This window comes from Lycium barbarum, chromosome 9 (assembly GCF_019175385.1).
Source record: "Lycium barbarum isolate Lr01 chromosome 9, ASM1917538v2, whole genome shotgun sequence".
NCBI lineage: Eukaryota > Viridiplantae > Streptophyta > Magnoliopsida > Solanales > Solanaceae > Lycium > Lycium barbarum.
The window spans coordinates 119,152,025-119,296,203 of record NC_083345.1 but is presented as its reverse complement, the minus strand read 5'-3'; the positions used below and the strand labels follow the sequence as shown (position 1 = coordinate 119,296,203).

At 36.3% G+C, this 144,179-nt stretch overlaps 7 protein-coding genes and 1 pseudogene across 12 annotated transcripts; 4 read left to right on the top strand and 4 right to left on the bottom strand.

Annotated features, from left to right (window-relative positions):
* Positions 1–24,465: 24,465 nt before the first annotated feature.
* LOC132612255 (putative late blight resistance protein homolog R1A-10) lies at positions 24,466–26,131 on the top strand. The gene is made up of 2 exons (XM_060326560.1): positions 24,466–25,990; positions 26,103–26,131. Exons 1-2 carry the CDS (start codon positions 24,466–24,468, stop codon positions 26,129–26,131), a joined length of 1,554 nt encoding a protein of 517 aa, XP_060182543.1.
* A 74-nt stretch (positions 26,132–26,205) lies between these two features.
* Positions 26,206–28,573, top strand: LOC132612362 (putative late blight resistance protein homolog R1A-3). Its single transcript, XM_060326640.1, has 2 exons — positions 26,206–27,083; positions 28,125–28,573. The coding sequence occupies exon 1, from the start codon at positions 26,308–26,310 to the stop codon at positions 27,079–27,081; it is 774 nt and encodes a 257-aa protein (XP_060182623.1). The 5' UTR covers positions 26,206–26,307; the 3' UTR covers positions 27,082–27,083; positions 28,125–28,573.
* Positions 28,574–57,101: 28,528 nt separating this feature from the next.
* LOC132609647 (NEDD8-specific protease 1-like) lies at positions 57,102–60,291 on the bottom strand. Of its 2 annotated transcripts, none has more exons than XM_060323721.1 (2): positions 58,747–60,291; positions 57,102–57,366 (listed from the first exon to the last, which is right to left on the bottom strand). In XM_060323721.1, exon 1 carries the CDS (start codon positions 59,525–59,527, stop codon positions 58,844–58,846), a length of 684 nt encoding a protein of 227 aa, XP_060179704.1. In that variant the 5' UTR covers positions 59,528–60,291; the 3' UTR covers positions 57,102–57,366; positions 58,747–58,843. The 2 variants fall into 2 exon arrangements, with proteins under 2 accessions (XP_060179704.1, XP_060179705.1); XM_060323722.1 differs by having other exon boundaries at positions 58,790–60,291.
* A 2,686-nt stretch (positions 60,292–62,977) lies between these two features.
* LOC132609645 (putative late blight resistance protein homolog R1A-3) lies at positions 62,978–67,166 on the top strand. Of its 2 annotated transcripts, none has more exons than XM_060323717.1 (2): positions 62,978–65,836; positions 66,568–67,166. In XM_060323717.1, the coding sequence occupies exon 1, from the start codon at positions 64,950–64,952 to the stop codon at positions 65,832–65,834; it is 885 nt and encodes a 294-aa protein (XP_060179700.1). In that variant the 5' UTR covers positions 62,978–64,949; the 3' UTR covers positions 65,835–65,836; positions 66,568–67,166. The 2 variants fall into 2 exon arrangements, with proteins under 2 accessions (XP_060179700.1, XP_060179701.1); XM_060323718.1 differs by having other exon boundaries at positions 62,988–65,836.
* A 7,306-nt stretch (positions 67,167–74,472) lies between these two features.
* Positions 74,473–84,362, bottom strand: LOC132609648 (NEDD8-specific protease 1-like; annotated as a pseudogene).
* On the bottom strand, positions 75,695–84,141 carry LOC132609646 (uncharacterized). Of its 2 annotated transcripts, XM_060323720.1 has the most exons (4): positions 79,252–84,138; positions 78,431–79,132; positions 78,225–78,343; positions 75,695–78,141 (listed from the first exon to the last, which is right to left on the bottom strand). In XM_060323720.1, the coding sequence occupies exons 1-4, from the start codon at positions 80,258–80,260 to the stop codon at positions 77,650–77,652; spliced, it is 2,322 nt and encodes a 773-aa protein (XP_060179703.1). In that variant the 5' UTR covers positions 80,261–84,138; the 3' UTR covers positions 75,695–77,649. The 2 variants fall into 2 exon arrangements, with proteins under 2 accessions (XP_060179703.1, XP_060179702.1); XM_060323719.1 differs by having other exon boundaries at positions 78,225–79,132; positions 79,252–84,141.
* A 13,867-nt stretch (positions 84,363–98,229) lies between the features above and the next one.
* Positions 98,230–113,912, top strand: LOC132609644 (putative late blight resistance protein homolog R1A-10). 3 transcript variants are annotated; one of them, XR_009570909.1, is made up of 3 exons: positions 98,230–100,970; positions 110,267–110,340; positions 113,603–113,912. XR_009570909.1 is itself a non-coding variant. In XM_060323716.1 (2 exons), the coding sequence occupies exon 1, from the start codon at positions 98,365–98,367 to the stop codon at positions 100,966–100,968; it is 2,604 nt and encodes an 867-aa protein (XP_060179699.1). In that variant the 5' UTR covers positions 98,230–98,364; the 3' UTR covers positions 100,969–100,970; positions 113,603–113,911. The 3 variants fall into 3 exon arrangements, 2 of the variants coding, with proteins under 2 accessions (XP_060179699.1, XP_060179698.1); XM_060323716.1 differs by lacking the exon at positions 110,267–110,340 and having other exon boundaries at positions 113,603–113,911; XM_060323715.1 differs by lacking the exons at positions 110,267–110,340; positions 113,603–113,912 and adding an exon at positions 104,915–105,392.
* Positions 113,913–123,353: 9,441 nt separating this feature from the next.
* Positions 123,354–127,341, bottom strand: LOC132609643 (NEDD8-specific protease 1-like). The gene is made up of 2 exons (XM_060323714.1): positions 126,973–127,341; positions 123,354–126,028 (listed from the first exon to the last, which is right to left on the bottom strand). The coding sequence occupies exon 2, from the start codon at positions 125,774–125,776 to the stop codon at positions 125,093–125,095; it is 684 nt and encodes a 227-aa protein (XP_060179697.1). The 5' UTR covers positions 125,777–126,028; positions 126,973–127,341; the 3' UTR covers positions 123,354–125,092.
* Positions 127,342–144,179: the final 16,838 nt, after the last annotated feature.

The window sequence follows — 144,179 nt, the reverse complement described above, 5'->3', positions numbered from 1 at the left end:
ATTAATTGAAATGGTTAAACTTCTCAAATTCTCGTTTCTAATTTTTTTTAATTCCCTCTCAAGAACTTTCCTTTATAAAAAAAATATTTTTCAAGAAAAACATGTTAGCATCGAATTATTGAGTTAATAATATGAAAATTAGATAACCTCATATATTCTTGGCTTCATAGAATCTCCATACATGTCATAAAAATCGGTTGCCCTTCCCATCTGCAAAAGATACATTTTTAGTCCTTTTCTCAACTTTCTTTCCACTTAAAATAAAAATAAAATAAGAATAGTTACTTTCTGACTACACTATTCATGAATAGTGGTGGAGCCAAGATTTTCAATAATGGAGTTCACAATTTAAAGAATCAAACAAACGAAGAAGTCAAGGGGATTCAACATATACGATACATATTAAAAAAATAATTTTAACCTTTTATGTACAGGTAATCTTCTGCCAAACAGGGTTTGGATGAATCCCGTTGCCCCTTCTTAGCCAGGCCCAAGAGGATTACATGTATCAATGAATATCTCTTCATTGCAATTGCTTGTGATAGTTCATAAGCTGTTACAGATACGGGGTTGATTCCTCTAATTGTAGTAATCATGTCATCATTCATAAAATGGTAACTGAAAAAGATGTCCAGTCATTTCTTCCAAACAAATAAAGAGGAGAAGGATATTTAACAAAAGATGTAATTAAACGAAAATGAGAAAAAAAAAAAAAAGATAAAGAAATGATCCTCTAGCAGATATGACCTTTCCGAATCTATACCTTAATTTAAACCATTAGTGATCTTTACATCCCAACTGCCATCATTATATGTTTTTGTACTCACAAATGACACCACTCATTACTTGCTACATGATATGTAAGTGTAAGTGGTTTTTTTTTTTTTTTTTTTTTAGAAAATAACGTGCATATATTTCACAGATGGATTCAGAATTGGTGTTGGACTGCGGGAGAAATGAGTCGAAACAGGATTTGCTTTTATCACAGAACCAGAAACACATTCCGTATCAGGGTTCCCACATAATTTTCTTTTATATATTTAATGAAATCCCTGCTATGACTTTTCATTATCTTGATTTACTTCAAATCTTTAACAATTCTAATTAATTGAATTCTTTAACAATTCTTAACTGCCTTCAAAACTCTTCATTTTCCTTCTTTATGGAGTACAACAATAACCATTAATAGAAGGGGAAGACAGGGAACTGTAATTACTAAGAAATTTAAGTTGAACAGTTTCAAAATAATAAATGCACCTGACATTTATTTCTGGGAAGCCTAAATGCAATTCTTTGGCTGTGACTCTCCGAGAACAAAAGCATTAGTAGTTTAATAGCTAAATAATTGCATTACAATGAAGAAATAAACCAATAAAATGCCAAAAAAAAGGAGAAAAAGGATAAATAAGAATGATGGTCATAGAGAGGTGCCACATCACCTTGTTTATGCCTAGCTTTATATTATATATAGATATGATATAGGCATGAACTCTTTCATCTTCCAGCAACAGCACAATTAAACTCAATACTTCCGTTTATTCTTACATTTTCCAATAGGAATGCTATTTATCTATATAAGCCTTTTTACGTGCCTCTTTTGTAGCAAATTACAGAAGTGTATAATAGTAGATAGCATCGCTTATTCCTTTCTCTTTCTTTCTAACAAAGTATTATCAATTCTTTTCCCATATAAGAACATTGTTAGTTTCATTTAATATTTTTCATTTGATATGTTTCATTCCATCTGCAGCACATAATCAATTTGCAAGTGTAAATTAGGTGAGTTTATTTCTTTTTCTGTTACTCTTTATGATTGTTGTGGTAATAAGCTGCTCCTTGCCATATATAATTTTTCATTAAGATATACATCCAATTGATAAATTACTTACCATCTTCAAATTTGGAAGTTATGTCCTTATATATGATTTTGGACGAATGTCAAACTATTTTTTTGTTATTCTGGTTGATATTGATCTTGAGTACACATGTGCATACAATTTCTATTTAGTGGTTGTTTCTTAGTTGGTGGTATTAGCACCCCGGGATGCTCATCCTACTGAGAACTGGTCATTAGTTAGAAAATGTACTGCTTTGGTGCGTATAGAGGGCCAAATATAGAGCATGTGAGATATAGAAACAGAAGTTCTTTATGGAGCAATTATTTCAAATTTCATTCTATTAGTAATTTTTTAACAATTTGTAATATCAAATTAAGACAAGTTATAAGTCTTAATTTGATCATTAGTTTAAATTTTGTATTTTCATTAGCCTTTTGGCTAGAGTTGTACAAACTTCTGGATTTTTTGATAAAATTTATCAAATTAGCCCTAGGCCAAAAGCCTAGTGGACTTTTATTAAAAAAAAAAAAAAATCGGCTTCAATTCATCATAATACATTGAATTTTTAATTTATTTATCCAAAGTCCAAACTATGCATCCCGTGGAACTCTTAAAGTCGAAATACACTGACAACATCGTCTATAAAAAAGTAATAAGTTAGATATGATCATATCACGTGTTTGTATCATATAACATTAGAATTAATTTCACTACATATTGTACCTAAGAAACTAAATTTAGTTGTTCAACTTCACATGTTCAAAAGATATCTAATCATTTTACGTATAATAATAAAGTCGGTAGAAAAGGCTCACTATTCATAAGTTTAAGCTTGCATTTTCCCCTTTTAGATTTAGTGTAATTCAGCAGACACATATTCTAATATTATTTATATTGTTTTGAAAAGTTAACTCATTAGCATAATATACACGTGCAAAGCATGTTTCGAGAGACCAGTATTATTAAAAGTGGGAAGACCTTAAGTGTAAAGTTAGATTACCAAATTGCCCATTAAAAGTAAAGGACCATTTTATCCTTAATCTCTAAAAAAATTATATATTAGAAAGTTTATCTTGAAATATTAAACTTCATTGTATAGCCTTTAAATGTAAGAAATTTTTTGTAGTAAAACGTTTTCAGATGAATATCTTTAAATTCTCATGCACTCTTTTCATCTTCTTAAGCTAACATTTATACTTCATTACTCCTTATCATATTATCTTCCACATTTGGCCTTCCATATTCCAAGGATCCAAGCTAACGCTTAAATACGTACGTAACGGAACTTCCCACTTATAAATAGAGTTTTCTCTAAAGCCATCTCATATAATTTATTCTTGCCAAATTCCTTCAGCTTCATGGACTCGCGCGGTGAATTTGCTGGGACACTGTAAGAGAAAGATATTACTTAGAATTCATTGTAGAATTTCATAATTTGGCTTTTTTTTTTATTGTAAAAATTAAAAATCAAGTAATTTTATCACTGCTTGTAAGTGCCAAATTTAGCTCTTTTTAACTTTTAGCTAATTTTATGTCATATGGAAGATGAACTTGAGATTGTTCTTCGTATTTGCTTATAAAGTGATTTTATTACGAGAAAACTAACCAAAACACGGTATAAACTTAAATTATAATCATCTCTCTTTTTCTTTTAACCTTTTTTTTTTATAAAGAAGTTTATAATGACTGGCAAAAGTCACAAATAAATACTCTCTTATGCACAGATGTAAAGATTCGTAATTTTAAATCAGACAAAGTATACATGATGTACGCGTAACTATGATTTTTATACATCAATTATATAAATATTTTGATGTCAGTAACTATTAAATATTTTTATCACAATAACTACTATGTGCTTCTTTGCATATGTCTATTATAAAATGCACAATGATTTATGGCCATCATAAGAAAGACATATGTTGATGGAATACAACCTCTTGGTATGTATGATTTGGATCTACTTCTAACTAAATTATTGTTCAACTTTGCAGGTGTAGCCGCTATCTCACAATGTTACATTCAAGAATCAAGTCATTCGAATAAGTTTATTATTTGAGCTTGTACTTTTCCGTTCAGATTTTTCATTGCTCATTAAACATATATTTCAATATTGTATATAGTACTTAAAAAGTTTGTGTTGATTCATACGGGACACACGTGTAAAGGAACTAGTATATTAAAATGTTATAGAGTGTGAAATGTTAAACAAAACATGGTTGAGGGAAAAAGAGGGCACATGTGCACGTTGTAATTTTAACCCCTGCACGTTGTAAGTTTAAGACCAGCTGAAACGAGGTGGGAGGAGAAAAATGACATTTTCTTGTCGATCCATTCAAGCAAATATATGTTTTGGGGAAGAGAGGAAAGCACCCTTAGAATGCAGGAACTAAAGTACAATATGAAAAACATAGTATGTGTTATATTTATTTTTGTTTAATACAAATATTGAGTGTGAATCATTTATTTTTTCGTTTTGAATTGTGGTAGGTGGGCTTTGAGAATTATAAAATGCCACAATAGGTTGTCAACTAGTAGCATGTTACATGTGTTCGTGATGCACCAACTCTCAAAATTCATATGCAAAACTAAAACACTCTAATTCTTATTTAGAGTTTTGCTCTATAAGAAACATGTCATATATCCCCCTAATGGGGCCTATGCGGTGCAAATCTGGATATAGTCGGGCTTCAATGCGGATACCGAACACTGGATGGCAAATCAAAAAAAAAAAAAAAAGAGCATGTCATATGCGCTATATCAATCACTATTGCCAGTAAAATATAAAATCATATTCTTCCCTCATCCCGTAAAGAATAAAGATATGTTATTATTATTATTTTCAATTAGAGACTCCAAATTTCACCTGATCTAGTCATTGCAGTTCAAATCTCTTCTTTAAATTATTATCTACTTTAATGTAGGTATATACTGGAGAACAAAAATATAAAATCAGTTCATGCATATCTTATTTGGTTTACAATATGGAATATTAAAGGCTGGAGTAAGAAACTGAATTTAAGAACTAATACTTACTATTACTTGCATGGAAGTAATAATTGAATAAATATTTTTAAAATCATTTACCCTTTTAGTATTGTAACTTCTGCATATGAATTTTGGTGGGGTCGGGTTGGATCGGTTCTTTTTAATCGAATTTGTTTTTAGTAGACTAAATTGTTTTTTCTTTTGAAAAAAAAGAGTAAAAAATATTACTGGTCGGATATGAGTTTTGGATTGAGTCGGGTCAATGTTTTTTAATTGAATTTGTATTTACCATATTAAAAATAAATAAGATAGTAAAAAAGTTAAAAATAAATACAATAGTAAAAAATTATCACCCATCGGAAGTTGAATTTCTGGCATACGCGACTTTTGTGTTAGGAAGGCCGAAGTTACGTGACTTTTGTATTAGAAAACATAGTTAAGTGACTTTGGTGAAAAAAGTCATAGTTGTTTGATCATATGTGAAATTTACCCATTAGGTTTGCGTTGTTACTCAAATTGTTTTCCTCGACATCAAAGATAACTTTTTGAATATATATTCTAACACTAGTAAACCTACATTAAAGTTTATGTAATGTCTTAAAAAGTTATTACAGGATATTCATTTCAATTTTCTAGTCTACCCAATGTTTTTAATTAACTATCTATATATAATATAGAGTTAGGCATAGACAAGGTGATGTGACACCTCTCTATGACCACCATTGTTATTAATCTTTTTTGTTAATTTTTTGAGCTTTTACCTCATTTTGTTTTATTAAAAAAATCGAATATATTCATTGGAGAAAACCCCTAATCCACATAAAGAGAGTAGGTATGGCAATTAAATGCTCATTTATCCGTAAAGAAAGCTCAACATTCATCTGTAAAGAAAACGTTAACTATAATATGAAAGAAGTTGTGAGGCCCTTTTCTCCATTTTTGAGTAATAAGTTTCATTAAATTTTGTAACAACCATATTAATTCATTATGTATAAGTTATTGTACTAATTATTAAATAATGTATATATTAGTGGGGAATTGAAAAGCCACCATCAATTTTCAAGTATTTCAATCGTGCCTTCTCCTTTCTTAATTCCTTGTAATTTCACTTCTTAAATTTCCCACTTTATTGTTTGTGAATTTAATATATATTGATGTGGTATTCATAAGTTGGAAAGTGAAATTATTGTCTTTAGTCTTTGTAATGCTACAGCTAATCAAAGATTATAGTCTCTATTAAATTCCCTAAACATTATGTTTAATTAATTTTTAATTAGTGTGTAGTAATGTGCAAAGGGTAGGAGATAAAAAAACGTTATGGTTCTTATTGCTTCCTTTATTTTTTTTTTATTAATGTGTATTAATATGCTAAAGATATATAGGAGATAAAAGAACAAGAACCAACCTTTCTCTCATACAACCGAGCTATTCATATGTGAATTGTGATTTGCGATCATCCATTTTAGCTTCAACGTGCATTAGGAAATTCTCCAGCATGATGAGGTCCATTGTACCATTATTCTGTTTTACTTTCCACAGTAACAATTTGTTGTATGAGATTCATGTGTTAGTGAATATATCTTTGACCTTATTTCTATGTTATTTTCGCAGAAAATTCAAATGGAACCATTAATTTATAGGCAAAGGTTTGTCAATGTTTTTGTTGAAAATTTTACACTCTTACGCCCCATAATTTCTTACTCAATATTTGAAATTTTGGAGATTCGTGTTATGCCATTTTCATCGAGGAGCTTGGTACGCTTGGTAGCATCTACCTCAATGTTGAATGCATTTCGTCTAAGGTAATTTTGAACACTCTCTAAATTCATAATTTTATTCTACTGTATGAATTTATTTTAATTTCATTTACAATGCATAATTTATTGATTAGATTTGTTATGAGAAACCAGTAAAATCCTTTTTGCATTAGCTTTACTTGATTGCTCTACTAATTTAGGTTCTTTAATATTTTATTTAGCAAGCGAAAACTATATGGAGTTATTCCTTGATTCTATGTTCTAATTTACATCTTTTTTTTTTTTTTTTTGGTTGTTGATAAAGATGAAAATCTTTGTTTATTTTTATGTAAATATAGGGGAGAGACGAAGGGAAAATAAGTGAGGGAATTATAAGAGAATCAACTCCTCACCAATAAGGTCAAAGTCCTGGTAACCAACAATTAGACTATTAAGATCATCCACAGTGATCAGAATCTCACACTATACTACCCCTCTATTTAACTTTTTCATCTTCTTATACTAAGCTTTCCCTATGCACGGGATCGGGAAAGGGCCGGACCACAAAAGGGTTTATAGTTCACAACGGAAACTTAAAAAGATGGATTATGTGGTAATTTCTTATAATAAATCTTTCTTACTTTTAGTAGATGGACTTTTATTACAGTGTAGCTGAATGTATATTCTGCTTGATATCAACTTATAGTTTGAGAACCGTGAAAGTTAACCATCGTTATAAGCCATGCATATTGAAAACAGAATAAAGTACAAAAATGAGCAAAACAACAGAACTGATTGGTAATTTTGAGGCAAATCATAAAGGGATCAACGATTGACACCGCGAAATCATATGAGTAATCATGGGGTTATGGTCTTTGCACTTTTCATTCGTGAATGAACATGTAATTTATTGGCCATTGTTTTTCACATCCAAAATACACATTGATTTAACACTTTTTAAGGTTTATCTTTTGAAAGACAAACTAATGATAACTTCCTTTAAGTTACGAAAACTATACTTTGTAATTATTTTGATATTTAGATAACTGAAATTTAATAGTAATATAAAATTAATTATTTTGATATTTAGATAACTGAAATTTAATAGTAATATAGAATTAAGGAGGTTTTACAACTTGACGATGCGCGGCTAAATTCACTAGTTGGATTGTGTGCCTAAAGTTCAGTGATCTTAAAGGCGGGCTTTTAACATCTTAAGAAAAAAAAAACGTTCACTTTAGGGATTAGAGTATTAGGAATAGAAAGCAACTTTTAATTTTCTAGAGATCAACTACAAATTTAATTCCTAAAAGAAATTTTCATAAAAAAATACCATAGAGTCAATTAGTATTTCACGGCTTCAAGCCGTGGAAACAATTCTTATAGAAATGTAGGGTAAGGCTGCGTACAATAGACCCTTGTCGTCCGGTCCTTTTCCGGACCCCGCACATAGCGGAAGCTTAGTGCACTGAACTGCCTTTTTTAGTATTCCCGGTAAAATAGTTTAGTCCCAAAAGTTTTCCCGCTCAATATTAGCTGGGGGATTTGGCTGCAGATTATCCCACGCTATGGGCAATCCCTAGCTATAATGTGATCAAAATTTCATGTGAAAAAATTTGCCAGGAAATTAACACGAATTTTCTAGCTGAATTTCTAGCAAACTTTGAATATTAGCACGGGATTCAAAGCTAAATTCGTAGCTAGTTGCCTGTTTCTTGTAGTGAATTATCAAATTGTTGGTGGACTTGTGTCTGAAAAATTAGAATATAGAAAGACGGACGTTTAAATAATTCTGAATATGATGAATCAAGCTATATGGCATTAATGGTGTAAATGGCCAGAAAAGAGCATCAATTTGCAAATATTCAAAGAACATCACGTGGATGAGCAGACAATACGCACACTAGCCATGGGAGTTTATTTAATTCAATTGTCTTGGATGCTTGAATCAGGAAATAAACAAAACAAGACATAGATCTCAAAGCAAAACCAAACTAAATCTATGGATTATTGTTGAGCACGACACACCTCCCAAAATTTTTGTGTTATTCGCCTTCAGAAAAATTAAATACTTATTCGTGAGACTGAGTGGTTGGCCAGACAAAGAACATCAATATAGAAATATTTAACGTTTGAGGCGAAGATATCAAAATAAAGGCAACTTAAGTTTATATTATTGATACAACATACTCCCTCCATTTCATAAGTGGTTGTATAGGCTTTTCAATTTTTTTTCAAAATAAGTGGTGCTTTAGGATTTTAAGAATACTTTGGACAGATTCTTCTAAAATTGATCTTATTTAAATAATCAAGATTCATTAATTACCTTTTTTTTTTCAAGAGTATTTGGGGGTAAGTTAGTAAAAACACTCCTAATTTTTTAGGACTGAGCAATTCCTTAAGGGGTGTGCATGAACTAAAAGAACCACTTATTATGGAACAGAGGGAGTGTGAATCAGATTTGAATTAATGCTATAGAGATCCTGGCTATAATAAGTACTCCATTGTTTTTCCTAAAATAAATGATTGAGATTAAACAACATAAAATTGAAGATATATAATATCACTATTAACTCAGGTTTGTGAATGACTAAGCACTACTAAAAAATCACTATTTTTTCATTGAAATTTCTCACTGAAAAATGTAAAGTGGCAACTCCCACAAATCTTTTAATTGACCGCGCGCGACAAAAAAAAAAAAAAAACTAGTAGTGTTTTCACACGAAAAAGATTAGGAAGTTTCCCAGCATTTCAATAACATGTTTCCCACCATGCGTTTTTATAGTGGTTCGATGGTAATGAGGTGAATAAATTATGTTTTATAACACAAATTGTTAGAAAAATAGGTAAATATAATCAAAGAAGATAATGGCTTTGAGGCGTGGATAAATCGACTTTCTTTAAAGAGATATTGTCTGTATACATATTGGGGAAATACAAGCAATTCCCTTCAGGATATATACAACAAAGTCCAGATTATACCTGCAGATTTTTCATTGCCACTTCATGAAGGAAGACCTTATTTATAGAGTTAGAATGCTGACTATTGTGAATAGTCATGACTTTTCATGAACAGACATGTCCATTTAAATTCATATTTTAAATAAAATATGAAAATACCAAAGGGATCATATTGTCTCAAAGGAAGTATGCTCTAGAGTTAATAGCAGAATCTGGTTTAGAAGGAGCTAAAACTGCTGGTACACCTCTTGAGCTGAATTAAAAGTTAACTTCAGTCCAATATGATCAATGCATCTCAAGTAGAAGCACAGAAAATGATCAAACAATAGATAACCAAGAGTCTTAGGATGATCAGTGCATCCCAAAAGCACTAAGAAGGATCAAGCCATAAATGATCAGATGCTTCAGGACCCTAGCAAGTATTAGTGATTAGTAGGGAGGCTAATATATCTCACTATGACCAGACCAGACTTGGCATTCTCAGTTCTGGTGCTAAGTCAGTAAATGCATTGTCCAAAAACTTCACATATGGAAGCAACACCCAAAGTAGTTAGATATGTACAAAGATGCACCGAAACTAGGTTTGTTCATGCCTGCTGAAGACACTACTCAGTTGTCAGCCTATTGCGATTCAGACTGGGGTGTATGTTTGGAGACTAGAAGATCAGTTACGGGTATCTAGTCAAATTTGGAGAAGCATTAGTGTCTTGGAAGTCCAAGAAATAAGAAATTGTGTCAAGAAGCTCAGCTGAAGCTGAGTTTAAAAGCATGGCTACATGTGCAGCTGAGGTAACTTGGTTGATTGGATTATTCAGAGAACTTGGAGTACGAGTTGAAGTACAAGTAAGAATGGTGTGTGATAGCAAAGCGGCTATTCAGATTGCAGCCAATCCTATATTTCATGAGAGGACTAAGCACATAGACATTGACTGCCATTTAGTGAGAGAAAGAATCTGTCAAGGGCTGCTAGAAACAGAATATGTTCATAGAAGAATGTGTCAAGGGCTACTGAAAACTAAATATGTTCATACTAAAGATTAACTAGCAGATTTACTGACAAAAGGACTAGGAAAAGCACAGTATCAGTACTTGCTCAATCAACTTGGAGTGATGTTCCAACCATGAGCTTGTGGAAGAGTGTTAGCATGAGTAGATATTATGCAAGCTACAATGGTTAGGTTGTTAGAACTAAGTATCCTAGATCGTTAGATAGTTAGAGTTAACTAACTCAAGATAATACAAGTCAAGTGTAGAGCGTACATATACATGTGAGTTGAGTATAATTAAGGAAGTGGCATCATTCAATATCAACACAAGATGTAAACATTCTCTCTCCGTAACAAAATTCTTTCCTTTCTCATTTCGTGCACTTACTTTCTCTACAAGCTTCCTTCTTCTTCACGTTTTCTTCTTATCTCAATTTAGTAATTCAAGCTCCTTCAATGGCGTTATCAATCTGCATGGATTTTTTCCCTTGATTTTGGTTGCATGCATATGATTTTTTTAAAGGGAGGGTCAAATTTTCCCTGAACATATATGCGAAAAAATATATATTTCCTCCATAAATATTAGTGTCAATCATGTCATTGTCATTATAAATGTGAGATGTATTTCCCCTAATGGATTCTTATTAGCATGATATGTTGCCATGCACATGTCCAAAATTTAATAACGACAAAAAGGTCAAATTTGTCCGTAACAATATGAAATAGTCTAGATATGTCAAATTTTTGACAAAAATGGTGTCCTTTGAGGGAAAAATCCAATACATGGGTTCGTTAGAATTTTGTTAGCCAAAATGGTGAAAACGCATCCCTAGTGGAGCACCTTCAATGTGCATTTTTCACGTCTAAAAAAACACGGTCCGTTAAAATATTTACACTGAAGGTGCTCTGTAAACCATGAGCCTTCAGTGGATATTTCAAACTTTGGAGAAACGCTCGTCTCTTGTAAAGCACCTTCAGTGTAAATTTGAAAAATCAGAGAATTTGAAAAGTTAAATTTTTTTGCAGTGATATGACATAGCATGAGCCTTTCCAAACCTAAAGGCTCATAGTGTACAAGCCACCTTCAGTGAACTTACGAAAACGCCTTTAGCCTAGAGAGCCCTTAACATTATTTTCCTGTTCTTCTATATATGGAGCCGAATACATTGTCATGTATATTCAGTTCACAAAATTTGTGTGCTTGAGTACACACTTCAATCTGAATTTTCAGAAAAAAGGTTAGTGATTTTTTTCATAGGGTATTGCTCTTCCCATTTGAGTAAATATCTTACTAATAACAAACGTATTTTTACAGGTCTAAAAATGTCAAATGAATGTCGTGTTAGAGTTGCATTGTATTGGGGTGACGATATAATCTATGAATTTGACACATTTAGATATAGTTGTAGTGCTCGTGCTGTTGTTAAACTTCCATTAAATGTTGAATACGATTGGTTAGTTAGAAACTTGCATATTAGAATGAAAACTAATCTGAATAAGTTCAAGGCTTGTTATTTCGGGTAGATGGCCATTTTTCACTGTTTAGGGTAATGCTCGTTATTCTGAAATTCCATACTTGACAATGAGTCTTTGCAAGATTTTATGGTGGAACCTGATATGGTGCGTTATAGGATGAATCTTGATCTGCTAGAGATGTATATTAAAATAGAAGTGTTGGATGTTGTTGAGCCCGGTAATCTAAATGTTCCTTTTTTGAATTTTGTTGCGCTCTCTTTGAATCTTAATGAGCCCCCTGCTGATCTTTATGAACCATCTACAGATATAATAAGTAGTTTTCCAGAATTTCAAAGTTTTGCGAGCTTCTTGTCACAGAGTACAACACCACAAGTTGATATTCCATCCAATAGATATGGCCATAGATGTACTGACTTTGGTACAAATTTTTGATATCGGTAATTATATTGTTATTGTTGTGGAGATGGTGCAGAAACTAGCAGGTCCCTTCAAGTTCGGGACATTCCAACAATTATCGAAATACAGGCTAGGGTAGAAGCTGATGCTCATGTCGGTTCTGACAGCGATGCCCCGAATGATGCATGTGAGTCGGATTGATGAGATGAGTGACTCCGGTGATAGTAATGATAATAAGCAACAACCAGCTGATAATGTACCATAAAACACCCCAGTTCATGGGGAGAACATCCCAGCTTTGTACGATTTTCAAGATCGTCCAAAGGCGTATGCTTCTACCCGTGAATCAAAGGGTGTTGGCTGTAAAGTTTGGTTGGATGATAAAGAATCTGATCTTGGGAGAAATAAGGACAATTATTGTCAAGCAAACCTAACGAAGAAAAACCAATGACCCAAAGTAAAGTAGCAAATACTAGACCAAATTGGAAGGGTTGCTTTTAGTTCTTGTTTCATTATTCTTCTAATTAATTTCTATCTTCTTTGAGTGGTTACTTTTAAATTAGTGCAACATATAAGAGACAAACACTTAAAATGACAAGTGAATATTTGTTGAGGCAATTAACCACCACCGGCACATGTGGTTAATAATATTAAAATTCTATAAGACAAAATCAGCAATATAATACAAATGACCACAACAATGAATAAATATATGTGGTAAAAATTAATACACAAATTAGAAAAGCAATAAAGTACAAAAAAGTAAAACAAAAGCAAAAGGTTACCTCTTGAAGATGCGCTTTTTGATTTGAATGGTTGATTAATGCACAAGTTATTTGGTTGGAATTGATCTCCACCTTCTGAATACTGTTTTGAAAGTTTTTTTTTTTGTTTATGGAGACCTTTCTTGACAAAAATGGGGAAAGAGGGGAGGAGGGGGGGGGGGGGAGGGGGGGACCTCAAAAAAGTGGTGGGGAAGAGAGAGATATACCATCATTTATTCAAAAGGCTCTCTAGGCTAAGGTTGTTTTCGTAAGTTCACTGAAGGTGCCTTGTACACTATGAGCCTTTATCACTGCAAAAAAATTTAACTTTTCAGATTCTCCGATTTTTCAAATTTACACTGAAGGTGCTTTACAATAGATGAGTCTTTCTCCAAAGTTTAAAATATCCACTGGAGGCTCATGGTTTGCAGAGCACCTTTAGTGTAAATATATTTAACGGACCGTCTGTTTTTAGACGTGAAAACCGCACCCTGAAAGTGCTCCACCAGGGATGTGTTTTCACCATGTTGGGTAACAAAACTCTGACAAACTCATCTATTGGATTTGTCGCTCACAAGACACCATTTTGGTCAAAAATTCAGATATGCCGTTAGGTGCGATGATTCATTGGTCTTAACTAAGAGAAGCCGCAACCCACTTAACCATGAGGAATGAGCATTCTATTGCCCATCTTGGTCCAACCATTAACTAGTTTCAGGGGCGGCTCAAAAAAGTTTTGTGGTCTAAAGCCAAACTTTGAGAGGCCTCAAATTCTTTTTAGAAACTTCATGTATATGTATATATATTTTTATTTTGTAGTCCAATTTTCTAACCTTTTGATCTGGATGGTAAATTATAACATTGTAGACTAATATATATATATATATATATATATATATATATATATATATATATATATATATATATATACACATACACAGAGACTCAAGTAGTACAAATTATACAAATCATATTAAAGGTGTAGTTTAGTGAGTAACATAAAATCTGAAGTGGGAAGGTATAAGCTGAAATTGATGAATGATAGACCTATTTGAATGACATATTGCTGAACAGTCATTGATCCATTAGCAAAATTTCTAAAAACTATCACATAAAAGTTGAATCTTGAACAAACTGAAAAAGAAATATCTTGCTGAACTTGAAATGAAACCTCTTGTCAGTTCAAAATGGGAGAAACTCAAAAGCTAAAGAACCAAAAAAATTGGGATTTATAAGAGAGTGATTCAAAGGAGCTTTAATAATTTAAAAGGTATCTAAGAATTGCAGAAATTTCTGGATAAAAATGAGAAAAGAACTGAACAGTAATTAATAAAAGGAGATAAGTTGAAAACTGAAAAGGCAACAATTTATAAGTAAAGTAAGATGACAATATGAAAAAGCCACACGATATACTTACTGGTTTGAGAAAAAAATGAGCAAACAAAATGAGAGTAACATAACTAAAGGTTAATATTAAGTATCATAAGATGAAAAACTCTTCCAAGTAAATAGTAGGCTAACATTAAGTAGTTCAAATTAATCATTTAAGTAGTAGTGAAGGCTTCATAATGAGAAAAAGAAGAACATTTATTTCATCAAAACTCATAAAAGTCATCGAAAGGCGGGAACATATCACTAGAAAAAGCAGAAATTTCGACAACAGCATCTAGTATGGTGGGCTTTAGTTAACTAAACAAAAATTAAGCATAAATAATTTAGATTTAAAACTCAAGAGTACAATCTTGGTTCATTTGTACAAGGATTCCTCCTCGAATTGATACAACAAGGACAAAAATATTTGCTAGTAAATGTGTGATATATTGTTGCCCATCGGTATTCTCTATATTACTGGCTTTTTTCCCTCCTTATGTATCTTCTAGAGCAATTCCATAACTTTCAAATAACTTGTAAAATAAAGTTCTTGAAGTTTCAGGAAAGAAAAAGGAGAAAGGACTCTAAGCTGCCATCAGTTATATATTTTCTTTATATAGAGTTTAAAGTGACTTTCTATATGTCTCACCATTAATAATAAAATTAGTACTTATGTATCTTTCAATTGTAAAGAATTAATGCTTCCCCATATAATTGTATCATGAGTTGTATTTTCAGCCGTATGTTTTCTCATTATATAGAGTTCAAAATGACTTTTTATATGATTATTATCCATTAATAATCACAATATTTAGTAGTTATGTAACCCTCAATTACAAGAATTACTGAGTATCCACGTAATTACATACATAGATATGCCTCTTAATTTGTTTTGACTTTTCAATCACATACTTAAAATTTACCCCAAAAAAAAAAAAAAATAAGGAAACTCTTGCAAAGAATCAACAACTGAAACTTAAATGACAATGGATAGATATAAATTCTACCTTTGCAATACGCCAGTAATTAATTACTCAGAAATGGAAGTGTTGAGAATAATGAGCTGGAAACAGATGACACTATCTTGTAACTAACTTAGTGATGAGTTGTAGTTGGTTAGATTAGTTACTAGATATTTTGTGATTAGGAGTGATTAGGTCGGTAAGTGTGTTATATATATTAGGACCATTGTACAAATTCTTTTTTGTGTCAATGAAATATCTGAAATTCCCCAACTTCCAATTCTCACCTTATCTCACCTTTTCTAATTGTTTTCATCTGAATTTCCATTCCAGCTATAAGCATGGTATCAGAGCCATCAATGGTGATCGATTATCAGCTCCACTGATATGGTGTTTTCATCAGTTTCATTGTTACTTCTCCAATTTCATCGTTCTTCTCTGTTTTCTTTGAGTTTTTTTCTCAAATCTAGGGTTTATTCTAGTTCGATTTGTGTTGTTATTTCTTCTCTGCAAATCGAATCTCAAAATCTGTCAAGAACACAATGACAATATTGACTGAAGAAACAACACCAGATAATGTGAAAGCTCAAAGTGGATTGAGACATGGAAACAATGGACAGAATTCGACTAATTCAATTTTCAATTCGTTTGATCCGCTGTATTTACAATCTTCAGATGTTCCTGGAGTAAACCTAGCTCAATGCCTCTTAACTGGAATGGATAATTATACTCTCTGGAGTAAATCGATGAGAATTGCACTGTTAGGTAAAAACAAAATTGGATTTGTTGAGAGAACATGTGTGAAGGAAAGCTATGAAGGTCAAATGGTAGATCAATGAGAGCGTGTTAACGCTGTTGTACTATCCTAGATAATGAGCTCACTGTCTAAAGATCTGGTGAATGGAATTGTGTATTCATCAAATTCACATAGAGTTTGGATGGATCTCAAGGAACGTTTTGACAAAATAAATGCTACAAAGGTTTATCATGTACATAGAGGAATTGCAACTCTAGTTCAAGGTACATCTAATATTTCTGTTTACTTCTCAAAGTTAAGTGAACTATGGAAAGAATATGAGTCACTTGTACAAAATATGAGTCACTTGTACCACCTCCTACTTGTAACTGTGATAAATTAAAGGGATTCATAGAACACCTAGAGCAACAGAAGCTAATGCAGTTTCTAGGAGGTTTGAATGAGAACTATAATCAATCTAGAAGTCAAATCCTCATGATGACACCAACACCTTCTGTGAATCAAGCATATTCTCTGATAATACATGAAGAAAGTCAGCGAGCACATTTAAATATGGTCACACATAGCCCTTTCCCAAAAGGACTATTTGAGGAAGGAGAATCATCAGCTATGGCAGCAGCTGTTTTTTCAAGGAATAATAATAACATGAGAATGAGAAGGAATTCCAATACTCAATGTGAATTTTGTCATCTCAAGGGGCATACTAAAGATCAGTGCTACAAATTGATTGGTTATCCACCTGGTTTTAAGTTCACTAGGAATAGAGAAAGGGAAAACAATGTCCCTAGAGGAGGACACTACAATAACACTGGGAATAGAGACACGAATGGGCAGAGATCTGGTAATTACAGTGCTAATAATGCAGCAATGAACTTAATGGATGAAAGTGTGCAAAGTGCAACATCTACTGTACCTATTGGAACACCTAGGCCAAAGATCACTGGTGACCAGTTCCAAAGACAGGCATTCACAGCAGAACAGTTCCAAAAACTACTCAGCCTGATTGACAAAGAGGAATCTCCTGAAGGTGTAGCCAACATGGCAGGTAAAATTAATTGCTTTCTTGCTGGTTTTAAGACTAACTTTTGGGTGGTTGATACAGGAGCTTCAAATCATATGGTTTCATCCTTGAATCTAATGTCATCTAGTTTTCCTGTTGCTAACTCAAAACAAAATCAAGTAAATTTGCCAAATGGTGATCTAGCTACAATAACTCATAAAGGAACTTGTCATTTGGACAAGGATCAAGTGCTTAAAGATGTTTTCTATATCTCTCACTTTAAGTTCAATATGTTATCTATCTCAAAATTAACCAAAGACTTACAATGTTTTGTGTCATTTTATCCTGATTTTTTTCTTCTTCAGGATCTCTACAATGGCAGGGTGAAGGGGATTGGTAAGGAGAAAGATAGACTCTACATATCTACCAAATCACCATCACCTGGTCCACCTACCACTTGTTTTTCAGCTTCATTTCCCTCTGCAAAGTGCACTGTGTGGCATCAAAGACTTGGGCATGCACCAGCTCATGTTCTCAGTCAAACTCCAGCTATAAAGGATTCTATAGATAAATCTGATATTTGTACTTGTCATGTTTGTCCTGTTGCTAAACAAACTAGAATCCCCTTCCCAGTTCATAAGACTACTTCTATGAAACCTTTTCAATTAATGCATATGGATGTATGGGGTCCCTATAAACATAGTACTTGTAATGGAAATAAATACTTCCTTACTCTTGTGGATGATTTCAGTAGAATGACTTGGCTGTTTCTTCTAAAATTCAAAAGTGATTGTACTCTGCACTTGAAAATTTTTATTCTTCTAGTTCAAACTCAATTTAGTACTACCATACAAACAGTTAGGTTTGATAATGGTCTTGAATTTGTGAATTCTGAATGCAATTCCTTGTTTCAGTCTTTTGGTATTGTTCATCAAAGAACATGCATTTACACCCCACAACAAAATGGTGTGGCTGAGCGAAAACATGGACACCTCCTAGAGATATCAAGATCACTAAGGATCCAAGGTCATATACCTATAAAATTTTAGGGTGATTGTGTACTTACTGCAGCCTATATCATAAATAGACTTCCATCTTCTATCCTCCAAGGTATTTCCCCTTATGAGAAATTTCATGGTACACCACCTTCTCTGGAACACATGAGAACTTTAGGTTGTTTATGCTATGCCACAGATCCTAATCCTCCTAATAAATTTGCACCTAGAGCCATACCTGCTGTGTTTATGGGTTACTCAGCTGTCCAAAAGGGTTATAGATTATACAACTTGAATTCTCATAATTTTTTTGTAAGTAGAGATGTTCATTTCAGAGAACATATTTTTCCTTTCAAGAACCCTATTGCCACTGCATCACCATCTCCATCACCTCTATATCCTTCTTATTTTCCTGATGACCATGATACTAATCTTCCCATTCTTCCTCTAGATTTTGTTTCCTCCTTACATTCTGCTATTTCACCTGATCCATCTCCTCATATTCCTACTTCTTCTCCTGATGCACCTTTTCCTTCTTTCTTCTCCCCACTGCACTCTGATTCTTCACCCTGTTCTCCTTCTACTACTTCTGTACCTGTTCCTCCATCTAATGCTCTTCCTACTAAGAAGATTACAAGAGCTACTAAGTCTCCTATTTGGTTATCTGACTATGTCCATTCTCAGCCTGTCTCCAGATCTTCCTATCCTATCAATCTAGTTGTGGATTACTCTCATCTTAGTCCACCCTATCAAGCCTATCTCTCCAAGTTTGCACTTACCACTGAACCTAAAAATTACTCTGAAGCAATTTATGATGACAGATGGGTTCTTGATATGAATCAATAAATTGAGGCTCTTGAATCCAATCAAACCTGGGAGGTAGTTGACTTACCATCCGGGAAGCATCCTATTGGATGAAAATGGGTATTCAAAATTAAGTACAATGCTGATGGGACTGTAGAAAGGTTCAAAGCTAGGCTAGTTGCAAAAGGATATACTCAGCAAGAGGGGATAGACTACCATGATACTTTTTCCCCTGTGGCCAAGATGGTCACTGTCAGGTGTGCCCTTTCTTTAGCTGTTATGCATGACTGGCCTGTTTTCCAAATGGATGTCTTTAATGCTTTTCTCCAAGGTGATCTTCATGAAGAAGTGTTTATGCTACTGCCTCAAGGTTTTGGCAGTAAGTGGGAGACAACATACTCTACAGATACATCTAAACCACCTAAAGTGTGTCCATCTAAACCACCTAAAGTGTGTAGGTTAAAAAAATCCTTATATGGTCTCAAGCAAGCATCTAGGCAGTGGAATATCAAACTTACCAATGCATTGTTAAGATCAGGTTTCCAGCAGAGTAAACATGATTATTCTTTGTTCACTAAAAGGGATGGACAAAGTCTCGTGATGATCCTTATATATGTAGATGATTTGTTAATTACTGGAAATGATTTGAATCTTATCAAAGCTTCTCAGTCAACATTACATCAAAATTTCAAAATTAAAGACCTAGGTGAACTGAGGTACTTCTTGGGGATAGAGTTCCTCAGATCAAGCAAGGGCATTCTCATGACACAGAGAAAGTACACACTAGAGCTGGTCTCAGAGTGGGGACTAGCAGGGGCAAAGCCTGCTATAACACCTTTAGATCAACATATGAAATTTACTACTACTGAGTATGACAAACATCTTAAAGAGCAGGATAACAATGATCCAATACTGGCAGATAAGATTAAGAAGAGTAGTGATGATCTATTACTGCTAGACAGAGGTGCCTATCAAAAATTAGTGGGAAAGTTGCTTTATTTGGCTATGACAAGGCCAGATATCTCATCTGCAGTACAGACTTTAAGTCAGTTTATGCATGCTCCAAAACAGTCTCATCTGGATGCTGCACTTCATGTAGTAAGATATCTGAAGGGAAAACCAGGTCTGGGAGTTTTGTTGAGCAGTAATAAGGACAATACACCCACAGCATTTTGTGACTTAGACTGGGCAGCATGTGCAGTAACAAGAAAGTCAGTCACAGGCTATTGTATAAAGTTAAGGAAGTCATTGATATCATGGAAATCAAAGAAGCAAGAAACAATTTCAAGAAGTACTGCTGAAGTTGAATACAAGAGCATGGCATCAGCAATAGCAGAAATAATATGGCTTGTGGGGCTGTTGAAAGAAATGGACTTTAGTGTGAAATTGCCAGTTGATCTATTATGTGACAATAAAGCTGCATTGCAAATAGCTGCAAACCCAATCTTGCATGAGAGAACTAAGCACATAGAGATAGACTGTCATTTTGTGAGAGAAAAAATTCAAAAGGGGATCATCAAGGCAATGCACATATGTGGAAATGAACAGGAAGCTGACATACTCACTAAAGCTTTGGGAGGAAAACAACATAGCTACCTTCTGCGCAAGTTGAGGCTGTTAAATGTTTTTAAACCCTCAACTTGAGAGGGAGTGTTGAGAATAATGAGCTGGAAATGCCAGCTAGAAACAGATGACACTATCTTGTAACTAACTTAGTGATGAGTTGCAGTTGGTTAGATTAGTTACTAGATATTTTGTGATTAGGAGTGATTAGGTCGGTAAGTGTGTTATATATATTAGGACCACTGTACAGATTCTTTTTTGTGTCAATGAAATATCTGAAATTCCCCAACTTCCAGTTCTCACCTTAGCTCATCTTTTCTAATTGTTTTCATCTGAATTTCCATTCCAGCTATGAACAGGAAGTAATTACAATAAAGTGAAACTGCACTAATAATGAATTTGCAGTAAGTATTGGGCAGATACATGACCTTTGGTGCTTTGCAATACGCCAATAATTACTCAGAAATGGAAGTAATTACAATAAAGTGAAACTGCACTAATTAATGAATTTGCAGCAAATATTTGGGAGATACATGAATTTCATGCCAATGGCTTTCCATTTAATTAATTCATTTATCATTTATTTGAAGCGAATTTACTATTTAGTACTATAATTTTTTTTTAAAAAAGTAGTACTTAAATGAGGGGTAAAAATATCTTTCAATCTTTGAGGGACATTTTGGTAATCCAATTTTACACTTAGGGTCTTCTCACTTTTATATATATATATTGCTTCAATATAGTTAATTATTACAATGCTTGAAACCTGAGAAAAAAAATCAAAATAAATGCGCAGTATTTTTGTTCAACAGGTTCAACTATTGTTTTCTAGTAAATACTACTCCTATCCGCAGAATCAGAATTTATATTAAGGGGTGTCAAAAAATACAGATATGTCGCAACCCATGTTTGAACACGCGACCTTAGGGACTTTTTGCAAGTCCTTAACCACCAACCTTCAGCTTGTGTCAAGGGTGTCAACACTGTTATACATACCTATAAAACCAAAAATTCACCTATCTATACAATGTAATTTTCCGGCGAAGGATAGCTCCGCCCCTGACACCTATATAGGTTAAGCTTAACCGAGACTTGAACTTGGATAAATTAAGAAAGACAGGGAGTATAAAAATCAATTGCAGTACATATATTTGATGAGAAAAGTAAAAAGGATACTTAAAACTCTTAGACGAACTAAGAAAGAAAGTTTAAGTAGGCGTGTGACCATAGAAACCAAAAAAAAAATCACCTTTTTTGGAATTTTGGAGTTGGAGTTGTGTTTGGCCATAGTTTTTTAAATTGTATTTTTTGTTGAAATGTAGTTATTTTGGTTGTGAAAAAAGTGAATTGTTTTTCAAATTTCAGATTACAACTTCAAGTTGTATTTGGAATTTTCATGACCAAACGTTGATTCCGGAAAAAAGTAAAAAAAAAAAAACCGAAAAAAGTGAATAATTCTTATGGCCAAACGGGCCCTAAGAGTTACTTTCCATTTTAAAGCATTTAATATTTCGTAAAACAAAATCTAACGTACTCTTTTTTTAACCTATAAGTCTGCTATTACCAAAAATAGGGAGCCCCAAGAATTTGGGGCCCAAAGCAGTTGTTGTTTGCCTATGGATCGGCCTTGCCTAGATTCATTAATCATTTCTTGATTTCTAGCTACTTCAATTTAGGGCTCGTTTGACATAGTTTAAAAAAAACAGGTTATAAACTAAAAACAACTTATAAAAAAAAATAAAAAAATTGGGCTACTCTAACTTATTTTTTGGGCTTATTTTAAACACAAAATGACTTATAAGCTAGTCAGCCAAACACTCAAAAAAGCTAAAAATCAGCAACTTATAAGCTAAGCCAAATGGGCTCTTAATAATAAGTATTTTAATTGTTGCTTACTACATATAGAATGTAAGAGTGAGAAGGAAGATTAGATTTGAGATTATTCAGCAATACATTAAAATGTCAGAAGAGAGTGTGAAGTGTTAAAGAAAATAAGTGCTCAACTGAGTAATTAACAAAACATATTGCATGTGACAGGCTACAATTGACGGGTATCAAGGCATCAATCAACATGTGCATTTGACTGGGAGAAGAAAATTTTTGTTTTGGGGCGTGGTAAACTCGTACATCCCTTAATTAATTAAACTGTCAGAGAGTGAAATGTTAAAGAAAAGAAGTATGCCAACTGATTAACAAAACATATTGCATGTGAGCTCGGCCCGAGTATAAGTTTTAAGTAGTAACATTTATCAGGAAAATAGCAGCGCTATACATGGTTGAGGGAAGAGAGCATGTGCGCACATGAACATATGTATAACTGACACACTGAATACTAAGTCAGTAGGGGAAGGCAATAGTAAATTTCAATTTGAAATTTAATTAGTTAAGCTCTAGGGAACTTCATCAAGATTAACATTAAATGTTTAAAAGATAATGATATATTTGGGTGGGTATATTTAGGTGGAAATAATTTAATTTGCGGGTGAGGCGGGTGGGGCATGATTTTTTTAAAGTTAAATCGGATAATTAATGTGGAATTAGGGATTCTGTTAACTAAGAGGTATATTTGTGTACTTCTTAACGGAAACGGTATATTTGCCTACTTTGACTAACGAAAAAAATATATTTATCTATTTTGATTAACGGATGGTATTTAACTATTAAACTAAAGTAGAAGGATATATTTGACCCTTTTCCCTCCCTAGAATGTTTATAAAGTACCTGATTTCTTTTATACAATTATATAAAAATTTGGACCTATTCATGTTTTCATATTACCTCCAATTATTTTAAGTGCTAGGAGACAATAATTATAAAATGAGCTATGTATTTTAATAATGATGATTTTTTTTAATTTAAGTTGGCGAAAAGGATCAAGCAAGAAGAACATTCTAAACATTATGTTATTTGAAATTTTTCTATTTATTTTTCCTTGAAATTTTCAAATTATTTTGACTTGAATAAGCATAAGTTAGTGTACAATTAAAATAAGTAATATTGAACATAATAATCAAAATACAATTAAAATATAGCCAAAATATATATGAAAAACAACTATTAAAATATCAATCCAAAACATTAGAAATTGAAAATTCGGGAAGTAACGAAAAAAAAACGAAAATATAGGTTAAATACACAGTGAAACGTAAAAATCAGTATAGAATCTTATCTTTTTTGGGAATTAGATTTGAATTATGAGTGAAATTAATGAGTAGTTAATTAGAGATAAACAAGGAAGTTGAACTATTTTAAAACTGATTTGAAATTGGAGGAAATTAAGGGATATTGGGCATAATAGCGTGTATTTAGGGGGATAGGAGAGATGGACGTTTTTTTTGGCTTAAATTTAGGGGTGTGGAAAGTTATCAGATGAGTGGTAAAAAGGTCATAGCTATAGGAAATAAATATGTTATATTTTAGCTACTAAATATAATTATTGTAAAATTTAATTATGTTCTATAAATAGGTAATAATGTAAACTATGTCAAGTAAATTTTATAATTTAAAATTGTTTAGAAATTACGCTCACCTATTTATCATATTTTACCGTTTCCATTGTGCAAAATTCTTCCATATTTAAACAAAGCTTTCTCAGTAGTTTTCAAACTTGTCTATCATTATATATATTTTTTTTTGGGTGAAGATTTTTTTTTTTTTTTTTATTAATCTCCACTCCGAACTTACAATATTTGACCTCTCACCTATACATATAGTCTATTTATTGGCAGTTGAACCTACATCTTACTCGCTAGCTCAGTAGGCATTCGATCCACTTTCTCTCCCTATCACATTGTTTCCTCGACAAGAAGTCTTCCCTGTGTGCCAACTTTCTGTTAGTCTCTTCATTCACATAATTGTAGCAAGAAAGATGGCTGCTTATGCTGCTGTAACTTCTCTGATGGGAACAATACACCTGATTTCCCAATCCGACTTATTACACCTTGAAGAGGACCACAAAGAACATTTGGAATCACTCTACGAGAAGGTCAGCTCTGTGCTAGAGTTTCTTGACAATTCTGATGATGAACCAATGAAGGTTTTGCAAGAAAAGGTAGAAGATTTAGCAAATGAAGTGGAACACGAAGTCGAATCTCAAATATTACTGGTTATGGAGAAGGATGAACAGGTTCGAACAGAGGCAAATGAGAGGCTTCTTAAGATCTTGCGACAGGCTATACAAGACATGGATTCTGTGAAGAAAGAGTTCATCAATCTGCAGAGGAGGAATAACAATTTGCTAGCTGGAAATCGTTCGCTTTCTCCACGATTGCATGTTTCAACCCTTGAGAAGGACATGGTGGGGCACAGCAATGAACGAAAGCGCATGCTAGATCTACTTATCGGACGCTCATCTCAACTGCAAGTCATCTCTATTGTTGGAATGGGCGGCATAGGTAAGTCAACTTTTGCCAAAAAGATGTTTTCTGATCCCTCAATTGTGAGCTTCTTTGACTTTCTTGGATGGATTACTGTGTCCGAGGACTATAGTATAAGAAAGATGCTTCTATCCCTCCTTCAAGAGGCTATTAGCGTGAATGAAGAGCTTGATAAGAAACACGATGCAGAACTAGCTGATTGCTTGCAGAAAAGTTTAAAGAGAAGAAGGTATTTGATTGTTGTAGATGACATATGGAGCAGCGATGCCTGGGATAATATTAGACTATGGTTTCCAGAAAACAGTAATAGAAGTCGAATATTGTTGACTACTCGGGACATTAACGTTGCTCAATATGCTAGCTCTCACGAGGGACTTTTTCCAATGCGTTTCCTAGAGCCAAAGGAAAGTTGGAATTTGTTTTGCCAAAAGGCGTTTGGCAAAAAAGATTGTCCAGCTGAATTTGAGAGTGTCGGAAAGGTGGTTGTAGAAAATTGCAAAGGATTACCACTGATGATTTCGGTGGTTGCGGGGTCTCTTTCTAGGAAGAGGACGCTGCACGAGTGGTATGAAGTAGCTCAAAGTGTAAGCTCATTAGTAGACGTTGATGATTATCAACGTTGCTCAGGAGTGCTCGCTTTGAGCTACAAGCATCTTCCTTCACACTTGAAAGCTTGCTTTCTGTATTTTGGAGTTTTCAAAAAAGCTAGTGAAATTTCTGTGGAAAAGTTGATTCAATTGTGGATGGCAGAAGGACTCTTCGAGCCGAGGGGGCTTGGGGAGTGGGAAAAAGTGGCTGCTAATCTCCTACTTGATCTTATTGATAAAAGTCTAATCGCTGTTAGCAAGCATAGTTTGGATGGAAATATCAAGACATGTAGGATTCATGATCTTCTCCATGATTTATGCTTGAGAGAAGCTGAAAGCGAGAATCTTTTGTTCGTTCCAAATCCCTCAATTTCTGAACCCAAAAGTATTATTCAAGATCGTCGGTGGGTTTCATATTATTTAGAGGAAGGTTGTTTTTCTTCCTCTCTTACTTACAGTAAAACACGTTCTGTTCATCTTCTTTCGGGTAAAATTTGGTCCGGTACTATTGAATTTGGACTAAACCATTTCAAACTTCTTAGAGTATTGGACTTGGAGCGATTGTGCTTGAGTAGTTTCCCTAAGGAATTATCTTACCTGGTTTCCTTGAGATATTTGGCTATCGGGTATTTGCACACGGGTCGATATCTACCAGTTTATAAGCTTCAAAATTTACAAACTTTTATTATTCCTGAAATAAAGACAAGTGAACCAAGTTGGTTTTACCTACCAAATGGAACATGGAAAATGTCTCAATTGAGGCATCTCCACTTTCAAAGCTTTTATTTGTGTTCTCCTCCAAAGTTATCTGCCGATGACGTTAGGTACCAGGTTTTGGATAACTTGCAAAGTATTTATGGGTTGAGTCCTGATTGTTGCACCAAACAAATGTTTGAAGGGATTAAAAAAGTGAAAAAATTGGGAATTTGTGGCATAATTGATTACTTTTGTCGTGAGCCCAAATCCCTAGATAATATTATATATTTACCTGAGCTAGAGGCACTAAAAATCGTAGTATACGACTCTGACAAGGATGGTTTGCGTCATAAGCTTCCAGTTCCATGTCCGGATTCTTTCCCACCGAATCTCAAGAAGCTGACACTTCAAGGAGCTTATCAACCATGGAAGGCCATGACAATCATTAGCAAGTTGCCCAAACTCGAGGTGCTCAAATTGAAGGTTAATTTCTCCTTTGGTTGGGAGCATGTAGGGGAAAATGTCTGGGAAGTATCAGAAGAGGGATTTCCTAAATTGAAATTCTTGCTCCTAGAGAACAGGGATCTTAAATACTGGAAGTCCACCGATGATTCTTTCCCACTTCTGGAAACCATAATTATCAGAAAGTGTCGTTCCTTACAAGAGATTCCTCAAGCATTTGCAGATAGTATGACACTGCAGCGAATTGAGTTACGGGGATGCACTCCTTCCCTTGTGGAAGTCGCTAAGAAGATCCAAAATGATCAAGAGGAGGAGTTGGGAAACAACATTCTTAAAGTTGATGCCTTTGACACAATCAACTAGAGGTAAGTAAAATAATTAAAGAATGAATCTTCAACGGCCATTAGATGTTTTACCAATGATTGAGAATTCTCATTGATTTTGATGAAAATGTTTGGTGCATAATTCCTGGTACATTGTTTGATTGTAATAAGATAGGTAAAATTGAGTAGTTCATATGATTTATTACACGTGATTGGTCATATTAGGGTCTTTTATTATGATGTATTGGCTCTGTGAAAGGGTGCGTATAACAATCTTCACACCCTTAATATTTCTATTGAACTCGTTTATTTATCTACTTAGTTTTCGGCAAGAATGGAACTCAGTAGATAAATAAGTGAATGATATCTTAACATCTTGAGAGGCCTAATCCATTAACAAATTAAAAGAAAGCAACCTAGATAGTATAGAAACATAAAGGAACTGAAAACTTAGATAAACAGTGACTGGTAAGTTCTATTTATGCCAGATTGCTATAGATGAAGTAAAATTTAGCCAATGCCTTCTACAACAGCATTAATCTCTTATAATATAAATTACCTTGGTCGAAATGTTTGTTCTTTAATGCTGGGACAATTTGTGATAGAAATCTGTTAGAAATATAACAGATTACTGGTATTCAGGGGCGGAATTTTAGGGGTGCAAGGGGTGTCAATCGAACCCCCTTCGTCGGAAAATTGCACCATGTATAGGGGTCAATTTGTTTATTCATGTATAAATATTAATGTTGCATCCCCTTAATATATTGGAGAATTTAGCCTAGTGGCTGAGGTGCCTACTATTGAGCCTATAGTTGTGGGTTCGATTATCTCTAACAACACTTTTTTTTAACCCTTTCTCAACAAAGGTTGTCTGGTTGAAGTTAGATAGATTAAATCTTTAAAGGGAGTTTATGATTACGTGTTATACTGAGTTTCCAACTCTAATAATCTCCCACTCTTAAAATGGTCATTGTACAGAGTTAGATTCAGGTGAAATTAATGAAGAATAAACCAAAGGAAGATATATAGAAGACAAGTTTCCAACTCTAATAATCTCCCACTCTTAAAATGGTCATTGTACAGAGTTAGATTCAGGTGAAATTAATGAAGAAGAAACCAAAGGAAGATATATAGAAGACAGAAGAAACAAAGGAAGATTGATGAAACGAGTTTTAAGGACTTGTCAAATGAAGGTCTGCATGCCGTTCTTGATGGCTGTCCACACCTTGAGTCGCTTGACTTACATCATTGTTATATAATCCATCTTGATGAAGGAGATTTAGGAAGGAGATGTAAACAACTGATTATATACCTGAAGGACCCTCATGATTCCTCTTATGAACTCAATGCTGAAATTTGGGATTATTTGTATCATGATGAAGACTACCCCGATGCAGTTACTGAGTCTTCGTCTTATGATGATGATGAGTTCCATAGGTTCTCTTTGACCAGCCTAGGTCATCGAGTCTATGATGATTTTATTGACTACTATGGCTAAATCCATTTACTCGGTTTTATGAGCTTTTATTTGAGTTGTGGATTTGTAAGGTTTTCTTTTTGCCATTGGATTATGAAACAGTAGTACTCCAGGTGTTTGCTGATTGAATACAGTTAGAGTAGACATCTACTGGGAAGTCCTGTGAGAAATTCAATTTTCTTTTCAAGTTTCATTAATCTCCCCAATATTTAGAAATACTGCTTACTTTTATTAGTTTTACAGCAGCATTCGTCTTCAATTTTGGAGTTGAGACCAGTTGTACAAAGTTCATAGAAGCGGATTTGAATTAAGAGGCATTAGAAATAACTCTTAAGAACTTTATACTATATCTAATAGAACCTTTCTAGACTGGATTCTTGCTAGCTTGCTATAATCCTGTAAACACACCAACACTTTAGTTGTTTCAAAAGAAAACAGATGAGAAATAACTCTTAAGAACTTTACACCATATCTATACTAGAACCTTTCTAGACTGCAGTACTCCTGAGGTTGCATACATCAACTACTATTACTAATATTGTGACAACATGTATTACTTCTATTACTGTTACACAACAAAATATACTACTACTAGTGTCCTGTCTTTTCATCTTTACCCAACTAACTCAAGTAGCATAATGAAGTTTCTAAGAAGTTAAGGAAGTTTTCTAATAAACAAATATGTTGGCCTTGCATCTTCTCTATCGCTCTTGCCCCTAACCACCCTCTTCATTTCAAACTTAACTATTGTCTCTGATCCCTTACTTCACCTTGATTGCTAAAGATTACATAGAAATTGTTGTCCGTTCTTTCCCTCTGATCAATTCATTTATATTGCATGAATGTTTATTTGATAAATTTCCTGCATCTCAAGGCAATGATCTAGCTCTAGCTATTGCCAGAAGTATGCTTGGATCACGGCACCTTGAGCTTATTGATAGTACCTAATTATTTCTTCCAACTTCCAATTAAATAGCAGCATTACTTATTGTTGACACCCAATTTTGTCCCGCCTCTTCCCCGAAATACCTATTAATACTTCTGGTATTTTTGAAAATTAAAAATATGCACATGAGTTTTACTATAATTATTTGTCTTTTATTAACACCCACGTTTTATTTATTCTACTGCAATTATTAGTATTATTATTATTATTACTATTATTATTAATTATTATTATTATTCTCAAAATTGTCACCAATTATTATTATTCTTGTCATTTCTGTTATCATAATTATTATTATTATTAATCAGTATCATCAGTGTCATTTTGTTATTAATTATTAATCATCATTATCATCGTTGTTTTATTATTGTCATTATTTTTATCAACAATCGTTATTTATTATTGTTATTATCATTATTTTATTATTATCCTTATTATTATTATCATTATTATTTTGTCATTATTATTGTTATCACTATTATTATTAATTTATTATCATTTTGGTTATTATCATTATCCTTAATTTATCATCATTTACTGTTATTTTTATTATCGATAATTGTTATTTGTTATTATCATTATTTTTATTATTAATTATTATTATTATTATTAATTATTATCATTATTATTACTGTTATTCTGTTAGTAATTATCAATATTTGTTATCTATTATTACCATTATTATTGTTATTATTATTATTATTATTATTATTATTATTGTTGTTGTTGTTGTTGTTGTTGTTATTACCACCACAATCATTATTATGGGCATCAGTATTATCGTCATCATTTATCATTATCATTGCTGTTAATTATTAGTATTATTATTATTAGCGGTATTATTACCGCTAGTCATTCGTTACGGTTATTTAGTATTATTGAAACTTGCATTTCTCGGCATTTTATCAACTTCCGCATACACATCGCATTTTATTTCGCACATTTAAAATGATAGCTTTATTTATTGTTTAAAATATTATTGCATGGTCATTGCAACATCATATAATTCTATTATCCGGGTCTTTTATAATTACATATCTCCGTACTAGGTGATATTCTGGCACCCTTGGTACATCGTCAATCAAAATAGGTCTCTTATACAGATTTAGGAGCCAAACTATTTCTTGCACTCGGTCCTTATTTTGACTTACCGGACCCCAAATCAAAGTCCGATTAACTCCTAATATTTTTTTTTTGGACTAGCCCATATTTTGTCCCAAAATTTTAGATCAGTCATTGTTCTAATTCACTAGCCCATTCTTTAAATACCCAGTCTAAAAATCGACCCGGTCCACAAATGGATCGGGTCCGGCCCATTTGTTTTTAAAGAAATAAGGGGAAAACCCCTCATCCCTTCATTCTCTTCCGCCTCATCCTTTCCTCTCCTCTCCCTTTCCCTTCACCCCCCAAAAAACCCTAGCCGCCTCTTCTCCTTTCCCGCCTCTCCGCCGACGCTCCCACTTCCCCCTTTCACTCCTGATTCTCCGCTTCCCCCACTTAGCCCTGTTCCCCGTTCTTCTCTCTCTCCCGCTCCTCCTCTCTATTTAGTCAACACGAAGCAAAATAAAAGGGGGGGAGTTGAATCGAGGGACAGGGGAACAACAGAGAGGGAGAACACGAGGAGAACACGAGGAAGAAAAAGGAGACGCACAGCAACGAACCAAAACCCTCAAAAAAGGAACAAATTTCCAGTGGTCCAAATCCTTAAAAAATCAAAATCGGAGAACCCCCCAAAAAAATTGCCTCGCAAAGAAAGAAATTCCCCAAGAATTAGATCATTTTTTGGCCAAATAAAATTCCTTGAACGGGAGTATCTGTAGCTGTGGAGTTTTCCCTAAATGTTAGCCCTCTATTTTTGGTAGTCAAAGCATTGAATCGTCTGTTTTTTTCGCCTTTATTACTTCTGTTACTATTGTTTCGCATCCGAGTCTCCACAAACTCGGAGATTTGAAGTGTTCGAGCTTGAATCGGAGACGCGCGCCTCACTTCGCTGCACCCGCAAAAGGTCAGTTTATCAAAAAATTAAATTTTTCCATACGTTTTCTTCACCGTCGAAACATGATGAACTAGCTGGAGTGATAGAATTATGTGTTAGATTTCCATTTGCTTAGAAATCATGCTGTTAGAATTTTTTTTGTTGACAGTGTATGAGTTAAGCTATATATGATGAATAATTTTTTTTTCCTACTATATATGATGGGGTATGTTGACGGTAAAAGGCATTAACATATTATTCATGTTTTGATCTTTGGTGCTTCTTAAATGATAAGACATGGTCACGTATTTAGTATTTTCGTTAGGAATCAGATGTTTGTTTGCTAACAGGATAAAAGATCGTGTTCCTAGGTATTTGTTAATCTTATCTTCATACGCGAGTTGAGATATAATGGTTGTGGATGACTTGTCATAATTCTGTGAAGTAGTATCATATAATATGAATCCTGGGTCTTAGAATGTATATAGAGAGTTTTAGAGGGCTTCCAAATGCAAAGCATGACACCTATGAACTCACTGGGTAACCTGTGAAACCTGTTGAAGTCCCTGATCATCTTTGTCCTTTAATGTCCATGGTTTGATGAATAGCTTAAGCACATCGCATTCAAGTATGTTACGTTTATGGTAAATGTTCAATTTTTTTTGGAAAGTATGTGATTAAGAAGTCTACATGCTTTGCCCAAATCCCATTGTGGTAGTGTAGTCTTGCCATAAATCTTGTTTAAGCTTAAAGTCCAGTCTACTTTAAAGGGTTTAATCATGATTCGAAGCCTGAAACATGCTAGACTTAGTGGGTGTACCTCTGTACGAATAACCTGCAAACAAATGAAGTACTTGAATGTGTTAAAAGCTCACCAGAATCCCGTATGTGTTCTCATGAAGTGGTCTGTGCCAAGATAGGTTTTAAACTTGATAGTTGCTAATACTCCATGTCATCTGGTAATCTCATATATGTTTGAATGTGTCATCTTTGGCTGAATGTTTGTTTAGGTGGGTAAATTTGTCTAGAAGGTTAAGTATTGGTATTTTGTCTAAAGAATTATGAGAATGATTGTATGTGTTGAAATATGGGGATCTCAGTCCAAGTAGAGAAAGCATAAGAGACTTTTAAGTTCTTTTCCCCTTTAGAAATCAAGACGTGTATAATGGCTAGTAATTAATTTGGGGATAACTGATGAGTAGCGTACTTACCCGCCAGAGACTTTTCTTTAAAAAAAGAGTAAATAAAATAAAGAGTTTCAAAGAGAAGTTTAAATCTGGTTTGGAATGTGTTTGGGTAGATTCTTAGCTTTCTTTCATTGCAAATGAAGAGTACGGTGAATGCAAGGCTGCTTTTATCTCGTCTTTACTGATCTATCTTACCAGGAATGTTTTGACTAGGTTGCTTCTTTGTTCGATAAATTAAAGTAATTCATTCCTGGTTTTCCCTTAAAGATTTAATCCTTCCGGGATAGTGTTTTCGCTAGTTTAAGCTAAAAATTGTAAAGAAATCTCCAAAATCTGTTATTTAACTGAATCTATTGGGAGGTTTTTTTTTATATAGTTAGCCTTCACTTAGTTAAATTTTTGATGAATTGTCATTGATCAGGCCTAGAAGATATGAATCATTAGCCTGGTAATTTTCCTTCATTGCTAGTGCTTTCCGGTTTTTTTTTTAGTTCTGTCCATTGCTGCTTACTTAGTTTAAATTTAGTATTAGCTTTTCTTTTTCGTGTGTGGGACCTGGACCAATCTTAATTCGTTAGCTCGGTTCATGCTTTGCTTGGTTTAATTAAGTGAGATGTTTATTTTCTGTTTGCAAAGCATGATCGAGTATTCATTTATAATTCGGCATAAAAGCATAGAGCTTTATTTCATGTTTAAAACTTCTTGTTGTAGCTAAAATAAACCAGGAATGTTATAAAAAATATCAATTTTCTTATGTGAAGGCTTAGTAATATTTTCTGGTTTAGTCGGACAAAATGATTTACCAAAGATGATAATAGGTCAAGATTTTGTTTGCTCACTGCCGCTAACAATACATCCGGACTGAACACCATTTTTTTTTTCTCTTTTCTTTTCGAGTTTAACTTAGCAGACTTCGATTTAGTTTCATTCTCATATCAAAGCTATTTACTTCTTTCTAATATAATGTCAAAACTACGCACGTCTAAGCACAATAAATATTATATGGTTTGATCCTGCCTAGGCTTGAGCGTTGCCCTGTTTATGTGTCATAAGTGTGTGGTGGTTGAATTGTGAATATATGCATATACGTAAAATATACACAGAATATACACAATCTGCTGATTTGTTTTGAGTTTATATCTCATAGGTTTAGCACTATTCATTGCTCGTATACTAATCATTTTCCTTTCATTTTATGCATGACCATCGCATACGAGTCCGAGGGACTCTTCTTCCGCATTCGGTGTTGGGCTAAAAGCCCAACAAACTCTTCTCCGTGTCCAGCCCATCCGCAGCAGTGTACAAAATTTTTACTAGGCCGAGGCCCAACAGCAACAAAATCACAACCGTCCCAAAATGGGCTGAGCCCATTTAACATCATTTGCTCCTCTATTTTATTTTTATGCCTTAATTTTGTATTGCGCAATTAATACTTATTTTGTTTGTTTGTTTCCTTAGATAAAATGAACCTTAGCCAGATTAGTAGGTTTAGTTATTAGTGTAATGGGTAGTTAATTTAAGAGAGAAACTCATCATTAGTCCCATACGTTTCTTTTTTATGTTGAACTATTTATAGCATATATAATATTTATTTTTATTAGAATAATCGATTTGCAAAATAGCACGCCTACATATTTTGGGCTACATGAATCATTTTTATTCTTACTATCTTAGGAATTTCACTAATACGCAAATATAAGCTCGAATATATTTTATAAATAACTTTTTTTAAGTTTTCAGTCAATTACGCATATTTTGAAGCATAGTTAATAAAAGGATAAAGAAAGCTCACATAAGCTCTTTTTTTTTATATATATATTTGCTCTTAAATCGCAAAATTAATTAATATCTCACCATTTGAGTTGTTTCAAGTATTTATTAAAACACTGCACAAACTCGCGTCTTATTCTACTTATATATTTTATGCAAATTTTATTTTAAATAGCATTATTATCTAAAGTCTTTGCAACATTTATAAGTTTATTTTAAACGGCATTTGAAGTTTTCTTTTATGCAAATTATTATATTTTCTACAAATCTCATTTTAAATAACATTTTTTAAAGTCTTAGCAACTTTTATAAGTTTTATTTTAAATGGCATTTAAAATCTTCTTTTATGCAAATTATTATATATTCCCTAAATCCTATCTTAAGCAACATTCTTATATTTTTCTTGAAAAACCTTAGCAACATTTCTTAGCCCCTTTTTAAAATTTCAGGCATCTTATTTAGCATTAATTAATTAACCTAAGTTTGGGCGGATAACTGTAGTTAACGGATTCTAAAGGATGCCTAACCCCTTCCCTTTAGGATAATATAGAACCCTTACCTAGAATCACACTGATTAAGCAGACTATTAACGGAGGTTTAGTTAGTTTTGCCTTAGTTAATAAATTAGGTGTCCTAATTCACCATTAAACTAATTAGGTGGCAACTCCTTAAAACAAAGCAATTTAGAAATCACCAATATGTTGTACTCCACTTTAACCCGGTTAAAAAGGGGTATAACCTCTTGGCGACTCCGCTGGGGAACTTCTAGGTTCTTAACCATAACAAACTTAGGTTGATAATTAATTTGTTGGATGTTTGGTTGTTTTCTTTAGGTTTGCTCTTATTGTTGCCTTGTTTGTTTCTTTTATGTTCTTTTAAGTGATTGCTTTATTATGTGAAATTTTCTATGTAATAATATGTTACTGCTTTCCTTAAATTGGCATTCCGGTCATATTTCTTCCACTTCTGGAAAACTCACACTATCACACGTATACGCGAGGTGTGTTTTGCGCACCCGCAATTTTTTTTCCGTAGAATCCAAATTTTAGGAGAGTTGGCGTATGCGCGGGGTGCTCGAGTAACGGGGACCGCGTAGCCTTCTCAGTCGAGTAGTCCGCTCGGGAACCCTGTGTCTAGTAAGCCAACTCTTAGTTAGCCTAAGATAGAGCTAAGCCAAAACCTTTTTAAGGACATGCACGAGCCTAGGAGGCTTAATACCCAAGGTGTATTAAGTCCATTAGTAAACATTACCAAAATGTCCAAGTGGGTTCATGACCCCAAGCGACGCTTATCATGTTATGTGTGCATTATTTGAAGTTGATTGTGCCAAATATCGACCATTGCTCTAATTAATTAAACTTTAGGATGGTGGGATTTGACTAACCTTTTGTGATGCAGATAGCCATGAAGATCGCGAGTTCTGAAAGAAGCTTGGACGCAATTGAACTTAGCTTATTTTTAGGAATATTTTTTCTTTTCTTATTTGGCATGTAATAAAGCTTAAAAATATTTATATACTTCATTTTGGGAATAGACTCGTTTAATTAATTAAAGAGCAAATGGGATGACATATAATGACACCTTCATCTTTCAAATACACGTTAGGCCTACCTCGGGCATAAGAAGGTCCCCTACGTATTAACACGCGTGACTGTTATTTTATATACTTGTGTTGTGTGCTTGCTTGCTAAGTGGTTTACTTGAATTTATTTGCAATATGCTTGCTTTTGAATTTATTTGCGATTATCACCTGATGCCAAGCTCATTACTTAAATTTATTTGTAGGCTCTTATTTGAATTTATTTGTGAAAAGTTATTACTTGATATTTGCTAACATCATCTTTGTTTCAGAAGAAAAGTAAAATTCATATTTGCTTTGCCGCACAATTGCATATTGTTCATTAATTATTTTTGCATCATCCTCACCTCAAAAAAAAAAAAAAAAACAAACAAACAAAACAAACCAAACCAAAAAAAAAAAAAAAAAAACTATTTATTCTGCGGTTAGCGCACTTTAGCCACTCTAGAGCACCTTTAAGATCGTTCGCATTATTAGCATGGCTCCCGACAAATTTCTAATCGTCGGAGGAAATTTCCTAATTTTCGCATAGATAAACTAGCCTTGAAAATCCTTAAAGTTAACTCTTATCGTTCCAACTCTGTTTTAATAGACATTCTCTTATCGTTATTTGCTTAGTGTCGAACAATTTGCCCCATCAAACCGCAAGTTTTAGAGATTTTTTTTACGGGTACGATCTTCTGTCTCAAATGATGAAACATTCGACCCGTTAGCTCCATGCCTCGTAGAATCCATTTTGCACTCGGTTTACATCATGGAACTTTTACTTTCCAATTCTATCATTTTCAGCATTTATCGTTTCTTCTATTGGTAGATGTCCAAATTTATTGGTCTAATCTATCAAGTGGCACTTCTCGATATTTGTTCGATTTTTGCCTTCATGTTGTTCAAGAATGACTGTTCAAGTAGCTTGCTTCTGCGGAGTCTTCGCTCAGTCAATCACGTCATTCTAGGTCGCTGAAATTTATCTTCGCGCGCCTATTAATTTCAATTTTTGGCATACAAGTCGAAAGACAATCTCATAGGTCTCCTGTCCTTGACATTTTTTGCAACCCGCCAGTGCTTCATAACTCTCGGGTATATTAAATTCAACTGCCTTGCGCCCGATCAATCGTGATCTTCTTTAAGCTAATCTCTTGCATTATTAAAAAAAAAACTTTTTACACATCATCCGAACTACGTTTGACCTGATTTCCTGTCGGATACAGGATACGTAGGCAGCCTATATAAGGCCCGGTCTTATTTACTACAAATTTTAATATTCCCCAAACGAAGGAGCATGAAACTGGGACAATTTTGGGATGCAACCAAGACATTTTGTCAAAACGTCCTAAAATTGGGGCAATTTGTTTTTTTTTTTTAAAAAAAAAATATATATATATATATGCTGGAATTGGTAAGAATTAACTCAGAACCAAGCTTTGGCGTTCGATATGAGTCAGCCTTTCTTCAAATGACATGTTCTACTCCAATGTGGTTTCCTTTCTTCCGATTCATTCTCAATCGTCAGAGCTAAATAGCTGATGATTCATTTTTGTCCATTCGTTTCCTTTATATGACTCAAGACGTCTCTAATCTAGAGCCTGCTTAATTAGATCACGAACTAATCTAACTTTAAAAAAAAAAACGGATTATATATATACATTATTTCGGGCATTTACTTCATGCACTAACATTTTATTTTGTTTATGAAGTTTTACTTTTCTCTTTAAAAGGTTGTCTGGCATTGAACATTGTTTTGGCTGTGAATCTGTATTAAGGACGAGACTATAATGGCAGAGAGATTTGAAGCTTTCAACACCGGTATGGGTTTGGTGCAAGAACAAAACGATAGCAAAGGAAAGGTGGTTCGAAAAAATATTGTAGCCAATCTGGGAAATACCTTAAGCCTTCTTCCTAACACAACCTCAACTCCCAGCAACGTTTCCTTAGCCATTTCGCCTCACTTAGATCCTACCTATACCATTCCACAAATACCTTCAACCTACACTCCTGATCAAGTAGCGATAATTCCTAATCCTCAATTTTCCATAACCACCGCTCAATTTGAGAAAAGTAAGAAAAACGAACTGGCAATATCCCCATACAGGAGGCCTGGAAAGGAAATCAAGTCGCTTTACCATGAAGATTTGGGAAAAGAACTCCACAATTTGAGGAAAGTCGTTAATGAAGAGTTATGTTCAAGGAATTTCCAGATTTTGAAGTATGAAGATTTATGTGTGCATCCAAACGTTGAGCTTCCGTCAGGGTACAAAATACCTAAGTTTAACACTTTCAATGGGAAGGGAGATCCCGTCGCTCATTTAAAGGACTATTGCAGCAGATTAATTGGTATTGGACATATTGAAGCCGTACGAATGAGATTGTTCATTCAAAATTTATCAGGATAAGCACTCTATTGGTACACTAAACAAGATTTTAGCAAATGGCTTACGTGGGAAGATATGGCCCGCGGATTTATAAAGCAATTCGAGTTTAACAATGGAGGCGGTCCGCACATAGCCGATTTGCTTAGAATAAAGAAAACGCCACATGAGACTTTCCAAGAATATGCCATACGATGGAGGTTAGAAGCTTAAAAAATACATCCTCCATTATCCGAGAGGGAATTGATCTCAACCTTCATCCAAATTCAGGAAGACTTATATTATGATAAGTTGCTCGGAGCTTGTGCACACAACTTCTCTGATTTGATTAGGATTGGTAGAGAACTAGAAAATGCCTTTCAAGAAGGAAGAATTATAGATAGCTCAGCAACACAAGACGTTCACCAAACCTTCCAAGCGAAGATACTAGGAAATCTGCAAAGTGAAATGAAGGAAAACCAATTTGCTTCCACGACTATGCATTAAGCGCAATGCCATAAAAGTCACCAAATTTTTCAATCTCATGCCACTATGCAATGCCCTTGTCAGCAAAACTCCCAGCAAGGCTACCAACGACGGGTTCACCAAGCAGAATCAAGATCTCAACATAAAAAGAAGAGGAAATCTTTTTGCTTCACTACTCTAAATGAACCATTGGCAAATATATTTAAGAGGTTGAGTGCTAAGGGTATTCTACAACCAAATAAGGGATTTATACCTAAGCATCCACCGCCAAACTTTGATTTATCTAAGAGTTGTGCTTATCACTCAAACATTCAAGGACATGACATTGAAGAATGTCCAGCACTAAGATTTAAGATTCAAAGCATGATTGAAAATGGCAAGATAAAGCTACAGCTAGAGCCTTCAACCGGTAATATTGCAAACACAAAGACAACTGTTGTTAAGGGCGATTCATCGAAACTGGCACCAAGGCATTTGAAAAGAAAGCGTGCAACAAGTCAAGCAGACTGATAGGGACATCATCTCGCCAATCGAGAATATCATCCTCCACATGCCCATCTTTAGGAATAGCCGCTATCTTGTAATCTTTTCTAGACTTTTTCAATGAACTACGGTCGACCTGATTCCTGTTAGTAGTAGGATACGTAGGCGCCCATGTTGGGTCCGGTCTCAATAAATAAAAAAATCCCAATTTTCCCCCCATAGCCGAACTGGAGAAATTTTGCAGACAGCTTATCCCAAGCCATATTCACATAATCAGATTTCCGCAATGGCATAGCAACGAGAAGCGCAGATTCAAAGCCAAAGCTTCAATGTTCAATGCAAGGCAACCACTTCCCTTTATACTAACAAATTTTCTTTGAGTAACGCAGAACCGATTTTTAGCTACTCCTCAACGATAATGCACGGCATACGAATCTTAGCATCAAGAAAGCATCACGAAAGTCATGAAGCAAAGGATGATTCAAAATCAACACAAATTTCGAAACTCATAATTTTCTTTGAGCGCAGGAATTTTATTTATGGAAACATTTTAGCAAGGTGAAATATCACCAAGGTTTCCAGTTGCGGAAGCCGAAGTATGCTTACAGCTTTGCAGGGACTGCGCATCGAGCGGTTTGAATCTTCCTATAACACGCACAAATATTATTGCTTTCAAATGCTCTGCGCATGCACTACTATTTTAAATACCACGCACCACATATGCACTATTGCTTTCAAATGCTCTGCGCATGCACTACTATTTTAAATACCACGCACCACATATGCACTATTGCTTTAAATTCCCCGCACTGCATGCACTACTATTTTAAATACCACTCACCACATATGCACTATTGCTTTAAATTCCCCGCACTACATGCACTACTATTTTAAATACCACGCACTGCTGCTTTAAATTTCCCGCACTGCATGCACTACTATTTTAAATACCACGCACTTCTGCTTTAAATTCCCTGCACTGCATGCACTATTATTTTTAATACCACGCACTGCATATGCACTATTGTTTTAAACTCTCCGCACTGCATGCACTACTATTTTAAATACCACGCACTGCATATGCACTATCGCTTTAAATTTCCCGCACTGCATACGCACTACTGCTTTCAAATGTCCCGCACTGCAAAAGCACCGCACCTGCATTGCATTATTACTTCCAAATGCCCCGCAAAGGCACATCATCATTGTTCGCAAACGCACAACATTTGGGTTCGTCCACCCTAAAATAGGATATTGGGTTCTTCCACCCTAAAATAGGATATTGGGTTCTTCCACCCTAAAATAGGATACTTGGGTTCTTCCACCCTAAAATAGGATATTTGGGTTCTTCCACCCTAAAATAGGATATTGGGTTCTTCCACCCTAAAATAGGATACTTGGGTTCTTCCACCCTAAAATAGGATACTTGGGTTCTTCCACCCTAAAATAGGATATCGGGTTCTTCCACCCTAAAATAGGATATCAGGTTCTTCCACCCTAAAATAGGATGCTTGGGTTCGTCCACCCTAAAACAGGATACACGGGTTTCTTCCACCCTAAAATAGGACATTTTGGGCTCAACCGCCTTTCATATGATGCATGAGCTGCGCACCGCTCTTCGCATCGCTTGCATATATTACAGGGGCCATGCACCGCCCTTTGTAAATTTCTGCATAAGGCTGAGCACCGCCTTTCATATATTTCATGGGCCATGCACCGCCCTTTTTAAATTTCTGTATAAGGCTGTGCACCGCCTTTCATATATTACATGGGCCATGCACCGCCCTTTGTAAATTTCTGCATAAGGCTGAGCACCGCCTTTCATGTTTACTGGGCCATGCACCGCCCTTTTTAAATTTCTGCATAAGGCCATGCACCGCCTTTCATATGATACATGAGCTGCGCACCGCTCTTCGCATCGCTTTCATATATTCACTGGGCCATGCACCGCCCTTTTAAATTTCTGCATAAGACCATGCACCGCCTTTCATATGATGCATGAGCTGCGCACCGCTCTTCGCATCGCTTGCATATATTATAGGGGCCATGCACCGCCCTTTGTAAATTTCTGCATAAGGCTGAGCACCGCCTTTCATATATTTCATGGGCCATGCACCGCCCTTTTTAAATTTCTGTATAAGGCTGTGCACCGCCTTTCATATATTACATGGGCCATGCACTGCCCTTTGTAAATTTCCGCATAAGGCTGAACACCGCCTTTCATACATTGCATGGGCCATGCACCGCCCTTTGCATCGCTTGCATATATTACAGGGGCCATGCACCGCCCTTTGTAAATTTCTGCATAAGGCTGAGCACCGCCTTTTATATATTTCATGGGCCATGCACCGCCCTTTTTAAATTTCTGTATAAGGCTATGCACCGCCTTTCATATATTACATGGGCCATGCACCGCCCTTTGTAAATTTCCGCATAAGGCTGAGCACCGCCTTTCATACATTGCATGGGCCATGCACCGCCCTTTTAAATTTCTGCATGGGCTGCGCACCGCCCTTTGCATCGCTTGCATATATTACAGGGGGCCATGCACCGCCCTTTGTAAATTTCTGCATAAGGCTGAGCACCGCTTTTCATATATTTCATGGGTCATGCACCGCCCTTTTAAATTTCTACATAAGGCTGAGCACCGCCTTTCATATATTACATGGGCCATGCACCGCCCTTTGTAAATTTATGCATAAGGCTGAGCATCGCCTTTCATATATTACATGGGACATGCACCGCCCTTTTAAATTTCTGCATAAAGCCATGCACCGCCCTTTTAAATTTTCGCATAAAGACATTGCACCGCACCTGCCTTGTTTTATTATTATTTTATTAATGCCCTGCATATGCTCGCAGCCGCATTGCACCGCACTTGCATCGCTGTATTTCAATATTTTTATCTAGTTTTTAGTTTCGCAGGAGCTTTAGCGCAACGTGGAACTATTTCTTCGGCAGCGAACTGGGGCAATACGTCGGGAAGAACAAGCAGACTTCTCGACAAGGGTCAAAGATCTACCTCGAACACTCGGCTCCAAATTCAAATTTCCCGTTCATATTCCAGCACAATCAATTTTCAGGGTTCTATCACAATACCCAGTGTCATTATAATTCGACACTGGGACAATTTTTTTTTGCGAAGGTTCGCATCAAATCGTGAGTTGCCAGTCATAGGTGTCGTAGTCTTCCCAGAACTACACACGGCCTGATTCTCGTGCAACCCGAGATATGTAGGCGATTCAGAGACCAGAGTTCGGCCGTAATTTTCTTTACCCTTAGTCCTTCATAATCCTCTAGCCGGGACAAAATAGGCTACTAAGTCAACATCTTTGCCCGAAAATTCTTTCATCATTACCAGGCAAAGAGGGACAAGTTGTTGACACCCAATTTTGTCCCGCCTCTTCCCCGAAATACCTATTAATACTTCTGGTATTTTTGAAAATTAAAAATATGCACATGAGTTTTACTATAATTATTAGTCTTTTATTAACACCCACGTTTTATTTATTCTACTGCAATTATTATTATTATTATTATTATTATTATTACTATTATTATTAATTATTATTATTATTCTCAAAATTGTCACCAATTATTATTATTCTTGTCATTTCTGTTATCATAATTATTATTATTATTAATCAGTATCATCAGTGTCATTTTGTTATTAATTATTAATCATCATTATCATCGTTGTTTTATTATTGTCATTATTTTTATCAATAATCGTTATTTATTATTGTTATTATCATTATTTTATTATTATCCTTATTATTATTATCATTATTATTTTGTCATTATTATTGTTATCACTATTATTATTAATTTATTATCATTTTGGTTATTATCATTATCCTTAATTTATCATCATTTACTGTTATTTTTATTATCGATAATTTTTATTTGTTATTATCATTATTTTTATTATTAATTATTATTATTATTATTATTATTATTATTATTATTATTATTAATTATTATCATTATTATTACTGTTATTCTGTTAGTAATTATCAATATTTGTTATCTATTATTACCATTATTATTGTTATTATTATTATTATTATTATTATTATTATTACTATTATTATTATTATTATTATTGTTGTTGTTGTTGTTGTTGTTGTTGTTGTTGTTGTTGTTATTACCACCACAATCATTATTATGGGCATCAGTATTATCGTCATCATTTAACATTATCATTGCTGTTAATTATTAGTATTATTATTATTAGCGGTATTATTACCGCTAGTCATTCGTTACGGTTATTTAGTATTATTGAAACTTGCATTTCTCGGCATTTTATCAACTTCCGCATACACATCGCATTTTATTTCGCACATTTAAAATGATAGCTTTATTTATTGTTTAAAATATTATTGCACGGTCATTGCAACATCATATAATTCTATTATCCGGGTCTTTTATAATTACATATCTCCGTACTAGGTGATATTCTGGCACCCTTGGTACATCGTCAATCAAAATAGGTCTCTTATACAGATTTAGGAGCCAAACTATTTCTTGCACTCGGTCCTTATTTTGACTTACCGGACCCCAAATCAAAGTCCGATTAACTCCTAATATTTTTTTTTTGGACTAGCCTATATTTTGTCCCAAAATTTTAGATCAGTCATTATTCTAATTCACTAGCCCATTCTTTAAATACCCAGTCTAAAAATCGACCCGGTCCACAAATGGACCGGGTCCGGCCCATTTTTTTTTAAAAAAATAAGGGGAAAACCCCTCATCCCTTCATTCTCTTCTGCCTCATCCTTTCCTCTCCTCTCCCTTTCCCTTCACCCCCCAAAAAACCCTAGCCGCCTCTTCTCCTTTCCCGCCTCTCCGTCGACGCTCCCACTTCCCCCTTTCACTCCTGATTCTCCGCTTCCCCCACTTATCCCTGTTCCCCGTTCTTCTCTCTCTCCCGCTCCTCCTCTCTATTTAGTCAACACGAAGCAAAATAAAAGGGGGGGAGTTGAATCGAGGGACAGGGGAACAACAGAGAGGGAGAACACGAGGAAGAAAAAGGAGACGCACAGCAACAAACCAAAACCCTCTAAAAAGGAACAAATTTCCAGTGGTCCAAATCCTTAAAAAATCAAAATCGGAGAACCCCCCAAAACAATTGCCTCGCAAAGAAAGAAATTCCCCAAGAATTAGATCGTTTTTTGGCCAAATAAAATTCCTTGAACGGGAGTATCTGTAGCTGTGGAGTTTTCCCTAAATGTTAGCCCACTATTTTTGGTAGTCAAAGCATTGAATCGTCTGTTTTTTTCGCCTTTATTACTTCTGTTACTATTGTTTCGCATCCGAGTCTCCGCAAACTCGGAGATTTGTAGTGTTCGAGCTTGAATCGGAGACGCGCGCCTCACTTCGCTGCACCCGCAAAAGGTCAGTTTATCAAAAAATTAAATCTTTCCTTACGTTTTCTTCACCGTCGAAACATGATGAACTAGATGGAGTGATAGAATTATGTGTTAGATTTCCATTTGCTTAGAAATCATGCTGTTAGAATTTTTTTTGTTGACAGTGTATGAGTTAAGCTATATATGATGAATAATTTTTTTTCCTACTATATATGATGGGGTATATTGACGGTAAAAGGCATTAACATATTATTCATGTTTTGATCTTTGGTGCTTCTTAAATGATAAGACATGGTCACGTATTTAGTATTTTCGTTAGGAATCAGATGTTTGTTTGCTAACAGGATAAAAGATCGTGTTCCTAGGTATTTGTTAATCTTATCTTCATACGCGAGTTGAGATATAATGGTTGTGGATGACTTGTCATAATGCTGTGAAGTAGTATCATATAATATGAATCCTGGGTCTTAGAATGTATATAGAGAGTTTTAGAGGGCTTCCAAATGCAAAGCATGGCACCTATGAACTCACTGGGTAACCTGTGAAACCTGTTGAAGTCCCTGATCATCTTTGTCCTTTAATGTCCATGGTTTGATGAATAGACTAAGCACATCACATTCAAGTATGTTACGTTTATGGTAAATGTTCAAATTTTTTTGGAAAGTATGTGATTAAGAAGTCTACATGCTTTGCCCAAATCCCATTGTGGTAGTGTAGTCTTGCCATCAATCTTGTTTAAGCTTAAAGTCCAGTCTACTTTAAAGGGTTTAATCATGATTCGAAGCCTGAAACATGCTAGACTTAGTGGGTGTACCTCTGTACGAATAACCTGCAAACAAATGAAGTACTTGAATGTGTTAAAAGCTCACCAGAATCCCGTATGTGTTCTCATGAAGTGGTCTGTGCCAAGATAGGTTTTAAACTTGATAGTTGCTAATACTCCATGTCATCTGGTAATCTCATATATGTTTGAATGTGTCATCTTTGGCTGAATGTTTGTTTAGGTGGGTAAATTTGTCTAGAAGGTTAAGTATTGGTATTTTGTCTAAAGAATTATGAGAATGATTGTATGTGTTGAAATATGGGGATCTCTGTCCAAGTAGAGAAAGCATAAGAGACTTTTAAGTTCTTTTCCCCTTTAGAAATCAAGACGTGTATAATGGCTAGTAATTAATTTGGGGATAACTGATGAGTAAATAAAATAAAGAGTTTCAAAGAGAAGTTTAAATCTGGTTTGGAATGTATTTGGGTAGATTCTTAGCTTTCTTTCATTGCAAATGAAGAGTACGGTGAATGCAAGGCTGCTTTTATCTCGTCTTTACTGATCTATCTTACCAGGAATGTTTTGACAAGGTTGCTTCTTTGTTCGATAAATTAAAGTAATTCATTCCTGGTTTTCCCTTAAAGATTTAATCCTTCCGGGATAGTGTTTTCGCTAGTTTAAGCTAAAAATTGTAAAGAAATCTCCAAAATCTGTTATTTAACTGAATCTATTGGGAGTTTTTTTTTTTATATAGTTAGCCTTCACTTAGTTAAATTTTTGATGAATTGTCATTGATCAGGCCTAGAAGATATGAATCATTAGCCTGGTAATTTTCCTTCATTGCTAGTGCTTTCCGTTTTTTTTTTTTTTAGTTCTGTCCATTGCTGCTTACTTAGTTTAAATTTAGTATTAGCTTTTCTTTTTCGTGTGCGGGACCTGGACCAATCTTAATTTGTTAGCTCGGTTCATGCTTTGCTTGGTTTAATTAAGTGAGATGTTTATTTTCTGTTTGCAAAGCATGATCGAGTATTCATTTCTAATTCGGCATAAAAGCATAGAGCTTTATTTCATGTTTAAAACTTCTTGTTGTAGCTAAAATAAACCAGGAATGTTATAAAAAATATCAATTTTCTTATGTGAAGGCTTAGTAATATTTTCTGGTTTAGTCGGACAAAATGATTTACCAAAGATGATAATAGGTCAAGATTTTGTTTGCTCACTGCCGCTAACAATACATCCGGACTGAACACCTTTTTTTTTTTTTCTCTTTTCTTTTCGAGTTTAACTTAGCAGACTTCGATTTAGTTTCATTCTCATATCAAAGCTATTTACTTCTTTCTAATATAATGTCAAAACTACGCACGTCTAAGCACAATAAATATTATATGGTTTGATCCTGCCTAGGCTTGAGTGTTGCCCTGTTTATGTGTCATAAGTGTGTGGTGGTTGAATTGTGAATATATGCATATACGTAAAATATACACAGAATATACACAATCTGCTGATTTGTTTTGAGTTTATATCTCATAGGTTTAGCACTATTCATTGCTCGTATACTAATCATTTTCCTTTCATTTTATGCATGACCATCGCATACGAGTCCGAGGGACTCTTCTTCCGCATTCGGTGTTGGGCTAAAAGCCCAACAAACTCTTCTCCGTGTCCAGCCCATCCGCAGCAGTGTACAAAATTTTTACTAGGCCGAGGCCCAACAGCAACAAAATCACAGCCATCCCAAAATGGGCTTAGCCCATTTAACATCATTTGCTCCTCTATTTTATTTTTATGCCTTAATTTTGTATTGCGCAATTAATACTTATTTTGTTTGTTTGTTTCCTTAGATAAAATGAACCTTAGCAAGATTAGTAGGTTTAGTTATTAGTGTAATGGGTAGTTAATTTAAGAGAGAAACTCACCATTAGTCCCATACGTTTCTTTTTTATGTTGAACTATTTATAGCATATATAATATTTATTTTTATTGGAATAATCGATTTGCAAAATAGCACGCCTACATATTTTGGGCTACATGAATCATTTTTATTCTTACTATCTTAGGAATTTCACTAATACGCAAATATAAGCTCGAATATATTTTATAAATAACTTTTTTTAAGTTTTCAGTCAATTACGCATATTTTGAAGCATAGTTAATAAAAGGATAAAGAAAGCTCACATAAGCTTTTTTTTTTATATATATTTTTGCTCTTAAATCGCAAAATTAATTAATATCTCACCATTTGAGTTGTTTCAAGTATTTATTAAAACACTGCACAAACTCGCGTCTTATTCTACTTATATATTTTATGCAAATTTTATTTTAAATAGCATTATTATCTAAAGTCTTTGCAACATTTATAAGTTTATTTTAAACGGCATTTGAAGTTTTCTTTTATGCAAATTATTATATTTTCTACAAATCTCATTTTAAATAACATTTTTTAAAGTCTTAGCAACTTTTATAAGTTTTATTTTAAATGGCATTTAAAATCTTCTTTTACGCAAATTATTATATATTCCCTAAATCCTATCTTAAGCAACATTCTTATATTTTTCTTGAAAAACCTTAGCAACATTTCTTAGCCCCTTTTTAAAATTTCAGGCATCTTATTTAGCATTAATTAATTAACCTAAGTTTGGGCGGATAACTGTAGTTAACGGATTCTAAAGGATGCCTAACCCCTTCCCTTTAGGATAATATAGAACTCTTACCTAGAATCACACTGATTAAGCAGACTATTAACGGAGGTTTAGTTAGTTTTGCCTTAGTTAATAAATTAGGTGTCCTAATTCACCATTAAACTAATTAGGTGGCGACTCCTTAAAACAAAGCAATTTAGAAATCACCAATATGTTGTACTCCGCTTCAACCCGGTTAAAAAGGGGTATAACACTTATTTCCTCCTAATCATGCGGGAATCTGACTTACTCTTTCCATTACTTATTTAGTATTAGTATCTTCCATTGCATTTGGTTCTGTTAGACGTCTAACATTGGCAAGTATTCTGCAAAGTGGAACTTCTCTTTGAACGGATGCTCAAACAAAAAACATATAAAAAAAAAACCAACAAAAGAAATCCACTTGGGTCCAAAATTTTCATGTATTGCACCTAAGAGTGTGGCCTAATGGTCAATGAATTGGGTGTAACTCTTGGAGTTAAGGGTTTAAATATTAGTAGGAAAAGTACTAGGTGATTTTTAACATTTGTCTAAGTGGTGAGCAAAGCTTCCCACTACGGCAATACTTGTGCTAGCCGGAAGTGGCAGCTACCCAAACCCAATGGAATTAGCCGAGACGTGCACAAGAAACAGGCTGGTTGAACACCACTGTTATATAAAAGCTCACGGTCTCTTTAAGTCTCTGGACATTTTATTTATTCGTGAAGAGTACACGAGGCTTTAAGATCTTTGAAAAAAGTATTGATTTGAAGTAAAAATTGTTCAATTTTGCAGGATTTTGGTCATCAAAGTTAAAGGACTCAAGACAGCTTCTTTTACTAAATTAATATTGTGTGATAAACCTCTGTAAGTGGGATGATTGACATTTTGACGTTGATTCTTCTACTTTGAGTTTCAGTAACTTGGGTTGTGCATCACTCGATTAATTCCACCCATTTTCTCAACATGGATACGTGAAACACTGGGTGCATAGAAGTCAATTCTTGCGGTAACTCAAGCTCATAAGCCACTTGACCAATCCTTCGCAGGATCTTGTAAGGTCTGATATAACTGGGACTAGATTTCCCTTTCTTTCCAAACCTCATGACACCCTTTCAGTTAGACCTTTAGGAACACCCAATCAGGGGTGTCAATGGTTTTCAAACAACCGACCTGACCGACCGAATCGTACCATACCGAACCGATTTTTACGTTATTTTTAATAAAACCGACGAATTTTTATATATTATAATCGAACCGAATAATTGGGTAGGTTTTTTATTTTATAAAAATAAACCGAAAATATATCGAACCATACCGAATAAGTTTATGTGTAAAATATATTTTATATATTAAGTTTAAATATATAAATTTTAAAAATTTTGCCTTGGGTTTGGAATGATGAAATGACTACAAGTCGGCAACATAATTAACACATAAGTTCCAACTCTGAAACCTATTATACTACTCCAATTGAAATTAAATTAGTTTTAGCATCTCTAATAACTAGTAGCTACAAGGCATTCCAATGAACTTGGATAGAAAGCTACAAAGTATTAGATATCTTTCCTCTCGTATGATTTTTAACTTTTCTTATTGGATACTTAATCTTAGTAGTCTCAGTTGTTGAGTCTCATCTTGATTGGTTTTTTCACCCTCGTGCAATCCAAAATACATTTTTTGTTTTTTGTTAACATTAATTTACACTACTGTAAAATAGTGGGATAAATCTTTATTCTTGTTGTCTTTCATGTTTTCTTGATTCATCACCTTTTAATCCATAAAAATATCTAGAGATTTTCTGTCAATGTCCTATAGAAATATGTATGATATTGTATCTTAATTTTAATAGTGACTATAACATGATGTTCATTAAAAAAAACTCGAAAATTAATCGAACGGTACCGATACCGAAGAGAAACTACATGATGAGACAGTTTCGGAAATTTCAATTTTGTTCTACAAAATAAAATAACCGAAAATTTGGTACGTTTAAATTTTATAAAAATAACTGCCCGAACCGTACCATTGACACCCCTACACCCAATCATCAACCTGAAACTCTAAATCCCTTCACCGCACATCTGAATAGGACTTCTGGCGACTTTGAGCCGTTCACAAATGCTCCTGCATTAACTTGACTTTTTCTATAGCCCGATAGACTAAGGACCCGTTTAGCCATGAAATTTTTTCACTTTTTTCCTAAAAAATATTTCACTTTATTTGGAAATTAGTGTTTGGCCATGAAAACTCCAAATACAACTTGAAGTTGTATTTGGAATTTGAAAAACGACTAAAACCTTGTTTTCAATTTTTTCACTTGCAATACACTCAAACAACCAAATATTCTTTGCAAAAACAATAACCAAACACAACTCCATCCTCAACTCCACCTTCAACTCCAAAATTCCAAAATTCGCACTTTGAAAATTTTGCATAAAGCTCACGTGTTACACTCCGCACTTTCAGAGCATGAGAATGCCATGTACATCACCGTAGTAATGGAGTATCGGAGACGTCCCATGATGTTTTGGAAGGTACAAGCCATGGGAAGTACATAACAAAGAAGTAAAGGATGAATTACGATCTCGTAAGTCGTAATCGGGAAAGACTATTTTGAAACACAAGAACATGGCCATTATCAAGTATAATAAATGATAAATATCATGCAGGAGGAGTAGTACGACTTTGGAGAAAGGATGGGTAAAGTTTCGTATGAAAATTTTGGTCCAAATTGAGGGACGACTATCTCTTAGCATATGAAATGTTTTGGAGTGAAACAAAAGCCTAAAATGAAGTTAGTTGAGTCTAGTTTCCAACGCAATAAACCGCTCGTCGATAGGACATCGGAGTAGAAAATTATGGACGGTACAAGTTCAGCTGACAGACCAGAAACGCGTGCTACAATACTGCTACAGTAAACTACTACAGTGACCCGACCCGAATTTGACCCTATATAAATGGTAATAACCCCTTTTTTTCATCAGATTTTGCCTAGAAAATTCCAGAAAAATCAGAAGAGGGAGTGAGAGAATAAAAAAGTGAGCAATTTTCAAGTAGCGGAGTAGTAGTTTAGGTCCGGGTAGAGCATGGTTGTGTTTGTAGTCTTGTTTTGCGGTGGATTCGGTTTGGATTCTTGGCAAACACTGAATATATTGCTGTCCTAGTAAGAATAAGGTATGAATCTCTGCTTATTAATATTATTTTTGGTTTATTCACAAAGATAAAGTCGTTAAATAATCGTATAGCGGGTTGGCTAGTTGTGAAAATTGGAAAACATCGTGAGGGATGTTTTGTGATACATAATGGTGTTGGATATGATGTTATGGATGTTGCTATTGTTGTTATTGTTGTTGGTTGTTGATATTATGATTTCGGGCTAGGCATATAAACAGGGGAGATGCTGCCCGAATTTCGGCAGATTCTAAATGGATTTAAGTTAAGGGTTTAAGACGAGCGTATGACGATGATCCTAACAATAGTATGAATGGTTGTATATGTAGATTACGAGGCTACGAATGATCTTAAGTGAATTGCAAGACAGGAAGTAAGTTGGAAGTTGAGAAATTATCTTCCAGGTATGTTAAGGCTAAACCCTTTCTTTTCAAAGGCATGATTCCTTTCTTGTGAACCCATACATGTTTCCTAAAATGTCCTTATTCTCAAAAGCTAGAGATTCATGATTCATGGAGTTCTTTGATGCTAAAGATAAACGTATTTTGTGATGACGATGATCCTATTTCTAGAAACTCCTATGTTATAATTCCCTACATATGTTTCATAACCTCCTTCCTTTCAAAAGTTAGAGTTTATGATTCAAAGGCATGACTTCTTTCTTGATAATCCATAAATGTTTTCCAAAATCTCCCTATTTTCCGAGTCAAAGATTTATGATTCTATAAGCTTTTATGACAATAACAACGGACATGTTTTTACAATGTTAATGACGATGCTAAAGATGAGAACGTTTCTATGATGATTACGACGATGATGATGATTTCATATTTAAAAGTCCCAAGCTTATGATTTCAATGTAAATATGAGAATGTTGAGTTATTTTCGTGATTCTCTTGATTTTTATTCATTGTTGTTGATCTCGCCTTATAATAATTGTTCCTTCAAGGTGAGATAGAACGATGATGATTATTCCATAATATAATCGGAGGTTACCGACCTTACGTCACTCCGATAGAGTCGTATCTTTTATTTAGTTCTCATGCACTGCTTTATATATATGTATGTATTTTCTCACACCGCGCCGCGCTATAGTCGGCCGGGCATGGCACGTAGATGTGCACACCATTGCAGTGGGCATGTTATGATATTGCCCCGGACGCGGGGTAATGATGATAACACCGAGCCTCAATGGCCGGGCATGATACTATATATATAACACCGAGCCTTAATGGCTGTGCATGATACTATATATATATATGACACCGAGCCTTAATGGTCGGGCATGGTACTATGTATCAATATAAAATGTTTTTTTAAGGCTAAGCATGCATGGCATCCAAATGTACAAGTTATCTCTCTTATTCCATGTTACCTTCTATATCTATATTATGTTGTTATTCATGCCTTACATATTCAGTACATTTTTCGTACTGACGTCCCTTCTTGTGGACGCTGCGCTCATGCCCGCAGGTAGGCAGGGAGACGGATCAGACCCGTAGGTGTTCTATCAGCAGATTCTCAGAAGCACTCCACTTACTTCGGAGCTGCAGTCTATTTGGTATTGTCCTTATGATCATTTGTATTCTATGTAGAGGCTCGTAGACGTGTGTGTACAGTTAGATGTTTTATAGCTCCACCGGTTCATATTGTTGTATAATATTTTGGTGGCCTTGTCGGCCTTATTTTGAGCTCTTGATACTTTACTGTTAGCCTTGCCGGCTTTATGATATACGTTATGTTGTGGGCACCTTGTCGGTCCGCATATGAATATATGTGCTGAATGATCGGATATTTCTATGTTAGGCCTTTTCTGCGTGCAGGTGTTCTTTGAGTTATGATATATAATGTTCAAAGTAACGGATGAGTCAGGTGGTTCCCGGCCTACGGGTCGGAGCCCGTCATACTCCTAATAGGGGTGTGACATCACGATCCTGAAGTGTCTGCAACACTATTCTGAGATGTTCTGCATGATCAGTCTCACTACAGGAATACACCAAAATTTCATCAATAAAGACAATGAAAAATAACTCAAAGCTTGAAGACCCCGTTCATATGGTCCATAAAAGTGGTTGGTGCATTTTCCAACCCAAATGACATGGCAAGAAATTCAAAATGACCATAATGGGTTCTGAAAGCTGTCTTTAAAATATCAACTTCCTTAACCTTTAACTGATGGTATCCTAATCTGAGGTCAATCTTTGAATAACACTAGCACCCTGAAGTTGGTCAAATAAGTCATCAATTCTGGGGAGAGGATACTTGTTCTTAATGGTGACTTTGTTCAACTGATGGTAGTCAATGCACATGCGTACGTATGCATCTTTCTTTCAGACAAACTGGATTGGCACGCCCCAAGGTGAGACACTTGGCCTAATAAATCCCTTCTCGAGAAGATCTTTCAACTGGGATTTTAACTCTTTCAACTCTGCTAGAGCCATTTTGTATACCGAAATAGATATCGTCTCAGTGTAGGAAAGTAGATCAATTCCAAAATCTATCTCCCTGTCGGGAGGAACTCCGGGGAGATCTTCTAGGAAAACTTCTGGAAACACATTAATGACTGGTATTGTAACGACCAATTGATCGTTATTGCAATTTTGACCCATTTACTCCCGTTGACCCTTACCCAAGTCCTGTCAAATGATTCTGACCCGCGGGGATTGGCAACACAATTTCTGAGGTAATAGGGCGAGTTTATTGTGATTTGTGAGAATTAAAGCCTTAAAGTAAAAAAAAACCTTTGATCAATAGTTGACTTTTCGGTAAACGGACCTTTTTCAAAAATTCGTCAATTCCGTGAGATTTGGAGGGTCGATTATGACTTGATGGGGTATTTAATCTGGTTCCCCAAGCACTCGGGAGTGTTTTGTGCTATTGGTTGGAAAGTTAGTTTTTGGCCGTTGGGGGGTTGATCCGGTCAAATAGAGCTCCGATGGAAAATTCGAGGCCACGAGTAAGTCCGTAGCATGTTTTTACTATGTGTGCCTATTTATATTGTATCTGGGAGGTCTCGGGTGGAGGCAGTATTTGGGGTGAAACTTGGTGAAAAACTAGAATTCTGTTAGTCCTAGTGTCTCGCCCCAGCGGACCCACCTCAGCGAGGCTTGGTCCGCAGGTGCGAATTTCTTGTTACGTTACTGAGATCCGCCTCAGCAGATGGTCCTCCGCAGAAACGGAACCCCTTACATTGGAGCGCGAATCGCTGAATCAGAATCAGTAAATGCCCTAATTCGAACCACTTCTTTCCCATTCAAAAAATTAATTCTTCAAGTGACTCAAATGCGATTTGAAATGTATTCAGAGTTGATTCATATTGGGGTAAGCCTCCTTTATCTTGTTCTTATTTATTTACCTTCCTAAGCTAGAAGTCTATGATGGGATCTAGAAAAGCTAGTTTGAGAAGATGAGTCTTAACCTTAAGTGTGTTAATTGAATTTTAGGCCATGAATGTGAGTTTAATTGATGAATCTTGCTATTCTGATCATGTAATCTTGTGAGTTAGTAAATGATAAGCTTGAATCTCTAACTTGGGTTGAGGAGTTAATTATGGAAAACTAGGGTTTATGCCTAAATTGAGAATTTTATCTTGAATGATGAAATTGATCAATAATTGAGCTTAATTTGCAATTGAAGAGTAGAATTGAACTTCTAGAATGTTGGGTTACCTTTTCCACTCTTGAAATACCCGTTTTACCCTTGTGGGTCTGATTTCCCTCCTTTCTTTAGTTGATTTTTTATTCAAAGGAATATGTAGCAATATGGGTACCGTTATTCCCCGTTTCTAATTTAGATTTCTATAATGACTAGACTTGAGTATTCAGAGGCTCTTCGGAAGGGCAAGACTCACATTTGACGGTTCGTGGACCAACTCGGCATCGAGGTAGGTTACGGATTACCTTTCGATTAGACTTCAATTAGCGAAACATATGTAGAATTTAATTATTGACAGAGAAAGTATGTTAAGCCTTCAAGTATGAAGTTGGGATGGATATTCTTAGATTGGTAATGTTGATGACTTTATGGGCTTGTTGCCTTGTTATTGTGAGTTGATTTGTCTCCATGTGTGCGGTGTTGGGCTTGTTGCCTGTTTACTATGTTGTTGTTGTGATGCATTCACCTCTCACCTATCTTGCCACTTATCATCGATAAAGGAAAGAACAATGATTTAGGATTGGTATTGGGATGTGTGTTCATATAGAGGCAAGAATGCGATTTGAATATGATTTACACTTGATATTGATATCATGCATAGCATTCATACACAATCTACATGATTCATTGATATGAACTGTGATTTGATATTAACAATGATAAGTGAGGAAGTAAAACATCCAAGGCTTCTTATTGTGGTGTTTGCTACATGCATACCTCATACAGCACCTCATGCATATATTACTTGATGTTACCTATGTGGTCCGAAGGGAAAATGTTCCAGACGTGGCATTGCACACATTTGGGGTTAAGTTTGTATTGGTAAATAATTTACGGATGTTGTTATGGTTATTCATCCCCATGATCACACATGAATTCGACATTCATGCACACATTTCATCCTACATTTCTCATGGTATGTGATGTGGTCCCAATGGATAAATTGATGGAAAAATATTATAGAAATGTATGATGAGAAAGTGAAGAATAAAAGTCACCTCTAGGCTGTGTGCGAAGTGGCTAGTGTTATGGAAGTCATCTCTAGGTTGTGTGTGGAGTGGCTAGTGTTGTGGAAGTCATCTCTGAGTTATGTGCGGAGTGACTGGTACATGGACTTCGCGGGTCCCCCATGGGTCATGACTATCGAGACGTGGATTTTTTTCCGTCCATAGCAAGTGTGTACAGTATGAGACAGTTGGTCAGTGCATTGCATTGCATCACACCTGCATTTATATTACCTCTGTTACGGTCCGCTTTTACGCTCGCGCATAAAAGATTCTCTTAAATTGGTCTCTTTGTCGTGAACAAACAGAGTCGCCATCTAATTTATTGAATGGGAATTAGGAAACCAATTTAAAGATTAATTATTGAAAACCTTTAAATAAAATCCAGAGAACGGGTAAGGGTTCTTGTGATCCCCCGAGGAAGGTTTTAAGCACCTCGGTATTAAGGATCCGCCCAATGCGGTTTACCTACGGATCTAACATTTTATGGCTAAAAATTTGTATAACTTATTTGTCAAATGTGTTTATATGTATAAATTTTGAGAGATGCATATTCATGGATAGTAATTTAGAAAAAAAAAATGTACATTTTTTATTTAGCTTTAGGGAGTGTTTACTTTTGAAAATCATTTTTAGAATTTCAAATCATATCTTTAATTCAATTAATGAATTAAGTCTATAATTTACTAATTATGAAGGAATAAATCTCTTCAAACTGTGTACGGTTTATTAAGACTTTGAGTAATAATTATAACTCAACTTCTTAATCCGCTAATGAACTCATTTGTTTTTAACTCAAAAGATATAAGATCTTCAAGTTATTTAACAGTAAGTGTTTGAACCTTTGGCCCTTTATCTTGAAAACTTATGCTAAAAAAGTAATTGGACTTCAAGTTTCACAAATTCATTTATTTTACAGAAAAAAAAGGTATTTGAACCTCAAATTAAAAAAAAAAAAATTGCTTTGAAGAAAAGGGCGATTGGGCTTAAACCCGGTGAATCTGCCATTTCATTTTGGTGGAATCCAAATAATTGCTAAAAGACACTACTTGATTCCAACGTTTTTTTGAAAAAAAAAAAAAAATTACTAGAAAGGGTGTCTGCCTCTTGTGCACTTCTAACATTTTTCAATTCATTTACATCCTAATTTTGAAAGCCAAATCATCTGTGATAAGATAAAAGAAAACATGATCAAACTAGTCCATAGTGTGGCGACTATATTTTCACATTCTGCTCTGGGAAATCATCTGGTTTAAGTAAAAACAAGAGTAAAAACGTTAGTCATTTTCTTGTACATCCACACAAATAAAAGCTGCAAAAAGAAAAAAATATAAGCAAAGAGAAGGAAATTAGCTACTGGCGATCATAGCCGAATTTGTGCTTCGACGAGGCTGCTGCACTGCTGGTATTAATGTACTGCTGGTTGGGGCCGACTCGATAATATTATGTTGGGCTTCCAGCCCAACACGGAATATGATGGAGAAAAGATGAGTGCATTGGACTCGCTCGGGAAAGTTCATACATAGAAAATGAAGGAAAGGATTAGCATATAAACCAAAAGGAGCTAGTAGTAGTACTAATCTTAACATGGAGATAGACTCAGACAACACAGCTTTTGTGTATTAAAGTCAAAAGTCCATTTAGCTATCAACAATGAAACTTGAAATTTAGATGGTACATCACTGGAGCTTAAATCATTTTAAAAGAACGGAAAAGGGCCAAAATTACCCCTGAACTTTGAGAAATGGTTTATTTATACCCTTCGTTATACTATTGGGCCAATTATGCCCTTACCACTATACTATGGTCCAAATTTACCCCTAATCTAAACGGACTGCCACGTGCCCTAATCCTAGGCGTTATGGCCATTTCCCCCGAAATAATTTTTTATCCCACCCAAATAAACCCAACCCGACCCTTCTCCTTCAATTTTTTCCCGTTCCTTTTGTCATTTCCTTTTGGTATAAGAATTGTGGTTCAGAGGCCACCTCTGAGTAACATATTTGCTGGTAGAAGCCCCTTTCTTGTGGAAGTTGCAACATTTGAGAAACTATGAGCTCTTTTGCATTTTTGTAACATCAACCAGGATTATTTTCTATGATTTGCTTCAGTTAGTCCTTCGTTGTAATCAACTTGATTCTCTGTCGAAATGATGTCAAGTGACACCAGTTAGAAAATTCGCATATTCACACCAAAGCCTTCAGTTTTGCTTTAAATAGACTCTTAACACTGGCCACCTCGAGACAAACTAGTAACCAAATTCAGGTGCTTCATGAAGGAGAACGGGTCGGGTTGGGTTTATTTGGGTGGGGTAAAAAATTATTTGGGGGGAAATGGCCAAAACGCCTAGGATTAGGACACGTGGCAGTCCGTTAGATTAGGGATAAATTTGGACCACAGTATAATGGGAAGGGCATAATTGACCCAATAGTATAACGAGGATATAAATAAACCATTTCTCAAAGTTCAGGATAATTCTGGCCCATTTCCGTTAAAAGAAAGAAACAAAATATGTCTTAAGCCAATCAATTAGCAACCACAGAGAATAACAGAACTTCGAACAAGGAAAACAGAGAAAATCTTATGGATCCACCAAACGGGTTTCTTTGCACAGAAAGCTTAAAGGAACACTAAATAATAGTTCGTTCATTATGCACAATCACAAAAGGTAAAAGATACCTCACCTATTATGGATTACGACAGTGTCTTTTCGACAATGAATATTAATATCATTTTATCAAAATTGAGATACTATATTCCTAGTTTCCCCCATTAGCTTTCTTTAAAACAAATCTTTCCTGGAAATCCAAAAAGATTGTGAGAGACAACTGACCGTCAAGCGTCACACTGCTCTCTGCTGGAAATTTAAACCTCACCTAGTTTTTTTGGTCTCTGCTGGAATTGTAACCTCGTTCCCTGATTTTCATCCACTATGCCACACTCTTGGGTGCAGCCATCAGACCTTTTATTAACCCCAGAATCCCATTACGCATCTCAGTAACAGCACTTGGACTGAGCTGTTCCAAATGGGAGAACCATAAAGCATTTGCATCTTGGGTTCCACTGCTTGCAAACCACTGACAGATGACTCGCGCAATAGCTAAGACATACACGCCACAATCATAACCGTTGACTTGCTTTGGCGTGTCCGGACACTCTCTATAAGTGCCGTTGGATGCTGTATAAGGAAGAGTAACCTTGTAAACCTGTTTGGAATGATACTCATTCATGCACCCGGAGCTGCTGTCATGATGTACAAATACATTGGAGTTTCTATCAAAAGCCAGTAAGCTCCAATGACTCCCACCTTCAGCCATGCACACGTCAGAATTATCGTTGACAGGTAAGAGAATCAACTTCCTTCGAGAAAGATGAAGTGGTTCTATAAAATCCTTCAGGCTTGCAGGATCAGGACACTCTTTAATCCAGAAAGCAATAGAAGGTGATACCAGTAATATGTCGTCAGATGGAAAGAGTGAGCTGAGATAGCTAAAATAGAACTCAATGATGCGGTCATTGAGATAATTAGGACCATTGAGAATGTCCAAATCTGATCGCCTGAGAACGACATCGTTGTAGCTGAGAATCTTCTCATCTGCTTTGGATTTAGCCATGGCGTCAATGATAACTCTTGAATGGAATCGTTCAAATGGTCTTGAATGTCCCAATTGAAGATCTTGAAATAAGCTTTACAAAATGGAGTACAAGTGTAGCACTGACAAAGGAAGAGCCGAGCAAAGTGTTTGTGGGTTGCGTCCTGATTGTTGCACAAAACAAGTGTTTAAAGGGATTAAAAAAGTGGAAAAATTGGGAATTTGTGGCACAATTGATGACTTTTGTCCCAAATCCCTAGATAATATTATAGATTTACAGGAGCTAGAGGCACTAAAAATCGTAATATATTGGCATCATGAGCTTCCAGTTCCATGTCCGGGTTCTTTTCCACTGAATCTCAAGAAGCTGACACTTCAAGGAGCTTATCAACCGTGGAAGGCCATGACAATCATTAGCAAGTTGCCCAAACTCGAGGTGCTCAAATTGAAGGTTAATTGCTCCTTTGGTTGGGAGCATGTAGGGGAAAATGTCTGGGAAGTATCAGAAGAGGGATTTCCTAAATTGAAATTCTTGCTCCTAGAGAACAGGGATCTTAAATATTGGAAGTCCACCGATGATTCTTTCCCACTTCTGGGAACCATAATTATCAGAAAGTGTTGTTCCTTACAAGAGATTCCTCAAGAATTTGTAGATAGTACGACACTGCAGCGAATTGAGTTACGGGGATGCACTCCTTCCCTTGTGGAATTCGCTAAGGGGATCCAAAAAGAGCAAGAGTATTTTTCGGGAAACAGCTTTCAAGTTTATGCCTTTGACACAATCAACCAGAATATGTTTTTACCAATGATTGAGAATTCTCATTGATTTTGATGAAAATGTTTTGTGCATAATTCCTGGTATATTGTTTGATTGTAATAAGATAGGTAAAATTGAGTACTCCCTCCGTCCCAAAAAGATTGACACTTTTCGCTTTTTCATAGTCAAATGAGTTATTCTTTGACCGGTAGTTTTTTCATATGCCTTTTAAATATTTTAAATTATTAATTACGGTGACTTATGATATTTTCGGATGTTTGTCTTGGGCTGGAGAGAGCTTTTAAAGCCGGTCTTAATGAGTTTACAAGGATATAGAGTCTAGCTATTCTCTTTTAAAACATAAGACGCTTTCTTGCATAAATATCTAATTTTGTCTAAATAAAAATCGTGTTTTGCGCAACTGAACTCACCTCAAAATACAATTGAAATAAATTAATAATGCAATTAATAAATTAAGCTTCTTAACTTTAACAGAGTAAAATATCTATCTTGCAAAATATAGGCTAATTATAGAATATAAATCATAAATGACTTTAATTTGACAATTTGAAATACGTACCTAAATTAAACACTTATTTTTTAACATAATAAATTCTTATTATTATACGTAAAACTCTGTATAATATATATTTGAGTATTTTTCCAAATAGAATGGCAAAATAACTCAAAAACTAGTCAAGAAAATATTTTTGACCTTTGCAATACGCCAATAATTACTCAGAAATGGAAGTAATTACAATAAAGTGAAACTGCACTAATTAATGAATTTGCAGCAAGTATTTGGCAGATACATGAATTTCATGCCAATGACTTTCCATTTAATTAATTCATTTATCATTTATTTGAAGCGAATTTACTATTTAGTACTATAATTTTTTTTTAAAAAAAGTAGTACTTAAATGAGGGGTAAAAATGTGTTTCAATCTTTTGAGGGACATTTTGGTAATCCTTTTTAGCTTATAAACTGCAAACAGCTTATAGACAGAAGTCCATCCAAACAGGCTCTAAGTCTGCTATTACCAAAAATAGGGATCCCCAAGAATTTGGGGCCCAAAGCAGTTGTTGTTTGCCTATGGATCGGCCCTGCCTAGATTCATTAATCATCTCTTGATTTCTAGCTACTTCAATTTAGGGACCGTTTGTCTTAGTTTAAAAAAAGCAGGTTATAAGCTGAAAACAACTTATAAGCGGAAAAAAAAAGTTGGGTTACCCCAATTTATTTTTTTGGGTTATTTTAAGCACAAAATGACTTATAAACTGACCAGCCAAACACTCAAAAAAGCTGAAAACCAGCAACTTATAAGCTAAGCCAAACGGGCTCTTAATAATAAGTATTTTAATTGTTGCTTACTACATATTGAATGTAAGAGTGAGAAGGAAGATTAGATTTGAGATTATTCAGCAATACATTAAAATGTCAGAAGAGAGTGTGAAGTGTTAAAGAAAATAAGTGCTCAACTGAGTAATTAACAAAACATATTGCATGTGACAGGCTACAATTGACGGGCATCAAGGCATCAATCAGCATGTGCATTTGATTGGGAGAAGAAAATTTTTGTTTTGGGGCGTGGTAAACTCGTTCATCCCTTAATTAATTAAACTGTCAGAGAGTGTGAAATGTTAAAGAAAAGAAGTATGCCAACTGATTAACAAAACATATTGCATGTGAGCTCGGCCCTAGTATAAGTTTTAAGTTGTAACATTTATCAGGAAAATAGCAGCGCTATACATTGGTTGAGGGAAGAGAGCATGTGCGCACATGAACATATGTATAACTGACACACTGTATACTAAGTCAGTAGGGGAAGGCAATAGTAAATTTCAATTTGAAATTTAATTAGTTAAGCTCTAGGGAACTTCATCAAGATTAACATTAAATGTTTAAAAGATAATGATATACTTGGGTGTGTATATTTAGGTGGAAAAAATTTAATTTGCGGGTTGTGGCTGGTGGGACATGATTTTTTTGAAGTTAAATCGGATAATTAATGTGGAATTGGGGATTCTGTCAACTAAAGGGTATATTTGTGTACTTCTTAACGGAAGCGGTATATTTGTCTACTTTGACTAACGAAAATGATATATTTATCTATTTTGACTAACGAAGAATATTTAACTATTAAACTAAAGTAGAGGGGTATATTTGACCCTTTTCCCTCCCTAGAATGTTTATAAAGTATCTGATTTCTTTTATACAATTATATAAAAGTTTGGACCTATTCATGTTTTCATATTACCTCCAATTATTTTAAGTGCTAGGAGACAATAATTATAAAATGAGCTATGTATTTTAATAATGATGATTTATTTTTTAAATTAAAGTTGGCGAAAAGGATCAAGCAAGAAGAATATTCTAAACATTATGTTATTTGAAATTTTTCTATTTATTTCTCCTTGAAATTTTCAAATTATTTTGACTTGAATAAGCATAAGTTAGTATATTTAATAGTGTGTTTTGGAGGAAAAATTATTGGTGGGAAATTGATGGTAACAAAAATTCTACAAGTAAAGGTTATAGATGTCCTTTTATAGGTGTGGTCAAATTTGGGCCAAACTAGTGTAGTAGTTTCGCAGGGTTCTTTAATTTAAGTACTAATTCTTTATGTGTCAACAATTTGATGCTGTACAATAATCATTACTACTAAAATAAAGAAAGTGGTCTATGAACACAAAGACCTATATTTTGTTTGTTTTGTTGTTCTTTTGCCATGTGCCAATTAATGACTATTACATGGTATTCTAAGTCTTCAGCTTTCAGTTCTAGGAAACTTCATCAAAATTTAAAATTGCTTAGAAACTACACCCACCTATTTATCATATTTTATCGTTTCCATTGTGCAAAATTCTTCCATATTCAAACAAAGCTTTCTCAGTAGTTTTCAAACTTGTCTATCATTTTTTGTGTGCCAACTTTCTGTTAGTCTCTTCATTCACATAATTGTAGCAAGAAAGATGGCTGCTTATGCTGCTGTAACTTCTCTGATGGGAACAATACACCTGATTTCCCAATCCGACTTATTACACCTTGAAGAGGACCACAAAGAACATTTGGAATCACTCTACGAGAAGGTCAGCTCTGTGCTAGAGTTTCTTGACAATTCTGATGATGAACCAATGAAGGCTTTGCAAGAAAAGGTAGAAGATTTAGCAAATGAAGTAGAACACGAAGTCGAATCTCAAGTATTACTGGTTAAGGAGAAGGATGAACAGGTTCGAACAGAGGCAAATGAGAGGCTTCTTAAGATCTTGCGACAAGCTATACAAGACATGGATTCTGTGAAGAAAGAGTTCATCAAGCTGCAGAAGAGGAATAACAATTTGCTAGCTGGAAATCGTTCGCTTTCACCACGATTGCATGTTTCAACCCTTGAGAAGGACATGGTGGGGCACAGCAATGAACGAAAGCGCATGCTAGATCTACTTACCGGACGCTCATCTCAACCGCAAGTCATCTCTATTGTTGGAATGGGCGGCATAGGTAAGTCAACTTTTGCCAAAAATATGTTTTCTGATTCCTCAATTGTGGGCTTCTTTGATGTTCGTGGATGGATTACTGTGTCCGAGGACTATAGTATAAGAAAGATGCTTCTATCCGTCCTTCAAGAGCTATTGGCGTGAATCAAGAGCTTGATAAGAAAAAAGATGAAGAACTAGCTGATTGCTTGCAGAAAAGTTTAAAGAGAAGAAGGTATTTGATTGTTGTGGATGACATATGGAGCAGCGATGCCTGGGATGAGATTAAACTATGGTTTCCAGATGACAGTAAGAGAAGTAGAATATTGTTGACTACTCGGGACATTAACGTTGCTCAATATGCTAGCTCTCACGAGGGACTTTTTCCAATGCGTTTCCTAGAGCCAAAGGAAAGTTGGAATTTGTTTTGCCAAAAGGCGTTCGGCAAAAAAGATTGTCCAGCTGAATTTGAGAGTGTCGGAAGGGAGGTAGTAAAAAATTGCAAAGGATTACCACTGATGATTTCGGTGGTTGCGGGGTCTCTTTCTAGGAAGAGGACGCTGCACGAGTGGTATGAAGTTGCTCAAAGTGTAAGCTCATTAGTAGACGTTGATGATTATCAACGTTGCTCAGGAGTGCTCTCTTTGAGCTACAAGCATCTTCCTTCACACTTGAAAGCTTGCTTTCTGTATTTTGGAGTTTTCCAAAAAGCTAGTGAAATTTCTGTGGAAAAGTTGATTCAATTGTGGATGGCAGGGACTCTTTGAGCTGAGGGGGCTTGGGGAGTGGGAAAAAGTGGCTGCTAATCTCCTACATGATCTTATTGATAAAAGTCTAATTGTTGTTAGCAAGCATAGTTTGGATGGAAATATCAAGACATGTGGGATTCATGATCTTCTCCATGATTTATGCTTGAGAGAAGCTGAAAGCGAGAATCTTTTGTACGTTCCAAATCCCTCAATTTCTGAACCCAAAAGTGTTATTCAAGATCGTCGGTGGGTTTCATTTCATTTAGAGGAAGGTTGTTTTTTTCCCTCTCTTACTTACAGTAAAACACGTTCTCTTAAGTTTCTTTCGGGTGAAATTAGGTCTAGTACTATTGAATTAGGACTAAACCATTTCAAACTTCTTAGAGTATTGGACTTGGGGCGATTGGGCAGGAGTAGTTTCCCTAAGGAATTATCTTACCTGGTTTCCTTGAGATATTTGGCTATGGGGCGTTTGAACACGTGTCCATATCTACCAGTTTATAAGCTTCAAAATTTACAAACTTTTATTATTCGTGAAAGAAAGACAAGTAAACCCAGTTGGTTTCACCTACCAAATGGAACATGGAAAATGTCTCAATTGAGGCATCTCCACTTGCAAAGCTTTTATTTGTGTTCTCTAAAGTTATCTGCCGATGATGTTAAGTACCAGGTTTTGGATAACTTGCAAAGTATTTATGGGTTGAGTCCTGATTGTTGCACTAAACAGATGTTTGAAGGGATTAAAAAAGTGAAAAAATTGGGAATTTGTGGCAGAACTGATGACTTTTGTCGTGAGCCCAAATCCCTAGATAATATTATATATTTACCTGAGCTAGAGGCACTAAAAATCGTAGTATACGACACTTACAATCATAAGCTTCCAGTTCCATGTCCGGATTCTTTCCCACCGAATCTCAAGAAGCTGACACTTCAAGGAACTTATCAACCATGGAAGGCCATGACAATCATTAGCAAGTTGCACAAACTCGAGGTGCTCAAATTGAAGGTTAATCTCTTCTATGGTAGGGAGCCTGTCGGGGAATATGTATGGGAAGTATCAGAGATGGGATTTCCTGAATTGAAATTCTTGCTTCTAGAGAACACGGGTCTTAAATACTGGAGGTCCACCGATGATTCTTTCCCACTTCTCGAAAGCATAATTTTCAGAAACTGTCGTTCCTTACAAGAGATTCCTCAAGCATTTGCAGATAGTATGACACTGCAGCAAATTGAGTTACGGGGATGCACTCCTTCCCTTGTGGAAGTCGCTAAGAAGATCCAAAATGATCAAGAGGAGGAGTTGGGAAACAACATTCTTAAAGTTGATGCCTTTGACACAATCAACTAGAGGTAAGTAAAATAATTAAAGAATGAATATTCAACAGCCATTAGATGTTTTACCAATGATTGAGAATTCTCATTGACTTTGATGAAAATGTTTGGTGCATAATTCCTGGTACATTGTTTGATTGTAATAAGATAGGTAAAATTGAGTAGTTCATATGATTTATTACACGTGATTGGTCATATTAGGGTCTTTTATTATGATGTATTGGCTCTGTGAAAGGGTGCGTATAACAATCTTCACATACTTAATATTTCTATTGAACTCGTTTATTTATCTAATTATTTTTCAGCAAGAATGGAACTCAGTAGATAAATAAGTAGATGATATCTTAACATCTTGAGAGGCCTAATCCATTAACAAATTAAAAGAAAGCAACTTAGATAGTATAGATACATAAAGGAACTGAAAACTTAGATAAACAGTGACTAAGTTCTATTTATGCCAGATTACTATAGATGAAGTAAAATTTAGCCAAATGTCTTCTACAACAGCATTAATCTCTTATAGTATAAATTACCTTGGTCGAAATGTTTGTTCTTTAATGTTGGGTCAATTTGTGATAGAAATCTGTTAGAAAAATAACAGATTACTAGTATTAGTGGGGGAACGTTTTCAACAAAGGTTGTCTGGTTGAAGTTAGATAGATTAAATCTTTAAAGGGAGTTTATGATTACGTGTTATACTGAGTTTTCAACTCTAATAATCTCCCACTCTTAAAATGGTCATTGTACAGAGTTAGATTCAGGTGAAATTAATGAAGAAGAAACCAAAGGAAGATATGGAGAAGACAGAAGAAACAAAGGAAGATTGATGAAACGAGTTTGATGAAACGAGTTTTAAGGACTTATCAAATGAAGGTCTGCATGCCGTTCTTGATGGCTGTCCACACCTTGAGTCGCTTGACTTACATCATTTTTATATAATCCATCTTGATGAAGGAGATTTAGGAAGGAGATGAAAACAACTGATTATATACCTGAAGGACCCTCATGATTCCTCTTATAAACTCAATGCTGAAATTTGGGATTATTTGTATCATGATGAAGACTACCCCGATGCAGTTACTGCGTCTTCGTCTTATGATGATGATGAGTTCCATAGGTTCTCTTTGACCAGCCTAGGTCATCGAGTTTATGATGATTTTATTGACTACTACGGCTAAATCCATTTACTCAGTTTTATGAGCTTTTATTTGAGTTGTCGATTTGTAAGGTTTTCTTTTTGCCATTGGATTATGAAACAATAGTATTCCAGGTGTTTGTTGATTGAATACAGTTAGAGTAGACATCTACTGGGAAGTCCTGTGAGAAATTCAATTTTCTTTTCAAGTTTCATTAATCTCCCCAATATTTAGAAATTCTGCTTACTTTTATTTGTTTTATAGCAGCATTCGTCTTCTATTTTGGAGTTGAGACCAGTTGTACAAAGTTCATAGAAACGGATTTGAATTAAGAGGCATTAGAAATAACTCTTAAGAACTTTACACTATATCTAATAGAACCTTTCTAGACTGGATTCATGCTAGCTTGCTATAATCATGTAAACACACCAACACTTTAGTTGTTTCAAAAGAAAACAGATGAGAAATAACTCTTAAGAACTTTACAGCATATCTATACTAGAACCTTTCTAGACTGCAGTACTCCTGAGGTTGCATACATCAACTACTATTACTAATATTGTTACAACATGTATTACTTCTATCACTGTTACACAACAAAATATACTACTACTAGTGTCCTGTCTTTTCATCTTGGCCTAACTAACTCAAGTTGCATAATGAAGTTTCTAAGAAGTTAATGAAGTTTTCTAATAAACAAATATGTTGGCCTTGCATCTTCTCTATCGCTCTTGCCCCTAACTACCCTCTTCATTTCTAACTTAACTATTGTCTCTGATCCCTTACTTCACCTTGATTGCTAAAGATTACAAAGAAATTGTTGTCCGTTCTTTCCCTCTGATCAATTCATTTATATTGCATGAATGTTTATTTGATAAATTTCCGGCATCTCAAGGCAATGATCTAGCTCTAGCTATTGCCAAAAGTATGCTTGGATCACGGCACCTTGAGCTTATTGATAGTACCTAATTATTTCTTCCAACTTCCAATTAAATAGCAGCATTACTTATTTCCTCCTAATCATGCGTGAATCTGAGTTACTCTTTCCATGACTTATTTAGTATTAGTATCTTCCATTGCTTTTGGTTCTGTTAGACGTCTAACATTGACAAGTATTCTGCAAAGTGGAACTTCTCTTTGAACGGATGCTCAAACAAAAAACATATTAAAAAACCAGCAAAAGAAATCCACTTGGGTCCAAAATTTTCATGTATTGCACCTAAGAGTGTGGCCTAATGGTCAATGAATTGGGTGCAACTCTTGGAGTTAGGGGTTTAAATATTAGTAGGAAAAGTATTAGGTGATTTTTAACATTTGTCTAAGTGGTGAGCAAAGCTTCCCACTACGGCAATACTTGTGCTAGCCGGAAGTGGCAGCTACCCAAACCCAATGGAATTAGCCGAGACGTGCACAAGAAACAGGCTGGTTGAACACCACTGTTATATAAAAGCTCACGATTTCTTTAAGTCTCTGGACATTTTATTTATTCGTGAAGAGTACACGAGGCTTTAAGATCTTTGAAAAAAGTATTGATTTGAAGTAAAAATTGTTCAATTTTGCAGGATTTTGGTCAAAGTTAAAGGACTCAAGACAACTTCTTTTACTAAATTAATATTGACTGATAAACCTCAGTAAGTGGGATGATTGACATTTTGACGTTGATTCTTCTACTTCGAGTTTCATTAACTTGGGTTGTGCAACACTCGATTAATTCCACCCATTTTCTCAATATGGATACGTGAAACACTGGGTGCATAGAAGTCAATTCTTGCAGTAACTCAAGCTCATAAGCCGCTTGACCAATCCTTCGCAGGATCTTGTATGGTCCGATATAACTGGGACTAGATTTCCCTTTCTTTCCAAACCTCATGGCACCCTTCATCGGTTAGACCTTTAGGAACACCCAATCAGGGGTGTCAATGGTTTTCTAACAACCGACTTGACCGACCGAATCGTACCATACCGAACTGATTTTTACGTTATTTTTAATAAAACCGACGAATTTTTATATATTATAACTGAACCGAATAATTAGGTAGGTTTTTTATTTTATAAAAATAAACCGAAAATATATCGAACCGTACCGAATAAGTTTATGTGTAAAATATATTTTATATATTAAGTTTAAATATATAAATTTTAAAATTTTCGCCTTGGGTTTGGAATGATGAAACGACTACAAGTCAGCAACATAATTAACACATGAGTTCCAACTCTGAAACCTATTATACTACTCCAATTGAAATTAAATTAGTTTTAGCATCTCTAATAACTAGTAGCTACAAGGTATTCCAATGAACTTGGATAGAAAGCTACAAAGTATTAGATATCTTTCCTCTCGTATGATTTTTAACTTTTCTTATTGGATACTTAATCTTAGTAGTCTCAGTTCTTGAGTCTCATCTTGATTGGTTTTTTCACCCTCGTGCAATCCAAAATACATTTTTTGTTTTTTCTTAACATTAATTTACACTACTGTAAAATAGTGGGATAAATATCTATTCTTGTTGTCTTTCATGTTTTCTTGATTCATCACCTTTTAATCCGTAAAAATATCTAGGGATTTTTTATCAATGTCCTATAGAAGTATGTATGATATTGTTTCTTAATTTTAATAGTGACTATAACATGATGTTCGTTAAAAAAACCCCGAAAATTAATCGAACGGTACCGATACCAAAGAGAAACTGACATGATGAGACGGTTTCGGAAATTTCAATTTTTGTTCTACAAAATAAAATAACCGAAAATTTGGTACGATTTAAATTTTATAAAAATAACTGCCCGAACCGTACCATTGACACCCCTACACCCAATCTTCAACATGAAACTCTAAATCCCTTCACCGCACATCTGAATAGGACCTCTGGCGACTTTGAGCTGTTCACAAATGCTCCTGCATTAACTTGACTTTTTCCATAGCCCGATAGACTAAGGACCCGTTTGGCCATGAAATTTTTTCACTTTTTTCCTGAAAATTATTTCACTTTATTTGGAAATCAGTGTTTGGCCATGAAAATTCCAAATACAACTTGAAGTTGTATTTGGAATTTGAAAAACGACTAAAACCTTGTTTTCAATTTTTTCACTTGCAATACATTCAAACAACAAAATATTCTTTGCGAAAACAATAACCAAACACAGCTCCATCCTCAACTCCAATTTCAACTCGAAAATTCCAAAATTCGCACTTTGAAAATTTTGCATAAAGCTCACGATCCTGAAGTGTCTGCAACACTATTCCGAGATGTTCTGCATGATCAGTCTCACTATAGGAATACACTAAAATTTCATCAATAAAGACAATGACGAATAACTCAAAGCTTGAAGACCCCGTTCATATGGTCCATAAAAGTGGCTGGTGCATTTTCCAACCCAAATGACATGACAAGAAATTCAAAATGACCATAACCGGTTCTGAAAGTTGTCTTTAAAATATCAACTTCCTTAACCTTTAACTGATGGTATCCTAATCTGAGGTCAATCTTTGAATACCACTGGCACCCTGAAGTTGGTCAAATAAATCATCAATTCTGGGGAGAGAATACTTGTTCTTAATGGTGACTTTGTTCAACTAATGGTAGTCAATGCACATGCGTACGGATGCATCTTTCTTTCAGACAAACCGAATTGGCACGCCCCAAGGTGAGACACTTGGCCTAATAAATCCCTTCTCGAGAAGATCTTTCAACTGGGCTTTTAACTCTTTCAACTCTGCTGGAGCCATTTTGTATACCGGAATAGATATCGTCCCAGTGTCGGAAAGTAGATCAATTCCAAAATCTATCTCCCTGTCGGGAAGAACTCCAAGGATATCTTCTTGGAAAACTTCTGGAAACATATTAATGACTGGTATTGTAATGACCAATTGATCATTATTGTACTTTTGACCCATTTACTCCCGTTGACCCTTACCCAAGTCCTGTCAAATGATTCTGACCCGCGGGGATGGGCAACACAATTTATGAGGTAATAGGGTGAGTTTATTGTGATTTATGAGAATTAGAGCCTTAAAGTAAAAAACCATTGACCAACAGTTGACTTTTGGGTAAACAGACCTTTTTCAAAAATTCGTTCGATTATGACTTGATGGGGTATTTAATCCGGTTCCCCAGGCACTCGGGAGTGTTTTGTGCTATTGGTTGGAAAGTTAGTTTTTGGCCGTTGGGGGGTTGATCCGGTCAAATAGAGCTCCGATGGAAAATTCGAGGCCACGAGTGAGTCCGTAGCATGTTTTTACTATGTGTGCCTATTTATATTATATCTGGGAGGTCTCGGGTGGAGGCAGTATTTGGGGTGAAACTTGGTGAAAAACTAGAATTCTGTTAGTCCTAGTGTCTCGCCCCAGCGGACCCACCTCAGCGAGGCTTGGTCCGCAGGTGCAAATTTCTTGTTACATTACTGAGATCCGCCTCAACAGATGGTCCTCCGCAGAAGCGGAACCCTTTACACTGGAGCGTGAATTGCTGAATCAAAATCATTAAATGCCCTAATTCGAACCATTTCTTTCCCATTCCAAAAATTAATTCTCCAAGAAACTCAAAGGCGATTTGAAATGTATTCAGAGTTGATTCATCTTGGGGTAAGTCTCCTTCATCTTGTTCTTATTTATTTACCTTCCTAAGCTAGAAATCTATGATGGGATCTAGAAAAGCTAGTTGGAGAAGCTGAGTCTTAACCTTAAGTGTGTTAATTGAATTTTAGGCCATGAATGTGAGTTTAATTGATGAATCTTGCTATTCTGATCATGGAATCTTGTGAGTCAGTAAATGATAAGCTTGAATCTCTAACTTGGGTTGAGGAGTTAATTATGGAAAACTAGGGTTTATGCCTAAATTGAGAATTTTATCTTGAATGATGAAATTGATCAATAATTGAGCTTAATTTGCAATTGAAGAGTAGAATTGAACTTCTAGAATGTTGGGTTACCTTTTCCACTCTTGAAATACCCGTTTTACCCTTGTGGGTCTAATTTCCCTCCTTTCTTTAGTTGATTTTTTATTCAAAGGAATGTGTAGCAATATGGGTACCGTTATTTCCCGTTTCTAATTTATATTTCTATAATGACTAGACTTGAGTATTCGGAGGCTCTTCGGAAGGGCAAGACTCACATTTGACGGTTCGTGGAACCAACTCGGCATCGAGGTAGGTTACGACTTACCTATTGATTAGACTTCAATTAGCGAAACATATATAGAATTTAATTATTGACAGAGAAAGTATGTTAAGCTTCGGGTATGACGTTGGGATGGATATTCTTAGATTGGTAATGTTGATGAGTTTGTGGGCTTGTTGCCTTATTATTGTGAGTTGATTTGTCTCCATGTGTGCGGTATTGGGCTTGTTGCCTGTTTACTATGTTGTTGTTGTGATGCATTCACCTCTCACCTATCTTGCCACTTATCATCGATAAAGGAAAGAACAATGATTTAGGATTGGTATTGAGATGTGTGTTCATATAGAGGCGAGAATGCGATTTGAATATGATTTACACTTGATATTGATATCATGCATAACATTCATACACATTCTACATGATTCATTGATATGAACTGTGATTTGATATTAACAATGATAAGTGAGGAAGTAAAACATCCAAGGCTTCTTATTGTGGTGTTTGCTACATGCATACCTCATACAGCACCTCATGCATATATTACTTGATGTTACCTATGTGGTCCGAAGGGAAATTGTCTCGGACGCATTGCACACATTTGGGGTTAAGTTTGTATTGGCAAATAATTTACGGATGTTGTTATGGTTATTCATCCCCATGATCACACATGAATTCGACATTCATGCATACGTTTCATCCTACATTTCTCATGGTATATGATGTGGTCCTAATGGATAAATTGATGGAAAAAGATTATAGAAATGCATGATGAGAAAGTGAAGGATAAAAGTCACCTCTAGGTTGTGTGCGAAGTGGCTAGTGTTGTGGAAGTCATCTCTAGGTTGTGTGCGGAGTGGCTAGTGTTGTGGAAGTCATCTCTGGGTTGTGTGCGGAGTGACTAGTACATGGACTTCGCGGGTCCCCCATGGGTCATGACTATCGAGACGTGGATTTTTTCTGTCCGTAGCAAGTGTGTACATTATGAGACAGTTGGTCAGTGCATCGCATTGCATCACACTTGTATTTATATTACCTCTGTTACGGTCCGCTTTTACGCTCGCGCATAAAAGGTTCTCATAACTCGGCCTCTTTGTCGTGAACAAACAGAGTCGCCACCTAATTTATTGAATGAGAATTAGGAAACCAATTTAAAGATTAATTATTGAAAACCTTTAAATAAAATCCAGTGAACGGGTAAGGGTTCTGGTGATCCCCGAGGAAGGTTTTAAGCACCTCGGTATTAAGAATCCGCCCAATGCGGTTTACCTACGGATCTAACATTTTATGGCTAAAACTTTGTATAACTTATTTGTCAAATGTGTTTATATGTATAAATTTTGAGAGATGCATATTCATGGATCGTAATTTAGAAAGAAAACAAAATGTACATTTTTTATTTAGCTTTAGGGAGTGTTTACTTTTGAAAATCATTTTTAGCATTTCAAATCATATCTTTAATTCAATTAATGAATTAAGTCTATAATTTGCTAATTATGAAGGAATAAATCTCTTCAAACTGTGTACGATTTATTAAGACTTTGAATTATAATTATAACTCAACTTCTTAATCCGCTAATTAACTCATTTGTTTTTAACTCAAAAGATATAAAATCTTCAAGTTATTTAACAGTAAGTGTTTGAACCTTTGGCCCTTTATCTTGAAAACTTATGCTAAAAAAGTAATTGGACTTCAAGTTTCACAAATTCATTTATTTTACAGAAAAAAAAAGGTATTTGAACCTCAAATTATTAAAAAAAAAAAAAAAAAATGCTTTGAAGAAAAGGGTGATTGGGCTTAAACCCGGTGAATTCTGCCATTTCATTTTGGTGGAATCCAAATAATTTGCTAAAAGACACCACTTGATTCCAACGTTTTTTGGAAGGAAAAAAAAAATTACTATGATGGCAAACTTGGATTCGTAACTTAGAAAGGGTGTCTGCCTCTTGTGCAACTTCTAACATCAACTAGGATTATTTTCCATGATTTGCTTCAGTTAGTCCTTCGTTGTAATCAACTTGATTCTCTGTCGAAATGATGTCAAGAGACACCAGTTAGAAAATTCGCATATTCACACCAAAGCCTTCAGCTTTGCTTTAAATAGACTCTTAACACTGGCCACCTCGAGACAAACTAGTAACCAAATTCAGGTGCTTCATGAAGGAGAACGGGTCGGGTTGGGTTTATTTGGGTGGGGTAAAAAAAAAATTTTTTTTGGGGGGGGGGGGGGGGGGGGGGATGGCCAAAACGCCTAGGTTTAGGACACGTGGCAGTCCGTTAGATTAGGGGTAAATTTGGACCATAGTATAATGGGAAGGGCATAATTGGCTATCAACAATGAAACTTGAAATTTAGATGGTACATCACTGAAGCTTAAATCATTTTAAAAGAAAGAAACAAAATATGTCTTAAGCCAATCAATTAGCAACCACAGAGAATAACAGAACTTCGAACAAGGAAAACAGAGAAAATCTTATGGATCCACCAAACGGGTTTCTTTGCACAGAAAGCTTAAAGGAACACTAAATAATAGTTCGTTCATTATGCACACTCACAAAAGGTAAAAGATACCTCACCTATTATGGATTACGACAGTGTCTTTTCGACAATGAATATTAATATCATTTTATCAAAATTGAGATACTATATTCCTAGTTTCCCCCATTAGCTTTCTTTTGAAATAACAAATCTTTCCTGGAAATCCAAAAAGATAGTGAGAGACAACTGACCATCAAGCGTCACGCTTGTCTTTGCTGGAAATTTAAACCTCAACTAGTTTTTTTGGTCTCTGCTGGAATTGTAAGCTCGTTCCCTGATTTTCATCCACTATGCCACACTCTTGGGTGCAGCCATCAGACCTTTTATTAACCCCAGAATCCCATTACGCATCTCAGAAACAGCACTTGGACTGAGCTGTTCCAAATGGGAGAACCATAAAGCATTTGCATCTTGGGTTCCACTGCTTGCACACCACTGACAGATGACTCGCGCAATAGCTAAGACATACACGCCACAATCATAACCCTTGACTTGCTTTGGCGTGTCCGGACACTCTCTATAAGTGGCGTTGGATGTTGTATAAGGAAGAGTAACCTTGTATACCTGTTTGGAATGATACTCATTCATGCACCCGGAGCAGCTGTCATGATGTACAAATACATTGGAGTTTCTATCAAAAGCCAGTAAGCTCCAATGACTCCCACCTTCAGCCATGCACACGTCAGAATTATCGTTGATAGGTAAGAGAATCAACTTCCTTCGAGAAAGATGAACTGGTTCTATAAAATCCTTCAGGCTTGTAGGATCAGGACACTCTTTAATCCAGTAATATGTCGTCAGATGGAAAGAGTGAGCTGAGATAGCTAAAATAGAACTCAATGATGCGGTCATTGAGATAATTAGGATCATTGAGAATGTCCAAATCTGATCGCCTGAGAACGACATCGTTGTAGCTGAGAATCTTCTCATCTGCTTTGGATTTAGCCATGGCGCCAATGATAACTCTTGAACGGAATCCTTCAAATGGTCTTGAATGTCCCAATTGAAGATCTTGAAATAAGCTTTACAAAATGGAGTACAAGTGTAGCACTGACAAAGGAAGAGCCGAGCAAAGTGTTTGTGGGTTGCGTCCTGATTGTTGCACAAAACAAGTGTTTAAAGGGATTAAAAAAGTGGAAAAATTGGGAATTTATGGCACAATTGATGACTTCTGTCCCAAATCCCTAGATAATATTATAGATTTACAGGAGCTAGAGGCACTAAAAATCGTAATATATTGGCATCATAAGCTTCCAGTTCCATGTCCGGGTTCTTTCCCACTGAATCTCAAGAAGCTGACACTTCAAGGAGCTTATCAACCGTGGAAGGCCATGTCAATCATTAGCAAGTTGCCCAAACTCGAGGTGCTCAAACTGAAGGTTAATTGCTCCTTTGGTTGGGAGCATGTAGGGGAAAATGTCTGGGAAGTATCAGAAGAGGGATTTCCTAAATTGAAATTCTTGCTCCTAGAGAACAGGAATCTTAAATACTGGAAGTCCACCGATGATTCTTTCCCACTTCTAGAAACCGTAATTATCAGAAACTGTTGTTCCTTACAAGAGATTCCTCAAGAATTTCTAGATAGTACGACACTGCAGCGAATTGAGTTACAGGGATGCACTCCTTCCCTTGTGGAATTCGCTAAGGGGATCCAAAAAAAGCAAGAGTATTTTTCAGGAAACAACTTTCAAGTTTATGCCTTTGACCCAATCAACCAGAGGACACAACCAACCAGAGGTAAGTAAAATGATTAAAGAATGAATCTTCAACAGCCATTATATGTTTTTACCAATGATTGAGAATTCTCATTGATTTTGATTAAAATGTTTTGTGCATAATTCCTGGTATATTGTAATAAGATAGGTAAAATTGAGTACTCCCTCCGTCCCAAAAAGATTGGCACTTTTCGCTTTTTCAGAGTCAAACGAGTTATTCTTTGACCAGTAGTTTTTTCATATGACTTTTAAATATTTTAAATTATTAATTATGGTGACTTATAGTACTTTTTACATAGTTTTCAATAAAAAATAAAAGATTCTATGTTAAATCACACGGTCAAAAATTAAAAAGTTTAACTCTCGGAAAGCGAGAAGTGTCAATCTTTTTGGGACAGAGGGAGTAGTTCATATGATTATTACACATGATTGGTCATTTTAGGGTCTTTTATTACTCCCTCTGTCCCAAAAAGATTGGCATTCTCGCTTTTCGAGACTCAAACTTTTTAACTTTGATCATGTGATTTAACATAGAATCTTTTATTTTTTCGAAAAAAAATTTACATATTTGAAAATTACATAAAAAAGTACTATAAGTCACCATAATTAATAATTTAAAATGTTTAAAAGATGTATGAAAAAATTACAATCAAAGAACAACTCGTTTGACTCTCGAAAAGCGAAAGGTGTCAATCTTTTTGGGACGGAGGGAGTATGATGTATTGGCTCTGTGAAAGGGTGCGTATAACAATTTTCACACATGGTACTTAATATTTCTATTGAGCTCGTTTATTTATCTACTTATTTTTCGGCAAAATGGAACTTAGTAAATAAATAAGTTGATGATATCTTAACATCTTCAGAGGCCTAGTCCATTAACCAAATTAAAAAGAAAGCAACCTAGATAATATCGAAACATAAAGGAACTGAAAACTTAGATAAACAGTGACTGGTAAAGTTCTATTTATGCCAGATAACTATAGATGAAATAAAATTTAGCCAAATGTCTTCTACACAGTGTTTTGGACGGCGCGCGGCGACTAAAGGCGACAAGGGCCTGCCTCGCCTTAAGGCGCGGCGCGCGGCGAGGCGCTCGCCTTTTTGAAGTGCGGCGCCAATAAATACCAAAAAATTAAAATATTTAATTGCATATGTAAATAATCAAAATCTCACTAGCAATAACATATTAGCAAATATTTCAATTCAAAAATTAAAAGTAGATAGTAGATACTAAAAGTCTAGAACTTGAACGAGTCAAATGACTCAATAATTCATAAGTGACAAGACAAGCAATACTAAAATTAAAGCAATAGTGCAATACTAAAAGTCTATTCAAATTCAAGATCTTCAAGATTTCCAAATTCTTGATATCCAAGATTCTCAACATTATATTGCTCCTCATCTTCTTCCTCCTCGAGCTCGGGCTCGGTCTCGGTCTCGGTCTCGGTCTCGGACTCGGAGTTTTCATCAATTAAGCACCGAGAGCGAAGTGAGCTTGTAGCAATAGTAGCTACTCTTTTGCCCTTGTTATGTGACCTTGAACTTGAAGAACCGCCCCTAAGACTATAGATATTCTCCTCAACTCCAGACGCCCTAGAAACAGTACCCCAATCAAGATCACATCCCTCATATACTAGTTCCTCTTCTTCATTTTGGGGGCATCCAATTAACCATTCATTTGCTTCGTCAATATTATCCAACAGAATTGGATCAACGGTATCGCCAACATCATAACGACGCCTCAATGTTCTATTGTACTTAATGTACACTAGATTGTTGAGACGCGATAGTTCAAGCCTATTCCTCTTTTTGGTATGAATCTGCGCATAAGTTGTAGAAACTAATTAGTAAATACTAATAATAATGTATATAGAAATTAGAATATAATAAATCTTCTTCTCACATGTTCAAGCACGCTCCAATTTCTCTCGCATCCGGATGCACTACAAGTTAAACTTAATACTCTTATGGCAAGCTGTTGCAAGTTTGGAGTATGATTACCAAATACCGACCACCATTCAGCTATAAAAAAAATTAAAGGTTTAATAATTATAAATAAGTCAAATAACTTAAGTAAAGCTATAAAAATAACTAAATCAACCCACTTACAAGGGGATGTTTTGTCTCTGTTTCTTATAGCCTGAGGCATACCAAAAGTCCCCAATGCATGTTTATACATATGAAGCTCTTTGATGAGAGCATCTTGTGTTGCATTAGGGACCATCTTATCAACACATTCAAGGTAACCTTTCCACACTTCTGTTGATAAAGTCTTATTTTGATAATTAGTGTCAAACATTCCCGGGTTCAAAACATGGCCTGCTGGATGCAAAGGTCTATGAAGTTGGTCCGTCCACCGCCGATCAATGATTTCGAAAACTTTCTCATATTGCTTCCGATCACCATGAAAACCCTTTTCAATAGCTTCTTTGGCTCTATCCATTGCTTCATAAATATAGCCCATTGATGGTTTTTTTTCTCCATCCACCAAGCGAAGCGCTACTATCAAAGGTGAACCAACTTTAAGTGCCCTAACAACATCATTCCAAAAAGATGTAGAAGTAAGATGTCTGACAACTTCTTTTCCCAAAAGTTCCTTTGCAAATCTACTTTCTGTCCATTCGGTTGAGAAGATCATAGTTCTCAAGTTTTTCTTTTGCATGTAAAAAGATTGCAAAGTTAAGAAGGCCGTTGCAAATCTTGTCTTAGCCGGTTTCACCAAATTTCTTTGGTTTGTATATCTTCTCATCATGTTCAACAACAATGGTCTCATTGCTATGTAAGAATGTATCTTAATGGCCTTCTGAAAAACTGTAAAAGGATTATTTTAGTAGCTAAGTAAGCTAAGTAATAAGTAATAAGTAATAAGTAATAAGCATATAGTAATATAGTATAAGCTATAAAGAAAGTTAAGAGCTATTTTTTTTCACCTGAAGCATACGGGTTTATTTTGAAGATGTCACCAAACATCAAATTGATACAATGGGCAGCACATGGAGTCCAGTAAATGTGCGGGTACACACCCATTATCATGTCACTGGCTTTAACATTCTCGCTAGCATTATCGGTAACAACTTGTATAACATTTTCCGGTCCAACTTGCTTAATAGTCTTCTCAAACAAGTTGAACATCTTGGTGGAATTTGTAGATTCATCACTAGCATCGACTGACCCAAGAAACACACCACCTAATGGAGAATTGACCAAAATATTGATGATCATTTTTCCATTTCGTGTTGTCCACTTGTCCATCATAATTGAACACCCAAACTCTGTCCATATCAATTTATGTTCCTCAATAATCTCATCTATCTTCTCCACCTCTTTTTTTAGATGAGTAACTCTAATTTCGTGATAGGTAGGAGGTTTCATTCCTGGGCCATATTGTCCTATGGCCTCAATGTATTTATCAAAACTTTTGTGATTTACACAATTAAAAGGGAGCCCTGCATCATATACCCATACTACAAAAGCACTTACAGCGCGATCTCTTAGCAACTTCTTGGATGCATCAGACGCTGTCGTGCTACTGATTCCCTTCCCCTTTGATGTTTGCGGGTAATAAAGATTCATGGGACCTTTCACATTGGCAGTCCGTGCCGTGGCTGATGCATTGGATGACATTTTTTGTGTTTTTGAAGGAGGAGGCCTCATTTCATCATCTTCATCAGAGAGATTAGCCAAGGATGGTTGGTGCAACATTTGAGTTTTTAACAACTGTTTACTTTCAACATACTTTTTTACTTCTTCCCTAATTTCAGGAGGACAAGTTCCACATTTTTTTACATTTCTGTAACCACCAATCAAATGTTGTTTGTGTCGAGTAATTCCGCCATTGAAAGTTTCTCGACAAAAGATACATGTGACTGAATCTTTTGTTGGGCCTTTGGCACCATAATTCCAACCTATGTCTTTTTTGCTAGCGTCCGACGATTCCATTGAATTTGAACCTATTGTTTATAATTGTATAACAAAATTTAAACAATTATTGAACAGAAAAAATAGGAGCAAAACAACCACTGTCTCACTGGTCCAAACAGAGAAAAAAAAACAGAGGAAAAAACAGAGGAGAAAAAAACAGAGCAATTAACAGAGGTGAAAAAAACTGAGGGTAAAAAAACAGAGGAGAAAAAACAGAAAAAGAAGAAGAGAATAGAAGAAGGAAAAAAAACAGAGGAGAAAAAACAGAAAAAGAAGAAGAGAATAGAAGAAGGAAAAAAAACAGAGGAGAAAAAACAGAAAAAGAAGAAGAGAATAGAAGAAGGAAAAAAAAAACCAGAGGTGGCCGGAAATAGGCCAATTGTCGCCGGAAAAAAAAGAAGAAGAAAGAAGAAGAACAGACGAAGAAGCAGAAGTCGAAAATACAGGAGGAAGAAAGAAGAAGAAAGAAGAAGAACCGAAGAAAAACAAGAAAGAGAAAGAGACATACCTGAAACTTTCCACTAAGAACTTAGTGGAGCTTTTATTTATTAAATAAAGAAAACAAATTAGTGGCAGACAACAAAACGGGAAAAGGGGACATGAAAAGAGTCCTCCACTTTATTTAAGTCCTCCACTTCTTTTAATTGTTTTTTTCTTAAATTCTGGTCGCCTCGCCTTTCCAGCTCGCCTCGCCATGCGCCATTAGCGCCTTTCTCGCCATTGGCGCGCCTTTTGAAGGTCTGCTCGCCATGGCCATGAAAGGCGCAGCAGCCACGCCTTGCCTCGCCTCTCGCCAAAGGCGAGAAGGCGCTCGCCTTTAATAACACTGCTTCTACAACAGCATTAATCTCTTATAATATAAATAACCTTGGTCGAAACGTTTGTTCTTTAATGTTGGGACAATTTGTGATAGAAATCTGTTAGAAATACAACAGATTATTTGTATTAGCAGGGGAACGTTTTCAACAAAGGTTGTCCGGTTAAAGTTAGATAGGTTAAATCTTTAAAGGGAGTTTATGATCATGTGTTATACTGAGCTTCCAACTCTAATAATCTCCCACTCTTAAAATGGTCATTGTACATAGTCAGATTCAGGTGAAGTTAATGAAGAAGAAACCAAGGAAGATATGGAGAAGACAGAAGAAACAAAGGAAGATTGATCAAACGAGTTTTAAGGACTTGTCAAATGAAGGTCTGCATGCCGTTCTTGATGGCTGTCCACACCTTGAATCGCTTGACTTACATCATTGTTATATAATCGATCTTGATGAAGGAGATTTAGGAAGGAGATGTAAACAACTGATTGTAGACCTGAAGGACCTTCATGATTCCTCTTATGAATTCAATGCTGAAATTTGGGATTATTTACTCAGTTTTATGAGCTTTGATTTGAGTTGTGGCCTTGTGAGGTTTTCTTTTTGCCATTGGATTATGAAACAGTAGTATTCCAGGTGTTTGCTGATTGAATGCAATTAGAGTAGACATCTACTGGGAAGTCCTGTGAGAAATTTAATTTTCTTTTCAAGTTTCATTAATCCCCCCAATATTTACAAATTCTTCTTACTTTTATTAGTTTTACAGCAGCATTCGTCTTCTATTTTGGAGTTGAGACCAGTTGTACAAAGTTCATAGAAACGGATTTGAATTAAGAGGCATTAGAAATAACTCTTAAGAACTTTACACTATATCTAATAGAACCTTTCTAGACTGGATTCTTGCTAGCTTGCTATAAACCTGTAAACACACCAACACTTTAGTTGTTTCAAAAGAAAACAGATGAGAAATAACTCTTAAGAACTTTGCACCATATCTATACTAGAACCTTTCTAGACTGCAGTACTCCTGAGGTTGCATACATCTACTACTATTACTAATATTGTTACAACATGTATTACTTCTATTACTGTTACACAACAAAATATACTACTACTAGTGTCCTGTCTTTTCATCTTTACCTAACTAACTCAAGTAGCATAATGAAGTTTCTAAGAAGTTAATGAAGTTTTCTAATAAACAAATATGCTGGCCTTGCATCTTCTCTATCGCTCTTGCCCCAAACCACCCTATTCATTTCTAACTTAACTATTGTCTCTGATCCCTTACTTCACCTTGATTAGCATATAAACCAAAAGGAGCTAGTAATAGTACTAATCTTAACATGGAGATAGACTCAGAAAACACGGATTTTGTGTACTAAAGTCAAAAGTCCATTTAGCTATCAACAATGAAACTTGAAATTTAGATGGTACATCACTGGAGCTTAAATCATTTTAAAAGAAAGAAACAAAATATGTCTTAAGCCAATCAATTAGCAACCACAGAGAATAACAGAACTTCGAACAAGGAAACCAGAGAAAATCTTATGGATCCACCAAACGGGTTTCTTTGCACAAAAAGCTTAAAGGAACACTAAATTTTTTTATTTTTTTATTTTTTTTTTTAACTTAGCAGAGGCACAACAAACAGAGATTGGGACCATGAACTTCAAGCTATACCATAAACATGGACTCGGATTCTGACTTAAACTATCAGCCAAACAAACACCTCGAAGAAAACAACACCTCAAACATAGATTATACCTTAAGAGATCATAATAACCATCATTTTGCTTCTTTAAACCGGGAAGCAAAAGAGGACTGAAACAAAAAACCACTGTTTGGACCTAATCAGGTTAATTTAAATTAGACACAAACTTCTACATAAGATCTCTCGAAACTTAGCGAGTTAAACTTAGTCATTACTGAGGGAAAAACATAATCCATTTTAGAACTTAGGACAGATCCAAGGTGATTCTCAGAATAAAGAAAGCATTATCGAGAAAGCACAAAAACTTCCCACTTAACAGGGAGGTAAACACCCTTGTTCTAAAAACTAGAAACTGAATCCTCACAAGATCTAGCAGCCCAAATCTTTGAATAAGTTCATCCGTTTAGATTAAATTCATTTAAACATATAAAGAACACATAAGAAAAGTTGTAAACGATTCATGATACTATAAATTTGAAGATGGAAATAAGCTCAACAAGGTGCACAAATACATGCATTCATACATACGAAACACATATGCACAGAACCATATAAAGAAGGAAAGCAACAGAAGACCAACAATGTATTCTATACTACATGGGAAGTAGTGAACTATAACAAACAAAAACCAAGAAAAGGATTTTAATAATGAGTATAAAGTTGGAGTTTAATCACGCAGGCATTTGTAGAGCTAACAAACTGAAAATGTAAACAGAAAAGGAGCTAAATCATGTTTTACATTTGCATTGAAAGGAAGTTAAACATCTAAACCAATAAAACTTAATCATGAACAACTACTCAATGTTTTAATCTACACTCAGAACTGGGTAGTGATAATACTTAGCCCTTTTTTAGATTAAAGAAGGCGGCTGATTAAGTTTTAACCTCTTAGGGCTCGTTTGGTACGATGGATAGAGAAAAATAGTCCTAGGATAAAATTAGTACCGCCTTATCCCACGTTTAGTTGGAAAAAAACTCGGGATAGATTAGAGTGTTTTTTTATCCCACCTTGAGGATGGAATAACTAATTCCGGGATAACTTATCCCGGAATTAGTTATCCCGGGATAAGTTGTTTCCAACCAAACGAGATAACTTCTTTCCAACTTTAGCTACTGCAAACATGAGCATTCAAGATAGACTAAGGAACATAACGAAAGAGCATATTAAACAGCAACCTTAATATTTTTAGCTAAAAGGAAAAGAAAATCTAATTATCTAAATTAAACAAGATTGAATTTAAACTAATCTATATGAAATGGAAAAAAAAAAACACAGAACTGAAAAATGAAAGAATACTAAAACAAAGAGGAAAATTACTAAAAAAAATAATTATAATCTAATCTACTTATAACTAACACAAAATTATAGTGGGCAGGAAACTAAAAGTTATAAAAATGACGAGAAGATTACCTGTTGAAGGGATTTAGGGTACGTTTGGCTGCTGGTTGAGGAAAATGAAAGCTGAATTGGTTTTTTGGAGGATAAAGGACTAAGAGCCTGTTTGGATGGGCTTAGCCCAACTTATTTTTTTTCGGCTTATAAGTTGTTTTCAGCTTATAAGCTGCTTTAGATAAGCTAAGTCAAACGGGTCTAATTATTTTTTAAATTTATTTTAAACACAAAATGTCTTTAAGATGAAAATAGCTTATAAGCTGTTTTCAACAACTTATAACCCAATCTAAACAGGCTCTAAGCGGGCCGGGTATTTTCGGATGTTTGTTTTGGGCTGGATATAGCTTTTAAAGCTGGTCTTAATGAGTTTACAAGGATACAGAGTCTAGCTATCTCTTTTAAAACATAGACACTTTCTTGCATAAATAGCTAATTTCGTCTAAATAAAAATCGTGTTTTGCGCAACTGAACTCACCTCAAAATACAATTGAAATAAATTAATAATTCAATTAAATAATTAAGCTTCTTAACTTTAACAGAGTAAAATATCTATCTTGCAAAATACAGCCTAATTATAGAATATAAATCATAAATGACTTTAATTTGACAATTTGAAATACGTACCTAAATTAAACACTTATTTGAACATAATAAATTCTTATTATTATACGTAAAACTCTGTATAATATATATTTGAGTATTTTGCCAAATGAAATGGCAAAATAACTCAAAAACTAGTTAAGAAAATATTTTTGATTTTTTATAAATACTTATTTCACTCTGTTTGTAATTCAAGAAGCTTGACTATTTTAATTTAAGATGTGAAGGGCCAAAATTGAGCAGTAATTATTGGGCAGATACATGACCTTTGCAATACGCCAATAATTACTCAGAAATGGAAATAATTACAATAAAGTGAAACTGCACTATTAATGAATTTGCAGCAAGTATTTGGCAGATACATGAATTTCATGCCAATGACTTTCCGTTTAATTAATTCATTTATCATTTATTTGAAGCGAATTTACTATACTATAATTTTTTTAAAAAAGTAGTACTTAAATGAGGGGTAAAAATGTCTTTCAATCTTTTGAGGGACATTTTGGTAATCCAACTTTACACTTAGGGTCTTCTCACTTTTACTATTATTATTATTATTATTATTATTATTATTATTATTATTATTATATATACATGTTACACCTCGGAAATTTCTCCGTACTTGTATGATGACTGGAATGATGAAGAGTTTGAGTGAATGATGTTTTATTAAGTCGGGAATGGCTAATTAAGAATTTTTTGAAATAAGAAAGTCGCGGAAAATTTTTCAGCCCAGTGGTCGTATATGGCACTATACGGCCCGTAAAGTGATTTACGGACCGTATAGTGCAATCGTCCTCCAGCTTGTCAAAAATCTCAACTTTCTGTAAATTGTGAAAATGGTTAAAAACGACTTGGAGGACGGCCCGTAAACTGGTTTACGGACCGTAAACCTCAGTCGTAAATTGCCATAATCCTCAGCCAAACTTTCTGTTCCTGGGATGATTAAAAACGACCATGGAGGACGGACCGTAAACTGCAATTTACGACCACTGTTCATCCCGACAAATTTTCATTAAAGACCAGGTTTTGAATTATTAAAAGGGAACTTAAGCCCATTTCACGTCATTTTTCATCCAAACACTTCAAGAAGGCTCTAGAGTGTTCTTCAACACTTCAACTCTAAGAATATCAAGAAAATCCAAGGAAACCTAAGGTTTTTAACACCAAATTCATGAAATCAAGTGTAAGAACACAACAAAGGATCATCTAAGTCAAGAAATCCCACAAAGGGTGGAACTAGGATTTTGGCTAATTGAAGTATTTCAACTTAAGGATTGTTCAACCATCATCCAAGGAAAGTTTCATGATTATTCCATGTTGTTTGAAGTATTGGAAAGCTTAGACACTTGAAATGTAGAAGAACATAGAAATGGGTCGCTATTGAGTGAATAGTGACATAAATGAATGATAGTGGAATTGAACTATGAATATTGAAGTGTTGTGAGTACAAATACGTTATAAATGATGGTTATATCACGAAACAAGCATTAAATGCATGAAAACGCAAGGATGAGCTAGAAGTAGAAATAAGGGAAAATTGGAGGAAAATGGTGGATTTTGCTAAACGCACGTAAATGACGATTGTCGATTATGATATTACGAATAATATTATGAATATTGGGATTTGATATAGAACGTGAGAAAAGTGGTATGAGCGAAGGAAGTGTTGTCCGACTTCTCCTAGAATTAGCGACGCGTTCTTATAGCTAGCTACTAATGTTGATACGAATTCTCTTATGAAGGTAACGACATGATATCGACGGAGAATGAGTGAGCAATATCTTAGCTAAACGACCAAGGTATGTGAGGCTAGTCCTTCTTTCTAATGGCATGAATCTTTTAGCTTGAATCCCTACTCCTTTCATGAGTTCTTACATTCTAAGAAGTTAAAAGCTTATACCTATGAATGTCTATATGAGTTAAGTTATACGATATGATAACACTAGAATGATGATGATGTTATTCCTTGCCTACACTCACCTTATGTACTAGTCCTTTCAAGGTGAGGCAGAATATCCATGATGGTTCCATAATGTAATCGGGGGATCACGACCTTACGTCACCCCGATAGAGTAAAGTTGATCATGAGTCTTATATACGCATTATGATAAGATAAGTATTTTATGATAAGCATATTACTATGAGTATTTTCATAAGCATGTCATGATTGCATTCACACCGGGCCTAGTTGGCCGGGCAGACACCGCTTCGGCGGGCGGCGATACGGATACACCACGACCTACGGGCGTGGGCAGACACCACTAGTGGGCGGCATGAGATGGTACCCCGGACGCGGGAGGCCTGGACGCGGGCTAATATTATTGATTATCACACCGTTCCAACATGGACGGGCAGCTTGCATATGATGCATACATGTCATGATAATGAGTATGAGTAAAGATAGCATGCATTACTTCATTTATGATTATCAGTCAGATCCAGATGTCTCATGTTGATGTTATCCTCATATTATTGATGTTTCCTTTCATTATGTGTGCCTCTCATACTCGGTACAATATTAGTACTGACGTCCTTTCTTCGGACGCTGTGTTCATGCCCACAGGTAGACAGGGAGGAGAGCTTGGCCCAGGTCCTCAATAGCTGTCAGCTGATAGATAGCACTCCATTGTTCGGAGGTGCTTATGGCTATTCTTTTGATGTACATTCATATATGCATATTTTGGGCATGACGGAGTCTTGTTCCGTCTATGTATTCATTATGTTAATAGAGGCTCGTAGATACGCAGTGTGGGTTAGATGGTCTCACAAGATGTTTTCAAATGCATGTATATTATTTTGATGGCTAAGAGGCAAATGTATATAAAGTAATTATGTCTTGATTAACTATGATTTTCCTATAATTGGTATGTAAAATTGATAAAAGAGTATTAAATGAGCGAGACAAGTAGTAGAGTGAGCGGTGCTCGGTAACTAGCTCCGGGTACCCGTCGCGGCCCCTAGCTGGGTCGTGACAGAAGTGGTATCAGAGCAGTTCGCCCTAGGAAGTGTCTACAAGCCGTGTCTAGTAGAGTCATGTTTATGGTGTGTTGCGCGCCACGCTAATAAACAAAAGGCTACGGGGCATTTAGGAAAATGACAATTCTTCTTCTTATGAGATCGTGCGATAGAGCCATGTCTAGGATTATATCATTCCTAAAAGTGCATTATGGTTTTAGAAAAATGCCGCCGAAAGGAAAAGCTACAGCTGCCCAGAAAGGCAAAGCTATGACGAAGAAGCGGGCAGAAAGGGAGCCTCCGGCGGAGGTAGAGGAAAGTGAGTCGCAAAGTGAGGCCGCGCCCAATGTAGAAGAGCAGAGAGGAGCCTCAGCTCCGATTCCTCCACCGGGTGCTTCAGGTCAACAAGTGTCCGAGGCCATACATTTATTGACACAGTTGGTTGCCGCTCAGGCACAACGACAGAATGCGGGCCCAAGTGATCGTTCAGCTTGTTCAAAGATTGCCTGACAGCCTCTTTGCAAGACGGGATGGATATTTCCCGGATACAGGCCCATGCTCAGAACCTCGAGGAACGACAACGACAACAGAGAAGTGATCGTGAGGGTGACAGAAGACAAGGTAAGAGGGATAGATCTATGGGGGAGAGCAGTGAGTACCGAGGGGGACCGAGACAGACGCATTCCAGGCACTCAGGTCAGTCAGCGACCAGTGCACCTCCCAAATTCTCTGATAGGAGATTTGATCGTTCTACTCAGTCAGGCCAGGGGCAGAGTTCGAGGGCCTCAGATTCGCAGTCTAGGGGAGACTTTAGCCAGATGAGACCTTCAGTACCGCGGTGTAGCCAGTGTGGCAAATTACATTCCGGACAGTGTCGTCAGGGTTCGGATGCTTGTTATGCTTGCGGACAGGTTGGTCATATGATGAGAGATTGCCCTTCAGCGAGAGATAGAGCGGGGACTCAGCCCACAGGTTCAGTAGCGGGGTCTTCTTCAGTATGCCCGACAGCACAGACTCCTCAGACTACGGCAGGCAGAGGCAGAGGGGGAGCATCTACTTCAAGTGCCGTTCAGCCCCGTGTATATGCCTTAGCTGGGCGACAGGATCTTGAGTCTTCCCCAGATATTGTCACAGGTACCTTGACTATACTTTCCCGTGACGTATATGCTCTGATTGATCCGGGTTCTACTTTCTCATATATTACTCCGTATATCGCTGATTGTGTTGGGGTGAGACCTGAGCCGATTAAACCTTTCGAGGTATTCACTCCGGTTGGTGATCCTGTAATAGAGAGGCAAGTATATAAGAACTGTGTAGTCATTATATGTGATCGCCAGACGACAGCGGATTTTATTGAACTTGAGATGATAGATTTTGACGTAATTATGGGTATGGACTGGTTGGCATCGTGCTATGCTAATGTTTGTTGCCGGACAAAGGTAGTTCGATTCCAATTTCTGGGAGAACCCATACTTGAGTGGAAGGGTAATACAGTTTCCCCAAAGGGTAGGTTTATTTCTTACCTTAAGGCGAGAAAGATGATAGCAAAAGGTTATATTTGTCATCTAGTTCGGGTTCATGACACAGAAGCAGAAGTGCCAACTTTCCAGTCTATCCCGGTAGTGAATGAATTCCCAGATGTGTTTCCCGACGAGTTACCAGGTTTTCCTCCAGAAAGGGAGATTGATTTCGCCATTGATGTATTACCAAAAACTGAGCCTATCTCTATTCCTCCTTATCGAATGGCTCCAGCAGAACTGAAAGAGCTAAAAGCACACCTAAAAGATTTGCTTGAGAAGGGGTTCATCAGGCCCAGTTCCTCTCCATGGGGAGCACCAGTCTTGTTCGTAAGGAAGAAAGACGGTTCGTTACGAATGTGTATTGATTGCAGACAGCTGAACAAAGTGACGGTGAAGAACAAATATCCCCTTCCTAGAATTGACGACTTGTTCGATCAATGGCAAGGTGCTAAATGGTTCTCCAAGATAGATCTGAGATCGGGTTATCATCAGGTAAGAATTAGGGAAGCAGATATTCCCAAGACTGCCTTCAGGACAAGATATGGTCACTACGAGTTTCGAGTAATGTCGTTCGGGTTGACGAATGCCCCGACAGTGTTCATGAATTTAATGAATAATGTGTTCAGGCCGTTCTTGGACCTTTTTGTGATAGTGTTTATCGACGATATCCTGGTATATTCTCGCACAGAATCAGAACATGCAGATCATCTAAGAATTGTTCTTGGCGTTCTTCGAGATCGGGAATTGTATGCAAAGTTTTTGAAGTGCGAGTTTTGGCTAAACTCAGTGGCATTTCTAGGTCATGTTATTTCAGATGATGGTATCCGAGTCGACACTCAGAAAATAGAAGCTGTGAAGACTTGGCCAAGACCTACGACGCCTACAGAAGTTCGTAGTTTTCTGGGTTTGGCAGGTAATTATCGAAGATTCGTAGAGGGTTTCTCATCTATTTCAGCCCCATTGACAAAGTTAACCCAGAAGTCGGCTAAATTCCAGTGGAGTGATGCCTGTGAGCGTAACTTCCAAGAGTTGAAAAACAGGTTGACCTCAGCGCCAGTGCTAACACTTCCAGAAGGATCAGATGGCTATGTAGTATATTGTGACGCCTCCGGTGTGGGATTAGGATGTGTATTGATGCAGAATGGGAAAGTTATTGCATATTCTTCGAGACAGTTGCGAAAACATGAACAGAATTATCCCACTCATGATCTGGAGCTAGCTGCGGTCATTCATGATTGAAAATATGGAGACACTACTTATATGGTGTGCACGTGGACATCTATACGGATCACAAAAGCCTTCAATATATTTTCAAACAGAAGGAGTTGAACCTACAGCAAAGGCGATGGTTAGAATTACTGAAGGATTACGATGTGAACATTCTATATCATCCAGGGAAGGCGAATGTAGTGGCAGATGCACTTAGCCGCCGATCGATGGGCAGTTTAAGTGGAGTTCCTTCGGAAAAGCGAGAAATGGTTCGTGAGGTCCATCGGTTAGCAAGTCTCGGCGTACGGCCAATTGATTCAGGAGATGCAGGTATTAGCGTCAATGACCCCGCAGTTTCATCATTGAATCTAGAAGTGAAGGGACGGCAATATGAAGATCCTCAATTAAGCCACTACCGAGATCTATCCTATGGAAAGGAAAAGTCTCCATTCGAAGTTTCCATAGAAGGGGTTCTTGGATATCGAGACAGGTTATGTGTACCGAATGTAGCGAACTTGCGCCAACGGATTTTAGAGGAAGCACATTATTCCCGGTATTCTATTCATCTAGGTGCAACCAAGATGTACCACGATCTCAAATTGATATATTGGTGGGATGGCATGAAGCGAGACATAGCAGAATTTGTAGCACAGTGCCCAAATTGCCAGCAAGTGAAGGCCGAGCATCAAAAGCTAGAAGGCTTATTGCAAGCAATGGAAATTCCTATGTGGAAATGGGAAGAAATTAACATGGATTTTGTGGTAGGATTACCCCGTACGCGAGGGAAGTATGATTCTATATGGGTGATCGTGGATAGACTCACGAAAGCAGCTCATTTTCTCCCCGTTAGAACCACATATTCAGCGGAAGATTATGCTAAATTGTATCTCAAGGAGATTGTACGACTTCACGGTATTCCTTTGGCCATTATCACAGACAGAGGGGCGCAGTTCACAGCCAAGTTCTGGAAGTCCTTTCAAGAAGGTCTAGGTACTCAAGTGAAGCTCAGCACGGCGTTCCATCCGCAGACCGACGGACAAGCCGAGCGTACTATTCAGACCTTGAAAGATATGCTACGAGCGTGTGTGCTGGACTTTGGTGGTAGTTGGGATGAGCATTTGCCTCTTATTGAATTTTCCTATAATAACAACTATCATTCCAGTATTCAAATGGCCCCGTATGAAGCCTTATATGGAAGAAAATGCAGATCTCCAATTGGATGGTTTGAAACCGGAGGAGTACAATTGATAGGCCCCGACTTGATCCAGCAAGCAGTTGAAAAGGTTAAAGTGATTCGAGACCGACTGTTAACAGCTCAAAGTCGCCAAAGGTCTTATGCAGATAATCGCCGATGAGACTTGGAATTTCAAGTGGGCGATTGGGTGTTCCTGAAGGTATCGCCGATGAAGGGAGTGATGAGCTTTGGCAAGAAGGGAAAGCTAAGTCCCAGATATATCGGACCCTACCAAATCATTCGTAAGGTGATTCGAGTAGCCTACGAATTGGACTTGCCTTCAGAGCTCGAATCCGTACATCCAGTATTCCATGTTTCGATGCTCCGCAAGTGTATTGGAGACCCAACAAGAATACTTCCGATTGATGATGTGCAAGTAACAGAGAAGCTAACCTACGAGGAAATGCCCATTGCCATTTTGGATAGACAAGTACGAAGGCTTCGGAATAAAGAGGTTGCTTCAGTCAAAGTTCTATGGCGGAACAATAATCGGGAAGAAATGACTTGGGAAGCAGAGGAGAAGATGAAATCCATATACCCCCATTTGTTCCAATCCCAGAAGAGATTCAAGATGAGACGTCGACGATATAAGGTTTGTATGTTTTAGTTTTATGCTTTTGGTCGTGCGTGGCCATAAATGTGTTGATATTGTGATATAGCCGTGTGAGGCGAAGATATTGTGGGTTGTTGTAATGGAAAGGTAGTGTCCAAATTACAAAGGAAACTCTGGCGAAATTTTTCCAGGATCCCCGAGTGTCGAACATTCGAGGACGAATGTTCCAAAAGGGGGGAAGAATGTTACACCTCGGAAATTTCTCCGTACTTGTATGATGACTGGAATGATGAAGAGTTTGAGTGAATGATGTTTTATTAAGTCGGGAATGGCTAATTAAGAATTTTTTGAAATAAGAAAGTCGCGGAAAATTTTTCAGCCCAGTGGTCGTATATGGCACTATACGGCCCGTAAAGTGATTTACGGACCGTATAGTGCAATCGTCCTCCAGCTTGTCAAAAATCTCAACTTTCTGTAAATTGTGAAAATGGTTAAAAACGACTTGGAGGACGGCCCGTAAACTGGTTTACGGACCGTAAACCTCAGTCGTAAATTGCCATAATCCTCAGCCAAACTTTCTGTTCCTGGGATGATTAAAAACGACCATGGAGGACGGACCGTAAACTGCAATTTACGACCACTGTTCATCCCGACAAATTTTCATTAAAGACCAGGTTTTGAATTATTAAAAGGGAACTTAAGCCCATTTCACGTCATTTTTCATCCAAACACTTCAAGAAGGCTCTAGAGTGTTCTTCAACACTTCAACTCTAAGAATATCAAGAAAATCCAAGGAAACCTAAGGTTTTTAACACCAAATTCATGAAATCAAGTGTAAGAACACAACAAAGGATCATCTAAGTCAAGAAATCCCACAAAGGGTGGAACTAGGATTTTGGCTAATTGAAGTATTTCAACTTAAGGATTGTTCAACCATCATCCAAGGAAAGTTTCATGATTATTCCATGTTGTTTGAAGTATTGGAAAGCTTAGACACTTGAAATGTAGAAGAACATAGAAATGGGTCGCTATTGAGTGAATAGTGACATAAATGAATGATAGTGGAATTGAACTATGAATATTGAAGTGTTGTGAGTACAAATACGTTATAAATGATGGTTATATCACGAAACAAGCATTAAATGCATGAAAACGCAAGGATGAGCTAGAAGTAGAAATAAGGGAAAATTGGAGGAAAATGGTGGATTTTGCTAAACGCACGTAAATGACGATTGTCAATTATGATATTACGAATAATATTATGAATATTGGGAGTTGATATAGAACGTGGGAAAAGTGGTATGAGCGAAGGAAGTGTTGTCCGACTTCTCCTAGAATTAGCGACGCGTTCTTATAGCTAGCTACTAATGTTGATACGAATTCTCTTATGAAGGTAACGACATGATATCGACGGAGAACGAGTGAGCAATATCTTAGCTAAACGACCAAGGTATGTGAGGCTAGTCCTTCTTTCTAATGGCATGAATCTTTTAGCTTGAATCCCTACTCCTTTCATGAGTTCTTACATTCTAAGAAGTTAAAAGTTTATACCTATGAATGTCTATATGAGTTAAGTTATACGATATGATAACACTAGAATGATGATGATGTTATTCCTTGCCGACACTCACCTTATGTACTAGTCCTTTCAAGGTGAGGCAGAATATCCATGATGGTTCCATAATGTAATCGGGGGATCACGACCTTACGTCACCCCGATAGAGTAAAGTTGATCATGAGTCTTATATACGCATTATGATAAGATAAGTATTTTATGATAAGCATATTACTATGAGTATTTTCATAAGCATGTCATGATTGCATTCACACCGGGCCTAGTTGGCCGGGCAGACACCGCTTCGGCGGGCGGCGATACGGATACACCACGACCTACGGGCGTGGGCAGACACCACTAGTGGGCGGCATGAGATGGTACCTCGAACGCGGGAGGCCTGGACGCGGGCTAATATTATTGATTATCACACCGTTCCGACATGGACGGGCAGCTTGCATATGATGCATACATGTCATGATGATGAGTATGAGTAATGCATTACTTCATTTATGATTATCAGTCAGATCCAGATGTCTCATGTTGATGTTATCCTCATATTATTGATGTTTCCTTTCATTATGTGTGCCTCTCATACTCGGTACAATATTCGTACTGACGGCCTTTCATCGGACGTTGTGTTCATGCCCACAGGTAGACAGGGAGGAGAGCTTGGCCCAGGTCCTCAGTAGCTGTCAGCTGATAGATAGCACTCCATTATTCGGAGGTGCTTATGGCTATTCTTTTGATGTACATTCATATATGCATATTTCTGGCATGACGGAGTCTTGTTCCGTCTATGTATTCATTATGTTAATAGAGGCTCGTAGATACACAGTGTGGGTTAGATGGTCTCACAAGATGTTTTCACATGCATGTATATTATTTTGATGGCCAAGAGGCAAATGTATATAAAGTAATTATGTCTTGATTAAATATGATTTTCCTACAATTGGTATGTAAAATTGATAACAAAGTATTAAATGAGCGAGACAAGTAGTAGAGTGAGCGGTGCTCGGTAACTAGCTCCGGGTACCCGTCGCGGCCCCTAGCTGGGTCGTGACAATATATATATATATATATATATATATATATATATATAGTCAATTATTACAATGCTTGAAACCTGAGAAAAAAATCAAAATAAATGCGCAATATTTTTGTTCAACAGCTTCCACTATTTTTTCTAGTAAATACTACTCCTATCAGTGGTGGAATCATGATTCATATTAAGGGGTGTCAAAAAATACAGATATGTCGCAACCCATGTTTGAACACGCGACCTTAGGGACTTTTTGCTAGTCCTTAACCACCAGCCTTCAGCTTGTGTCAAGGGTGTCAACACTGGTATACATACCTATAAAACCAAAAATTCACCTATCTGTACAATGTAATTTTCCGACGAAGGGGTGTCGTTTGACACCCCTCGGAAAGGGTAGCTCCGCCCCTGACTCCTATATAGGTTAAGCTTAACCGAGACTTGAACTTGGATAAATTAAGAAAGACAGGGAGTATAAAAATCAATTGCAGTACATATATTTGATAAGAAAAGTAAAAAGGATACTTAAAACTCTTAGACGAACTAAGAAAGAAAGTTTAAGTAGGCGTTTGACCATAGAAACCAAAAACTTTTTCACTTTTTTTGGAATTTTGGAGTTAGAGTTGTGTTTGACCATAGTTTTTTAACTTGTATTTTTTGTTGAAATGTAGTTATTTTGGTTGTGAAAAAAGTGAATTGTTTTTCAAATTCCGGAATACAACTTCAAGTTGTATTTGAAATTTTCATGGCCAAACGCTGATTCCGGAAAAAAGTGAAAAACAATTTCTGAAAAAAGTGAATAATTCTTATGGTCAAACGGGCCCTAAGAGTTACTTTCCATTTTAAAGCATTCAATATTTCGTAAAACAAAATTTCACCTACTTTTTTTTAACCTATAAGTCTGCTATTACCAAAAATAGGGAGCCCCAAGAATTTGGGGCCCAAAGCAGTTGTTGTTTGCCTATGGATCGGCCCTGCCTAGATTCATTATTCATCTCTTGATTTCTAGCTACTTCAATTTAGGGTTTGTTTGGCTTAACTTAAAAAAAAATAGATTATAAATTGAAAACAGCTTATAAGTAAAAAAAAAAAAAAAAAAAAAAAAATTGGGCTGCCCCAACTTAATTGTTGTTTACTACATATAGAATGTAAGAGTGAGAAGGAAGATTAGATTTGAGATTATTCAGCAATACATTAAAATGTCAGAAGAGAGTGTGAAGTGTTAAAGAAAATAAGTGCTCAACTGAGTAATTAACAAAACATATTGCATGTGACAGGCTACAATTAACAGCCATCAAGGCATCAATCAGCATGTGCATTTGATTGGGAGAAGAAAATTTTTGTTTTGGGGCGTGGTAAACTCGTACATCCCTTAATTAATTAAACTGTCAGAGAGTGTGAAATGTTAAAGAAAAGAAGTATGCCAACTGATTAACAAAACATATTGCATGTGAGCTCGGCCCGAGTATAAGTTTTAAGTAGTAACATTTATCAGGAAAATAGCAGCGCTATACATGGTTGAGGGAAGAGAGCATGTGCGCACATGAACATATGTATAACTGACACACTGAATCCTAAGTCAGTAGGGGAAGGCAATAGTAAATTTCAAATTTGAAATTTAATTAGTTAAGCTCTAAACTTCATCAAGATTAACATTAAATGTTTAAAAGATAATGATATACTTGGATGGGTATATTTAGGTGGAAAGAATTTAATTTGCGGGTCGGGGTGGGTGGGGCATGATTTTTTTAAAGTTAAATCGGATAATTAATGTGAAATTGGGGATTCTGTCAACTAAGGGGTATATTTGTGTACTTTTTAACGGAAGCGGTATATTTGCCTACTTTGATTAACGAAAAGGACATATTTATCTATTTTGATTAACGAAGGGTATTTAACTATTAAACTAAAATAGAGGGGTATATTTGACCATTTTTTCCCTCCCTAGAATGTTTATAAAGTACCTGATTTCTTTTATACAATTATATAAAAGTTTGGACCTATTCATGTTTTCATATTACCTCCAATTATTTTAAGTGCTAGGAGACAATAATTATAAAATGAGCTACATATTTTAATAATGATGATTGTTTTTTAATTAAAGTTGGCGAAAAGGATCACGCAAGAAGAACATTCTAAACATTATATTATTTGAAATTTTTCTATTTATTTCTCCTTGAAATTTTCAAATTATTTTGACTTGAATAAGCATAAGTTAGTGTATTTAATAGTGTGTTTTGGAAGAAAAATTATTGGTGGGAAATTGATGGTAACAAAAATTGGACAAGTAAAGGTTATAGAGGTCTTTTTATAGGTGTGACCAAATTTGGGCCAAACTAGTGTGATAGTTTCGCAGAGTTCCTCTTCGAGCTCTTCATTTTTTGAGTTATTGTTACAATGAGGATAGAGAAGAACAAGAGGTATGTGTACTGTGTCAGCCACTTGATCAAAGAAACATAACTTGTAATTTTTGAGGTGATTTGGTGTTGGTGATGATGGTTTTACGAGGCTTTTGGACAAGATTTTGACTTGCGTTGGATCCTTCATATTGATGTACTCAGTTGTGGCAAGAGAAACACAGCTAGAGGGCGACCGACCCACCAGACCGAGGCGGAGGCAATCAAGAATTAATATTAATATATTATGTGAAAAGGATCAAGACAATTAAAGCCACTATAATAATAATTTGAGAAGCTTGTGATTTCCCTTTATATAGGGAAAATGGGAGCCAGTAAAGATCCCTCTAAGTCTTATTCAATCAATGTTTTAAAATTAATTTTCTTAACTATTTATCTAACTATAGTTAAAAAACAAAAAATCCTGCAAATCAATAGCAAAATATATATCCGGAAAAAAGTCAATTGTTGAAACTGCAATTTCTGATTGAACCAAAGCCTTGGGTAATTTGGAGGTGAAACCTTGGAATTTTCGTTGATGATTGCCATCTCCGTTTAGCCATTGATTTTCTCCATTATCGACAACCCTTGTTTATGAAAAAGCAGAAGCCGTAACTAGAAACATAACAAGGATGAATTTCATTATAGAAAGGTAATTTTACAAAGAATGTACCGCTAGAATTAATAGCATTATTGTTATAAGTAAATTGTTGTTATAGAAAAATAAAATATAATATGAAAAATCAATTTCGAAAAAAAATCAAACTGTTATATTGAAATATTATTATGCTTATAACAAATGACAATTATTGAGAGATTTGAGTATATATCATTATTTTAATGTGAATTCATACCTTCATACTTCTATTATATTAATTTATTAAGAGAATCAACAACGGAAATAAAGAATTAAAGGGGACATCTCCCGTATATTGCTTGTCATAAATGATAGCCTGTGGCCCACTGCTTCTTAAAATTGCTTAGAAACTACGCCCACCTATTTATCATATTTTATCGTTTCCATTGTGCAAAATTCTTCCATATTTAAACAAAGCTTTCTCAGTAGTTTTCAAACTTGTCTACCATTTTTTGTGTGCCAACTTTCTCTTAGTCTCTTCATTCACATAATTGTAGCAAGAAAGATGGCTGCTTATGCTGCTGTAACTTCTCTGATGGGAACAATACACCTGATTTCCCAATCCGACTTGTTACACCTTGAAGAGAACAACAAAAAACATTTGGAATCACTCTACGAGAAGGTCAGCTCTGTGCTAGAGTTTCTTGACAATTCTGATGATGAACCAATGAAGGATTTGCAAGAAAAGGTTGAAGATTTAGCAAATGAAGTGGAACACGAAGTCGAATCTCAAGTATTACTGGTTAAGGAGAAGGATGAACAGGTTCGAACAGAGGCAAATGAGAGGCTTCTTAAGATCTTGCGACAAGCTATACAAGACATGGATTCTGTGAAGAAAGAGTTCATCAAGTTGCAGAGGAGGAATAACAGTTTGCTAGCTGGAAATCGTTCGCTTTCACCACGATTGCATGTTTCAACCCTTGAGAAGGACATGGTGGGGCACAGCAATGAACGAAAGCGCATGCTAGATCTACTTACCGGACGCTCATCTCAACCGCAAGTCATCTCTATTGTTGGAATGGGCGGCATAGGTAAGTCAACTTTTGCCAAAAATATGTTTTCTGATTCCTCAATTGTGGGCTTCTTTGATGTTCGTGGATGGATTACTGTGTCCGAGGACTATAGTATAAGAAAGATGCTTCTATCCCTCCTTCAAGAGGCTATTGGCGTGAATGAAGAGCTTAATAAGAAAGACGATGGAGAACTAGCTGATTGCTTGCAGAAAAGTTTAAAGAGAAGAAGGTATTTGATTGTTGTGGATGACATATGGAGCAGCGATGCCTGGGATAATATTAGACTATGGTTTCCAGAAAACAGTAATAGAAGTCGAATATTGTTGACTACTCGGGACATTAACGTTGCTCAATATGCTAGCTCTCACGAGGGACTTTTTCCAATGCCCTTCCTAGAGCCAAAGGAAAGTTGGAATTTGTTTTGCCAAAAGGCGTTCGGCAAAAAAGATTGTCCAGCTGAATTTGAGAGTGTCGGAAAGGTGGTTGTAGAAAATTGCAAAGGATTACCACTGATGATTTCGGTGGTTGCGGGGTCTCTTTCTAGGAAGAGGACGCTGCACGAGTGGTACGAAGTAGCTCAAAGTGTAAGCTCATTAGTAGACGTTGATGATTATCAACGTTGCTCAGGAGTGCTCGCTTTGAGCTACAAGCATCTTCCTTCACACTTGAAAGCTTGCTTTCTGTATTTTGGAGTTTTCAAAAAAGCTAGTGAAATTTCTGTGGAAAAGTTGATTCAATTGTGGATGGCAGAAGGACTCTTTGAGCTGAGGGGGCTTGGGGAGTGGGAAAAAGTGGCAGCTAATCTCCTACATGATCTTATTGATAAAAGTCTAATTGTTGTTAGCAAGCATAGTTTGGATGGAAATATCAAGACATGTAGGATTCATGATCTTCTCCATGATTTATGCTTGATAGAAGCTGAAAGAGAGAATCTTTTGTACGTTCCAAATCCCTCAATTTCTGAACCCAAAAGTGTTATTCAAGATCGTCGGTGGGTTTCATTTCATTTAGAGGAAGGTTGTTTTTTTTCCTCTCTTACTTACAGTAAAACACGTTCTGTTAAGTTTCTTTCGGGTAAAATTAGGTCCAGTACTATTGAATTAGGACTAAACCATTTCAAACTTCTTAGAGTATTGGACTTGGGGCATTTGATAACGGGTAGTTTCCCTAAGGAATTATCTTACCTGGTTTCCTTGAGATATTTGGCTATGGGGCATTTGAACTCGGGTCAATATCTACCAGTTTATAAGCTTCAAAATTTACAAACTTTTATTATTCGTCGAACAAAGTGTAGTGCACCCTGTTGGTATCACCTACCAAATGGAACATGGAAAATGTCTCAATTGAGGCATCTCCACTTTGAAAGCTTTTATTTGTGTTCTCCTCCAAAGTTATCTGCCGATGAAGTTAAGTACCAGGTTTTGGATAACTTGCAAAGTATTTATGGGTTGAGTCCTGATTGTTGCACCAAACAAATGTTTGAAGGGATTAAAAAAGTGAAAAAATTGGGAATTTGTGGCACAACTGATGACTTTTGTCGTGAGCCCAAATCCTTAGATAATATTATATATTTACCTGAGCTAGAGGCACTAAAAATCGTAGTATACGACTCTCACAATCGTAAGCTTCCAGTTCCATGTCCGGATTCTTTCCCACCGAATCTCAAGAAGCTGACACTTCAAGGAGCTTATCAACCATGGAAGGCCATGACAATCATTAGCAAGTTGCCCAAACTCGAGGTGCTCAAATTGAAGGTTAATTACTCCTTTGGTTGGGAGCATGTAGGGGAAAATGTCTGGGAAGTAGCAGAAGAGGGATTTCCTAAATTGAAATTCTTGCTCCTAGAGAACAGGGATCTTAAATACTGGAAGTCCACCGATGATTCTTTCCCACTTCTGGAAACCATAATTATCAGAAAGTGTCGTTCCTTACAAGAGATTCCTCAAGCATTTGCAGATAGTATGACACTGCAGCGAATTGAGTTACGGGGATGCACTCCTTCCCTTGTGGAAGTTGCTAAGAAGATCCAAAATGATCAAGAGGAGGAGTTGGGAAACAACATTCTTAAAGTTGATGCCTTTGACACAATCAACTAGAGGTAAGTAAAATAATTAAAGAATGAATCTTCAACAGCCATTAGATGTTTTACCAATGATTGAGAATTCTCATTGACTTTGATGAAAATGTTTGGTGCATAATTCCTGGTACATTGTTTGATTGTAATAAGATAGGTAAAATTGAGTAGTTCATATGATTTATTACACGTGATTGGTCATATTAGGGTCTTTTATTATGATGTATTGGCTCTGTGAAAGGGTGCGTATAACAATCTTCACACATGGTACTTAATATTTCTATTGAACTCGTTTATTTATCTACTTATTTTTCGGCAAGAATGGAACTCAGTAGATAAATAAGTGGATGATATCTTAACATGTTGAGAGACCTAATCCATTAACAAATTAAAAGAAAGCAACCTAGATAGTATAGAAACATAAAGGAACTGAAAACTTAGATAAACAGTGACTGGTAAAGTTCTATTTATGCCAGATTACTATAGATGAAGTAAAATTTAGCCAAATGTCTTCTACAACAGCATTAATCTCTTATAATATAAATTACCTTGGTCGAAATGTTTGTTCTTTAATGTTGGGACAATTTGTGATAGAAATCTGTTAGAAATATAACAGATTACTGGTATTAGCAGGGGAACGTTTTCAACAAAGGTTGTCTGGTTGAAGTTAGATAGATTAAATCTTTAAAGGGAGTTTATGATTACGTGTTATACTGAGTTTCCAACTCTAATAATGTCACACCCCAATTCCACTAGGGTGTGATGGGCATCCGGCCCCACATCCGATGCCGAGCGAACCCACATACTTTTGGGACACACATAATCTTGGTAGACTTTTTAAATCAAATAAAAATAAAATATATAATAAACTCTCAAAATATGTTTGTCCGATGCTTTCCAAATCAAACAGAATCTATGGTCGTACATAATTTAACACATAATACAGAATGACATATCGGCTGATGAAACCGCATACACAACTGACATACTATACCCACGACTCTGTCTGTAAAGTCTCTAACAAATAATCAGAAAACATAGCATACACTCTGACTCGGCAGCACTCCAGGAGCAAAAGGAGCTTGCCAATTCTGCTGGAACATCCTCTATAATAACTTCGCATCATCTTGGTGTACCTGCGCGGCATGAAAACGCAGCCCCCGAAGAAAGGGGGTTAGTACGGAATATGTACTGAGTATGTAAAGCATAAGGCGCAATAAACAGAATCATAATCTGAACAGAGGATACAGAAAATAAGTATAGTAACCGGAGTATCAAAAATGCTTACTCATAAAACATAGGTAATGCATGTCAGAACATATGCCATATCCGACCCCATTATGGGACACGGTGAACAGAACGTGGTCGCCACCCCGTCACTGGCGCCACAACACAGCATACTCCAAAGTAGGGAATAGCTCCGTAACATATCATATCATATCAGAATGTGCACATATCAAACATATCAGATGGCCATATCATATCATATCATCATATATCAGAATGTGTGTACATGACACATCATACTCCACAACCCATGTACATATATACCTGCCCCCTCACATCGAGGCACGGCGAACAATGCAGCGGAATACGCGTGATAACATATCCTGGCCCGGGCTCAGTGAAGGAAACATTGAGGCATCCACGAATGGAGTAGTGAGAAACTAATGCAATATAAAATATAACACATTTACGGAGACTCAATAGCATAATTCAGATGACAAACCATATAAAGAAACTAAACGGTAATCATCGCGTATGCCTTACGGATGTCACAATGGTTTATGTCAAAATAAGTTTTCTGAAATCGTTTTCATGTTTCAAAATACGTTGTGGGACTTACGAAATACTTCAAAACAACTGTCGTATAGTAGTTAGAAAAGTAGCCAAGAGTTTCCTTTGAATTCCACTTCAAAATAAGTCAAACGGAACAAATCAGAAAAATCCGGGAATAGTGGGCCCACCTGGGATCAAACGAGGTGGCGTACATAATTTACGTATGTTACACTTCATAACATCACTTATGAGAGTTTTAAAGTAGTCGGGTCCTATTTGTGCAAGTTCTAGATGTTTAGGCAATTTTCTAACTATTCATAACATATTCAATTCAATTCTACTGAATGAAAAAAGGGCAAATTTAGGTGCGGATTTCTAAGAGTAGAGTCGTCCCCAAGGCTCGTATCCAAGCCTATCATACCTAGGACATGCCAAGAGAAGAATAGGTAAAGCTTTACATACCTTATTCGCTCTTTACGCTTCTCCAAATTCAAATCCCATTTCGTCCAAAATCTACAATTGGTCATATTTACCAAATATTAATCATAAGACTTTAAGAATTCAATCTTACCCAATTCTTGTCTACAGAAATTTGGGCAGCATCTCTCCTATATATACAACATCCCCGAGATTTAATTCGGCTCAAATATCAACAACCATACCAACAACATACCAATAATCATCAACAATCGATTAGAAACGCATTCTATCATAAATTGTCTTCTTTTCCAAATAGTGCAACAATTTCCAATTCAACTTTGCACTTTCAAATCAATATCAACATTTCCACATTCATACACTAATTTAAGATCATTCAAACATAAGCCAAGAATATTCCAAGCCATATATCCAATATTCAACAATTCCATCAATTCCATATTCCACACAAAGTTCCTACATATGCAACAAAACCATCACAACACATTTTCTACTTACAAATTCATAACCAACAACAATAATCCACACTTTAACAACTTCATTTCCATAATATCATAAGATCATACTAAAATGACATAATCTTCTACAATCAACTTCAATGCCAAATTAAACCATTTAGCCTTCATTTACATTATAAGGATCACAACAACACAACTAACATATTAAACAACATTAGTTCATTTCCATTTTTCTCTTCCACACCACACGGCTCCATACCCAATTTACAACTTCAACCAAATTCATTCAACTTTCATTTCCAATATGAATTCCACCATACCCACAACTAGAATACAACATAAAATTCAACTCATCTTATCTATACAACATTACACACACACGGCTACATATATGTATACACACCCACTTTGCAAACTTCCATATTTCCACAAATTCCACTCATCTCTACATACTACAACATAAACAAACCTTCATAACATCATAAAAAGGAATTAATTCTTACCTTTTTCTCTTATCTTCTTCACTTGACCAAGTTGTTAAATTGATGAAACAAGCTCCCTATCTTCCAAAATAACTACACCAAGTTGTAAAGGACCCTTAAATTAGTAGGAATAACACAAGAAAATAATTTTAGGAGCAAGATTTCAAGGGGCTAAAATTCCATGGTCATGGCCGAAAGTTGGGGTGGTCTTTTCCTTCTTCAAGTTTCTTGATTTTTCTACAAGTTAAAGATGACTTAGTCATCTTTTAATACTACAAATTAGACCCCCACATGGGCTTGGGTCCTTTTTATGGACCATGGCCGGATGGCCCCTATTGGGCATCTTCTTCTCCTTTTTTTTTTTTTTTTTTTTTTGTCATGGGCCTAACCCGGTTGGCCCCGAGTTGGGCCTAGCCCACTGACCTTTCGACCTTAAAACGTCCATATCTCCTTGTACCGACGTCACCTGGGAACCCACGACCTATGGTTGGAAAGCTAATTCAATTATCTACAACTTCTATTTCTTGGTATTTTTTCAAATTCCAAACTTATAATACCGTTTTTGCCCCTCAAAGTCAGGTCACCCGAAAACGTTTTCTTAAAAATATTCGTTTGGAGGGCTTCCACTTTGATTTGGCCCAAGGGTCCTTCGTGAGTTGTGTTTAACTTTACATATGTGATTCATATAACTTGTCACATGTTCCAAAAAAAATCTTGACGTGTGGGCCCCACCTCAGCTTACAAATAATTCACGTTAAAAAATATGGGATGTAACAAATAATCTCCCACTCTTAAAATGGTCATTGTACAGAGTTAGATTCAGGTGAAATTAATGAAGAAGAAACCAAAGGAAGATATGGAGAAGACAGAAGAAACAAAGGAAGATTGATGAAACGAGTTTTAAGGACTTGTCAAATGAAGGTTTGCATGCCGTTCTTGATGACTGTCCACACCCTTGACTTACATCATTGTTATACAATCCATCTTGATGAAGGAGATTTAGGAAGGAGATGTAAACAACTGATTATATACCTGAAGGACCCTCATGATTCCTCTTATGAGCTCAATGCTGAAATTTGGGATTATTTGTATCATGATGAAGACTACCCCGATGCAGTTACTGAGTCTTCGTCTTACGATGATGATGAATTCCATAGGTTCTCTTTGACCAGCCTAGGTCATCGAGTCTATGATGATTTTATTGACTACTACGGCTAAATCCATTTACAGTTTTATGAGCTTTTATTTGAGTTGTGGATTTGTACGGTTTTCTTTTTGCCATTGGATTATGAAACAGTAGTATTCCAGGTGTTTGCTGATTGAATTGGGAAGTCCTTTCTTTTCAAGTTTCATTAATCTCCCCAATATTTAGAAATTCTTCTTACTTTTATTAGTTTTACAGCAGCATTCGTCTTCTATTTTGGAGTTGAGACCAGTTGTACAAAGTTCATAGAAGCGGATTTGAATTAAGAGGCATTAGAAATAACTCTTAAGAACTTTACACTATATCTAATAGAACCTTTCTAGACTGGATTCTTGCTAGCTTGCTATAATCCTTTAAACACACCAACACTTTGGTTGTTTCAAAAGAAAACAGATGAGAAATAACTCTTAAGAACTTTACACCATATCTTTACTAGAACCTTTCTAGACTGCAGTACTCCTGAGGTTGCATACATCTACTACTATTACTAATATTGTTACAACATGTATTACTTCTATTACTGTTACACAACAAAATATACTACTACTAGTGTCCTGTCTTTTCATCTTTACCTAACTAACTCAAGTAGCATAATGAAGTTTCTAAGAAGTTAATGAAGTTTTCTAATAAACAAATATGTTGGCCTTGCATCTTCTCTATCACTCTTGCCCGTCACTACCCTCTTCATTTCTAACTTAACTATTGTCTCTGATCCCTTACTTCACCTTGATCCCTTAATTCATTTATATTGCATGAATGTTTATTTGATAAATTTCCAGCATCTCAAGGCAATGATCTAGCTCTAGCTATTTCCAGAAGTATGCTTGGATCACGGCACCTTGAGCTTATTGATAGTACCTAATTATTTCTTCCAATTTCCAATTAAATAGCAGCTTTACTTATTTCCTCCTAATCATGCGTGAATCTGAGTTACTCTTTCCATTACTTATTTAGTATTAGTATCTTCCATTGCATTTGGTTCTGTTAGACATGTAACATTGGCAAGTATTCTGCAAAGTGGAACTTCTCTTTGAACGGATGCTCAAACAAAAAACATATAAAAAAACCAACAAAAGAAATCCACTTGGGTCCAAAATTTTCATGTATTGCACCTAAGAGTGTAGCCTAATGGTCAATGAATTGGGTGTAACTCTTGGAGTTAGGGGTTTAAATATTAGTAGGAAAAGTACTAGGTGATTTTTAACATTTGTCTAAGCGGTGAGCAAAGCTTCCCACTACGGCAATACTTGTGCTAGTCGGAAGTGGCAGCTACCCAAACCCAATGGAATTAGCCGAGACGTGCACAAGAAACAGGCTGGTTGAACACCACTGTTATATAAAAGCTCACGATCTTTTTAAGTCTCTGGACATTTTATTTATTCGTGAAGAGTACACGAGGCTTTAAGATCTTTGAAAAAAGTATTGATTTGAAGTAAAAATTGTTCAATTTTGCAGGATTTTGGTCATCAAAGTTAAAGGACTCAGGACAGCTTCTTTTACTAAATTAATATTGTGTGGTAAACCTCTATAAGTGGGATGATTGACATTTTGACGTTGATTCTTCTACTTTGAGTTTTAGTAACTTGGGTTGTGCATCACTCGATTAATTCCACCCATTTTCTCAACATGGATACGTGAAACACTGGGTGCATAGAAGTCAATTCTTGCGGTAACTCAAGCTCATAAGCCACTTGACCAATCCTTCGCAGGATCTTGTATGGTCCGATATAACTGGGACTAGATTTCCCTTTCTTTCCAAACCTCATGACACCCTTCATCGGTTAGACCTTTAGGAACACCCAATCATGGGTGTCAATGGTTTTCAAACAACCAACTTGACCGACCGAATCGTACCATACCGAACCGATTTTTACGTTATTTTTAATCAAACAGACGAATTTTTATATATTATAACCGAACCGAATAATTAGGTAGGTTTTTTATTTTATAAAAATAAACCGAAAATATATCGAACCGTACCGAATAAGTATGTGTAAAATATATTTTATATATTAAGTTTAAATATATAAATTTTAAAATTTTCGCCTTGGGTTTGGAATGATGAAACGACTACAAGTTGGCAACATAATTAACACAAAAGTTCTAACTCTGAAACCTATTATACTACTCCAATTGAAATTAAATTAGTTTTAGCATCTCTAATAACTAGTAGCTACAAGGCATTTCAATGAACTTGGATAGAAAGCTACAAAGTATTAGATATCTTTCCTCTCGTATGATTTTTAACTTTTCTTATTGGATACTTAATCTTAGTAGTCTCAGTTCTTGAGTCTCATCTTGATTGATTTTTTCACCCTCGTGCAATCCAAAATACATTTTTTTGTTTTTTCTTAACATTAATTTACACTACTGTAAAATAGTGGGATAAATCTCTATTGTTGTTGTTTTTCATGTTTTCTTGATTCATCACCTTTTAATCCGTAAAAATATCTAGAGATTTTCTGTCAATGTCCTATAGAAGTATGTATGATATTGTATCTTAATTTTAATAGTGACTATAACATGATGTTCGTTAAAAAAAAATCCGAAAATTAATCGAACGGTACCGATACCGAAGAGAAACTGACATGATGAGACGGTTTCAGAAATTTCAATTTTTGTTCTACAAAATAAAATAACCGAAAATTTGGTACGATTTAAATTTTATAAAAATAATTGCCCGAACCGTAACATTCACACCCCTACACCCAATCATCAACCTGAAACTCTAAATCCCTTAACCGCACATCTGAATAGGACCTCTGGCGACTTTGAGCCGTTCACAAATGCTCCTGCATTAACTTGACTTTTTCCATAGCCCGATAGACTAAGGACCCATTTGGCCATGAAATTTTTTCACTTTTTTCCTGAAAATTATTTCACTTTATTTGGAAATCGGTGTTTGGCCATGAAAATTCCAAATACAACTTGAAGTTGTATTTGGAATTTGAAAAACGACTAAAACCTTTTTTCACTTGCAATACATTCAAACAACCAAATATTCTTTGCAAAAACAATAACCAAACACAACTCCACCCTCAACTCCAAAATTTCAAAATTCGCACTTTGAAAATTTTGCATAAAGCTCACGATCCTGAAGTGTCTGCAACACTATTCTGAGATGTTCGATCAGTCTCACTACAGGAATACACCAAAATTTCATCAATAAAGACAATGACGAATAACTCAAGGCTTGAAGACCCTGTTCATATGGTCCATAAAAGTGGCTGGTGCATTTTCCAACCCAAATGATATGACAAGAAATTCAAAATGACCATAACGGGTTCTGAAAGTTGTCTTTAAAATATCAACTTCCTTAACCTTTAACTAATGGTATCCTAATCTGAGGTCAATCTTTGAATAACACTGGCACCCTGAAGTTGGTCAAATAAGTCATCAATTCTGGGGAGAGGATACTTGTTCTTAATGGTGACTTTGTCCAACTGATGGTAGTCAATGCAAATGCGTACGGATGCATCTTTCTTTCAGACAAACCGGATTGGCACGCCCCAAGGTGAGACACTTGGCCTAATAAATCCCTTCTCGATAAGATCTTTCAACTGGGCTTTTAACTCTTTCAACTCTGCTGGAGCCATTTTGTATACCGGAATACATATCGTCTCAGTGTCGGAAAGTAGATCAATTCCAAAATCTATCTCCCTGTCAGGAGGAACTCCGGGGAGATCTTCTAGGAAAACTTCTGGAAACACATTAATGACTGGTATTGTAACGACCAATTGATCGTTATTGCACTTTTGACCCATTTACTCCTGTTGACCCTTACCCAAGTCATGTCAAATGATTCTGACCCGCGGGGATGGGCAACACAATTTCTGAGGTAATAAGGCGAGTTTATTGTGATTTATGAGAATTAAAGCCTTAAAGTAAAAAACCTTTGACCAATAGTTGACTTTTGGATAAACGGACCTTTTTCAAAAATTCGTCAATTCCGTGAGATTTGGAGGGTCGATTATGACTTGATGGGGTATTTAATCCGGTTCCCCAGGCACTCGGGAGTGTTTTGTGCTATTGGTTGGAAATTTAGTTTTTGGCTGTTGGAGGGTTGATCCGATCAAATAGAACTCCGATGGAAAATTCGAGGTCACAAGTGAGTCTGTAGCATGTTTTTACTATGTGTGCCTATTTATATTGTATCTGGGAGGTCTCGGGTGGAGGCAGTATTTGGGGTGAAACTTGGTGAAAAACTAGAATTCTGTTAGTCCTAGTGTCTCGCCCCAGCGGATCCACCTCAGGGAGGCTTGGTCCGCAGGTGCGAATTTCTTGTTACATTACTGAGATCCGCCTCAGCAGATGGTCCTCCGCTGAAGTGGATCCCCTTACACTGGAGCGCGAATCGCTGAATCAGAATCATTAAATGCCCTAATTCGAACCATTTCTTTCCCATTCCAAAAATTAATTCTCCAAGTGACTCAAAGGCGATTTGAAATGTATTCAGAGTTGATTCATCTTGGGGTAGGTCTCCTTCATCTTGTTCTTATTTATTTACCTTCCTAAGCTAGAAATCTATGATGGGATCTAGAAAAGCTAGTTGGAGAAGATGAGTCTTAACCTTAAGTGTGTTAATTGAATTTTAGGCCATGAATGTGAGTTTAATTGATGAATCTTGCTATTCTAATCATGGAATCTCGTGAGTTAGTAAATGATAAGCTTGAATCTCTAACTTGGGTTGAGGAGTTAATTATGGAAAACTAGGGTTTATGCCTAAATTGAGAATTTTATCTTGAATGATGAAATTGATCAACAATTGAGCTTAATTTGCAATTGAATAGTAGAATTGTTCTAGAATGTTGGGCTACCTTTTCCACTCTTGAAATACCCGTTTTACCCTTATGGGTCTGATTTTCCTCCTTTCTTTAGTTGATTTTTTATTCAAAGGAATGTGTAGCAATATGGGTACCGTTATTCCCCGTTTCTAATCCAGATTTCTATAATGACTAGACTTGAGTATTCGGAGGCTCTTCGGAAGGGCAAGACTCATATTTGACGGTTCGTGGAACCAACTCAGCATCGAGGTAGGTTACGACTTACCTTTAGATTATACTTCAATTAGCGAAACATATGTAGAATTTAATTATTGATAGAGAAAGTATGTTAAGCCTTCGGGTATGAAGTTGGGATGGATATTCTTAGATTGGTAATGTTGATGACTTCATGGGCTTGTTGCCTTGTTACTGTGAGTTGATTTGTCTCCATGTGTGCGGTGTTGGGCTTGTTGCCTGTTTACTATATTGTTGGTGTGATGCATTCACCTTTCACCTACTTGCCACTTATCATCGATAAAGGAAAGAACAATGATCTAGGATTGGTATTGGGATGTGTGTTCATATAGAGGCGAGAATGCGATTTGAATATGATTTACACTTGATATTGATATCATGCATAGCATTCATACACATTCTACATGATTCATTGATATGAACTGTGATTTGATATTAACAATGATAAGTGAGGAAGTAAAACATCCAAGGCTTCTTATTGTGGTGTTTGCTACATGCATACCTCATACAGCACCTCATGCATATATTACTTGATGTTACCTATGTGGTCCGAAGGGAAATTGTTCCGGACGTGGCATTGCACACATTTGGGGTTAAGTTTGTGTTATGTCCTGTAATTTTATACATTGGGACAACCCGGATTAACTATGATAATTTAAGGCCAAGACTATTCCGGGATTTGAAGTCGGGACTGTTGACCTTTGATTTTATTTTGAGACATAAGTTATATATGAAATTGTGGGCATTGAACACTTAGGAAAAATTGGGACCACAATTCATAAAAATTGGAATTAAAAATGTTGTGCAAAAGTGCCATGGTGGCCGTGTATATTGAATGGTCCCCACAATTGTGTGGCCAATTTTAATTGGTCCAACACATTGTGTGGGCCAAAGACAATATAGATATTTTTTGGACTTAATATATGACCTCTAAGTCATCTCTCACCATTCCAACACTTAGAAAAAATAAGAACTTGAGAGCACCCTTCAACCCACTGTTTTCGGCCAAGAGGAGAGGAAAACCAAGATCATTTTTAGCCTCTCCAAAAATAATTCCTTGGTGTAAACCCACTATATTGAGGTCCCTAAGTAGCGTGGAAGAGTTGTTTGGGTCATCCAACCATTCGTTGTGTCAATTGCTAACCCTAACCAAAGTGTGGACTTGGAGAAGAAAGGTAAGTTTTGCTCTTGTTTATGTGTTGTGGACGTTTAATTCATGTTGTAGTATGTTAATATGGATGAAAATCATGAAATGTAGTATGTTGGAATTTGGGTCGTGTATGGTGTGTGAAGTTGTGTAAATGGGTGTTGTGATTAAGTGATGAATTAATTCTATTTAGTATGTTGATTGTTGTAGGGTGAAGAAATGAATGAGAACTATCGATGTATGTATATAGGTGGGTATGTAGCCGTGTATATAGCCTCCAATTTGTAGCAAAGAATGAATTGATATCGCTTAGCGTCGTAATGGTTGTTGTGATGATTTTTATGTTGAAAATGAGAGTTAATGTCCCAAAAATTGATATGGTAAATGTGCGGACTGATTTGGAGAATTTTGTGCACTTAATGCAATCTTTATTTATGAGAACCATCGACATATGTATATGTGTAGTGTGGACTAATGTGGGTCATATAATATGCCGAAGATCGCATTAATATCGCTTAGCGTTTTAATTGTCGTCGTTATGAATTCTAGTTTGGAAATGAGCAATTAATAACTCAAGATTGATGTTGAGATTTTGTGGGCTGATTTGAGTCTTATTGTGCGTTTGATGTAAGTCGTATATTTGTGAAAATGACATCGATATATTGTGGATTGTGATACAAAACATGACTTGAAAAGGAGGAATGTGAAAAGGGGGGGGGGGGGGGGGGGGGGGGGCTGCTCACGGTTTAGGGGGCTGTTTTCGGCCACTTTTGGAGCAAATTGTTGGATGGTTGGAAACATTATGTGAATTGTTTAGAATGTTCTTGAATGTTGTTAGTATGGGTTTGGGTTAATAATCGAATGTACGAACGATATTGTGGCTTGAAAGTAAGCCATTGAATTGAATGATTGGAAAGTTGTCGAATGGTGTAAAAGAGAGCTACTATTATTATTTTGCCTTTCGAATTGATTATCGATGTTACTAGGTTGGTTATTGTGGTTGTTGTTGTTGATTTTGAGCGAGTTAAATTCTCGGGTTGGCCTATTTACAGGGGAAATGCTGCCGAATTTTCTGTAGAATTTAGAGTTAGTTGGAATAAATAATTGCTTAAGTGCCTATGTTTGTAGACCTTGGGGAGCCCGAGGCGTAGATTGGGATTTACTTTAGATTGGCTATCTTGGAGTGCGTACGAGGTATGTAAAGCAACCTTCTTTTCTTGGCATGCCTTAGTTTCACATAGGCTAGATTAGAGCCTTAAGGAAATTCCAAATCCGAAATCCGAGCATGATATGATCTATATATATATATTCCTTGGCACTCTTATGTATGATTTGATGAAATATGAACCATTATGTTTTTGAAAGAAGTGATTTCCAAACTTTGTACAAAAAGGTTCCACTTTAATGAATTTCGTAATTTTTGAATGTCATATCTTTCGCATAAAGGCTCGGATTTTTCCAACATTTTCATAAGAGTGTGCATGATGTATAATGAGTATGTTTTCCATAAGCGGGCCTGATTCGGGTCGATACCCGTCCGTGGGTCCCGCGACCTTCCTTTATGTAATTCGGAGAATCTTTGAAACAATTTGGTGTGACCATTATTCCGATTTCAAATATGATCATTTTACTTATGTTTGAAGTTATGACAATGATTTTATGCATATGACTACTCACGACTCTATTCGTGCATTCTGTTATTCCTTTCGCCGAGTCCCGGGCCGGTTCTGTTATCGTGCGCATTTTGATATACTCCGGAGTTATGCTGTGTTTATGGTTCACCGAGGTACTCGCAAAAGAGGGTCGGGTTCCACCTATATTTGGTGTTATGCTGTGTATGGCGTTATGTTGTGATGTGATATGTGACGGGGATACGGAGATTTGAGACTTTCTGGTGTTATGCTGTGTTATGGCGCCATCGATGGGTGGGCGACCATATTCTCCTATACCGATGCATGACTTACATGTTTTTGAAAGTAAACAAATTTTGATATGTTGGATTTGCATTTATGTTTGATACTTCCATTTCGTTTATATCTCAGATTTGCTTTCTGTACATTCTGCTTTGCATACTCAGTGCATATTTCGTACTGACCCCCTTTCTTCGGGGGCTGCGTTTCATGCCCGCAGGTACAGACGCACAGTTTGGTGATCCACCGGTTTAGGACACCCCCTCTTTGCTGTTGGAGTGCTCTTCTCCTTTCAGAGCATATCTTTTGGTATATATTTTTGTTCGCTATGTATGTATATATTCGTTCAGGGGTACGGCGGGGCCCTGTCCCGCCATATGATTCGTTTGGTCTGTTTAGAGGTCTGTAGACGTAATTGTGGGTGTGTGTGCCTACTTCTGTTCAGTTGTGTTTATATGACCCTATTCGTTATGGCAGCCTCGTCGGCGTGCATTTTGGATATGTTTTGGGCCGTTATGCCATTTGATAGCCTTGTCGGCTTTTGACACATTTGATAGCCTTGCCGGCTTTTCGATATATGTATATGTATATGTTGCGCTGAAGTGTGTCGATACGGTTTGATATAGTTGAGACGGCATATAGCAGTTATGGCCGTATTTGCTATTTGTATGTGATTCGATATGGATAGGTATGTCAGGGCGCCCAACTCGGGCGCCAGTCACGACCTACGGGGTTGGGTCGTGACAGAAGTGGTATCAGAGCGGTTTGTCCTTGGGATGTCTTTAGACCGTGTCTAGTAGAGTCTTGTTTATCGGTGTGTTGTGCACCACATCGATAAACAAGAGGCTACAGGACATTTAGGGTGTCTCCCTTCTTTGAATCTTAGATCGTGCGATAGAGTTGTGCTATTAGGATGATTATGTTCTGATCTGTTGTTGTGTTTCTTTCAGTGATGCCTCCGAAAAAGGCGACGGCTGCCCAGAAGAAAAAGGGCGTGGTAGGGGAGACCAGCCAGGCTCGGAGAGCTACTCGGACTAGTACTCAGACTACGTCTGATACCGCGCCGCAGTCAGTGGACTCCGCTTCACCATCATCGTCAGAGGGGCCTAGAGCAGCTTCACCATTAGCTCCAGAGGCTCCAGCTCCCGCGCCTCCAGCTCCTCAGCCAGGGGCGGAGGATAGGACGTTGAGGGAGGCCGTACAGCTATTGAATACTTTGGTAGCGGGACAGGTTCGCAGACGCGGGCTGAGAGATGATGATGATGATGATAGGCGTGATAGCCTGAGGGTTCGTGATTTTCTGATATGCCGTCCCCCAGAGTTTTTCGAGTCTAGGCCCGAGGAGAACCCCCACGACTTCATTCGGGGGATTCGGCGTTCATTAGATCTGGGGCCGGCAGACGATTTGACGGTGCAGGACCATCTGGGGCCGGTGAGAGTTCCAGAGCATCAGGTTCCCAGACAGTCAGAGGTTCCAGCCAGTCCAGACCACCCAGGCCCCGTTGTTCTTATTGCGGGAAATCGCACCCAGGGGAGTGCTATCGAGCTACCGGAGCCTGTTTTTCTTGCGGCCGTCAGGGCCATATTATGCGTGATTGTCCGATGGCAAGTGGTTCTGGCAGTACAGTTCAGCCGACGGGATCAGCCGCAGGTTCATCTTCTACTCCCTCAGCTGTGCGCCCTGCGGGGTGAGGTATGCCGGTACAAGCGGGTCGCGGTCGAGGCCGGGGCGGTGTTTCAGGTTCCAGCGGTCCCTTAAACCGCATATATGCATTGGCCAGCCGCCAGGATCAGGAGGCTTCGCCAAACGTTGTTACAGGTACCTTACTGGTTTTCTCCCGATCTGTATATGCACTGATTGATCCCGGTTCTACTTTATCGTATATTGCTCCACTTGTTACTAATGAAATTGGGATAGAATCTGAGCCGATAGAGCCTTTTGAGGTAGCTACACCTGTAGGGGATTCTGTAATAGCCAGACATGTTTATCGAGATTGTTCTGTTATTATATATGATCGATGTACTAAAGCTGATTTGGTAGAGTTAGATATGCTGGAATTTGATGTTATTATGGGTATGGATTGGTTAGCTTCTTGTTATGCTAATGTTGACTGTCAAAAGAAGGTAGTCCGTTTCCAGTTTCCAGGTGAACCAACTATAGAGTGGTCCGGGAGTACAACATCGCCGAGGGGTAAGTTTATTTCATACCTCAAGGCTAAGAAGATGATTCAGAAGGGTTATATTTATCATTTGGTCCGGGTACACGATACTACAGCCGAGACACCTACTCTGCAGTCAGTTCCGGTTGTCAATGAATTCTCAGATGTATTCCCAGATGAGCTTCCGGGTCTTCCGCCTGAGCGAGAGATAGACTTCGCTATTGATTTGTTGCCAGATACGCAGCCCATATCTATTCCTCCATACAGAATGGCACCGGCAGAACTAAAAGAATTGAAGGAGCAGTTGAAAGATCTATTAGACAAAGGCTTCATCAGACCCAGTACATCGCCCTGGGGAGCGCCGGTATTATTTGTGAAAAATAAAGATGGGTCACTGCGAATGTGTATTGATTATCGGCAACTGAACAAAGTGACTATAAAGAATAAATATCCCCTTCCCCGGATTGATGATTTGTTTGATCAGTTGCAGGGTGCCAAATATTTCTCGAAGGTAGATCTGCGTTCGGGTTATCACCAGGTACGGGTACGAGAGGCAGATATTCCGAAGACTGCTTTTAGGACCCGGTACGGGCATTATGAATTCAGAGTTATGTCTTTCGGGCTGACTAATGCTCCAGCGGTATTCATGGATTTGATGAATCGGGTATTTCGACCGTTTCTTGATATGTTCGTGATTGTGTTTATTGATGATATATTGGTTTATTCACGATCAGCAGAGGAGCATTCGGATCATTTGAGAACAGTGCTTGGCACTCTTCGGCAACAACAATTATATGCTAAATTTTCGAAATGTGAATTCTGGTTAACTTCTGTGGCATTCTTGGGGCATATAGTCGGAGCAGATGGTATTCAGGTTGATACGCAGAAAATTGAAGTCGTACAGAATTGGCCCAGGCCTACTACACCTACAGAGGTACGCAGTTTTCTGGGGTTGGCCGGTTATTACAGAAGGTTCGTAGAGAATTTTTCTTCTATTACGGCGCCATTAACAAAGTTAACTCAGAAGGCAGCGAAATTTCAGTGGACTGATGCCTGTGAGCGCGGCTTTCAGATGTTGAAGGAAAAATTAATTACAGCTCCAGTGTTAGCTCTTCCAGAAAGGTCAGATGGGTATGTGGTTTATTGTGATGCCTCTGGTATGGGTTTGGGTTGTGTGTTGATGCAGCACGGTCGAGTCATAGCCTATGCTTCCCGGCAGCTCAGACCGCACGAGAAGAATTATCCCACTCACGATCTGGAATTAGCCGCTGTGATTCATGCTTTGAAGATTTGGCGGCATTATTTATATGGGGTCTACGTTGATATTTATACGGACCATAAGAGCCTCCAGTATATTTTTAGACAGAAAGAATTGAATTTGCGGCAGAGGCGATGGTTAGAGTTGCTGAAAGATTATGATGTTGATATTCTTTACCATCCAGGGAAAGCTAATGTCGTGGCAGATGCACTCAGCCGTAAGTCCATGGGCAGTCGGATTGATGTACAGTCTGGTAAGAAAGAAATGGTTCGTGATATTCATCAGTTAGCTAGTCTTGGAGTCCGCTTAGCCGATTCTGGAGATACTGGGATTTCTGTTCGAGGAGTGGCTGACTCCTCTATTCTGGGTGAGATAAAGCAGCATCAGTACGAGGATCCTGTTCTGATTCAGTATAGAGACGCAGTCCGTGAAAAGGAGAAGACCCCGTTTGAGATTACATCCGATGGAGTATTATATTACAGGGGCAGATTGTGTGTACCTGACGTTGCGGGACTGCGGCGGCAGGTTATGGGTGAGGCCCATTATGCCAGATATTCTGTTCATCCAGGGTCGACGAAGATGTATCATGATCTGAGATGTCTGTATTGGTGGGACGGTATGAAAAAGGACATAGCAGAGTTCGTTGCCCAGTGCCCTAATTGTCAGCAGGTGAAGATTGAACATCAGAAACCCGGTGGGTTGTTGCAGGAGATGGAGATACCAGCGTGGAAGTGGGAGATAATTAATATGGATTTTATTGCAGGTTTGCCTCGCACTCCACGGGGGTATGACTCCATAAGGGTTATTGTTGATCGGCTGACAAAATCAGCCCATTTTCTGCCAGTTCGGACTACATACTCAGCTGAAGATTACGCCAGGCTATATATTAAGGAGATTGTGAGACTGGACGGAGTTCCTGTGTCTGTTATTTCCGACAGAGGTGCCCAGTTTACAGCTAATTTCTGGAGATCATTTCAGGAGGGATTGGGGGCCCAGGTGAGTCTGAGTACAGCATTTCATCCCCAGTCCGACGGACAGGCTGAGCGCACTATTCAGACATTGGAAGATATGTTGCGTTCCCGTGTCATCGATTTCAGAGGTAGCTGGGAGGATCACTTACCGCTTGTTGAATTTGCTTATAACAACAGCTACCACTCCAGTATTCAGATGGCACCATATGAGGCTTTGTATGGCAGAAAATGCAGATCTCCGATCGGTTGGTTTGACGTGGGTGAGATTCAATTAATTGGTCCAGATGTGGTCCAGCAGGCAGTCGATAAAGTGAAACTGATTCGAGAGCGATTATTAGCGGCCCAGAGTTGACAGAAATCTTATGCTGATAAACGACGTCGACCGTTAGAGTTCCAGATTGGTGATTGGGTATTCCTGAAAGTGTCACCTATGAAAGGTGTTATGAGATTTGGCAAGAAAGTAAAGCTCAGTCCGAAATATATTGGGCCTTATCTGATTATTCGTAAAATAGGCAAAGTGGACTACGAATTGGATCTGCCAGCTGATTTGGGAGCGGTACACCCGGTATTCCATGTTTCTATGCTTCGTAAATGTATTGGTGACCCTTCCAGAATCTTCCCTTCAGTTGATCTACAGGTCACCGAGGAGCTATCTTACGAAGAGCAGCCTATAGCCATATTGGATCGTCAGGTAAGAAAGTTGCGGAATAAGGATGTGGCTTCGGTTAAGGTACTGTGGCGGAATAATAACCGTGAAGAAATGACCTGGGAGGCTGAGGAACAGATGAAGAAAAAGTATCCTCACCTATTCCCAGTACCTTCAGGTAATCCAAATTCTTTGTTGAATTCTGTTGATGTGTGAATAACTTGTAAGTGATGGCTATAAGAGAAACTCCCCCGGATATTATATAAGACCCGTAGAATTAATCCAACATTCGAGGACGAATGTTCTTAAGGGGGGAGGATGTTATGTCCCGTAATTTTATACATTGGGACAACCCGGATTAACTATGATAATTTAAGGCCAAGGCTATTCCGGGATTTGAAGTCGGGACTGTTGACCTTTGATTTTATTTTGAGACATAAGTTATATATGAAATTGTGGGCATTGAACACTTAGGAAAAATTGGGACCACAATTCATAAAAATTGGAATTAAAAATGTTGTGCAAAAGTGCCATGGTGGCCGTGTATATTGAATGGTCCCCACACATTGTGTGGCCAATTTTAATTGGTCCAACACATTGTGTGGGCCAAAGACAATATAGATATTTTGTGGACTTAATATATGACCTCTAAGTCATCTCTCACCATTCCAACACTTAGAAAAAATAAGAACTTGAGAGCACCCTTCAACCCACTGTTTTCGGCCAAGAGGAGAGGAAAACCAAGATCATTTTTAGCCTCTCCAAAAATAATTCCTTGGTGTAAACCCACTATATTGAGGTCCCTAAGTAGCGTGGAAGAGTTGTTTGGGTCATCCAACCATTCGTTGTGTCAATTGCTAACCCTAACCAAAGTGTGGACTTGGAGAAGAAAGGTAAGTTTTGCTCTTGTTTATGTGTTGTGGACGTTTAATTCATGTTGTAGTATGTTAATATGGATGAAAATCATGAAATGTAGTATGTTGGAATTTGGGTCGTGTATGGTGTGTGAAGTTGTGTAAATGGGTGTTGTGATTAAGTGATGAATTAATTCTATTTAGTATGTTGATTGTTGTAGGGTGAAGAAATGAATGAGAACTATCGATGTATGTATATAGGTGGGTATGTAGCCGTGTATATAGCCTCCAATTTGTAGCAAAGAATGAATTGATATCGCTTAGCGTCGTAATGGTTGTTGTGATGATTTTTATGTTGAAAATGAGAGTTAATGTCCCAAAAATTGATATGGTAAATGTGCGGACTGATTTGGAGAATTTTGTGCACTTAATGCAATCTTTATTTATGAGAACCATCGACATATGTATATGTGTAGTGTGGACTAATGTGGGTCATATAATATGCCGAAGATCGCATTAATATCGCTTAGCGTTTTAATTGTCGTCGTTATGAATTCTAGTTTGGAAATGAGCAATTAATAACTCAAGATTGATGTTGAGATTTTGTGGGCTGATTTGAGTCTTATTGTGCGTTTGATGTAAGTCGTATATTTGTGAAAATGACATCGATATATTGTGGATTGTGATACAAAACATGACTTGAAAAGGAGGAATGTGAAAAGGGGGGGGGGGGGGGGGGGGGGGCTGCTCACGGTTTAGGGGGCTGTTTTCGGCCACTTTTGGAGCAAATTGTTGGATGGTTGGAAACATTATGTGAATTGTTTAGAATGTTCTTGAATGTTGTTAGTATGGGTTTGGGTTAATAATCGAATGTACGAACGATATTGTGGCTTGAAAGTAAGCCATTGAATTGAATGATTGGAAAGTTGTCGAATGGTGTAAAAGAGAGCTACTATTATTATTTTGCCTTTCGAATTGATTATCGATGTTACTAGGTTGGTTATTGTGGTTGTTGTTGTTGATTTTGAGCGAGTTAAATTCTCGGGTTGGCCTATTTACAGGGGAAATGCTGCCGAATTTTCTGTAGAATTTAGAGTTAGTTGGAATAAATAATTGCTTAAGTGCCTATGTTTGTAGACCTTGGGGAGCCCGAGGCGTAGATTGGGATTTACTTTAGATTGACTATCTTGGAGTGCGTACGAGGTATGTAAAGCAACCTTCTTTTCTTGGCATGCCTTAGTTTCACATAGGCTAGATTAGAGCCTTAAGGAAATTCCAAATCCGAAATCCGAGCATGATATGATCTATATATATATATTCCTTGGCACTCTTATGTATGATTTGATGAAATATGAACCATTATGTTTTTGAAAGAAGTGATTTCCAAACTTTGTACAAAAAGGTTCCACTTTAATGAATTTCGTAATTTTTGAATGTCATATCTTTCGCATAAAGGCTCGGATTTTTCCAACATTTTCATAAGAGTGTGCATGATGTATAATGAGTATGTTTTCCATAAGCGGGCCTGATTCGGGTCGATACCCGTCCGTGGGTCCCGCGACCTTCCTTTATGTAATTCGGAGAATCTTTGAAACAATTTGGTGTGACCATTATTCCGATTTCAAATATGATCATTTTACTTATGTTTGAAGTTATGACAATGATTTTATGCATATGACTACTCACGACTCTATTCGTGCATTCTGTTATTCCTTTCGCCGAGTCCCGGGCCGGTTCTGTTATCGTGCGCATTTTGATATACTCCGGAGTTATGCTGTGTTTATGGTTCACCGAGGTACTCGCAAAAGAGGGTCGGGTTCCACCTATATTTGGTGTTATGCTGTGTATGGCGTTATGTTGTGATGTGATATGTGACGGGGATACGGAGATTTGAGACTTTCTGGTGTTATGCTGTGTTATGGCGCCATCGATGGGTGGGCGACCATATTCTCCTATACCGATGCATGACTTACATGTTTTTGAAAGTAAACAAATTTTGATATGTTGGATTTGCATTTATGTTTGATACTTCCATTTCGTTTATATCTCAGATTTGCTTTCTGTACATTCTGCTTTGCATACTCAGTGCATATTTCGTACTGACCCCCTTTCTTCGGGGGCTGCGTTTCATGCCCGCAGGTACAGACGCACAGTTTGGTGATCCACCGGTTTAGGACACCCCCTCTTTGCTGTTGGAGTGCTCTTCTCCTTTCAGAGCATATCTTTTGGTATATATTTTTGTTCGCTATGTATGTATATATTCGTTCAGGGGTACGGCGGGGCCCTGTCCCGCCATATGATTCGTTTGGTCTGTTTAGAGGTCTGTAGACGTAATTGTGGGTGTGTGTGCCTACTTCTGTTCAGTTGTGTTTATATGACCCTATTCGTTATGGCAGCCTCGTCGGCGTGCATTTTGGATATGTTTTGGGCCGTTGTGCCATTTGATAGCCTTGTCGGCTTTTGACACATTTGATAGCCTTGCCGGCCTTTCGATATATGTATATGTATATGTTGCGCTGAAGTGTGTCGATACGGTTTGATATAGTTGAGACGACATATAGCAGTTATGGCCGTATTTGCTATTTGTATGTGATTCGATATGGATAGGTATGTCAGGGCGCCCAACTCGGGCGCCAGTCACGGCCTACGGGGTTGGGTCGTGACAGTTTGTATTGGTAAATAATTTACGGATGTTGTTATGGTTATTCATCCCCATGATCACACATGAATTCAACATCCATGCATACATTTCATCCTACATTTCTCATGGTACGTGATGTGGTCCCAATGGATAAATTGATGGAAAAAGATTATAGAAATGTATGATAAGAAAGTGAAGGATAAAAGTCACCTCTAGGCTGCGTGCGAAGTGGCTAGTGTTGTGGAAGTCATCTCTAGGCTGTGTGCGGAGTGGCTAGTGTTGTGGAAGTCATCTCTGGGTTGTGTGCGGAGTGACTGGTACATGGACTTCGCAGGTCCCCATGGGTTATGACTATCGAGAAGTGAATTTTTTACGCCCGTAGCAAGTGTGTACAGTATGAGACAGTTGGTCAGTGCATTGCATTGCATCACACCTGCATTTATATTACCTCTGTTACGGTCCGCTTTTACGCTCGCGCATAAAAGGTTCTCATAACTTGGCCTCTTTGTCGTGAACAAACAGAGTCGCCACCTAATTTATTGAATGGGAATTAGGAAACCAATTTAAAGATTAATTATTGAAAACCTTTAAATAAAATCCAGAGAACGGGTAAGGGTTCTGGTGATCTCCCGAGGAAGGTTTTAAGCACCTCGGTATTAAGGATCCGCCCAATGCGATTTACCTACTGATCTAACATTTTATGGCTAAAAATTTGTATAGCTTATTTGTCAAATGTGTTTATATGTATAAATTTTGAGAGATGCATATTCATGGATAGTAATTTAGAAAAAAAAAATGTACATTTTTTATTTAGCTTTAGGGAGTGTTTACTTTTGAAAATCATTTTTAGCATTTCAAATCATATCTTTAATTCAATTAATGAATTAAGTCTATAATTTACTAATTATGAAGGAATAAATCTCTTTAAACTGTGTACGGTTTATTAAGACTTTGAATTATTATTATAACTCAACTTCTTAATCCGCTAATGAACTCATTTGTTTTTAACTCAAAAGATATAAGATCTTCAAGTTATTTAACAGTAAGTGTTTGAACCTTTGGCCCTTTATCTTGAAAACTTATGCTAAAAAAGTAATTGGACTTCAAGTTTCACAAATTCATTTATTTTACAGAAAAAAAAAAGGTATTTGAACCTCAAATTAAAAATTAAAAAAAAAAATTGCTTTGAAGAAAAGGGTGATTGGGCTTAAACCCGGTGAATTCTGCCATTTCATTTTGGTGGAATCCAAATAATTGCTAAAAGACACCACTTGATTCCAACGTTTTTTTGAAAAAAAAAAAAAAAACAATTACTATGATGGCAAACTTGGATACGTAACTTAGAAAGGGTGTCTGCCTCTTGTGCAACTTCTAACATTTTTCAATTCATTTACATCCTAATTTTGAAAGCCAAATCATTTGTGATAAGATAAAAGAAAACATGATCAAACTAGTCCATAGTGTGGCGACTATATTTTCACATTCTGCTCTGGGAAATCATCTGGTTTAAGTAAAAACAAGAGTAAAAACGTTAGTCATTTTCTTGTACATCCACACAAATACAAGCTGCAAAAAGAAAAAAAAAATATAAGCAAAGAGAAGGAAATTAGCTACTGGCGCTCATAGCCGAATTTGTGCTTCGACGAGGCTGCTGCACTGCTGGTATTAATGTACTGCTGGTTGGGGCCGACTCGATAATATTATGTTGGGCATTATGGAGAAAAGATGAGTGCATTGGACTCGCTCGGGAGAGTTCATAAATAGAAAATGAAGGAAAGGATTAGCATATAAACCAAAAGGAGCTAGTAGTAGTACTAATCTTAACATGGAGATAGACAACACAGATTTTGTGTATTAAAGTCAAAAGTCCATTTAGCTATCAACAATGAAACTTGAAATTTAGAAAGTCCATTTAGCTATCAACAATGAAACTTGAAATTTAGATGGTACATCACTGGAGCTTAAATCATTTTAAAAGAACGGAAAAGGGCCAAAATTACCCCTGAACTTTGAAAAATTATTTATTTATAAACAGACTGCCACGTGTCCTAATCCTAGGCGTCCCCCCCCCCCCCCCCAAAAAAAAAATTTTTTTTACCCCACCCAAATAAACCCAACCCGACCCGCTCTCCTTCAATTTTTTTCCCGTTGCTTTTGTCATTTCCTTTTGGTATAAGAATTGTGGTTCAGAGGCCACCTCTGAGTAACATATTTGCTGGTGGAAGCCCCTTTCTTGTGGAAGTTACAACATTTGAGAAACTATGAGCTCTTTTGCATTTTTGTAACATCAACTAGGATTATTTTCTATGATTTGCTTCAGTTAGTCCTTCGTTGTAATCAACTTGATTCTCTGTCGAAATGATGTCAAGAGACACCAGTTAGAAAATTCGCATATTCGCTCCAAAGCCTTCAGTTTTGCTTTAAATAGACTCAAACACTGGCCACCTCGAGACAAACTAGTAACCAAATTCAGCTGCTTCATGAAGGAGAACGGGTTGGGTAAATTGGAGGAGAACGGATCGGGTCGGGTCGGGTTTATTTGGGTGGGGTAAAAAATTATTGGGGGGGGGAGGGGTGGGATGGCCAAAACACCTAGGATTAGGACACGTGGCAGTCCGTTTAGATTAGGGATAAATTTGGACCATAGTATAATGGAAAGGGCATAATTGACCCAATAGTATAACGAAGGATATAAATAAACCATTTCTCAAAGTTCAGGGGTAATTTTGGCCCTTTTCCGTTAAAAGAAAGAAACAAAATATGTCCTAAACCAATCAATTAGCAACCACAGAGAATAACAGAACTTCGAACAAGGAAAACAGAGAATCTTATGGATCCACCAAACGGGTTTCTTTGCACAGAAAGCTTAAAGGAACACTAAATAATAGTTCGTTCATTATGCACACTCACAAAAGGTAAAAGATACCTCACCCATTATGGATTACGAGAGTGTCTTTTCGACAATGAATATTAATATCATTTTATCAAAATTGAGATACTATATTCCTAGTTTCCCCCATTAGCTTTCTTTTGAAATAACAAATCTTTCCTGGAAATCCAAAAAGATTGTGAGAGACAACTGACCGTCAAGCGTCACGCTGGTCTCTGCTGGAAATTTAAACCTCACGTAGTTTTTTTGGTCTCTGCTGGAATTGTAACCTCGTTCCCTGATTTTCATCCACTATGCCACACTCTTGGGTGCAGCCATCAGACCTTTTATTAACCCCAGAATCCCATTACGCATCTCAGAAACAGCACTTGGACTGAGCTGTTCCAAATGGGAGAACCATAAAGTATTTGCATCTTGGGTTCCACTGCTTGCACACCACTGACAGATGACTCGTGCAATAGCTAAGACATACATGCCACAATCATAACCGTTGACTTGCTTTGGCGTGTCTGGACACTCTCTATAGGTGGCGTTGGATGCTGTATAAGGAAGAGTAACCTTGTATACCAGTTTGGAATGATACTCATTCATGCACCCGGAGCTGCTGTCATGATGTACAAATACATTGGAGTTTCTGTCAAAAGCCAGTAAGCTCCAATGACTCCCACCTTCAGCCATGCACACGTCAGAATTATCGTTGACAGGTAAGAGAATCAACTTCCTTCGAGAAAGATGAAGTGGTTCTATAAAATCCTTCAGGCTTGCAGGATCAGGACACTCTTTAATCCAGAAAGCAATAGAAGGTGGTACCAGTAATATGTCGTCAGATGGAAAGAGTGAGCTGAGATAGCTAAAATAGAACTCAATGATGCGGTCATTGAGATAATTAGGACCATTGAGAATGTCCAAATCTGATCGCCTAAGAACGACATCGTTGTAGCTGAGAATCTTCTCATCTGCTTTGGATTTAGCCATGGCGCCAATGATAACTCTTGAATGGAATCCTTCAAATGGCCTTGAATGTCCCAATTGAAGATCTTGAAATAAACTTTACAAAATGGAGTACAAGAGATTCCTCAAGAATTTGTAGATAGTACGACACTACAGCGAATTGAGTTACGGGGATGCACTCCTTCCCTTGTGGAATCCGCTAAGAAGATCCAAAAAGATCAAGAGGAGGGGTTCGGAAACAGCATTCTTAAAGTTTATGCCTTTGACACAGCCAACCTGCAGGGGTAAGTAAAATAATTAAAGAATGAATCTTCAACAGCCATTATATGTTTTACCAATGAATGAGAATTCTCATTGATTTTGATGAAAATGTTTTGTGCATAATTCCTGGTGTATTGTTTGATTGTAATAAGATAGGTAAAATTGAGTACTACCTCCGTCCCAAAAAGATTGACACTTTTCGCTTTTCGAGAGTCAAACGAGTTATTTCTTTTACCGTAATTTTTTCATACGTCTTTCAAATATTTTAAATTATTAATTATGGTGACTTATAGTACTTTTTACGTAGTTTTCAAATATGTAAATTTTATTTCGAAAAAAATAAAAGATTCTATGTTAAATCATACGGTCAAAATTAAAATTTTTAACTCTCAAAAAGCGAAAAGCGTCAATCTTTTTGACACAGAGGGAGTAGTTATATAATTTATTACACATGATTGGTCATTTTTACATTTTTGTTTTCTTCCGGGACATCTCACCCGGGAAATGAATACACAAGATTGAAAGCAAATAAAAGCAAAAACACACAATCAATTAAACGGGCCTAAAGATTGCCTAAAACGTAGTCATACTACCAATAGAATGAAAACATAACTGACTGAAACCTTGAGCCAGATTTCTCCAATTTATCTCATTTTTCTAATTCGATTTTCAAATATCAGCACATGATACGTTCATTTTACCAATTAGCATGGACTTCAATTAATTCCCACACAAGAAAAATTCAATGACCAACTCTTTTAGATCCAAACCCCCTTGGAATTTATCCTTACTCTATATTCCATAAGCAATGTAAAAATCAACTAATAATCTCAAATATTTGTTGAACTAGAACACCCAGGAAGCAAAATTATTAAAAAAAAAAAAAAAAAAACGTTCACAGAAATTAGGGTAGAGAAAAACAAACAAGTCAAAATTGAAAAATGGGTAAAGAAATGGACCTTAATTTGTAGGCAACAATTAAGCGAACACCAGTTGAAACTCTCAACTACGAATAAAACTTCAACCGAAATGACAGGGCGTTTCAAAGGAAAAAGGGTCTGTTTTAAAGGGCTTAGGGTGGTGTTTACGGGTGAAAAAGAAAAAGAAAAGGGGCGTTTGGTTGCTGTTTCTTTTTTTTTTTTTTTTTTTTTGGATTTTTCGGTGAAGTGATGAAGGAGATGATGCGGTGGGGGTGTGGTTGGGAGATGGTCAAAATGGTATGTTTATGGTGAGTAAAAAATTGCAGGAGATGATGATATATTTTTTTTTTTCTGCCGTCACTTTCTCTCTCTTATCTATATCTGTGCTCTATTCTCTATATCCGTCTCTGTCTGTGTGTGTTTATATAATTCATGCCCCCTCAATCACGTGTCTAAATCCACTTATAGCAAATTAACCACCTAAGTTTACATTAAGGTGCCGTTTGACCATAAAAATTATTTATTTTTTTTTAAAAAAAAATTACTTTTTTCATTTTTGGGTGTTAGGCCATAAATATTCCGAATACAAATTGAAGTTGTATTCTGGAATATCAAAAACTCAAAAAACTTGTTTTTCAAATTTTTTTTACTTTTTTACAACTACATTTCACCAAAAACTACAATTTCAAAAACTATGACCAAACACAACTCCAACTTCAAAAATTCCAAAAAAAAGTGAATTTATTTTTGATATTTATGGCCAAACGACACCTAAGAAAAATACAAACTTATACATTTAAATCCGGTTAAAAGAATAGAATATTTTTGAAATTTTCTTATCTTAAATACGACTCTATTTTTGTATTATATTTTTTATTTTCACAACAAAACCACTAAAATGAGATAAGATTCGAAATAGCAAGATTAAGCCAAAAAGAAATATTTAATGTTAAAAATCGTGTAAAATAACTCGAGGATCAAAAATTACGTGTCTACAACGGTCAGTCTTTACTGCATTCAGAATTATAACCTTATAAATTGTAATAATTAAAGCATTTATTATCCAAACTAAACAATAATCATGTACTTCCTCTGTTCACTTTTACTTGTCCACTATGTCAAAAATAGATTTTCACTTTTATTTGTCTACTTTCGCATATCAACAGAAAAATAATTTATTTTTTAATTTTGCCCTTGGCATTAATTACTCATTCCAAATTATTTTTCAAATCCAATACAATTATACACCAATTAATATGGGTATCATGGTGAAATACGCACTTCATTTATTATTTTTTAAGAGATATCCAAAGTCCATAATGGACAAATAAAAGTGAACTGAGGGAGTAGTCATTTATTTTGGTCTCCAGAAGTATAGCTATCATTTACCATATTTGTCATTCTCACTTTTTCTGAGTTTTCCTCAATATCCTTGAAGTCTATTTTGATTAATGAGCCTTTTGTCTTTGTTTCTTATGATTTACTATAAGTAGTTATATACCAACACCGTGATTAAATTTTTATATTATTTGCAGATTGATTGCAGAAATCTTTTAGAACTGGAAGTAGTGGCTGCAATAAAAGGTAAATTGTATTATTCATTCTCTAACTTTTCTGTTTTTATTAATTTTTTGCAAAAATTCAAGTTTTTTCGGTGCAATCTATTAATGTTGTATTCTGTTGATCTCACTATGAATTATAGAAGTATGTGTGTATTCAGTTATATCCGGTATGATTAAAGAATTATATATGTTTGTGTGTGCTTTGTGTCTGGTGAATTGAATGAAATTTAGTGATTCAAGAATTTAAGTATGATTTTAGAAGCTTATTTTGTAATCTGAATGTTAGTAGAGGATTTGATTGTGTTTTTGTGTCATTATTTGAATGGAATTTTGTTCATTCAGGAATTTAAAACAATACAATTTTAGAAGTTGATTAGGAAATTTAATATTTTTTTAGAAATAGAGGCGAAACCTAACTTTTAAAAATAGGTTATGCCTTTGCATAATAACATTTTGTAGTAACATTGAATTCTTTTGGACATCGGTAATCTTCACTCCTATATTTCTTCAGAGTTTTAATGAAAGCTCTTTTTACTTTGTGCTACTCCATGATCTGTCATGTATTTGTGACAAGTAAATTGTCACGCTCTGAACCATGATCTGGGCGTAACAGACACTCAATGCCTGACTGCATGTGACCAAGCGAACCAACTGACTGGCTGAATCAACATGTGACATCAAAACATACTAAAGAGAAATAATACTAACACATGCTGATCTACTAAGAGGTTGCCTAAAATATCATAAAAGCGAAAATACTGAATGAATCTGAGAGCATAAATACATAGCCAACACGGCTAACACAAAAGTCTGCTAAACTCTGACTGTCTGCAACTATAGTCTATGAAGTACCGAAAACACTAAATGTCTGTTAATACTGAAAGACTGTAAAGTAATGATAATGCCCCGAAAGACTGGGGCTCACAAATCAGCTGATACTGAAGATCCTAGCAAGTAGATCCGTCGTCCTTTAAATCTGTATCTGCATCGTGAAATGCAGGCCTTTGGGCAATAAAAGGGGACGTCAATACATTCGAATTGCACTAGTATGTAAAACAACTGAAATAGATCTACGGCTAAGGGCATCAACCACAACATTTGCCTTTTCGGGGTGATATAGGATATCAACAGCAATTCCAATCATCGTCGCTGCCACAAATTCAACTCTTTTTGCTTGAAGATATACTGAAGGCTCTTATGATCTGTGTAAATATCCACATGAACACCATACAAGTAATGTCTCCGCATCTTTAATGCATGACTCACTGCAGTCAATTCAAGGTCATGGGTTGGATAATTTTTCTCATGTTTCCGTAGTTGCCTTGAAGCATATGCAATCACCTTACCATGTTGCATCAACACACAGCCTAGCCCAATGCCTGAAGCATCGCAATAAATAACATAACCTTCCAATCCCTTTGGAAGTGTCAGGACTGGGGCAGAAGTCAATCTATCTTTTAGCTCTTGGAAACTACATTCACAAGCATCTATCCATTGAAACTTTGTTGATTTATGGGTCAGCTTTGTGAGTGGTGCAGAAATATAAAAAAAGCCTTCTACAAATCTCCTGTAATAACCTGCTAAGCCCAGAAAACTACGAACCTCCTTAAGAGTCATGGGCCTTGGCCAAGTCTTCACGGCCTCAATCTTTTGGCTATCTACCCGAATACCATCGGCTGAAACGATGTGCCCCAAAAATGTCACTGAGTTCAACCAAAACTCACACTTAGAAAATTTGGCAAATAACTCTCGAGTTTGAAGAACTCTAAGGACAGTACGCAAATGATCCAAATGTTCTGCCTCGGATCTAGAATACACCAAGATATCGTCAATGAATACAATCATAAATGAATCTAGGAAGGGCCTGAACACATTGTTCATCAAATCCATAAAGACTGCCGGTGCATTAGTTAGCCCGAATGACATCACCCGGAACTCAAAATGGCCATATCTCATTTTGAAGGCTGTCTTAGGGATATCTTTCTCCCTAACTCTTACTTGATGATACCCATATCTCAAATCTATCTTTGAAAACCATTTGGCACCTTGTAATTGGTCAAATAAGTCATCAATACCCGGAAGAGGATATTTATTCTTAATCGTCACCTTTTTCAGTTGCCGATAGTCAACGCACATTCGCAGGGAGCCATCTTTATTTCGAACAAACAATACAGATGCTCCCTACGGGGATGAACTAGGCCTGATAAAGCCTTTCTCAAGCAAGTCTTTCAATTGCTCCTTCAACTCTTTCAACTCTGCGGGAGCCATTCTATAAGGTGGAATAGATATAGGCTTGGTGTCTGGCAACACATCAATAGAAAAATCAATCTCTCTTTCCGGAGGAAGGACTGGAAGTTCTTCCGGGAATACATCCGGAAACTCATTTACTACGGGAACTGACTGGAGAGTTGGTTGTTGGTTGTTCAGCTTCTACATCTTGAACCCGAACTAGATGATAAATGCAACCTTTTGTGATCATTAGGTAGGAAATAAACCTACCTTTTCGTGACACAGTATTCCCTTTCCATTCTAAAACTAGTTCCCCCGGAAATTAGAAACGAACCAATTTCATTCTACAATCAACATTGACATAGCAAAAAGTTAACCAATCCATGCCCATAATAACATCAAAATCCACCATTTTTAACTCATGTAAGTCAACCATAGTATGATGGTCTCAAATCACAACTACACAATTTCTATACACTCGGTTGGCTATTACCGATTCACCAACGGGTGTAGACACCTCAAAAGATTTGATCGACTTCGGTTTGACTCTAAACCGACTCGCAATATATGGAGTAACATATGACAATGTGGAGCCCGGATCTATCAAATCATAAACATCATGAGAAAATACCGATAATATGTCTGTGACAACATCAGGAGAAGACTCAAGATCTTGGCGTCCAGCCAAAGCATAAATACGGTGCTGAAGACCGCTAGAACTGGGGACTCTCCCTCTGCCTCTACCATGGCCGACTGACGTATGTGAACCTGGCCCCATAGGGTGTATAGATGACGAAGATCCGGCTACCGACCCTGAAGGTTGGGTCCTACCTCTACCAACCAACTGAGGGGCAATCACGCATAATATGGCCTGGCCGACCACATGAATAGAAAACCTCTGAACCCAATCAGCACTGACCCCAATGTAACTTCCGACACTGGGAACATCGTGGCACGGGTGGTCTCTCCTGACCCAATCACCCCTGAACTGAGATCCCGAAAAGCTCTGACTCGGCCCGGAATGAGTAGATCTATCGAATCTCTGGCCTGAAAATCGTGGAGGCGACTAGTCAAAGAATGGCCTGAATGCCTAGAAAATTGCTGTTTGTGCCCGCCTCTAAACTCACTCATCGGACCCGAAGATCTAGCCCTCTTGTTATACCCTCTATCATGCTCACGCTCACTTCTTTGTTATTGTTGGCTTTCTTTTAAATTCTTGGCATGGGCCTGAATGCGTGAAATATCTATGTTGTCCTGAAGGGACGCAGTCAAGCACCTATCCATCAAATGTGGCCTTAGGCCTTTCATAAATCGGTGCACTTGGTCACCCATATCCGCTAACATGGTCGAAGCATACATGGCCAAAGAATTGAAGCGGAGACTATACTCTAAAGCACTCATGCTTTCTTGCCTCAAATTCAAGAACTTACCAGCTCTAGCTCACCGAACCTCTGGAGGCAAATAATGTCGGAGAAAGGCATCTACAAATTCTTTCCATACTGGAGGAGGCGCATTGGCTCCCCGTGAAGCCATCCAAACCGTGTACCAATGAACCGCAATATCCCTCAATCTATAGGATGTTAACTCCACCGATTCGGTGTCTGAAGCATGTATCAACAGAAATGTCCTCAACATTCCATCAATAAAATTCTGAGTCCTCATCTGGCTTTGATCCAAAGAATTCTGAAGGGTTCAAGCTAATAAAATCACGGGCCCTTGCACTAACAGCCCTATCACCTTGTCCTGTACCCTGTCGCTGAGTCTGGGCAGCAATTAATTGAGTAAGCAAATGAATGGCCTCTTTCACATCTTGGCCTGAAGCATCCGGTGGAGTAGCCGGAGGTGCTGGAGCTAGGGCTGAGGCTCCCTCACACTCCTCAGAAATAGGCACTAAATGAGAGGACTGAGATTGAGCCGTATTCTTGGACTCACTTTCCTCTACTACTGTTGGCGTGCTCTTTCAGCCCGCTTTTCTGCCATTGTCTTGTCCTTTTGGGCTGTCGTAGCCTTTCTCTTTACAGGCATCTCTGAAATACATAACACACGGTTAAGGAAAAGAAGGAAATTCTTATATCATAGCTCTATTGCACGATCTTATGAAGAAAGAAGGTCATTTATTCCTAAAATGCCCTCAGCCTCTTGTTTATAAGTGTGGCGCGCAATACACCCATAACCAAGACCCTACTGGACACGGCTCGTAGACACACCCTAGGACAGAACTGCTCTGGTACTACTTTTGTCACGACCCAACCGAAGGGCCATGACGGGTACCCGGTACTACTTCGTCCGGGCACCTCTTAACGTACATACACATTTACGTTTAGGTGAGCCACATAGCTAATTCATACTTTCCATCCATTATTTATACTAATCCCATTGGGCAATGATACATATATATATATATATATATATATATATATATATCACCATCAATAACAATGCCCATATCAATGTACATAAGCCAACGAGGCTAACAAAATGATATACACAAGACTAGCCGACAAGGCCAAATACATCTAACCATATACACATGTATACGAGCCTCTAAGGAGAGTATGTCATATCATATAGGCAGGACAGGAGCCATGCCCATAAGTATGTACACAAAAGAATAAATACCAAAACCTATAGCTCCGAATGAAATGGAGCTCCGCTATGTAGTCCCTGAGTAATAAAGCTATGGATCAAGCCTGTCTCCCTGGCCACCTGTGGGCATGACACAGCGTCCACAAATAAAAGGACGTCAGTACGAAGAATGTACTGAGTATGTAAAGCATGAGCAACATCATTATGAAAGCATAATAGACAACATAAAAAATAGCATAGGATGGGAGATAGTAGTATCATCGTCATAAACACTTACTTGATTTTCATATGGACCTTTCATTTCTAATGCGTAACCGTGTACATACATCCATATCCGTATCCGTATTCGTATCTATACTCAGTTACATTTCGTATCCATTTTCATATTCGTAGCATATTTGTATTCATATTCATATTCATATCGTATACATATCCATATCATATACATATCATACCCGACCATGAAGGTTCGGTGTTTCACTTACCCGGCCATGGCAAGGCTCGGTGAGTATATATAGCTGGCCCTACCAAGGCTCAGGGTTATCCGTACCCAACTGGAGTGGTGCACGCAATATATATATATATATATATATATATATATATATATATATATTCTACCCGGCCATATAAGCTCGGGGTTTCATAATAGCCACACATAAACACATATACGTAAAAGCTCATAAGCATCTTTAGCATCATTACTATCGTCGTTCATTACATCTATCCCTAAGGGATGACTCATCATAGGAGGAGTTTTAGTACAATCGTAACATATCGAGATTCATGAGCTAAGTAGCTTTTAAAGATAGAATCATTTAAAGGACATCATAGGCTCGTGAAAGAATAGATGTATAGCCAAAGAACCATGCCTTATTGAAAGAAGGGTTAGCCTTACATACCTTTTCGTTCAACTATTCTATCGCTTGAACGTTCTCCTTAAATGCTCACATTTCTACCTTCATTAGAGTATATACTAACATTAGAAAATCGATAGCTTTGCATACTAAGCTTAAGCTAGAGAAAACTGAGCAGCATCTCCTTTGTTTATACAACCTCCTTCATATCATACATCAACTCCTAAACATCTATAATAACATTCACAACATCATAACAATAGTCTTCATTCTCTTACATTATCCATATTCCTCAATTCACTTCAAGTCATCCATATCCATGGTCATAGCACACTATTACTTTCACTTATATAGAATGTTTGTCCCATGTTCTTATTATCATTTATAACATAACCGTAATCACAACATATCAAGAATCATGACTCAATCCAAGCTATTACTAAAAAATGACACTATTCCCACATTCATGACCCATTTTCTATATTCTTCTACAATCCAAGTGTTTCAACTTCTCAATACCTTAAACAACATGGAAATACCATAAAACTTACCTTAGATGGTGTGAGAATGGACCTTGAGTGGAAACACTTCACTTGAGCAAAACCCTAACTCCACCTTCACTTGGATTTCTTGTCTTGGATGAGCTTTAATGAGTTTATTACACTTGATTCTCTTGGTTTGATGAAGTTGATCATTAATATCTCTCAAATTCTTATGGAAGAAGTGTGGAACTCTCTATAAACTTTGAGAGAGATGGAGAAGTGTGGAAAATGAAATGAGTGAAGTGGGATCACATTTAAGTACTTGAACTTAACTCAGCCCGTCGAGATTTCCCCGGACACTTATACGGTCCGTATAACATTATACGACCCGTATAAGTGGTGATTTTGACATGGATGGGGTGCGCAAGTTTTTGGTGAATGGGTAGCGTCTCAAGCGATATTGGGGCGGTGATTTTGATAAAGAGAAGGAGCAAGTGCTCCTTAATGATGAGTAGAAAAGAATCTGCGTCGTGCCGCGACGTTAACTAAGGCGTTTCTCGGGAGGTAACCCGAGGTTGTAATGTAACAATTCAAAATAAAAGAAAATTACAAAAAGTGTCGTGCCACGACCTTAACTAAGGCGCTAATTGGGAGGCAATCTAACTTTTGTAGCATATATGTCATGTTTGTTCATGTTGCAGGGCAAAGGGAGGCACGGGAACTCGAAATGAATGCAAAACAGTAAAAATCGAGATCCAGGTTTGTTTGTGTTTTGCCTATGCGTCGCATGGGAATCGCACATAAGGTAAGCAGGCTAAGAATTTGGCTAAGTATAAAGTTCAGAGAGAGGAGGGGGGGGGGGGGGGGGGGGGTGGGGAGGGAGGGCATTGTGCGTTGGTCATGCGTCGCATGGCTAGCACATGTTCGGCACTCAGAGTAAAAAATTTGGCTAACCATAAAGTTCAGAATGGGGGGGGGGGGGGGGGCATTGTGCGTTGGCTATGCATCGCATGGCCAGCGCATGTTCGGCACTCAAGGACAAAAAATTCTAAGTATAAAATTCAGAAGGGGGGGAGGGGGGTTTGTTGTGCGTTGGCTATGCGTCGCATGGCCAGCGCACGGGTCGACCCGATTCGATTTCCTTTAACGAAATAAGACACGGATGACCCCCCAATAACCCTCACTTCTCACAAACTTTCACCCTCTCTCTACAAAATACCCCCACTCGTCCCCAAATCCTAAAACCCTTCTCCCAATCCCTTTCAAATCTAAGGAAGGTAGTGTCAATCATCTCACATTACAACACAAAGTTAGATTTCGTGTGCTTTCACTCATGGAAACCCCTTTCCTTTTTTCCTACTTGTGTTGGTAGGGAACATTGATAAACCATGGTTTACAGGGTTGGGCGAATTGGAGTGAGGGTTTGGTATTGTTGTGTTGGTAATGGGTGTTGGATGCAAGAACAATGATTCCCAAAAATAAGGAAGGGTTTTATAATCCTCCATTGTTGCAAAACTCCAAGGGATAGTCCTATGCCCACAAGTTGTTTGATAAAAGTCCTAAATCAAGTTTCTTGTGATTTTTGTGAAGTCTTGACTAGCAAATAAACTTGAAACAACATTCAAAACCATGGGGCATTGCTGTGAACAACCATAGGTCCTCCAACATGATGTTCCTTGTTTTGTAGAATAGTTTTTTTTTTTTTTTTTTTTTTTTGAGTCGTTTTTCTTTTTGAATCCTTGGTCTCATTAATTTTGTTCGTTTTAGTCTCTAGATTAGTTAACTTCTTTGTTTCATATTTTTTGTACCATAGTTTTTAGTAAGTGTGGGGTGTTTCACGACCCCACACTTGGGCTTAACTTGCGGGCGACAAGGTGAAGTGTTAGTGTTTAATAAGTGTGGGGTCGTTTCACGAGTAGTGGTTCGGGAGAACACTACGATATTAATAATCCGGTTAATTGACAATTGTGAACAAAGTTGCTAAGGTGGGATACTTGAATGACTCAATAGGATTGGTGAACAGACCACGACCCTGGATTACTTCTAGAATCTTGATAAAAGCAGTATTCAAATACGTTCTTAGCATAAATTCTGGTTACATTGTTAGTTAATTTTATTACAGCATTAGTTTACAAAACAACCAAAACTTTATTCTTTACTTGCATAGGTAGTAGAAATAGTTTATTTTCGTGAAAGTATTGGTCATAAGTCTCTGTGGGTTCGACATCCGATTTTACATAATCACTATATTACTTGTATGACCACGTACACTTGTGTGTGCATTTGGACGCAACAAGCATACTTTGTCTTAACGACTTAACATTGCTCATCCTTTCAGTCTTGGAAACTCTTTTATGATAACTCTTAAAACTTAGCCGATTGTATAGAATTTTAAGCGCCTTACTATTAGCCATATTGAGACGATCATATCTTCTTACTCCGATCACTGATTGGCCCGGTCGTTATATCGTTAGAAAGGTATTTATACGTACTACAACTTTCATTAGGGTACTTTCCAAAATTCCCAACTATTCAAGGAGTTATGGCTGCCTGAAGTAGGCCTATCAACCATTTTCGCAAAACGTTCAAACCTTCAGTTTTTTCCACTAAAACTCTAACGATACTAGTCTAACCTTAGTTCTATGATATAGGGTGTAACATAACTGGTGAGTATTATATAAATGATTGTATTCTACTTTCCTAGATCCACGTTAATTCCATACAATGATCTTATTTTAGTTACTTTTTAGTCTCTTTTAATGTTGTCTACAATGCTTTACCGTTTTCCTATCGAATCAAGATGTCGTCAGAAGAAGCTTCATGTTTGGACCTGATGCAACTGCTAACTTCCTCTTCTTTTCATCATTCTCTTGCTATGCACAATGCTTTCAGGTTAGACACCAGATTACATCCATTTTGATCATAAATCTAATATAGTCTGTAGACTTATAAAATGCTTATTAATTTGTATACAGTTTCACTTCCAATTTATTTTTGTTGGGCCTTTTTTGTGTATATGATCATAAGTGTTACAAAGGTGACTGTGGTGTCACAAGCACAAGCGTTGATTTTTTTTTTCTTTCTATTTGTCAAATTTCCTATTGTGAGCACAACTTTCAAATCGCTAACAAAGTGTATCACATTTAGGAATTTTTTGCTTTATTAATTGTTACTCAAAACTATGTTTTAATAATTTGATGTAATTATGCAAACTTTTATTCTAAAGAGTTTGAGATCACACGTGCAACACACGTGTCCAGAAACTAGTATTTAAAAGACGTATGAAACAAAGAACAACTTGTTTGACTCTCGAAAAGCGAAAAGTGTCAATCTTTTTGGGGCGGAAGGAGTATGATGTATTGGCTCTGTGAAAGGGTGTGTATAACAATCTTTACGCATGGTATTTAATATGTCTATTGAGCTCGTTTATTTATCTACTTATTTTTCGGCCAGAATGGAACTCAGTAGATAAATAAGTTGATGATATCTTAACATCTTGAGAGGCCTAGTCCATTAACCAAATTAAAAAGAAAGCCACCTAGATAATATTGAAACATAAAGGAACTGAAAACTTAGATAAACAGTGACTGGTAAAGCTCTATTTATGCCAGATAACTATATAAAAGGCCAAATGTCTTCTACAACAGCATTAATCTCTTATAATATAAATTACCTTGGTCAAAACGTTTGTTCTTTAATGTTGGGACAATTTGTGATAGAAATCTGTTAGAAATACATCAGATTATTAGTATTAGCAGGGGAACGTTTTTAACAAAGGTTGTCTGGTTGAAGTTAGATAGGTTAAATCGTTAAAGGGAGTTTACGATTACGTGTTATACTGAGTGTCCAACTCTAATAATCTCCCACTCTATGGTCATTGTACAGAGTTAGATTCAGGTGAAGTTAATGAAGAAGAAACCAAGGAAGATATGGAGAAGAGAGAAGAAACAAAGGAAGATTGATCAAACGAGTTCTAAGGACTTGTCAAATGAAGGACTGCATGCCGTTCTTGATGGCTGTCCACACCTTGAATCGCTTGACTTACATCATTGTTATATAATCAATCTTGATGAAGGAGATTTAGGAAGGAGATGTAAACAACAGATTGTAGACCTGAAGGACCCTCATGATTCCTCTTATGAATTCAATGCTGAAATTTGGGATTATTTACTCAGTTTTATGAGCTTTTATTTGAGTTGTGGCCTTGTGAGGTTTTCTTTTTGCCATTGGATTATGAAACAGTAGTATTCCAGGTGTTTGCTGATTGAATGCAATTAGAGTAGACATCTACTGGGAAGTCCGGTGAGAAATTCAATTTTCTTTTCCGGTTTCATTAATCTCCCCAATATTTAGAAATTCTTCTTACTTTTATTAGTTTTACAGCAACATTCGTCTTCTATTTTGGAGTTGAGACCAGTTGTACAAAGTTCATAGAAGCGGATTTGAATTAAGAGGCATTAGAAATAACTCTTAAGAACTTTACACTGTATCTAATAGAACCTTTCTAGACTGTAGTACTCTTGAGGTTGCATGCATCTAATACTATTACTAATATTGTTACAACATATATCACTTCTATTACTGTTACACAACAAAATATACTACTACTAGTGTCCTGTCTTTTCATCTTTACCTAACTAACTCAAGTAGCATAATGAAGTTTCTAAGAAGTTAAAGAAGTTTTCCAATAAACAAATTTGTTGGCCTTGCATCTTCTCTATTGCTCTTGCCCTTAACCACCCTCTTCATTTCTAACTTAACTATTGTCTCTGATCCCTTACTTCACCTTGATTGCTAAAGATTATATAGAAATTGTTGGCCGTTCTATCCCTTTGATCAATTCATTTATATTGCATGGATATTTATTTGATAAATTTCCAGCATCTCAAGGCAATGATCTAGCTCTAGCTATTGCCAGAAGTATGCTTGGATCACGGGACCTTGAGCTTATTGATAGTACCTAATTATTTCTTCCAACTTCCAATTAAATAGCTAAGCAAATTATTAGCATTACTTATTTCCTCCAAGTCATGCGTGAATCTGAGTTACTCTTTCCATTACTTATTTAGTATTAGTATCTTCTATTGCATTTGGTTCTGTTAGACGTCTAACATTGGCAAGTTGTCTGCAAAATGGAACTTCTCTTTGAACGGATGCTCAAACAAAAAACATATATAAAACCAACAAAAGAAATCCACTTGGGTCCAAAATGTTCATGTATTGCACCTAAGAGTGTGGCCTAATGGTCAATGAATTGGGTGCAACTCTTGGAGTTAGGGGTTTAAATATTAGTAGGAAAAAAGTACTAGGTGATTTTTAACATTTGTCTAAGTGGTGAGCAAACCTAACCTATACGGCAATAGTACTTGTGCTAGCCAGAAGTGGCAGCTACCCAAACCCAATGGAATTAGCCGAGACATGCACAAGACACAAGCTAGTTGAACACCACTGTTATATAAAAGTTCTCGATCTCTTTGAGTCTCCGGACATTTTATTTATTCGTGAAGAGTACACGAGGCTTTAAAATCTTTGAAAAAAGTATTGATTTGAAGTAAAAATTGTTCAATTTTGCAGGATTTTGATCATCAAAGTTAAAGTACTCAAGACAGCTTCTTTTACTAAATTAATATTGTGTGACAAACCTCTGTAAGTGGGATAATTGACATTTTGATGTTGATTCTTCTACTTTGAGTTTTAGTAACTTGGATTGTGCATCACTAGATTAATTTAATCAGCGAATATTAAAAATAGAACTAGATCTTTCCAAAAACCAAAGTAATCATCAAACATGTTACTGCATTCATCAAGTGCATCCCGAAGGCTAAAATAAAAATGTAAAACCTGACAAAAGAGTCATAATGAGACATAGTATTAATAAAAAGTTAAAACCAGCCAAAATAATTGAAAAAAGTATAAATTAAAATAAAAGACATGGTATTAATTAAATTAAGTGATTCTGTGACAAAAATGAGTATTAATGTGGGAAAACTAAAAATGCATATTGATGACAAGATATAATTAGTGAGACATCAATCCAATCCCTACCCCCACTCCCTCCATCACTTCTCCATTTCTCTCTACTTTGTAGAAAAATCTAATAGCTTATTTGGTCATGCTTTTAAAATCAACTTGTTTTGAAAAATATCTTTTTTCATAATGTCTTTTTAAAAAGTATTTTTCGCAAAAAAACAGTTTATATTTGGCCATATAATTTAAAACACACTTTTAACCAGCAACTAGTGTTTGATCAAGCTTTTAATAAGTAGTTCTAAGTGTATTTTTCTCAAAAGTGCTTTTAAAAAAAGTGATTTTAGAAAAAAAATATTTTTTTAGATTCTGAAAACAGCTTCTACTGCTCCTCAAAAGCACTTATTTTCTCCCAAAAGCTTGGTCAAACACCTCAATTTTTCTAAAATAAGCTTGGCCAAACAGACTATTATACTGCTTTTTATGTAGTTTTTAAATCACCCCAAGTATCAATTTTTTTTTTGTTTTCTACCTGAACTATCAAGTGTGAGAGTTTCCTACTAAACAATCACCAATTAGTTTGCAAAGTACACCTCAACTTTTAGTTGTGAGAGTTTCTCACCTAAACTATTACCAACTAGGTTGCAAAACACACCTCAAAACTAATAGTTGAGGGGTGTTTTGCACATTAATTGGTGATAGTTCAGGTAGGACAAGTGAACAAGTGATAGTTGATGTGTGTTTTGCAAACTAGTTCGTGATAGTATAGGTGGAAAACTCTCAGACATGATAGTTTAGGTACAAACTCAAAAGAAGATAATATTTGAAGTGTGTTTTTTACCCTTAACTATAAAATACTCCTATGTTTGAGATTGTGTCAAAGAAAGAGCTATTTGACTTTCAAAGTTGGAGTTAATTCCCTAGATAGTCACCCAAGTTTAGGAAATTTTCTACAAATGTCTTTTTTGTTTCTTTTAGGACAACAATGTCACTCAGCTATCCCTATTTGCCTCAAAATATACTAAATACCTCAAAACCCTCCTCCCCTCCTAGTTGGCATCTCATATATTAAAGCTCATTTTTAAAAAAAATAAATCAGTTTTATTCATCAAATCTATTTAACTAAATTCACTTCTTATACCCAATTAAACATGACCCGACTAAAAAAGCAGCAAAGAATTACATGCTAGTGTAAATTACGTTCGTATGAGTTTTACAAAATCATACTTCTCCGCATTTCTAACTTCAAGTTGACTGATTTATTATTTCATCATTTTACACGGCATCAATATCATCTGGTGATTCTTGAAAATACTTATTTTGATAATTAATATTCGACATGTAAAAAATGACTTGCTAACAACCTTAAATAGGGGTGTTTATCGATCGGTTCAATTCAGTTTTGTGTATTATCGGTTCAGTTTATTGATTTTCGGTTTTTAAATATGCTAAACCGATAACCAAATCAATTAGATATTCATTATTGATTTCGATTTATCGATTTTCGGTCCTTAACGGTTCGATTTTCAGTTTAACCGATAAGAAAATGTTCCGCTAATTTTTTTTGCTTTCTCTTGATTTCATTTGTTCAAATATACACTGCCTTCATACATAAAAGATTAAAAGTCTACACAAATTACAAGCAGAAGCAAATTCAAATATGTTATTGCTATTTGCTAAAACAAACTTCTTTTTCTTTCACGTTAAGTAGCAAACTTGGATGTTGTAGAAGCAAATTCAAATACGTTATTGCTATTTGTTAAAACAAACTTCTTTTATTTCACGTTAAGTAGTAAACTTGGATGTTGTAGAAGCAAATTCAATGACGTTATTGTTGTTTGCTAAAACAAACTTGTTTTAAATAATTAGAATTTAAAGTACTATTATAATTAGGGATAAAAAAAATCAATATAAGTTTATTGGGTTATCGGCTTAACCATTAAGTAAATTCTTAAAATCGAAAACCGAACCGATAACCCAATAAAAAATTTACCAAACCATTAACCCCATAACTCGATAATGATAAACCAATAGCGTTTTTATTGGTTCGGTTTATCTGTTAAACCGGTTTTTGCACCCCCCCCCCCCCCCCCTAGCCTTAAGATGTTTGAAATTACCCTTTTGGTCTCAATTTAAATGTTTTTTTTCTCTCTCTCTTTTTGAATTTGTTAATTTTTCTAATATTCTTAAGCTATATTTAACCCTTACAGAAAAACCGATTAGTGTTTATCTTACATCGTAAATTGATTAGATCATTAACTATCAAAAGAATGAATTGGAGCATTTATACAAAATCTAACTTCAATATATATTTAATAAAATAAAGTAAGTGTAATTTTTTCCTTTGTATTTTTGTATTGTGAGTTATTTATCTTTAAATGTTTAGTGTGTAATTTTTGGTATTTCCATACCATCAAGATCTTTTTATTTTTCATGCAAAAGGTATAGAATTTTCGTTAGTATAATATTTATTTTAAAGTATTATATTATTATGCTTATATTATTTTGAAATATTATATTATTAGTCTTATATGAAATATAATATATTCTTAGTCTATTTCATGTTAAGCTATAGATATTCCAACTTGTCATGTTAATATCTAGCAATATTTTAAAATAAAACCCTAAATTAGTTCACATTCAAATATTTTATATTTTAATTTTGATTTTAAAACTTTATCTATAAATTTAAAAACTTTAATTGGGCCATGTTTGATTGAGTATAAAACATGACTTTGGTTAAATGGTGAATTAATTATGTTTGTTAGTAACACAATAAGCTTTAATGACATGGCTTGTCAACCACGAGAAAAGAAGACTTTTGAAGTGTTTAGTATATTTTAAAGCAAATAGGTATAGTTGAGTGACTTTGTTATCCTAAAAGAAACAAAAACAATATTTGTAGGCAATTGCCCAAACTTGCGTGACCATATAGGGAATTAACTCCCAAAGTTGAGATGGAGAGTAGTTTTAATACTCCCTCCATCTCATATTACTTGTCCATTTTTTCTTTTCCTCGCCTTTTAACAGGCGAAGTGTACATAATTTGCAGGCGATTGTAATTAGAATGACCGAAGTATTCCTCTTATGCATTTGAGGTGACTTCTACATAACTTTTTCCTTTCTTTTGTTCACACGTCAAAGGTTTGCGGACCCTCCTTGCATGGAATATTTGAGATGTGCACAAACCACGGTCGGACACCACTGTTATAAAAAGATTCAGTCTCTGAGTTACTAATCATTTTATTTATTTGTGAAGAGTGCGTGAGGCTATAAGATCTTTGAAAAGAGTTGATAAAGTTATTGTTCAATTTCGCAGGATTGTGATCTTAACTTTTAAGACTGCCAAGACCTCTGTTACTAAATTGATATTTTGTATGCTAGACCACTGAAATAGGAAAACTAACATTTTTATACTGATTCTTCTACTCAGAGTTCCTTTATCTTTGGTTGTGCATCACTCAAATTTAATCAACGAATATTTGAAGAACTGCTCATAATCCAATTACCAAAAAGAGCCCACAACTTCAGATATGAGGCTAACACTAGAAACGGAACGACTAGAT

Excerpts from the sequence above, each read along its gene's own strand:
- LOC132612255 (XM_060326560.1), top strand. The coding sequence starts at position 24,466 with ATGGCTGCTTATGCTGCTGTAACTTCTCTGATGGGAACAATACACCTG. Across the intron at positions 25,991-26,102 it reads TTCATATTATTTAGAGGAAG|AGTATTGGACTTGGAGCGAT; the intron begins GTTGTTTTTCTT and ends CAAACTTCTTAG.
- LOC132609646 (XM_060323719.1), bottom strand. The coding sequence starts at position 80,260 with ATGGAATCGTCGGACGCTAGCAAAAAAGACATAGGTTGGAATTATGGT. Across the intron at positions 79,133-79,251 it reads AATAAACCCGTATGCTTCAG|TTTTTCAGAAGGCCATTAAG; the intron begins GTGAAAAAAAAT and ends ATCCTTTTACAG. Across the intron at positions 78,142-78,224 it reads ATTGGAGCGTGCTTGAACAT|ATTCATACCAAAAAGAGGAA; the intron begins GTGAGAAGAAGA and ends ACTTATGCGCAG.
- LOC132609643 (XM_060323714.1), bottom strand. The coding sequence starts at position 125,776 with ATGGCTAAATCCAAAGCAGATGAGAAGATTCTCAGCTACAACGATGTC.
- LOC132609645 (XM_060323717.1), top strand. The coding sequence starts at position 64,950 with ATGGGGCGTTTGAACACGTGTCCATATCTACCAGTTTATAAGCTTCAA.
- LOC132609644 (XM_060323716.1), top strand. The coding sequence starts at position 98,365 with ATGGCTGCTTATGCTGCTGTAACTTCTCTGATGGGAACAATACACCTG.
- LOC132612362 (XM_060326640.1), top strand. The coding sequence starts at position 26,308 with ATGTCTCAATTGAGGCATCTCCACTTTCAAAGCTTTTATTTGTGTTCT.
- LOC132609647 (XM_060323721.1), bottom strand. The coding sequence starts at position 59,527 with ATGGCTAAATCCAAAGCAGATGAGAAGATTCTCAGCTACAACGATGTC.